The sequence below is a fragment of the Cricetulus griseus genome, chromosome 4 (genome assembly GCF_003668045.3).
Source record: "Cricetulus griseus strain 17A/GY chromosome 4, alternate assembly CriGri-PICRH-1.0, whole genome shotgun sequence".
NCBI lineage: Eukaryota > Metazoa > Chordata > Mammalia > Rodentia > Cricetidae > Cricetulus > Cricetulus griseus.
In genome coordinates, this window is record NC_048597.1 from 217,583,381 (window position 1) to 217,727,559 (window position 144,179).

Sequence of the window (144,179 nt, forward strand, 5' to 3'; positions counted from 1 at the left end):
ATAAAGGCAGGCAAAATACCCATACACACAAAATAAATAAATGTAAAAAAAAATATTCAAGTGGGCCAGCAAAACAATCTCCAGAGCCCACATGGTAGAAGCAAAGGACCAAACTGGGGAAGTTGTCCTTTGACCTTTACATACATGCTTTGGTGGGCCGCCCACCCGCACATGCACAAATAAAGAAATGACACTCCATCTTAATTAATCTTAAGGAAAAAAAAAAAAAACCTCTGGCCAGGTGGTGGTGGCACACGCCTTTAATCCCAGCACTTTGGAGGCAGAGGCAGGGGGCTCTCTGTGAGTTTGAGGCCAGCCTGATCTGCAGAGCGAGTTCCAGAGTAGCCAAGGGTACACAGAGAAACCCTGTCTCAAACAACAACAAAAAGAATAACAACCTGGAACTGGTATCAGGGTAAAAGCTGAAAGATCAGAGAAACAAAGGAGCAGCCACTGTCACTTCTTACCTCTCTGAATCCTTAGACCAAAGAGGCAGACATCCCGTCTATACCCAGTCTTATCACTTCCTGTCTCCTGTCTGTACAGATCTCTATGGTTAACTAGTGACTAGCTCAACCCTCTGATCTTCAGGCAAGCTTCATTTGTCAGAACACAAAATATCACACAATAAAGAAATGTAATTTAAAGAATTAAAAAAAAACTGGGTGATGGTGGCTTATACCTTTAATCCTAGCCATCGGGGGTGGCAGAGGTGAGGCCAGCCTGTTCTACAGAGAGAGCTCTAGGACATCAAGGGTTACACAGAGATACCCTATCTCAAAAAAGAAACACAAACAAAACATCAGGCCTAGTGTCTCACTCTTTAACTCCAGTAGTTGGGAGGCAGAGGCAGGCAGATCTCTGAAATTAGCCAGGCTACACAGTGAGACCCTGTCTCAAAACACAGAAAACAAAAAACAAAAAAACCTAGAGGCCTGGAAAGATGGCTCAGAGTTCAGAGCACATACTGCACTCGTAGAGGACCCTAGTTCTAGTCCCAGAACCTATGTCAAATGTTTCTGCCATCTGTGACTCTAAGGAAATGGGTTCTGACACCCTGTCCTAGGGCACCTGTCCTATGTGTACACATACGCAAACACATTAAAAAAATGAGTTGGGAATGGCGTGCATGTATGATGTTTGGTAGGGGGTGTGCATGTATGATGTTTGTTTGGGAATGGTGTGCATGTATGATGTTTGTTTGGGAATGGCGTGCATGTATGATGTTTGTTTGGGAATGGTGTGCATGTATGATGTTTGTTTGGGAATGGCGTGCATGTATGATGTTTGGTAGGGGGTGTACATGCCACAGCACACTGTGGGGTTTTTCTTCCCCTTCCATCTTTATGTGGGTTCCAGTGATTAAAGTCAAGTCACCGGGCTTATGTGACACACACCTTTACCCACTGAGCCATTTCCCTGGGTCTTACCAATGCTCCTTGCCAAAGGAGCACTTGGATCACAGATGCTGTGTGCTCACACTTGTATGGAAAGCACTTTACCCATGAGCCATCTCCCCAGCCTAAGGGGATTTATTTATGTATTCATTTATTTATGTTACTTTGGATCAAACCCAGGGCTCCACACATGGTTGGCAAACACTGTACTTTTAAACAATATTACCAATTCCAATCCCAATTTTCATTTTAAATACACTTGGAGGACTGGAGAGATGGCTCAACAGTTAAGAGCAATTGCTTTGCCAGGCCTGGTGACACATACTTTAAGTCCCAGCACTCAGGAGGGAGAGGCAGGTGAATCTTTGTGAGATCAAGGCAAAGTACTCTGCAAGTGAACTACATTCCCAGTCAAGGAAGGCTGTTTCTTTTTAAGACACTATGTGAGTCAGGCAATGGTGGTTCGTGCCTTTAATCCTAGCACTTGGCAGGTAGCAGCAGGTGGTTCTCTGTGAGTTTGAGGTCAGCTAGTTCTAGGACAGCCAAGGCAGTTGCACAAAGAAACCCTGTCTTGAAAAAAAAAAAAACATTTAATGGTGTATAGGTGTTTTGTCTATGTGTTTATCTGTATATCATGTGCACACCTGGTGACAGAAGAGGTCGGAAGATCACCTGGAATTGGAGTTGTAAAAGCTGTGAGCTGACATAAGAGCTGGAAATTGAACTGGGATCCTCTAGAAAAATAGGCAGTGTGCTTAACTCTTAACCACTGAGTCATCTTTCCAGCCCTGCCCCACTTTCTTATGACAGGGTCTCTAGTCCTGCTTTGCCTCAATACCCCTATGTAGCCGATGACCTTGAACCTATGTTCCTCCTGCCTCCGTATGCCTAATGTGAGCTTTGATCTTTGCTTTATGTGGTGCTGGGGATTGAACCCAGGATCTTGTACATACTAGGTGATCATTATATCAACTGAGGAATATCTCCAGCTCCCTTTCAATTAAAAACAGGTTGTTACAGTTACGTGTAGGGGTATACCTGTGCACACACATGCACGTGTGGATCCTGGTGATTGGACCCAAGTGGTCAGGCTTGGATGGAAGTACTTTAATCCTAAGTCACCTTGTTAAGTTCCCTTTTTATTTTATTACTTTTGGTTACGTGTGTGAGTATTATGCATATATGTATATAAGTGCGTAACTTATATACCTAGTACTTGTACCCTCAGAGGTCAGAAGAGGGCATCAGAGCCCCTGGAACCAAAGTTAGAGATGGTTGTGATCCACCATGTGGGTTCTGAGAACTGAACCCAGGTCCTCTGCAAAGGTGACAAGTGCTCTTTATCACTGAGCCATCTCTTCAGCCCCTCCCTTTTCATTCTTTGAGACAGGGTGTCAACAAGTTTCCCAGACAGATCTGGAACTTGCAGTCCTGCCTAAGACTTCCAACTCAAAGTGTAGCAAGTTGGGGTCCAACCTGGGGTACATAAGATCCTGGCTCAAATACCAACAAAGTAAGAATACTGAAATCATGCAAATATTATCACTACTTACAAAATAGTCAATATAGAGGTAGAATCAGAGGTAAAAAAAACATTGCCTAGAGTTTTTGACAAGGCTGTGCTGTATAGTGTCTTCTAGTTCATCTAGTGTTCCATATCCATATTGAGACTGTCAAAAAAAAAAAAAAACTTAGCTCTTGCATCTCAGTATTGGTTACAGCTAAAAATTTGTTTTCTAAAAAGCCATTAAGGAGACAGTCAAGGTACAGACAATTTCCAAAGAACCCTGATGACTTGAATTCAATCCTTAGAACCCATGCTAAGGTGGAATGGGAGAACCAATTCCACAAAGTTGTCTTGTACATGTGTGCCATGGCACCAGTGCCATCACACACATCATATACATACACAAAGACCACCAACCAACCTGTGGTGGTTTAAATGTAATTGGCCCCCAAAAACCCTTGTTGGAGTAGATATGGTCTGTTGCAGGAAGTATCTCATCATGGGGATGGGCTTTGAAGTCTCAAATATGTGCAAGCCACACCTAGTATTTCAGAGCACTTCCTATTGCCTGTGGGTCAAGATGTATGAACTCTGAGCTCCTTCTCCAGCACCATGTCTGCCTGCATGCCGCCTTGCTTTCTGCCATGATAATGGGCTAAACCTCTGAACTGTAAGCAAGCTATCCCAATTGTCTTTCTTTATGGCGTCTCTTCACAGTAATAGAAACTCTAATGAAGACACAATTAATAATCAAACAAAAAATTTAGGTATTTATGAGCAAGACACAGTAGTTAATAATATGCCTATAGTTGTAGCAGCTACTTCAAAGGCCAAGGTGGGAGGATCACTTGAGCCCAGGAATTTGAGCCAGGCTGGGTAACATAATGATACTGTGTCTTAAGAACAATAAGGTGCCGGGCAGTGGTGGTGCACAGGTTTAATCCCAGCAGTCGGGAGGCAGAGACAGCAGATCTCTGAGCTTGAGTCCAGTCTGGTCTTCAGAGCAAATTCCAAGAGAGAGAGGGCTACACAAAGAAATCTCATCTCAATAAACTAAAAAGAAAACAGTAAATAAAAAGGTTTAAATTTTAATGTTTATCCCATTCATCCAGGGTACTTAGTGACCAACTTGTATAGCCAATCTAGACAATATTTGGCTATACAATTCACCTTAGCAGAGAACTGGTGAAGTGATTAATAGTTTCATTTGTGAATGGGAAATGCAGCTCTACTGACTTCTGGAGGAGAGCTGTGTTCATCAGTGTAGTCATAGCTATCTACTGACTTCTGGAGGAGCCGTGTTCATCAGTGTATCCTATCTGCTGACTTGTGGAGGAGAGCTGTGTTCATCAGTGTATCCTATCTGCTGACTTGTGGAGGAGAGCTGTGTTCATCAGTGTATCCTATCTGATGACTTGTGGAGGGGAACGGTGTTCATCATTGTGGTCCCATGACTCAAGGACATATATCAAATCACAAGTCTCTTTTAGTGGTGTTTTGGAGACTGTGTTTCTTTGCCTCCCAGTACTATTAAATGCGGGTGCCACCATTTCCTGGCTTCTTATTTTAAAATACAAATTTTAATTTGTTTTCAAATTTATATGTGTATACCAGAGTGAATGAATGTGTACCTGGGATATATAGGTGCCTGCAGAGTCCAGAAGAGGGCATTGAATCCCTTGGACTGGGGTTAAAGGCAATTGTAAGCCACCCAATCATCAGCACTGGCCACTGAATCCCAGTCTTCTGAAAGAGCAGTAAGTACTCTTGACATCTGGGCCATCTCTCCAATTCTGACCAGTCCATTTAAAAAAAAAAATGAGAGCAGGGTGTTGGTGGTGCATGCCTTTAATCCCAGCACTCGGGAGGCAGAGGCAGGTGGATCTCTGTGAGTTCGAGACCAGCCTGGTTTCCAGAGCGACTGCCAGGATAGGCTCCAAAGCTGCACAGAGAAACCCTGTCTCAAAAAACCAAAAAAAAAAAAAAAAAAAAAAAAAAAGAGAATTCCATATAAGTGTTATCCTCAATAATTTTACTTTTCAATTCGTGTTTTTTGTGTATATATATACGTGACAAGTATGTAAGGGAACAGATTGTTTTTTTCTTTTTGAGTGTGTGAATATGTGAAAATACACCTTTCATGACATGGCATAAATGTGGGTATCTGAGGAAACTGCCCAGAGTCAGTTCTCTTTGTTGCAGGATATTTGATAACACTGTGAAATTCTGAGACTGTGTTAATAAAATTAACCTTGGATCAAGGATGGAGCCAGCAACTAGTTGGCAGGAATTAGCCATAGAGAATACAGAGGAGCTGGGGATATAGATACAGAGACACACAGGAAGTAAAAGGGAGGGACTTAGCTTCTCAGGCATTTTTGCTTTGGGACTGAAGGAGAAATATTCTCTTGCTGGGTCTCTGGCCAAAAAGGAAGGTCATCTGGTTGCTTCTCGGCTTCTCTGACTCCTGAATCTTTATTGGTAAACAGAACAACTTTTATAAAAACATCTCTTCTATCATGGGAGTTGCGGGACTCTCAGGTCATCAGCAACTTTACTGAGTTTTCTCACTGGTACTCTTTTATATCAATAGTAAAATTCCTGACTTTTTTTTTTTTTTGAAAAAGGGTTTCTCATTGGCTTTGTAGGCTGTCCTGGAACTAGCTCTTGTTGACCAGGCTGGTCTCGAACTCACAGAGACCCACCTGCCTCTGCCTCCCAAGTACTGGGATTATAGGTGTGCGCCGCCGCCACTTTTTAAAAAAGATATTTATCTTTATGTTATGTGCATTGCTGTTTTTGCCTGCATTTCTGTGTGAGAGTGTCAGACAGTTGTGAGCTGCCATGTGGGTGGTGAGGATTGAACCTGGGTCCTCTGGGAGAACAGTTGATGCTCTTAACCACTGAGCCATTACTCCAGCCCCAATTCCTGCCCTCTTTTTTTTTTTTTTTTTTTTTTTTTAATCAAGAATTTCATTATGAAGCTCAGGCTGGACTCACAATCTCCCTGTGATTACAGTTGTGTGCCAATACGTGTAGCTAAATACTAGAAAACACACACACAGTTTCACTTATGTTGCTGTGATAAAATAGCTTCACAAATGACAATTTAGGGGAGAAAAGATTTATTTTAGATAACAATTCCACGTTACTCTGTTGATAAAGGAAAAGCACAGTGCTAGGAGATTGAGATAGTTGGTTAAGGGCAAAGAGAAAACAAATAAAAACAGGCTTGCTCCCTTGAGCTCAGCTTGGTATCTGTGCTGTTATTCAGTTAAGGATGCTCCCACCTAGGGTAGACAATTCCAGGTGATTATGGGTGTGTCAAGTTTTTTGCTTTGTTGGGGATTGAATTTAGGGCCTCTTGCTTTGCAGCATGCACTCTATCACTAAGTTACGCCTCCAGTGCAAATATCTTTAAAAATTACATTTGTCTGGGAATGGTGCCACGTGCTTTTAAACCAAAACAACAAAAGTTATATTTGTTTATAGTGTATACACACTTCTGTGAGCATGTGGAGGTCAGCTTTTAGGAGTAATTTTTCATCTTCCACCATCATGGATGCAGGGGATGAAATCATATTGCAGCATGCACCTTCATCCAATGAGTCATCTAGCTGGCTTAGTATCTGTTTTAACGTGATATGCTAGTACTTAGGATGTAGTTTGATAATCTTGTCTGAAACTTTATTTTTGAAGTTTCCTCTTTTTTGTTGGCAAGGATGGTTAAGACAAGCTTTTTTTAGATTTATTCTTTTTATATGTGAGTGTTTGTCTGCATAATGTATACCACATGCTTGGTGCTCAATGGCTCCAAGAGGACACTGGATCCCCTGGAAGTCAAATTATGGATGATTGTAAACCAGTATGCAGGTGCTGAGAATTGAATCTGAGTCCTCTGCAAAAGCAATGAGTGCTCTTAACCCCTGAGCTATTTCTCCAGCCCTGGGACAAAATTTTACTATACAGGCAGTCCAGGTTGGCCTTGAACTCACAAACTTCAGCCTCCCTAGTACTTGGATTATAGGGTGTAATGCTGAAAGGGATCCTGCAGGTGGTCACAAAAGGCAAAGAAGTGAGAATTAAAACTAACTCTGTTCAGATTACTTTGCAATAGATCAAGACTTGGGAGAGTCTGATCCCAGGTGGTTGGTTCCCAACAAATTTAAACACACTATAATTTGGGGGAAAAAAGTTTCTTGCTGCAATACAATCCCAGTGCATAAGGAAACATAATTACATCAAAACTTGACTCAGGGTACATGCCATTTCTTCCAAGTGAAGGGACCAACTCCCCATTTCGGCAGCCATGACAGTAACAAGTGCTCACCATGACCTTGCCTTTGTCACTAAGAGGTCAGATGCCTGCCTCGTGACAAGGAACCAATCAGAAGTTAGCTGGTGGCGCTGTGCTTTAAGGCTCTGGGTGTGCTTTATGGACAAGGGCACAGCAATGTCTCGAAGAGCATAGCAACCACCCTGGGAGGGCCTATGGGCCATAACAACCAATTGGCCAACCAACACAGGGCAAGCCTTCTAAGCCTGAAGGCACACCAATCCTGAGCCTGTGCATACCCCTAGACACTCCCCTTACGCTGCCCTACAAGATCTCTCTGCAGCCGGCTTGAACTGTCTTTGCTAGCCATCCACCATGGCCGGTGGTTGAAAGACCCGAGCTAACATGGGGTTAGCTCGTTAAACAACAATAAAGCCTCATGCAGTTTGCAGCAAGCTTTAGAATCTGCCTGGTGATTGGGGTGACCGAGGTCCTGGGCTGAGACCCCGGAAGCCTGAGTTTTCCGGGGGTCTAACACAAGAGGATGGGTTCTAGAGATAGGCTACCTGTACAGCTTAAGGCCTGAAGAAGGATCTGGTCTGGCCTCAGTTATACAGATAGCACAAACGTCATTTGGGCTGTTAGACACTGGTGTTCCTGGTTGTGGGAGTTTGGGGGAGCCCTGGCTATACAGATAATGTAAGGATCCTTTAGACTATAAGGTATCTCAGGTTCTGGTTGTAGGAGCTTGAGGAGCTCCTGCATGTACCGGTCATTTAGATTACTAGCTACTGCCAGTCCTAATTGTAGGAAATCAATTTAGCTCAGATCACTAAGCTATTAATCATTGTCAATTACCACCTTTCTTTTCTTTCTTGATTTTTTTTTTTCCACAACAGGTTTCTCCGTGCAGCCTTGGCTGTACTGGAACTTTTTCTGTAGACCAGGCTGGCATTGAACTCAGAGATCTGCCTGCCTCTGCCTCCTGAGTGCTGGAATTAAAGGCGCATGCCACCACCACCTGCCTACAGCTTTCCTTGTGGAAGAACAAGTTTTAAATCTTTCGCATTGGAAAGATAACCCTCTGTGATTAACATTCCTGGTTTCTCTGGAGATCTGTGGGCAACATAACATTATGTTCAACTACGCACCTTGGAACCTCTCTCTGGAGTCTCATGTAGCCTAGGCTGGCCTTAAACTAGCTATGAACTGTAGGTTCATCTTGAACTCATCTTCCTGCCTCCAGTTCTCTACTGCAGGATTTACAGGCACCATAGCCAAGCTTAAAAAACTAGATATTTTATTACATTTGTATGTATACGTGTGCATGCTCACAATCCTCTATGTATGTTGGCAATGTGTGCTGTAGCACTCTTGTTAAAAGTTAGAGGACAAATTGTGAGAGTCTGTCAGTCCTTCCACCCTACGGGTCCTAGACACTCAGGTCATCAGATATGGCAGCAACAACCACTGAGCCATCATTTGGCACCCCTCCCTCCAAGCTTTAATTATTCTTTTTTTTCCCTTCCAGATAGGGTTTCTCTGTGTAGCTTTGGAGCCTATTCTGGCACTCGCTCTGTATGTTGAACCTGTCTGGAGATCTTGAACTTATCTGCCTGCTCTACCACCCCCAAAACTGGAATTACAGTTCTTCACCATCACACAGAGTTCCTGTTATTTTGAAAGACTTAAAAAATTTATTATGTGTAGTGTTCTGCCTGCAAGTATGTATGCAGACCAGTAGAGGGCACCAGATCCTGATGGATGGTTGTGAGCCACTGAGTGGTTGCTGGGAACTGAACTCTCTGAAGAGCAGCCAGTGCTCTTAACTGCTCTGTATTTTTTTTTTTTTTTTTTTTTTTGAGAGCTTACTTCAGGGTATAATTTCTGGGTTTAAACACACACACACACACAACAAAAAAAAAGCAACAACAACAAAAAACCTAGACTGGAGATAATGAGATATGGCTTAGCAGTTAAGGGCACTTGTTCTTGCAGAGTACCTGGGTTTGATTCCCAGTCCCCACATGGTAGCTTACAGTAATCTAGGGGATACCTTCTTCTAACTTTCGTGGGCACTAGGCACATGTATACAGACATACATGGGATATCAAAACACTTATACACATAAAAAGCCAGACTCTACTCCCTTGCACTAGTTATTTTACCGGGGATTGCTTTTCCATTTTGTTCATGATTTCTGAGTTTGTGGGCAGCCTGGTCTACAGAGTTCCAGGACAGCCAGAGCTACACAGAGAAACTCTGTCTTGAAAAACTATTTTTTAAAAAAGGTGTGGTCAGTACAAATTGTGGTACAATGTACATAGTGTTTCACAAAACCCAGCTACTATTAGTTCCAGAGTTTAAAGTTCTTAATTGGAATAATCTTTTTTTTTGCTGGGTTCAAAGGCATGCACCACCACCGCCCCTTGAAAGAACTTTTAATTAAATTTATTTACTTTGTGTGTGTGTGTATGTGTGTGTGTGTGTGTGTGTGTGTGTGTGTGTGTGCCATGAAGAGCATGTCACCAAAGGCTGCCTGTGGAGATCAGAGGACAACAAGAAAGGTGGTGGTTGGTTCTTTCCTTCCATTGCTTGGGTTCTAGGACTGAACTCTGGTAGTCAGGCTTGGCATTAATTAACCACCGAGTCATCTCATGGTCCTGCTCCTTTTTTTTTTTTGGTTTTGTTTTGAGACAAGGGTCTCTCTATGTAGTTCTGGGAAGTACTAAGTTGACTGGCCTGACTTTGAACTCAAGAGATCTGTTTGTCCCTACCTCCTGAGTGCTAGGATTAATGCTGTGTGCTACCACAGCCTCACTTTGCCCTGTTCTATTTTTAAAGAGAGGATTAGATATTCGTGGTGTATGTATGCCACAGCACAGTGTGCAGGTCAGGGGATAACTGTGGAGATTTTTCCCATTCTACTTTCATGTGGGTTCTGCTGTTCCAATTTAGGTGCCAGGCTTGCCACAGCTGAGCCAAATCCATAGCCCCAGACATGGCATTTCCTGTTTCCCAACTGCCCATGAACTTGTAGCATCATCAGCGCTGATTATTGGCATGGGCCCCCACAATAAGCTCAGAATCCACATTTCCCCACATGACCCTGCATACTCACGGGATTGCTATCATCCTGATGTACACACCCCACCATGGCACTTCCTCAGTGGAAGTTTGCTTCCCAGTGAGTCCTTTAGGTAAAATCAACCTTACAGCTCTCACCGCGCACCTTGAAGTTTTCCACTGAGTAGTCTTCCTCACACTTAGTGCCTTTGTTTCAGTTGGGTCTCGAGTTACCCGTCTTTTCTAGTCACATTTTAAATGTATTTGTTTTGTTTCTCTAGCCTCGAACTCAAGAGACCCGCCTGCCTCTGGGATTAAAGGCGTGTGCCACTGTCGCCCAGCGGCTACTTGCACTCATTTTTAACAGGAGGGAGAGAAGTCATTAGACTTGCTCACTACTTAGAGCTCCAGGATCATACAGCATGGCGTTCACCTCTCCAGTACAGCCAGTCACATTTGCTTAATATTTCAAACTCTTTCGGCCTTCACGTGGACCACTCATTCATAAAATATTTACCGAACCTGTGTAGTCAAAACGCCGTTTCCCAACGCCGAGGATCTATCTACCTGGGAATAAAAACACCAGGTTGTGGCGAGAACTACCAAGAAACCGTCGGGTGGGTGTGATCAGCTTTTCAGTCAGGGACCGGTTTTCTGGGATATTTTCATGAATTTGAGAATGCCTCGAGTGCGAGTGTCAAAATGGAAGGAAATCTCGAGGCCGCAGAAACCAGCTGGTGTGGTTCGGGAGACACTAAAGAGAGTGAAGCCGTGCGAGGCCGACGTCGGACTGTGGGCAGGCGGGGGCGGCTCACTGGCGCTCAGGGCGGGCCCTAGGCTCGCACTGCACACCCGAGACGGCTCTCTTAGTAGTCGCTTGCCGACCGCCGATCGACCAGACAGACGCAGGAAGCCGGAGAGGAGTCTCCGGGACTCAGTCCTGAGAGGCGGGCGGAAGAGGCGGGGAGCGCCTCCAGCTGCAGGGGCGGCCAGCGTGCTGCGCATGCGTACGCCTGCTCTTCGCCCCCAGTCCGTTACCGCTCCGGTGCCTGGGAGGGGCGGGGCCGGGCCCGGACGCCGGAAGGGGGTTGGCTGGGCGGGGCTAGGAGGAGGCGGTGTGTCTGCGCGCGCGCGCGGGTGAGAACGGGAAACGCCGCGAGGGCCAGGCCGGGCGGTGGAGACGACGGACGGTGACCATGGCCGCGACAGCGGGCGGCGGTCCGGGAGCGGCAGCAGGCGCCGCGGGTGCAGGGGGTGCGGCGGCGGCCTCGGGCCTGGCCGTGTACCGGAGGAAGGACGGGGGCCCGGCCAGCAAGTTTTGGGAGAGCCCGGACACGGTGTCCCAGCTGGATTCGGTGCGAGTCTGGCTGGGCAAGCACTACAAGAAGGTGGGTTCGCGCGCGCGCGCCCGTGGGTACCGAGGAGCCACGCGACAGGAGCTGGCGGTGGCTGCGGGCCTCGCGAGCCTCGGGCCACCCCTCCCCCTCCCCCTCGCGCCACGAGGGACAACAAAGGCAGGCTCGCCTCTCGCCACGCCCCCGCGGGCGGCTCTGGGCACGCGGCGGGCCCGGCGCTCGCTGCGGGCTCTCCCGGGCCCACGCACTCGCGTGGGAAGCCCCAGCTCGCCCGCCGTTCCGTGCTTCTAGAAGCAGGTGGAGCCGGGCAGAGCCGCCGCAGGGCGTGTGTCCCCTGTCTTTTGTTAGCTTGCTTAGGTGTGTGAACAAAGAGACTGAGCCCAGCATAGTCAAAGTAGCTGCAAGTTTTGTTTAGAGATGAGTTTCTAAGTGGTTCCGTAACTAAGGGCTTGCTACCCGGTGTGGGTTCCCTAAGGGACCTGGCTTGGTTGTCTTGCGAGTTAATGTAGGTTTAAACTCAGCAATAGGAATGATACCGGACTATTAAAAGTATTTTTTTTTTTACTTTATTGTACTTTTTGTGATGCATGAAGATAGGAGTACAAGAGTTAACGTCTTTCGTCGAGAACTGTTTATGTCATGTATTCTTTGTAATTTTTTTTTAAATTCCCGTGTTTCTCCTACATTCTTTTATTTTTTTGTTTCTCCTACTTTCGAATGCTCATTTGGCTGAGTCAGTTGTTTACAAAGTTGTGAATTAACCAATTGGTATTTTTTAAAAAATTACATTTATTTATTTTTGAGGGGTGCATCCCACTCCTGTGTGGATGTCAACTTAAGCAAATTGGTTTTCGTCTAACACCACCTGGGTCCAGGAATCGAACTTAGGTCGTCGTCGTCAGGCTTGGTGATGAGTGCCTTTTTCCCCCCTTTTTAAAAAAGATTTATTTATTATGTACACATGTATGCATATGACAGAAGAGAGCACTAGGTCTCGTTAAGGATGGTTGTGAGCCGCCATGTGGTTGCTGGGAATTGAACTCAAGACCTCTGGAAGAGCAGTCAGTTCTCTAAACCTCTGAGCCATCTCTCCAGCCCCAAGTGCCTTTCTTTACCTGTGTATATTCACCTCACCGGTAGAGTAAAATTCCCCACTATGTAAATGTTAAAGAATGACTCTAAAACAATTCCTCCATTCCTCTCAAATTCAGTAGTGTTTACCCCATTGAGGACCAGGATTGATACGAGATTTGTTCTGGATTAGAGTTAACTGAACAGTTGTTGAATAAGTGTATGTTGAATGAATGAAAAGTTAAACTAGGACCTCGGGATTTAAATCGTTTTGTAGAATGTTTTGTAGAGTGTTCACTTAGTATGGGTTAGGTATAAGGTTTGAAACCCAGCACCTCATATGAACCACCACCTGTCATGGTGGTTGACATCTGCTACCTTTTGAGAGGTACAAGCATGAAGATCAGAAGTTCAAGGTCATCTGTCACATAGGGAGTTCGAAGATCAAGGCAAGCCTGGTGAACTGTTGGTATTTGACAGTGATGTTGGGTGTTTTCAGAAGTAACCCTGTCTCTAAGGCTTTAAAGTCAGAGAGTGTTGACTTATTTTAGCATTTCTCTCCCCTCTTCCCCTTCTTCAGGGTCTCACTATGTAGCTCTGGCTGTCCTAGAACTTAGGAGACCAGGCTGGCCTCAAATTTTCACAGATCTTCCTGCTTGTCTCCTGAGTGCTAGAATAGGCGTGAGCCATCACACTGGATTCATTAAGCATTTCTATTGTATTTAACAGTGTATTTAGAACATATAAATCAATGGTTTATTTCATTGTGTGTGTGACCTTCATGTGGGTGTCCACAGAAGCCAGAAGAGGGCATCTAATTCCTTGGAACTGGAGGTAAATGAAGTTGTAAGTGACATGGTGCAGGTGCTGGGAACTCCGCTCTGGTCTTTTGGAAGAGCAGCAAGCACTCTTACCTACTGAGCCATCTCTAGCACCAGACAGAACGTTCAGTCTCAGCAGTTAATATGAAACAAATGAGACTTTGAAGGTCTCTTTTCTTTTGAGGCCAGCTTGGCCTATATAAAACTTTAGAAAAACAAATGACCCAAAACCACTGTAGCTCAGAAGCCCCAGACCTTCCTTTGTAGCCTTTGATGGTCTTCAACGCCTTCCTGCTTCCATTTTTATAGTTGTGGGATTATGAGGATGAGTCACAATAGTGGGCTCAAATACAATTTTTCAGTTTATTTTTAGTTTGTGTGTGACTGTTTTGCCTGCATACATGTCTGTGTACCAAAGTGTGCCATATAAACCAGAAGGATCATTTGGGATCATCTGGAAGTGGAGTTGCCATTGGTTCTGAGCTCCCATGTGTGTGCTGGGAGTCAAACCTAGACACTCTGGAAGAGCAGCCATGCTCTTAAGTACTGAGTCCTCTCCCTCTCCAGCCCTAATACAGGTTTTGCATTTAATTCATTAATTATGCTTTCCTAGTGTCATGAAACTGTCTCCACCATCGGTTTGTCTTTTTCTTCCTTTTTTTTTTGTTTGTTTTTCGAGACAGGGTTTCTCTGTGGCTTTGGAGGCGGTCCTGGAACTAGCTCTTGTAGACCAGGCTGGTCTGGAACTCACAGAGATCCACCTGCCTCTGCCTCCTGAGTGCTGGGATTAAAGGTGTGCACCACCACGGCCCCGCTCCAGTGTATTTTTAAAGTTTTTTCTTGTTTGGGTTTATGGGTGCTTTTCATGCATGCATGCATGTATGTATGTATGTATACCATGTGCATGTCTGGTATCCTCAGGCCAGGAGGCTGGATTTAGACATTTCTGAGCTGTCATGCAGATGCTGATAAGAGCACCTAGTCTTAACTGCTGTAGGCCTGGCTATGGTGACGCACGCCTTTAATCCTAGCACTCCGAAGGCAGAGGCAGGTAGATCTCTGTGAGTTCTAGGATAGCCAATGCTACACAAACCTTGTCTTGAAAAGAGAATAAATTAAGAAAATATGCACATGTGTGGTTTTTATGATTCTTTGCAGTGGAGAATGTGCTTCACACACCTAAAATTTGGTGCAGTGCTGTTACTTAATAGGTAGTGGGAAGTAAGGTAGCTTTCTCCCAGCTGTAGCAGGTTTGAATCCCTGTCTTTTTCTTGCAGTATGTTCATGCAGATGCTCCTACCAATAAAGCACTGGCTGGACTGGTGGTACAGCTTCTTCAGTTCCAAGAAGATGCCTTTGGGAAGCATGTCACCAACCCAGCTTTCACCAAACTACCTGTAAGTACATGAGTACAAGTTACATAGGATCTTTAGCCCCTCTCCTCTCTGTATAATAGCCCTGCCTCTGCCTCCGAGGTTCTGGGATTAAACATGTGCACCATCACTGCCTGGCTCAGCTTCTGTACTTTGAAGTGTCAACCTATGTCTGATTCCCTTGCTGTTGAAATTAGGGTGGGGTGGGGTGGACACAACTGTACAGAGAAGTATTTTGTTTAGTTTGTTTTTGAGACAGGCTGTCACATAGCCTGGGGTTGACCTGGAACTGCCTATGAATTAGAGGCGAGCTGTGAACACCTGATCCATGAGCTGGGATTATAGGCATGTGCTTATCATTCTCAGCTTGGTGGTAGAATTCTTGCCTACTATGTCTTTTAATGCTTTAGACTCTGCACCAATCATGAGGATCTAATATTTCTGTGTTAGGGTTGCCAGAGTTTCTGCTGTGCTGTGCATACTGATACTTATCTGTTAGAATCTTGTGGCAAGAGTACTTTTGTAGGGCTGGAGAGATGGCTCACAGGTTAAGAGCACTGACTGCTCTTCCAGAGGTCCTGGGTTCCTGGGTTCAGTTCCCAGCAACCACATGGTGGCTCACACCATCTGTAATGAGATCTGGTGCCTTCTGGCCTGCAGGGATACATGCAGACAGAACACTGTACATAATAAGTAAGTATTTAGAAGAAAATCTTCCTAGCCACAGAGAAACCCTGTCTTGAAGAGTACTTTTGTATTTGTTTTGGTTTTAATTTATGTGCATTGGCGTGACAGTGTTATATCCCCCTGGAAGTGGAGTCACAGACATTTGTGAGCTGCCAAGGAATTAAACTGGAGTCCTCTGGAAGAGCAGCCGGTGCTCTTAATCTCTCTAGCTCCTTATTGTTTTGCTTTTAATTAAAAAATTTAAATAGCTGGACAGTGGTGGTGCAGGTCTTTAATCAAAGCATTCAGTAGGCAAAGGCAGATCACTGATCTACAGTGCCAGCCTGATCTACAGAGTAAGTTCCAGGACAGCCAAGGCTACATAGAGAAAGAAATCTTGTCTCAAAAAGAAAAATTAATTTATTGACTTAGCGTGTGACTATGTGTGTGTGGGCATGTGCCTGCCATAGCAAGCATGTGAAGGTCAGGACTTCTTTCAGAAGTTGGTTCTTCCACCATGTCGGTCACAGGGACCAAACTCAAGTCATCAGTATTGAGAGCAAGTACCTTGACCTGCCCTGCCACCCTCTCTTTCACACAAAATAAGTGAGTATATGTATAAAAAAAGAAAATAATTACCCAGATGCCTGTCCTCAGCAGTCAGCTACCCGAGGTACTGTAATGGAGAAGCAGAGTAAAAGCACACTTGTGTGGAATTGAAGACCTTTTTTCTTTGTGGTTTTCCAACCTAGGGCTTTGTGCATACTAGGAAAGTTCTGTAACAGTTTTGTTTGACTGACTAAAGGTCAGTGTAGTTTTATACTTTAAAATTATATCAAGGCACAGTGAAGCAGCTGAGCAGATGAAAGGACTTGGCACCATGCTTAACAATCTGAGTTCTGTCTCTGGAACCTACATGGTGGAAGGAAAAACAGACTCCTTCACATTGTCTTCTCATTCATGTACATGTTTGCATTTGTGGCGCTAGCACACCCTACCCACACACAAAATAAAATTATGCAGATATTTTTGTTTTGTTTTTGTTTTTTCAGACAGGGTCTCTCTACATAACTTGACTGTCCTGGAACTCACTATGTAGACCCTAATGTCCTTAAACTCTGAGAGATTAACCTGCCTCTGCCTCCTGACTACTAGTATTAAAGGTGTGCACCGTCACTTTTGGCTAATAAATGGAAATTTAATAAGTTTCTTTTTTTTTTTTTTTTTTTTTTTTTTTTTTTTGAGATAAGGTCTTTGTATATTCCAGCCTGTCCTGGAACTCACTGGGTAGACCAGATTGGCCTTGAACTCAGATCCTACATCTGTCTCTAGTGCTGGATTTAAAATCCTGCTAGTTCTAGGACAGCCTCCAAAGCCACAGAGAAAACCTGTCTTGAAAAACAAAAAAATTCACATTCTTTTGTTATTCCTAATTATGAACGTAAGTGTTATCATCCAAAATGATATTATAAGGGACTTTATACATGGGATATTAACTCCTGGGAACCAAACCATTATTTCCTAAAAGCGTTTAGGGACTGGAGAATATTTTTAGTTATAAATCATAATTAAAAATAATTCATGGCTTAGTGCCAGTAGGACCCAGATGTATTTCTTTTCCTCTGAAAATAGAATGCAGCATTTTCTCAAATGAAAGAGATGGTTGTGAGGTTTGTAAATGAGAAAGACTTACCAAAGCAAATACATTTTTGTTGTAGTTTTGGTTTTTTTTTTTTTTTTTTTCCTTCGAGGTAGTGTTTTTCTGTGAACCATGAGATGGAGGAAGGAAGATTAAAGTTTAAATTCAATCTCAGCTACATTGCTTATTTGAGGTCAGTATGGGCTATGTGAGGCCCTGATTTAAAAAAAAATAAAAGTAGCCAGGTGCTGGAGGTGCACACCTTTTAATCCAGTTACTTGTGGTAGAGATTTCTGAGTTTGAGGCCAGGCGGCCACAGAATGAGTACCAGAACAGCTAGGGCTACACAGAAACCCTGTCTTGAAAAATACACTCAAAAAAAGTAAAAAGTAGTTCTGGGAGTCAGACCTGGTGGTTGAGGCATAGAATTGGGTTATTGAGGAGGCTGGGTAAAAGTTCAGGGTTGCCTGGGCTACAGAGTGAGTTTAAGGTTACCTGAGAACCTGAGTTAAAAAGGAGGCCTGGATGTGTAGTTCACCAGGAAGAGCGTTTATTTTAGCATGTAAGAGTCCCTGAGTTAAGTTTCAAGTATAACATGGTCTTATTGGAACCTTTATTTTTTCTTGTGCTATTTGTCACTTTTAGGCAAAATGTTTTATGGATTTCAAAGCTGGAGGCACCTTGTGTCACATTCTTGGGGCTGCTTACAAGTACAAAAATGAGCAGGGGTGGTAAGTATTAATAAGTGTGACATCATATTTTCTGTATGTAGAGAATTCTGTAAGAATATTGCGGTTAATGGTAAGGTAAGGCCTGTGTTTTAAATCAGTGTTATGTTTTCTGCCAGGTGTGGTGGTGTCTACACTTTTCATCCTAGCACTTGGGGCAGAGCCAGGCAGATCTCTGAGTCTCTAACCTAACCTCATACAAAACAAAGCAATGAGTTTCCTTTGATTTTTTTCTTACACTCAAAAATTACAACTGTTCTTATTAGGTAAATAATATATTTAGTTTTTGTGGTACTGGGAATTGAATCGAGGGCCTTGTTCATGCTACAAATGTGCTCCTTCAGTATATCCCTAACTACACACAGGGATCCACCTGCCTCTGTCTTCCTAATGCTCGGATTAAAGTCCTGTACCACCACTGCCCTGATAAAGGTTATTTATTATGTATACAATGTTCTGCCTGCATGTATGTTGGTTGTGAGCCACTGTGTGGTTGCTTGGGATTGAACTCAGAAGAGCGTCCAGTGCTGCTCCCTGGCTGGTCTCGAACTCACAGAGATCTGCCTGTCTCTGCCTCCCGAGTGCTGGGATTAAAGGCGTTTGCCACTAACGCCTGGTCCCTCCCTGCCTTTGAGCCATCTCTCCCGCCCTGGTGATGGCTTTTAAAGTTTATAGTTTATCATTATTGTAGAAGTTCCTTACTTCTATTTTTGATCTCCCCACTCGCCTTATAAAGATGGACTATAGAATTCTTTTCATGCGCTACTTTTAGGGTAACTGATTCATGAGATAAGGAATGTTATCCAGGAGGACGCTTCATTGACCCCTCCTGCATTTAATTTTCAAGTGCTCAAGATGCATATATGACCATGTTTTGGGATTTGCTGGTACACCTTTAGAATATAATTTAACATAGCTTAGTGATAAAAAAATTAAGATTTTTATTTTTTATGTGTATGTGTTTATTTTTAGGTTATGTATATATGTCAGTGGGGGTGTGTATGTGCCCATGGAGTTCTGAAGAAGGCACTAGATCCTTTGGAGCTGGAGTTACAGGCAGTTGAGAGCCACTTGAAGTGGGTGCTTAGCCAGGGCTGAGAGGTTGTCATAGCTTTCATCTTCATTTGCAGGGTTCATGAATGTTTTTCTCTGACGTCCACACATGTCCTGGGGCACCCATCTCTGTCTCTGTCTCATAATGCAACTACAAATCCTTTTTGTCTTTTTGAGACAGGGTCTTTCTGTAGTATTGGCTGTCCTGAAACTTGATGTGTAGACCAGGCTGGCCTGGAACTCAGAGATTCATTTGCCTCTGCTTCCTTACTGCTGGGATTAAAGGCCTGCACCACCATGCCCGGCAGCACAGTGGTTGTATGTGTGCTTGGGCATGTGTATCACTTGTGTAGAGGTCAGAGGACAACTTTTGGAGTCCGTTTTCCTGCGGTGTAGGTACTAGGGATGGAACTTAAGTTGTTGGCCTTATCATTGTACTGCTGAGCCATCATGCCAACCTTGAACAAAATGACTTTTAAGCATATATAGTATAAGTAAACTTTCCTTATTCTTAGGTATTGTAATTCCCTTTCTTTAAATCTGTGAAACTACCATAATTTTACATTTCTTCCTTTGGAGTGCTTGGGATTGAACCCAAATCCCTTCTATATGTTAGGCAAACATTCTATCACAAGTTATGTCCCCAGCCTTATTTTTCTATATCATGCAACATATCTTGGACTGAAGGAAAATAGGAATATCATTGGTACCACGTTTTAACTTTAGTATCTCTTCTATAAAATTTTCAGCATTTTTTTAAACTGTGTGTGTGTGTGTGTGTGTGTGTGTATGTATGTGTGTATGTATGTATGTATGTGTATGAGTGGAGGTCAGAGGACAAATTTTGGTGAATCCATTGTCTTCTTCCCCTGTGTGGTTCTGTGGATCGAATTCAGGTTATCAAGATTAATGTCAGGTGCCTGTACTCATTGAGCCATCTTAACATCCCAAAGTGTTGGGGGCTTCACAGATGGCTCTGTAGTTAAGAGCACTGACTGCTCTTCCAGAGGACCTGGGTTCAATTCCCAGCACCCACATGGCAGCTCACAACCATCTGTAACTCCAGTTCCAGGGGATCTGACATCTTCACACCAGTGCACACAAAATAAAGTTTAAAAAAAAATCCTCGCTGGACGTTGGTGGTGCACGCCTTTAATCCCAGCACTTGGGAGGCAGAGGCAGGCGGATCTCTGTGAGTTCAAGACCAGCCTGGTCTACAAGAGTTAGTTCCAGGACAGGCTCCAAAGCTACACAGAGAAACCCTGCCTCGAAAAACAAAAACAAACAGAAAAACCCCAAAATCCTCAAATTATGATTGTATTGATAGTGTGCATTCTTGTGGTACCGAGAGATATCTTCACATACTTTATACAGTGCCAGCTTGCTTTCCAAGCCTTTTGGATTCTTTGGAGGTCAGTTCTAAAATGGAGTTTTTCCTCGTGTGTAAGACAGACTTAGTAAAGGCTTTTTTTTTCCCCCTTCGTTAGGCGGAGATTTGATCTTCAGAATCCATCCCGAATGGACCGTAATGTAGAAATGTTCATGAACATTGAAAAAACATTGGTACAGGTGAGTTGTAGAATTAGGCCTTGTCCCTTCCCCTCCCCCCTCCTTTCTCCTTTCTCTCTGTCCTTTTGTCCTTCCCCTTCCGTCATGTTTTAGAAAGGGCTTCTTTAGGCCCAGGCGGACCTAAAAAAATCCCGCCTCAATAGACTCCATGCCTAAATTTGGTGCATGAGTCACTAGCTCCACTTGATTATTATTTTTTTTTTTGTTTTTTTTTCGAGATAGGATTTTTCTGTGCATCCTTGATTGTCCTGGCACTCACTCTGTAGACCAGGCTGGCCTTGATCTCAGAGATCCACCTGCCTCTGCTTTCAAAGTGCTGGGATTACAGGCGTGTGCCATTACCACCTGGCTTGAAGGTTTATTTTCTTCTTTAATATGCTTGAGTTCTAAGATTGTCTTTATTGGATTGCCAAAAGAAAAAGAGAAGGAATTTTCTGCAATACATAATTTTATTATTTTTATGTGTGTTGACATTCGAACTGTAATAGATTTGATCATTTAAAGACTGTCAGTCTCTTAATGTTTTTTGGGGGGGGCGGGGGGCAGTTCCAGGCAGGGTTTCTCTTTGTAGCTTTGGTGTCCTGGAACTTGCTAGGTAAACCTGGCAGGCCTAGAACTCACAGAGATCCGTCTGCCTCTGCCTTCTAAGTGCTGGGATAAAAGGCGTGCACTACCATTTGCCCCAAAACATTTTTATTTCCTTATTTGTAAGACAGGGTTTCTTGTTTTAGTCCTGGCTGTCCAGGAACTCATTATGTATACCATACTGAACTCCCAGAGACTTTTTTTCTGCCCGCCAAGTGATAGTTGAAGGCCTGCACCACCATATCCAACTACTCTCTGACATTGTTTATCACTATCTAGAGGGCCAGCCTCTAGCAGCCAGCATGCTTGCATGCAAAAAAAAAAAAAACAGTGTGGCATGAACTAAACTTTTTCTGTCTGAGAGAATAAGAAACACATGCTTTTTTTGTTGCTGTTGTTGTTGTTTTTTTGTTTTTGTTTTTGTTTTGTTTTTTTTGAGACAGGGTTTCTGTGTGTAACTTTGGAGGTTGTCCTGCAACTTACTCTGTAAAACAGGCTGGGATGGAACGCAAAGAAATTTGCCTACCTCCTGTCTCACAAGTGCTGGGATTAATGGCATACGCCACCACCACCCAGGCCGAAACCCATGCTTTCTGATGGTACCTTCTCTTTTACTTCATCTTGAAAAAATCTCTCTACAGCTACTTGTCTACTTCCTATAGCGGTACATTTCTCTTCTACATCATTTACTCATTCACTCACTCACCCACCTATTTATTCACTCATTCACACACATTCTTAACAGAACAAACTCTGGACAATATGTAAATTACATTTTCAGGGTCACATAGCCTTTCTTGAATAAACAGTAAGAATCAAGCTATTCTGATAACAGAGGAATCACAAGGTTTCTCTCAGACTTAGAATGTCACAATGACAGGCTGGAAATAAGTAACCATGGCAATGCTTGGTTGTGCATGTCGGAGGCACAGATAGCTGTACATAGCCTGGGAGAAATCAGAGAGAGTGACATTGAGATTCAACATCTAAGCAAAGAACAGTTAACCTTGAATCATAAAAGTGAGGTTAGAGGTGGTGGCACACACCTTTAATCCCAGCATTTGGGAGGCAGAGGTTAGCCTGGTCTACCAGAGTGAGTTCCAGGACAGGCTCCAAAGTACAAAACAAAGTGTGGTTAGAAGTAGGTGCTGAGGGCTGGAGAGATGGCTCAGAGGTTAAGAGCACTGACTGCTCATCTAGAGGTCCTGAGTTCAATCCCCAGCAACCACATGGTGGCTCACAGCCATTTGTAATGAGAGCTGGTGCCCTCTTCTGGTATGCAGGGATACATTCAGACAGAACACTGTATACATAATAAATATATATTTTTTTTTTTAGATTTTATTTATTATATATACAACATTCTGCTTCCATGTATATCTGCACACCAGAAGAGGGCACCAGATCTCATATTAACGGATGGTTGTGAGCCACCATGTGGTTGCTGGGAATTGAACTCAGGACCTCTGGAAGAACAGTCGGTGCTCTTAACCTCTGAGCCATCTCTCCAGCCCTGGTTCTTTTTTTAAGACAAGGTTTTTTTCTGGGCTGGAGAGATGGCTCCAGGATTAAGAGCATTGACTGCTCTTCCAGAGGACCCGGGTTAAATTCCTAGTACACACCTGGCAGCTCACAGCTGTCTGTAACTCCAGTTCTTGGGGGATCTGATACCCTTACACCAATGCACATAAAATAAAATAATTTTTTTTTTCTGTTAGCTTTTGCTGTCCTGGAGCTCTTAAGTCAGCAGGCTGGCCTCAGACTCACAGAAATCAGCTTGCCTCTGTCTCCTGATTATTGGGATTTTTAAAAAGGCCCGTGCCACCACTATTACCTGGTGAGAAATTAATTTTTTCCCTCCCTTTGATAATCTCTGGCTGTCCTGGAACTCTTTCTGTAGACCATGCTGGACTCAAACTCCCATAGATCCTACTTCCTCTGCCTCCCAAGTTCTGGGATTAAAGGTATTCACCCCCATCTCCTGGCTGAGAAATTGATTTTTATGTGTATGTAGTTATGGACAAATATGCCAAGGCATGTTTGTAGTGGTGAGTGAAAAACTTGGGGAGTCAGTTTTCTCTTCACTTTTATGTGCGTGCTGGAGATTGAACTCAGGTTGGCAGGCTTGCAGAGCAAGCAGTTTCAGTTGCTGAACCATGTCACTACAGTAGCCCTCACCTCATTTTTAAGAAAATTCTGTTCTTGTTTTATGTATTTGAGTGTTTTGCCTGTATATGTGATTGTGTGCCATTTGTGCAATGTCTGCGAAGATCAGAGGAGGGCATGGAATTCCCTGTAGATGGAGTGAGCTGCCATGTGGGTGTTAGCAGTTTAACTAGAGCGCTCTGGAAGAACAGCTGGTGCCGTTAACCATTGTGACGTCTCTCTACCTCACCTTTTTGATAAAGGATCTCTCACTGCACCTGGACATGAGCCATTTGACCAGGAAGCTCAATAGGATGTCTGTTGTGCTTCAGAGATGACATCTTGGTCCACAGATGTGTGCCACCACTCCCAGCTTCTGTGGTGGTACTGGACATTCAAAATCAATTCCTTATGCTTACACAGAACTTTACCCACTGAGTCTTCTCCCCTGGCCTTTATTAATTTTTTATTGTGGTGATCGAGGGTTGAGACAGGGTGTCTACATGTAGCTCTGGCTGTCTTGGAACTCACCAGACCAGACCAGCCATGAACACAGAGAGGTCAGTCTTCCTCTGCCTCCTGAGTGCCGGGATTGAATGTCTAGTGCCTTTCACCTTGTTGTATTTTTAGCAATAATTTCATTTCAGATGATTGTGTTTCTGGCTGTGGAAGGGTCCTGGGAATGATTTTTGAATAACCTACTAAGCCATCTAGGTGTCATTGAGATAGGACTATTATATTGTGTATCAAAAGATGTCTTCTAGGGCTGGAGAGATGGCTCAGCAGTTTAGAGCACTGACTCTTCTTCCAGAGGTCGTGAGTTCAATTCCAGCAACCACATGGTGTCTCACAACCACCTTAAATGAGATTTGGTGCCCTCTGCTGGCATGCAGGCAGAAGACTGTATACATAATAAGTAAGGTCTACAAGAGCTACTTCCAGGACAGCCTCCAAAGCCACAGAAAAACCGTCTCAAAAAGCCAAACAACAACAACAAAAAACAAACAAACAAACAAAAACATGTCTTCCAAGCTGGGCATGGTGCCACACGCCTATAATCTCAACACATGGGAGGCAGAGGCATGACAGTTCCATGACAGCCAGGGCTATCTCAAAGAAACAAAAACCAAAACAAAGGTGTCTTTCTGTCCTAAGAAATGAAGGTTTGAATGTCAGCTTCCCCAGTCAGATGATGAGCAGTTAGGGACCTGTGAGATGCTTCAAAGGGAAAAGGAGCTTGCTGCCATGACGGTGGGTAACTTGAGTTGCGTTCCCAGTATCCATGTTTGTCTAATGAGTACATGTTTGCCATGGTGTAAGGTTGACGAATTGTACACCTTTTCAAAACCATTGAATTTCAAAGTCAGTCTGTTTGTTTTCTCAGAGCAATTGTTTGACTAGACCCAACATCTACCTCATTCCGGACATTGATTTGAAGTTGGCTAATAAATTGAAGGATATCATCAAACGGCATCAGGTAATAAACATGATTCCTTTGGGGCAGGGGTAGATTACTTCAGTAAATGCCAGAGTTTGCTCTTTGCATGCGTCTGCTTGAAGGAAAGATTTGTCTCTGAGTTTCTGCATAGCCCTTTAGGAACATTCAGAAGTCTGTGGGAGTGTACTTACATAGCCAAAGTGGCCCATAGACTCTAACTCACAAGAGAGTTGGCAGGAAGATTGTTGATTGCAGGAAGTGAAATATACTTTAAATCCCCCCCCCCACACACACACACAACTAAATATATTTGTGTATGTCCTCTTTGTAAAATGAGTGGAAAAACTCAGGTTTCCAGACTGGCGTGATGGTACAAGTATGCTAGTGCGTGCCTCTAAATATTGGAGGCTGCTTGAGTGTGGGAGTTCAGCTTCAACTGAGGCAGTATAGCAAGACTGCTGCTGGTGTTTGATGATCATCTTCATTTTAGTCTGAACCCCCCCCCCCCTTGTTGGTTTCACCAAAGTGAATCCTGTGATAACTGTGGACATGTAGGGACACAATTTTTTTTTATTTTTAAGACAGGGTTTCTCAGTATAGTACCCCTGGATGTCACTCTGTAGATCAGGCTGGCTTCCAACAAAATTCTTAAGAGAAAAAGGATCATTTATTTTTCCCTTACAGGGCTGGACAGATGGCTTAGTGGTTAAGAGCACTTGTTATTCTTATAAAGGATCTAAATTCTCTGTAGCCACACAGTAGTTCACAACCATCTGCAACTCTAATTCCAAGACATTTCGTTCTCTTCTGACTTATTTGGGTTCTAGTCACACATGGTGGAAAGACAAATAGAGGCAAAACATTCATACACATAAGTAAACCTTTTAAAAGAATCATGAGCCTGGAAAATCGGCTCAGGTTAGGAGAACTAGCTGTTTTCTCCAGAGGATCCAGTTTGATTTCCAGCACTCACATGGCAGTTAACAGTCTTCTGTTTCTTTAGTTCTCAGGGAGACAACATCCTTTTCTGGCCTCTCTGGGCACCAGGTGCTAAGGTGGAACACAGCCATACATGCAGGCAAAGCACTGATACACATAAAATAAAACTTCTTAACTCCAATTCACAAAAGACATGCATGAATAACTTGTTGTGTCATCTAAGTAAACCACAGAGCTGAGGTTCCAAGCAGCAGTGAGAGACTCCATAGGACAAGGTTCTAAGTAGTGTTTGTTGGCTCTTACTCATTGGATAATGGTACTCCTTTCCCACCTGTGTGATGCTATTCAAAAAGTACACCAGTAGTCCAGTGGTTGTGAAGGCCGTATCTTTTGATGCAGGTAACTATTGTAGCCAGTTCTACATTTTTTATTTTACTCTGCTGGCTTTCCTTCCTTTTTCTTTCTTTCTTTTTTATTTTTCAAGTCAAGGTTTCTCTGCGTAACAGCTCTGACTCTCCAGAATTTGCTCTGTAGACCAGGCTGGCCTTGAACTCACAGAGAACAGCCTGTCTGTGTCTCCTGAGTTCTGGGATTAAATGTGTATGACACCACTGCCTGGCTACATTTCTAGTTTTCTGCATATGATATGGCATTATGTTTATTGGATTGGAATGAGTAAGTAATCATTGTTAGACAAGAAATGCAGAGGGCATCTTGGGTTGCTACTTAAACCTGAATGCATGACTTTCCCTTGGTTGTATGGTCTCAAGAATAAGCAGTTGTTGGGTTAAATGGACTTGAGTTCATGTTCTACATATTTAGTAGTCTTTGGCCTAGACATAGTTTCAGCTTCTGAGAACCTAACAAAGAAAATCTAATCTTTTTTTTTTGATTTTTCGAGACAGGGTTTCCCTGTGGCTTTGGAGGCTGTCCTGGACTAGCTCTTGTAGGCCAGGCTGGTCTCAAACTCACAGAGATCCGAGTATTGGGATTAAAGGCGTGCGCCACCAACGCCTGGCAACCTTAACTTTTATAGTAGTTTTCTACCCCTGCTGTAAAATGACAGCAGCATATGTAATGTACACTGTGCTTGATTCAGATGTCCCATGGGTTATTGATGTAGTCTCAGTTTACTTCCAAAATTCATGTCCATTAACAATGATTCCTGCTGGGTGTCTTAGGTAAGAGGATGAATTATTTGAGACCATCCTAAGTTACATATTTGAAACCTGGGGCTTTTTGTTTTATTGTTTGTTTTAGTAAGGCAGTCCCAAGTAGCTAGATTAGCTTCAAATGTAGTGTGTTGGAGGCTGACCTTCAGTTCTCTGGCTTCCTGTTTCCCAAGTTCTCATGTTAGAGGTCTAGCTAAAACTGTATAATTTTGCAAGGTGAATACATATTACAGTTACCCTTAGGTTGTTTCATTCCCACAATCATTTTTTATCTTGGCTTTGAAATAATTTTAAGAACTTCAGGTAAGCATCTAGGACCTAATGTTTTGCCTGCCACATGCCTTATTTGTATGTTACTTGTTTGTTTGCTTTGCAGGGGACATTTACTGATGAGAAGTCAAAAGCTTCCCACCATATTTATCCATGTCCTTCCTCACAAGAGGATGGTAAGTTAGCTTTTGATTAGGAGCTATTTATATTTAACTCATATATTGTATTGTTTGCAAATAATGTAGCCGCCTTCTACAAAATGGCTAAATGCTCTATCATTAAAACAGAGCTCTTTGTTTTGTTTAATGAGTCACTTGCCCTCACCCCTCATGTAAGTGTAAGTGTGACTATAACACTAGATTCTTTCAGAAAGTGAGATTTACCTGTGCTGCTCTGAGCTCTAAGCAGTTGGATTTGTTTTAACTGTAGCAATTTTTTTTTTTTTTTTTTTTTTTTTTTTTTTTTTTTTTTTTTTTTTAAGTGGGAAGTTTTATTAGGGGAAAGGGAAGGGAGTAGAGAAAGAGAAGAGGTGGGTTGGGAAGATAGAGAAGTAGAGACAGATTAACTGTAGCAATTTTTAATATTTATCTTTGGATCTGAAATAAAAGACCCAGAGACAGATAGTGGGGTTCAAGCTTCAAGGTGAAGGTCAGAAAAGCAAAGCAGCCAGCCACTAACTCACCTCTAGCTCAGGCTGAAAGGGCTGGTCCAAGAAGGAGCTCTTCAGGGTTTCTCTGTGGCTTTGGAGGCTGTCCTGGAACTAGCTCTTATAGACCAGGCTGGTCTCGAACTCACAGAAATCCACCTGCCTCTTCCTCCCGAGTGCTGGGATTAAAGGTGTGAGCCACCACCGCCAGGCTTGAATCCCCAGTCTTAACATTAAAATGATGATGGTTTTGTTTATTTGTTTGTTTTAGGAGCTCACAATGTAGCTCATACTCAGGCTGGCTTTGAATTGAAACTGCCTCAACCTTCCAAATACTTCCTTTAGCTTCCTCTGATTGTATATTTCAAGTGACCTGTCATCAGCTTCTCTCATCTTGTGTTTGATCACATCTCTTTAAAAACAGTTGACTTTTAAGTTTGTTGATTGCTTTCTCTGTTCCTTCATACTTTATTTATTTGTAGTTTTACTTTTCTGTCATTTATTAGACAGGGTTGCTGTGTGTCGGCTATATGTCCTGGAACTTCCTATTTCAAATTCTTTTTTGGGGGCATGGGGTGGAGTTAATGGCGGATTCAAAACAGGGTTGCTCTGTATATTCCTGGATGTCTTGGACCTAGCTCTGTAGACCAGGATGTCCTGGAACACAGCAATCCACCGCCTCTGCCTTCTAAGGGCTGGGATAAAAATCTTGTGCCAGGCTTAATTTTTCATTTTGTTTATACTTATTAGTGTTCTATTGTAGTGCCCCTTTCCCCAAGTTCTTTCAGAGGCGGGTTTGAATTCCTCATTTAATGTATTTCATAGGTTTTTTTTTAAAACATTGGGCTTTCTTTTGTTTTTGTGTTTTTTGGTTGTTTTGTTTTTCGAGCCAGGGTTTCTCTGGCTTTAGAGGCTGTCCTGGAACTAGCTCTTGTAGACCAGGCTGGTCTCGAACTCACAGAGATCCGCCTGCCTCTGCCTCCTGAGTGCTGGGATTAAAGGTGTGTGCCACCACTGCCTGGCTCTTTTTTTTTTTTTTTTTTTTTTTTTTAACTTTATTTTTAGTGTATGTACATTGATTTTGTTTGTACATGTTTTGCCTGCATGTATGTTGGGGGATGCCAGTTCCTCTGGAACTGTAATTAAGATAGTTGTCAGCTGCCATGTGGGTGCTGGGAATTGAACCCAGGTCCTGTGGAAGAGGAGTCAGTGTTCTTAACTGCTAAGCCATATCTCCAGCCCGGGTTTTTTTTTTTTTTTTTTCCCTTGGTTTTAAATGTGTGTGAGTGTTTTGCCTGTGTGTGTCTATACAACATGGCATACAGTGTCAGCAAGAGCCACCTGGTACCCTGGGACTGGAGTCACAGAGGGTTGGGGGTTACCTTGTGGGTGCTGGAAATCTAACCTGAGTCCTCTGGAAAAGGAGCCAATGCTGTTAACTACTCTAGCCACTGTTGGCTTGTTTGTTTGTTTTTTTTGTCTTTTGACATAGCCTCACTGAGTTACCCTGGTGGCCTTTGAACTTGGCCCTGGCTGGCTTAGGTTTTTATTTTTTTTTTTAGAATTGATTGTTAGGTACGTTTGTTGTCCCAAACTCTGGTTTTGTCACCCCCCACCCCCCCCCACCTTTTTTTTTTTTTTTTTTTTTTAATACAGTTTCTCTGTGTACCCTGGAGCTTGCTTTGTAGATCAAGCTGGCCTGGAACTCACATAGTTCTACCTGTCTCTGCCTTCTTTGTGCTAGATTAAAGGTGTGTGTCACCATGACTGGCTTGGCACATTGCAAAAAAAACCCCAAAACCCTACATTCTTTATTTGTATGATGTTTTGGATAGGGGGGAAACATTCCTATTTATTTATTTATTTATTTATTTATTTATTTATTTATTTTTTAAGACAGGGTTTCTCTGTATAGCTTTGGAGCCTATCCTGGCACTCGCTCTGGAGACCAGACTGGCCTCAAAACTCACAGAGATCTGCCTGCCTCTGCCTCCCGAGTGCTGGGATTAAAGGCGTGTGCCACCAACGCCTGGCCATTCCATTCTTCAGTTATCCCATTTAGTGGTTCTTTTCTGCAAACTTAATGATATACAATCCCTATCCTTTCTTTTAAGTATTTTCTGCTTTTTTTCATTTAAAATGTTAATTTATAGCTTGACATGGTGCTATATGCTTTTATCTCCCAGAACTTGAAAAGCAGAGACAGATGGATTACCAAGTTGGAAGCCAGCCAGGACTTCACAGAGACCCTGTCTAGAAAAAAAAATTATATTTATTATACACACATGTGTTTGTGGGTGCATGGGGGTCAGAAGACAACTCTGGAGTTGTCTTTATATTTGCATGTGTACATACCACTGTACACTTGAAACATCAGAGGATGTTCTTTTCCTGCCGTGTGGGTTTCTTCAATGAAACTCAAGTCATAAGTCCTCGCTGCAAATGCCTTTCAACTGCTGGACCATTTTTTAAAGATTGCTTCAGGAATACTGAGTCCATCTTCAAGTATATGTCCTTTTGAAGGGAAAGGAACAAAAAGATAGCATGGTCTTCAGAGCTGATTTGGGTAGAATTTTTGGCAGTGAAGCTTGTGAACAACTTCCCAATAGTAAAAGTAGCTGTGTGCAGACATGTAAATTCAGATTCATTGTACATGAGATGTAAGCTAAAGACGAATGACTAACAATTGAGAAAAGCCAAAACCTAATGCAATATAATGTTTGAAGATAGATTTAGTATTCCTAAGACAATCATTACTAGTTTTCAAGAACCCCAAGGTTGGTTGGAAGTGGTTCAGTGTTTCCAGGCATTTGTTGCCAGGGTTGTTGACCCTGGGATCACCATGATAGAAAGATACAACCAACACACACATGTTGTCTGTGTTTAGGAGCACATGAGGAAGTTGCTGGTGGTCACGGCAATCAGACATTAAGTGTCTTTCCTGGTCATACTTTTTAAAATGATTTATTTATATTTGCTCATTTTGGTGTTATTGAGATAGGATTTCTTTGTAAACTAGGCTGTCTTGGAACTTGCACTGTAGACCAGGCTGGCCTCCAACTCAGAGACCCAAATGTCTCTTCCTCCCAAGTGCTGAGATTAAAGGCGTGGGCCACCACTGCCTGGCCCTTAAGATTTATTTTCAGTGGTGTGTGTCCACATGGGAATATGTGCACGTGAATACAGGGGCCTCCAGAGGTCACTGGAAGGTGTTAGGTTCCCTAGAGCTAGAATTATGTGGGGGTTGTTGTGCACTTCCTGATGGGAGTGTTGGGAAATGCCTCTTTAGTTGGCAAGAGCAGCTGCCCAGTGAGCTCCAGCGATCTGCCTGTCTCCACTGAGCTAGTGCTGGAGATTCACATGCACACCACCAGCCTTGCTTGGCTTTATTAGTATAACCTTTCAGATTAGATTTATTTCTTTTACTTTTTTGTGTCTGAATGTTTGGCCTGCATGCATGTATGTGCGCCTTGTGGCTGCCTGTTGGGTTCCCTGGAATTGGAGCTACAGATGTAATCAAGCCTGGGTTATCTGCAATATCAACAAGTGCTCTTGACTGCTGAGCCAGCCCTCCAGCCTCCTAGGTTTTTAGTTGAGTGCTGGAATCAGAACTTGGTCCTCAAGTGTTGGTGACTAGTACTTCATTGACTTCATCTCCCTGGTTCCAGAAATGTCCTTTCAATCTGATAAATGCCTTTCAGTTTGAAAACTTAAAATTTGGAGTTGGAGAGATGGCTCAATAGTTTAGTGCGCTTAATGCTTTTGCAAAGGACCTAGGTTATGTTCCCGGCACCCATGTATACCTTCAGCTGTGTTATATAACCATGGTTCCAGGCCATCTGACACCTCATCTGCCGTTTGGGCTCCTGCACACATGTGGTGTACTAATATGGCACTCAGCACATATACATAAATAAAATTAAATATTTTCCTTAAAATTCTAAATAAATTCAGTTTATATTTGACATTTCACCAAAATACCAGAATTGAACTAATAATTTTTCTTGTTTCAGAAGAGTGGTTGAGACCAGTGATGAGGAAAGATAAGCAGGTGCTGGTACACTGGGGCTTTTACCCAGACAGGTAATCGTTTCTGTCTTTCTCTCATGGCTTTCAAGTCAGGCTTTCTCTGTGGAGCTTTGGAGCCTGTCTTGGAACTCGCTCTGTAGAACAGGCTGGCCTCCAAATCACAGAGATCCTCCTGCCTCTGCCTCCCAAGTGCTGGGATTAAAGGCTGAGCCACCAACGCCCAGTCTTTTTTTCTAACAGTAATACTTTAATTGTTCATATTTGTTTTTATCAAAAAAGGATGGAATTTATTAGCAGTTCTATTGCATACAGCAATAGGCCAAGCAACCCTCAAAAAGGTAACTATTAAAAAGTACTCTCGCATACATAAGATGTGTGTATCTGACAAATCTTTGACGTTTTGAGACAGGGTTTCCATGGCTATCCTAGAACTTTCTCTAGACTTGGCTGGCCTGGAACTCAGATATTCCTGCTTCTGTCTTCCAAGTGCTGGGATTAAAGACATGTGCCACCATTACCCAGCCCTTTTCTTTCATTAAAATGTTAAAATGTTTCTTGTTGCCTGCCCCCTTTATTCTCTATTTTCTTTTTTTGGGGGGGATGGGTGGGTGATGATTAAACCCAGGTCTTTACACTAAGGGTTTGTGCTTTACCACAGAACCAACTTCATCTTTTATATATTAGAAATATTGAACATTTATGAAACACAATATGGTATTCTAATACAAGTGTTCATTTTGTACAGAAAAAAATTGGGGTAGTTCATATTTTTATTTCTTTGATTTAATATTTACTTATTTTTATGTGTATTGGTGTATTGCCTGCATACATGTTTGTCTGTGTGAGGGTGTCAGATTCTCTGGAACTGGAGTTACAGACAGTTGTGAGCTGCCATGTGGGTGTTGGGAATGAACCTGGGTCATCTGGAAGAGCATTTGTTTTTCTCAAAATCATTTCTTCAGCACCCATGTTTTTATTTCTTTTCCATTACTTTGTATTTGGAGCCTTTTAGGCTCTTTTCTTCACATAAGCAATTCCAGTATGTATGCTCTGATACAAAGATTCATGTCAGCTAGACATGGAGGCACATGTCTTTAATCCAGCACTAAGAAGGCAGAGGCAGGCAGATCGGAGTTTGAGGTCAATCTGTTATACAAAGCAAGCTCCGGGATAGCCAGGGCTATACAGAGAAACCCTGTCTCAAAAAACAGAACAAGAAAAAAATTGTCAAAGCATGTCAGATACACACATCATATGTATGTGAGAGTTAACTTTTTTTTTTAAAGATTTTATTTATTTATTATGTATATGACATTCTGCTTCCATGTATATCTGCACACCAGAAGAGGGCACCAGGTCTCATAACAGATGGTTGTGAGCCACCATGTGGTTGCTGGGAATTGAACTCAGGATCTCTGGAAGAACAGTCAGTGCTCTTAACCTCTGAGCCATCTCTCCAGCCCAAGAAGCAATTTTTTTAAATTAAAGGTTTTATTTATTTGTTAGATATGCAGTGTTGTGCCTGGGCACCAGATCTTATCTTAGACAGTTATGAGCCACCATATGGTTGCTGGGAATTGAACTCATGACCTCTGGAAGAGCAGCCAGTGCTCTTAACTTCTGTGACATCTCTCCAGCTCCAAGAAGCAAGTTTTTTAAGTTAATTATTTTTCCTTATGTTTATGACTAGTGAGTGCAGGGACTAAAGGCATCAGAAATTACTTGGGTCCCCTCTTTGCTCGGTGGCTTTTGGTTTTGGTGTGTCAATATGCAGACAAGCTTTCAACCTGCAGCCCTTTTTGCCTAAACCACCAGTATTGCTGGGATTATAGGCATGCAGCTCTGCCCTTGTCTGTTGTCTCTCTTGCCTCTTCTATATTTTTCCCTGTCTTTGTGTCTTTGTTAATGCCTGACCTTGATCTTGTATTATTTGGCTGACAGCTTATTCCCTTTCTATCTCCCAAGTAGTTGGAACAACAGTTATGTATCAGTGCATGTGACATAAATTTACTTTTAAGTAAAGAAAATCTATCATTAGTTACGTTAAATTTTAAGAGTGTATGCTTAGTCCTTTTTGAGGCAGGTCTTCCATGTATTCCCCAGGCTAGCCTTGATCTAAGGATTTTCTACCCCAGTCTCCTAATTGCTGGGATCACAGGCTGAGCCACTGTGGTTAGCACATGTTAAGTGTCTTTAAATACACTTTGGATTAATGAAGTGAGATTGGTAATCCATTTATTGTGATCTGTAATTGGTAATTTTTAATTGAGAAAATGTAATGTTAACAGTAAAGTTTGAGTAATTGCTTTTCATTAAGTACTTCTAAGTTAACCTTTTTAGGTTTGTACTTCCAATGCATTTTTTGTATTGTTTCCATTTTTCCAGAAGGGTTTTCTCTGTGTAGGTTTGGCTGTCCTGGAACTTGCTTTGTAGACCAGGCTACCCTTAGAGATGTGCCTGTCTTAAAGCCATGTGTCACCTTTTTGAAAAACATTTTAATTCCATTGTAGCTATTGGAGAAAAGCAGCCTTTGAAACACCTAAGTCAGGACCTCTGGAAGAGCAGTCAGTGCTCTTAACCTCTGAGCCCTATCTCCAGTCTCAGTAGATAATTGTATACTTAAAATTTTCTTGGAATTGCTTTAGTGATTTGTAGCTTGCTGATGAGAGGATCTTTGAGTGTGATGTGAGCAGGAATGATTAATTTGTGCATGTTGACAATGACAATAGGCTGTATGGTCTATCAAATATAGAAGGCATTCTGACTTAGTGGCATGTGTTGATGATGCCACTGAGCCCTATAGTGTTAGAGAGGAGTGAGAGCCAGTACGAGGGCCAGAATTTGAAACCTTGGCAAGCCTGTGTTATGTGAGGATTTTGACTTTCACTCTTAAGAGGTTGGGGCCTGTCCCTCCTTGCTTTCCTTAGCTGTGATAAAAGCCATATCCCAAAGTATCTTTGTGAGAAAAGTGTCTATTTGACTCTGTTGTTGAGGAACAATCCAAGGTAGGAACTTGGAGACAGAAACTTAAGCAGAGACCATGAATGCATACTGGTTACTGGTGGCATACTTTGTTATATATGCCCACCTGCCCAGTGGTTGTACTACCTACAATGGCCTGGGCCTTCTGCAGTAATCAAGAAAAGTTACTGCCATCTTGCCTACACACTGACTTGATGGGGGAATTTTCTCAATCTCATCTTCACTCCAGTTTACTCTAGCTTGTGTCAAATTGGAAAAAAACAAAACAAAACAAACAAACAAAAAAAACCAAACCAACAACAAAACAACCCTAACCAGGTCAGTCATTGGAAAAATTTGAGCCCTAGAATGTGCTTACTCTTTAAAAAGATCATTTTGTGGGAAAGCAATGGCAAGGGTAGGAAACCAGTGAGAAGTGTGGAGTAATCTGAAGGTAGACTTGGGATGTACTTTGAAGGTATACTTGTTAGATTTGCTGATGGCTTGACCAAGAGATGTACTTGGGAATGATGTGTTTGGAAGTCAAGTGTTTTGCCTCGGCAATTGGCAAAGTGGATTTGTTTACTGTGAACATTTTGATGCCTGTGGGGCATTGCAAAGTGAACTTAGAGTGTTCTTGGTTTGGAACAGTTACTACACATAAACTAGGGAATACATAACTGTCTGTTGGATTTGAATTTCAAATTCACTTAAAGGACTCATGTAATATTTAAAAACTGTAGTATGACTGAAAACTTGAATGAAGTCACCAAGAGGAGAATTTTGTTTGAAAGTTACTACTGTGTCATTAAACATCAAAGAGATTTTTGATATTTATACCTGTATTGGTAACATAGTTTAATATGACTAAAACTGCAAACTGGCAGTGGAGACTGGACCGAACAAGACCAAACAAATTCCCCGTGACGGTGCTGATCACTAGGCTAAGTTTCGTGAAGGCCTTTAAGCAAAGGGCAATCTCTGTGTAGAAGTCTTTTTAACTAATTAAGGCCGTTCTTAGCCTGATTTTAATTTTATTGACAGTCGTGAAACAAGTGTTTCTGGTAATTCTTTTTTTTTTTTTATTTTATTTTTTTTGGACCTGAGAATTGAACCCAGGCCTTGCGCTCATTAGGCAAGTGCTCTACCATTGAGCTAAACTGCCAACCCGTAATTTTTATTTTTTTAAGCCCTATTTTTGTTTGAGTATATAATGTATGTGTGAGGGTTGGTACACTCATTCCATGGCACCTGTGGATGAGCGGATAGCTTTGTTGAGTCAAGAGCTCTTGTGTCTGAATTCTGGGAAATCAACTCAGGTGGTTAGGCCTATGTGACAGGGTTTTGTTCCTTTTTTTTTAATCAATCTCACTGGCCCATCATTTTCCTATGTGGTTTTTTTTTTTTTCTCTAATAATATTTTATTAACACATTCTTAGTGTTGAGTAGTCTTTCTAGTGAATAGACTTTGATTCTAATTTTGTTTTTGTTTGTAATTTGCTTTAGCTATGACACTTGGGTCCACTGTAATGATGTTGATGCTGAAATTGAAGATCCACCAATTCCAGAAAAGCCATGGAAGGTAATGGGTCTGTAAATAAGAACGATCATCCTGCCTTAGTCTTGAGATTACAGGAGTGAGCCCGTGCTTAGCCTGCAAGAGTGTTTTTAAAAGAGATGTAGCTCGATGGTCTCCTTTTAATTTTTAATGTCATCACTTCAAGAGAATATCCATGTCCCTTATTACGTAGTACCAAGGTTTGAGGAATCTGTGTGTAGTGCTTAAGGAGAATCCAAATCAATTGAGAGTATGAGAAGTGCATGTGGTAAAGCTCACCATGAGTGGGCTGCCTTGAATGAATAACTCCTCTCAACTTTGTGTTCCTCCCACCATGACTTCACCACTATTATGGACATACAGCATTCTGGAATTAAAACCTGATATAACTCCCTCCCTGTTTCCCTCCACCTCCCCCTCCTGAGTGCTAGGATTAAAGGCGTGTGCTACCACTGCCAGTAAAAGATGTTTTTCCAAAGTAGCAGTGGAAGGGGCTTTTGTTCACACAGTCCAGCCTTGGCTATGTTCTTTTGGTGACCTTCCCCCAGCAAACAACTTCTTTAAAATAGTTTTTTTTTTTTTAAAGATTTTATTTATTGTTATATATACAGTCTTCTGCCCACATGCCAGCAGAGGGCACCAGATCTCAGTCAAGGTGGTTGTGAGCCACCATGTGGTTGCCGGGAATTGAACTCAGGACCTCTGGAAGAGCAGTCAGTGCTCTTAACCACTGAGCCATCTCTCCAGCCCCCTGAAATAGCTTTTTAAAAGTAGAACGAAATTCAGCCAGGCAGTGCTTGTGCACGCCTTTAATCTCAGCACTCAGGAGGCAGAAGTAGGCGGATCTCTGTGAGTTTGAGGCCAGCCTGGTCTACAGAGCTAGCTCCAGGACACCTAGGGCTGTTGTTACACATAGAAACTTTGTCTAGATATACAAAAACAAATGTCAAACAAAATTTATTTTTTAAAAATTACAACTTGAGAGGAGTTTGATGCCAGCCTGGTCTACAGAGCGAATTCCAGGACAGCCAGGACTACACAGAGAGATCCTGTCTGGAAAAAAATTAAAAAGGATTGATTTTTAAAAACAGTATTCCGGGGTCTGGAGAGATGGCTCAGCAGTTAAGAGGACTTCCAGAGGTCCCAGCAATCACATCGTGTCTTACAACCACTTATAATGAGATTTGGTGCCCTCTTTTGGCATACAGATGTATATGCTGGCAGAGCACTGTATACATAACAAGTAAATCTTAAAAACAACAACAATAAAAAAATTACTTCAAAGTGTGTTGTCATCACAGTTACCAGAAAATGCACATCTCCTGGCTTCTCCAGCACCTTTAGTTTTCTATAGCTGGTCTGTTTGGGTATCTCCATTTTCTCCAAGTTCGTTTCCATTGTTGTCAACATCAGTTTCCCCTTTAAATACCTCACCTTTCTTTGCAGAAGCCTTTTTAGGCTTTAGGTGTGCTTTTGGAAGAACAGCATAGCAGATGACCTTGCAAATCATCTGTGGCTCCTCCCTCACCCTGTTTGTACCCTTTTAAAATATTGAATAGTTGCTGGGCATGGTACTGCTCGGATTTAATTCCACCACTTAGGCGGAGGCCATTGGCATTCTGTGATTGAGGAAGGTTGTTCACATTCAAGGGTTTGAGACCAGACAGGGCTACCCAGAAGAGGTACCCTGTCTTAAAAACAAACTGCAGCGACAAAATTGAAAACAATATGGATCTTATATCATCAAAACATTGTTAGGAGGCGCTACCCTTCAAATATGGCAGCCATCCTTTTTTTTTTTTTTTGTAATCATCTGTGACTACATAACCACGCCCATGATCAGACCACTTATCTATTGTCGTTCCTTCACATTGGGGCATCATTGAACCTTCACCTAGATTCTGGAGGTTCTTTTGTATCCCTTACCTTTCTGTATGTAATTCTGACCTAATTGGACATGGCTCCATGATCCTGAGAGTATATAAACTGGACGATTAGCAGAAGGAAAACTCCTTTGCAATTATGCTATAGTCATCATCTATGCTGGTATGAGAATTTCTTGGTGGGATAGCTGTTTGGGGGTCACCCTTGTTCTGTAGGTAGGCCCAGCACACTTACCTGGTTTCCTGAGATCAAATTTGGTAGAATCATACTTGTTTGTTGTTCATGTTCTATGAAGAGGGGGCAAACATTTGTCTACCCAGCATCTGAAACAGATGCGCATCTTGTCGGCTATTGGATGCCATATCACCGCTTGTTTTCAGTGCTCAAGGAAGCCGCTATAGCTTTAATTGCTAGTTTGCGGCTCTCAGTTCATTGTCACCAAGCACTACACCCCTCTCTCCTCTGTGATCTGAGGTGTGACTAACAGGAGAAAAATTTCTAGTGTCACATAATTGTGCCCATTTGATGCGGCTTTAGGTTCATGTAAAATGGATTTTGGACACTGACGTTTTCAATGAATGGATGAACGAAGAGGATTATGAAGTGGATGAGAACAGGAAGCCAGTCAGTTTCCGTCAGCGGATTTCGACAAAGAATGAAGAGGTACTTATTTTGGCACTATTTCTTGTCTGTGGTTGTTTTTTCTTTTTTGTTGTAAATGTTTTCTTTTTCTTTTCTTTTTTTTTTTTTTTTTTTTTTTTGGTTTTTCAAGACAGGTTTTCTCTGTGGCTTTGGAGGCTGTCCTGGAACTAGCTCTTGTAGACCAGGCTGGTCTCGAACTCACAGAGATCCACCTGCCTCTGCGTAAATGTTTTCTTGATAAACTGCCACATACACACTATGGGACAGCACCTAGAATGTGCCTGTGCAACTTACTGAGTCTTGACAGAAGGAGGAATGGAAAACCGATTGGATCAATAAAATTTAAAATTGGTCAGGTAGTATGATAATTCTATATACAGTGTTTTTTTTGTTTTGTTTTTGTTTTGTTTTTTGCTCTGTTTTTTTTTTTTTTTTTTTTTTGGTTTTTCGAGACAGGGTTTCCCTGTGTAGCCTATCCTTGCACTCACTCTGGAGACCAGGCTGGCCTCGAACTCATAGAGATCTGCCTGCCTCTGCCTCCCCATTGCTGGGATTAAAGGTGTGCACCACCAGTGCCCAGCAATTCTATATACAGTGTTACATATGTATGTGCACTGTGTTGTGTATGCCTGGTATCCATGGATGCCAGAAGAACTGGAGCTTTGGAGATAGTTTTTGGGTGCTGGGAATCACTCCTCACTCCCTTGAAATAGTATCTGGTCCTCTTCATCCCTAACCCCTAACCAGCCCAAAGTGGTTGTTTTTTAATTATTTATTTTTGCTTTGTGTGCATTGTTGTTTTGCTTGTATGTATGTCTGTATGAGGGTGCCCTGGAAGTTGAGTTACATACAGTTGTGATCTGTCATGTGGGTACCAGGCCCATGTTTTAAACTTTTTTTAAAAAAAATATTTTTATTTATTTATTATGTATATAACATTCTGCTTCCGTGTATATCTGCACACCAGAAGAGGGCACCAGATCTCATAACGATGGTTGTGAGCCACCATGTGGTTGCTGGGAATTGAACTCAGGACATTTGGAAGAGCAGTCAGTGCTCCTAACCTCTGAGCCATCTCTCTAGCCCCATGTTATAAATTTTAAATGCATCTTAAAATTTAGCCAACTAAGTAATATTAACTTGCACGTTCTTAAATTATATCATAGCCTAAGTTGTCTACCAGCTTTCCATAGGAAAATCAATTCCTTTCATATATTTCAATAACTTCTCAGTACAGACCAAATGCTAGTCTAGACAGAAATACTTGTCTTAAAATGCTGCAGTAGTTGGGCAGTGGTGGCCTATGCCTTTAATACCAGCACTTGGGAGGCAGAAGCAGGCAGATCTCTTGAGTTCAAGGCCAGCCTTGTCTACAGAATGAGTTTCAAGACAGGCTCCAAAGCTACAGAGAAACCTGTCTCAACTGCCCTCCGCCCTCCCCCCCCCCAAAAAAAAACATGCTGCAGTGTTTTGAGAGTATGGAATTTGCCACTTAACATTCTTTAATTTACTGTTAAGTCCAGGTTCTTATTTATATGAAGTTGTCACATTGCAAACTACTTTATATGCTAACCTAAATAAAGTCTGATTAAATGGACTATAGAAAAACACTATTTGTGCCAGGAATGGTGGTGTGTGCCTTGTACAGAGTGAGTTCCAAGCTAGCCACAGTTACATAGTATGGCTCTGTCTTCAGAAACAAACATGTCCCAACTTGTGGGCTACATGTGTCACTAGAGTAGGATTTGGGACCAAGAATAAGGCCTTTTGTAACTTTTGAAGATTTGTGGCAGTCCAGTCAACACACCCATGATTCTAAGATTTTCGTTTGTGACAGTGGAATTTGGTTTTCATATTTTTTAAATAAGTGTTTGCTGTGTAGTCTGTAACTTAGCATGTAGCCCACGCTGACCTGAATTGGCAATCGCAACCTCAGCCTGCCCAGTGCAGGGATTACAAGTGTATTTCACCAGGCCTGGCTTGCTGTTTTTTATTTTATGTTTACTTTGGTATTCATATTTAGGCACGCGTGCGCTCTCTCTCTCTCTTTCTCTCTCTCTCTCTCTCTCTCTCTCTGTGTGTATGTGTGTATGTTAAACCACTAACAGAAAATAGAGACTGCTCATTTTTTCATATATGTAATCTTAATACTAAAGAATCTTTGTCACACTGCATATCATAGGATTTTTATTTTTAAATTTATATATATATATATATATTTTTTTTTTTTTTTTTTTTTTTTTTTTTTTTTTTGATTTGTTTTGTTGGGACAGGGTTTCTCTGTAGCCCTGGCTGTCCTGGAACTCACTCTGCAGAACAGGCTGACCTGGAACTCAGAGATTCACCTGTTTGCCTCTTTGTCCAGCTGATACTTTTGACAGGATCATTTGACTTTGCAATTTCTCTGTTCAGTAGCATATTTCATTTTTATTCGTAGTTACTGAAGTGTTTCTCCTGTCTGAGAGCACAGATGTCAAGCACTGATGGTTTGTTTTGCAGGGTTTGGTAATTCCTTTCTTGTAGTTTACTTTGAATATGTGTGGGATCATGATTAGCATATCAGTTTTGATATATTGTTTAGTGCAGTGACTCCCAATCTTCCTAATGCTGCAACCCTTTATATATCCTCATGTTCTGCTCCCCAACCATAAAATTATTTTTTGTTGGTATTTGGTAACTATAATTTGGTACTGTCATAAATCTTAATGTATATACATGTGTTTTCCTATGGTCTTAGGTAAGCCCTTGTGGATGGGTCATTAGACATCCTAATGGGTGGTCACCCACAGGTTGAGAACTCCTGGCCTTGTGGATAAGAAAGTGTCTTCATTGCTGGTTTTTGGTGCTTAATGTTGTGGCTTCATTTGCTCTGATCCAATAGCTTTGTTAGTGTATGAAAACTCACCATTGACATGGGTTTGTAGAAATAGGAATTGACAAAGTCGTCTGATACTTTTTTTCGTTACTTCTTCCTAGCCAGTCAGAAGTCCAGAAAGGAGAGATAGAAAAGCATCAGCTAATGCACGGAAGAGGAAACATTCCCCTTCCCCTCCTCCTCCCACACCCACGGAATCCCGAAAGAAGAGTGGGAAGAAAGGGTAAGATGTTTGTAGCATGTTTGGAAGTCAGTGATACTTTGAATGGATCTCTAGGTTTTATATTTATGTTGGATATTTTGCCAAAAAATAAATCTGTTGTCTTTTTGAAGTCTTTTGATAGTTTGTCTTTTTTATTATTACATTAAATGTTTTGGGGGTCTGGAGAAACCCTGTCTCAAAGACCCAAACCAAAAAATATATAAATATATATTCTGTTCATTGTTTGAGACAACTTGCTGGCGTCTGTTTTCCTTCTACAATGAGGTGGGTCCCAGGATGGATCTCGGGTTGTCAGGACTAGTGACTTTACAGATCATGTTGCCATCCTGATAGCTTTGGTCTGTGGTCCGTGTCCCTTTCCTCCCCACCCCCCACCCCATACACACACAGGGTTTCCCTGTGTAGCTTTGGAGGCTGTACTGGAACTCACTCTGTAGACCAGGCTGGCCTCAAATTTACAGAGATCCACCTGCCTCTGCCTCCCGAGTGCTGGGATTTAAGGCATTCACCACCACCACCTGGTTAGCCTGACGGTTTTTACAGGAATCTTATAGAAGTTTTATTATATATGAACACTTTAAGTGCAGTCTTTTCTCCTTGTAGGTAAGTACATACTGAAAAGGTAGCAAGTTAGGAGTTTTAGAAATCACATCTTGAGGCTGATTGGTGGTGGTGCGTGCCTTTAGTTGAAGCACTTGGGAGGCACAGCCAGCTAGATCTCTGAGTTCAAGGCTAGAGTGGTCTACAGAGTGGGTTCTAGGACAGCCAGAACTACACAGAGAAACCTTGTTTTGAAAAAAATGAGAAGAAAGGAAAAGAATGAGAAGCAGTCATGTTGTGATCCATGTGTGGTGCCACACGCAGACTTGTCTACAGAGCATGCTCTAGGGTAGCCTGTGCTATTCCCGAGACGCTGTAGGTATTCCCTTTAACCACCTCTTCCATTTGTGATTAAATTGACTGATAATCAGAACTTGTGTAACTGTTGAGCTGTTGGATATTCTGACAAACCTAACAGTATAAGTAACAGTCTTGTTTGAATGACAGTATGGGTTTTTTGTTTAGGACATTGCAATGTGTTTTTTTTTTAATTTTTTTTTAAAGTTAAATTTACTTTTTATTTTAGTTTTTTGAGAATGTTTTTTTCTGTGTAATCCTACCTGTCCTGGAACTTTGTAGACAAGGCTAGCCGTGAACTCAGGTCTACCTTTCTCTGTCTCCCAAGTGCTGGGATTATGGGTATACACCACCACCAGTGGCAATTTTGATTTCTATTGAATTAATTGCTGACAATATAAAATGGAACTTGAATGCTTTATACGATGCCTGGAGTTTATACTTCAAGTATAGATAATATCTGGTACTTCTGTCATTATAAATAGATATTTGATAATTTCAGACTTGCCTACTTTAACACACACACACACACACATTTTGTTGGTTGGCTTTTCAAGACAAAATGTCTCTGTGTCTCTGTGTAGCCTTGTTGACTGTCCTTGAACTCTGTGTAGACAAGGCTGCTCCTGAAATCAGCCCACCTCTGCCTCCCTAGTGCTGGGATTAAAGGCTTGTACCACCACCACCACTAAGCTTTGTTAAGTTTGTTTATTTTGAGGCAGGTTATTAGTCTTGTCTGTCTGGGATCTCACAGTGTAAACAGGCTGACTTCAAATTCAACAAACACCTACCTGCCTTTGCATGAAACAAACTAGAGTCCTTTGAGAAGAAGAAACCTCAATTAAGAAAATTAGCAGATATTCCTGTGGGCAGTCATCCTGAACTGATGATTGATGTGTGGGAGGGCTCATTTAGCTAGCTAGCTGGTAATCAGCACTTCTTAATGCTGTCTGTATCAGTTCCTGCCTCCAGGGTTTGCTTTCTTCCTGTTACGTATTTTCTTAATGCGTGCGTGTGTGTGTCTGTGTCTGCGCGCGCCTGCTTTCTTATTTTAATTCTCCAAGAATATTACTAGTTTTGCAAATGGTAACTTCAGAGAAAGAGCTCTGGCAGTTTTCATAAGGAGCATGATAGTTTTTAATACTCAGATGATATGTCATGAAAATACAGCTGTCCGTGTTTTATAACCCTTCTCATTTTATCATGTATAGGCTGAGAGAATGCTGTATTTCCTCCGCAGATTTTCTTTCAAATTCTAATATGAATATTTGGATGAATCCTGTTTTTTGTTTTTTTTTAAGACTTAGACTTTATTTATTTATTATTATGAATACGACATCCTGCCTCCATGTATGTCTGCATGCCAGAACAGGGCACCAGATCTCATTATGAGATGGTTGTGAGCCACCAGGTGGTTGCTGGGAATTGAACTCAGGACCTCTGGAAGAGCAGTCAGTGTTCTTAACCTTTGAGCCATTTCTCCAGCACCGAATCCTGTTTCTTAGTCACTTAGAATTTGGTGCTCATTTGATGTTACTTTAGTCAGGTATCTAATTTGTTTGATTATTCTTTTAAATGTAATTCTCCTATAAATACTAAATTTAGATAGAACCAGACATTATGCTAAAAGTGTATATAATTGACCTTTTTCTGCTCTGTTTCAGACAATCTAGTGTTTATGGGAAGCGTAGAAGTCAGAAAGAAGAAGACGAACAAGAAGATCTTACCAAGGACATGGAAGACCCAACCCCTGTTCCCAATATAGAAGAGGTGGTTCTCCCTAAGAACGGTTGGTGCGCTTCTGCATGCAATTGAGTGTTTGCTACCTTTTCACCCTAGAATGAGGGATGTCACTTTCTCATGTTACTTACGGGCCATGATAAATAGGTATGCATATATGTATGTGTGTATATATACATATATGTACATATATGTGTGTGTAACACACACACATACACACACATATATTGGTTTATTGAAAAAGATACAACAGGTACATAAATTAAAATTATTCTTTGTATAGTGGTGTCAATCTATAATCGAAGCCCTTTTAGAGGCTTATGCAGGAGGACCATGAAAAATTGAGGTTAGCCTGGTATTCATATTTGTTTTGAAAACTAAATAAGTAAAAAAAGAGCTGGGAGTAATAGTTCAGTGGGAGAGTACTTGTCTGGCACATATGACAATCTAAATTGAATTTCAGTCTCATACCTCGTTTTTGTTTTTTGTTTTTTCGAGACAGGGTTTCCCCGTGGGTCCTGGAACTAGCTTTTGTAGACCAGGCTGGTCTCCAACTCACAGAAATCCACCTGCCTCCGCCTCCCAAGGGCTGGGATTAAAGGTGTGCACCACCACTGCCCGGCTTTCCCCCCCCCCTCCTGTCTTTGTCTCCCCAGTGCTGGGATTAAAGGCATGTGCCACCACTGCCTGGCTACTTTTTAATTAATTAATTAATGTATTATTTTTATTATTTTTTTGAGGCAGTGCTTCTCTGTGTAGCCTTAGAGCTGTCTTGGAACTCACTCTGTAGACCAGGCTGACCCTGAATTCAGAGATCCACCTGCCTCTGCTTCCAGAGTACTGTGATTTAAAGGTGTGCCACTACCAATCTGTGGCTCCCAAAACCTTTTTTTTTTTTTTTTTTTTTTTTTTCTTTTTTTTTTTTGGTTCTTTGTCTGTGTCATAGTCCTGTAACTCGCCATGTAGACCAGGCTGGTCTTGAACTCATTGAGATCCGCCTGCCTCTGCCGCTCAAGTTCTGGGATTAAAGACATGTGCCACCAGTACACCAGCAAAATAACTTTTTAAAAGAGAAAATCAGTAATGTAAAATACATATCCTAATTTTTAATACACAAAACCTTTGTGATTAGAGCTGGAACATCTTGGATTGAGTTAACTTTTCTGCATTTGCAATTTGCTATTTGAGTGATTAATTATAGAATATGGTTGTAGTTTAGAGTCTTGGTGTTTTCATGAGAGTAGTGAACTACACAGGGGTTGCAGTGATATTTATATGTATCATGTTCTGCCATTCGTTTCTGATGTACTTACTTTATGTTAATGGCTGTTTTGTCTGCATATATGCCTACCACACAGGCCCCAGGAAGCAGGAAGAGGGTGTCAGATCCTTGGGATTGGTGTTACTCTAAGCTTCTTGCTTTGCTGTCTCTCCAGCTCCCCATCATATATTCTCAAAGTCAGTGTGTCTGATTCCTCTAACACATGATTCTGATGTCTTTTTTTCTTCTAGTGAACCCAAAGAAAGATAGTGAAAATACACCTGTTAAAGGAGGCACGGTGGCAGACCTAGGTAAAGATCTGTGTACAAATGTTTTCTTTCTTGAGTATGTTTGCTACGTAAACACTGCTTTCTCTACTGCATATCTTTACCTTCCTTGGTTTTGTTTACTGCCTTCTGTACTGTCACCCTATAACTACTGGCATCCATTGTTTGCATTCCCAGCGACCTGCAGCGGGCAGTGCATGGCATTTTCTCACAAACTAGAAAAAACTTGACAGTCTTTTATTTTCAGTTGGAAATAGTTATCTGAGTTTTAGAGAATAAATTGTTTTTTTGTTTTTTTTTTATTAAGATTTTATTTATTTATTATGTATACAGTTATCTGCATGCATGCATGCACACCAGAAGAGGGCACCAGATCTCATTACAGATGGTTGTGAACCACTGTGTAGTTGCTGTGAATTGAATTCAGGTCCTCTGGAAGAGCAGTCGGTGCTCTTAACCTAAGCCATCTCTCCAGCCTGAGAATAAATTCTAATTAAAGTTTGATTTGCCATGACCCTGCAGTGTTAGCATTGTATTGTTAGAGGTTCATGAATATTCACAATGTTTATCATTAGTTTGAGGCCAGCTTTGAACTACATAATGATTTTCAGGCCAGGCTGGGCTGTAGGTCCTTATCTCCCTCAACGGCGACAATGAGAAGGGTGTTTTTATGTTTGCAGCAGTTTGTGTGGTGTACATTGGGTGCTGTGGCTGAAGAGTTAGGTTCTAAGAATTTAAAATTGTTGTCCTCCTTGTCTTTGGCACTTTGTTTCTGCCTGAGCTCTAATATGAACCTCGGATGCCAAGGGCACTGTTATCTATCAAGTGTATTTTTTCACTTTTATTTATTTTTATGTTATATGTATGTATGCTTGCCTGAATATATGTCTGTGCATCACATGTACAGTGCTCTCAGATGCAGGGAGAGCCTGCTGTTTCCTCTGAGACTGGAGTTACCGACTGTTGTAAGCAGCCGTTTGATGGCTGTGAATGAGTGAGTCCTTTGATTGCTTTTAACTACTGAGCCATCTCCATCCCACAGGTGTGTTCATTTTTGTTTTCAGGGTTGTTTGGTGTTTTAGTTTCCTTATGCTTGGTCATATATATCTATTATTCTTTTTATCCTTGAGGTATTTGAGGAAAAAGTAACAAAAGACGGGTTTGTTTGCACACATAGAGAAGCATAGTGCATTTATTGAATATGAATTTATTCCTAATAAATATTGAATTTATTAGGAACCCTGAGAAGGGCGTTTCTCATCTGATGCATTGTTCCTGTCATGTGCCAAGACTGTCCTAGGTACGGAAATGTGTCAAAGAATAGAAAGCTTTTGTTTTGTTTGTTTTGTTTTGTGGGGTGAAGCCTGGTCCATGTTTATGTGAATAAGTACTCTACCTCTCAGCTTTGACCATTGCTGTAGCAGCCTGTTCAGTAATGCGTTGGGTTTCCTCATGTACAAAGGATTGTTCTTGTCTGTATTAATCACTTGTTAGAATTACCCTTTTTTTCAGTTGGTAGAAGGCTGCTGGTTTAAAACTGTTAACACATTTTTTTGTCTTTCGGGATGTTTTTTATACCATAATTACTCATCCTGAATCTTCTGTTATATTTTTGTAGATCAGTGATGTCCATTTCTGTACTGTGTAGCTGTCCTCTGGGTATTAGGCATATACTTAACTATTAAGCCTTTTGAGGTCTGTTTACTAATGAATTAAATATTGTATTGATTGGAATGTTAAAACTTACTCTTTGCTGATTTGAAGTGGAGCCAGAGTGTTTTGGTTGCCTCTTTCGTAAGTATTTTAATATTAAGTGGCATAGCCCCTGTTTTGATTGTATTCTGTGCTCATCATCAGTGATTTATGTGGTTGTGACAGTGTTAAATTTTTTTTTTTTTATGTACAGGGAATGTTTTAACTTCAGAGATGTGTGTGTTATTTTATTTTTATTTGTTTTTTTGTTTTGTTTTTTGAGTCAGGGTTTCTCTGTATTGCTTTGGAGCCTGTCCTGAACTCAACCTCCTGGTTTGGTTTAATATTTAAAAAACAAAAAAAAAAATTGCCTGTTCTTCATGGATGTTTTGACTGGGTGTATTGATAATGAACTGTATGTGTCCAGTTCCCATGGAGGTGAGAAAAGGGCATTGAATCCTCTGGATCTGGAGTTAATGGAGGGTTGTGAGCCATCATCTCAGAGCTGGAAAGTTAACCTAGGTCCTTTGCAGTAGTGGCAAATGTTCTTTACTGCCGAGCCATCTCTTCAGGTACCTAATTGCTTTTTCTTTTTTTTCCTTTTTGGTTTTTTCGAGACAGGGTTTCTCTGTGGCTTTGGAGCCTATCCTAGCACTTGCTCTGGAGACCAGGCTGGCCTCGAACTCAGAGAGATCTGGCTGCCTCTGCCTCCCCAGTGCTGGCATTAATGCCCGGCCACTCGCTAATACTTAATCCTCCTTTCCCCGAAATTAACAAAACCATCTGCACTACCCATCCTCAGGAGAGGATCTCATATGTGTCATTACAAGATCCCATTGTGATGCTATGTTATAGTAACTGGTAAAAATTAATTACCACGTGTTCATCTGTTGAAAAGTTGATATGATCTTCCACCTTCACACATTTGTGTAAAATGATCATTTACATAATGTGAATTTGTTTTAGTAATTATCTATTCTTAATTTTCTCTGTCCAGTATGATTTTATAGAATGTAAAGATTCCACATTACTTCAAGTAGCATTGAGTGATTATTAAAACGTGTTTTGATTTTGCAGATGAGCAGGATGAAGAAGCAGTTACAGCAGGAGGAAAGGTAAAAAGTTCATTTAGTCCTGAGCTGAGAGAATTTTCTGTTAGTCATGCACACTGAGCAGAAACAGAATTGTCTTATTTCCCGAAAACTCAACTGTATCTGAGAATATTCTTGAATTACTGATCCTCTGGCCTATCCCTCCTGACTGCTGACACTACCATGCCAGGTTCCTGTGGTAATGGGCATTGTCCCTGAGTGGCTGGTGTGCCTTAATGAACAAGCACCACCCAATCCCTAGTCTCTTCCTCTTCTTGTGACAGAGTCTCAAACTTTTTGCTCAGGCTGGCCTGATTTTTGCCTTAAGTGACTGTGCTGTCTTAGTCTCCTAAGTAGTTGAAATCAAATACATGTAGTATTAAACCTAGGTTTTTGTTTTTAAAGATATATCTTCCAACTATTGTCCAGCTGGCTTTGGCCTTGAACCTCATGGGTATCTTTAGGATTGCTGTCATTAGCTACACATCCAGTTAAATTTCCTTTTTAGTATTCCCTGATGATAGTTTTGTTTTGCAATGAAAAATTATTAAAAAGGAACTCAGTGTTTCTCAAGGGCACCCTCATACGGTGTAATTTTTTTTTTCAGATTTATTTATTTTCTAAACATGAGTGCTGTGTCTGATGTATGTCTTTACGCCAGAAGAGGGATCGGATCCAACTGTAGTTGCTTGTGAGCCACCATGTGGTTGCTGGGAATCGAACTCAGGACCTCTGGAAGAGCAGTCAGTGCTCTTAACCACTGAGCCATCTCTCCAGCCCCCAAGTTTTAATAGAGACATGCTCCTCTATTTACCATGTAGTAATCATAGTTGACTACAGTGTTGTTGGTGTACCTTTACCATGTCTTGCCTTGGTTTTCTCATTTAACATTCCAGGCTTTAACTTCATCTTCCTTCCTCCCTCCCTTCCTCCCTCCCTTCCTCCCTCCCTCCCTCCCTCCCTCCCTCCCTCTCCCTCCCTCCCTCCCTCCCTACTTGTCTTTTGTTTTGCAAGACAGGGTTTCTCTGTGTAACAGCCCTAGCTGTCCTGGAATTAGCTCTGTAGACCTCACAGAGATTTCCAATTTACAGATTTTGACTGGTCTCTTCCTTCAAAGTGCTGGGATTAAAGGTGTGGGCCATCACTGCCTGGCTTAATTTTATTTTTGTAAAGACTTTTTTTTTTGGTTTTTCGAGACATGGTTTCTCTGTAGCTTTGGAGCCTGTATTGGAACTCACTTGATAGACCAGGCAGGTCTTGAACTCACAGATTTGCTGGTCTCTGCTTCCTGAGTGCTGGGATTAAGCATGTACCACATCACTGCCCAGTTTGTGAAGACCTATTTTTTTATCCATGTGTATGTGTCTTTGTGAGTCTATGCCACATTGTGTGTGGTTGCCCATAGTGCTTTGGAATTCATTATGAGCCACCTGATGTAGGTGTTCACCAAGTTTAGGTCATTTACAGGCTGCCCCCCAAGATTTCTAATCACCCACTTTCCATTTACCAGTTCCGGTGTAGAGGCTTTTTTGTTCGTTTTTTTTGTTTTGTTTTGTTTTGTTTTGTTTTCCAAGAAAGGGTTTGTCTGTGTAACAGTCCTAGCTGTCCTGGAACTTACTCTGATCGCTGAGTGCTGTGATTATAAAGGCCAAGTCTACCATACCCAGCTGTAAATATTTGTTTGGTGATCTTTCTTTCTTTCTTTCTTTCTTTCTTTCTTTCTTTCTTTCTTTCTTTCTTTCTTTCTTGACACATACTAACCATTTTATTATAGGCCTGACAGAGTAGGGAGACGAAGAGAGAAGAGGAATAGGGGATATGCCTGACCCCTATGGCTGGTTGCTATAGAGAGGCAGAGAAATCGAGTAGTTCGGAGAAGAGCAGAGCGAAGAAGCAGCAGAGAGAGCGGGGATATTTCTTAATAGAAAAGAACTTCATAGGGTTAGAAGTTACACAGTTCGGAGCTGAAGAGAATGCTCACCTGGTAAATTACCCGGTACTTAGACATAAGGCCTGATTTTGGATCTCCAGCTCCCACAGTAGTACCCAGTGAGGATGCAGCATTGGGTGTTTCTTCCAGTGCTGGGAAGTTGAGTCCAAGCTTATTGGTCAGCCAACATAATCAAATCAGGGCACTCCAGGTTCATTAAAAGACCCTCTCTTAAACTTGACAGTGATAGAGCAGGTTTCTGTTACATACACATAAACTTGACAGTGATAGAGCAGGACACTGTTCCATACATACCGCACACTTCCATGTGAACACTTAGTTCATACAGAAGCACAATTACAGGTTGATCATTTTCCCAGAACTTACTATGTAGTGCAGAGTATTCTCAAACTCAAATTTCCCTTGCCTCTGCGGTAGACTTTCTCCATCCTGTTCCCACTGGATAGGTTTTGTCTCTACCCACTGGGTCTCGCCGCTGCTTAATGAAATAACCACTCTGAAACTTACTATACATTACTGTTGTTTAGCCAATGGCTCAGGCTTCTTGACTTGCTCTCTTTTAATTATTGAATCATTTTTATTAATCTGTGTGTTTCCATATGGCCTTGTCTTACCTCTGATGACTGATCCCCTTGACTCCCTGAGTCTGTGTTTGGAATTCCCACCTAGCTTAATTCTGCCTGCCCATTGTTGGCAGAAACAGCTTTATTAACCACTAATAGAAAATTATTCACAGCATATAGAAGGACATCCCCTGGTTATTCTGCCTCCTAAGTCATAGGATTAAAAGTGTGTGCAATTGGAGGCTTTAATATATTTTCTAAATGTTGATCTATCATTGGATTGTGAGGCATGCTAAGATGTCTCAGCTAATAAAAGCAATTGCTGTATAGTCTTCTGAACCCATTTAAAGGTAGAAGGAGACAACCAGCTTTCATTACCTCTGTCCTTGACACACCTTCCATTCCAAATAATAAGAAAAAAAAATGATGTACAAAATACCCAAAAAAGAAAGCAGCAATTCAGAGGGACTTAAGAAGATGTCAATGTCATTTTTAATGTATAAGCTGTGATCCGGTTTTGCTCTGAGATATCAGTAAAAGTCTGTGGTAGATCTGACCAAGTAGGATTGGAACAGGGTCTCACTGTGTAATAAACACAGGCTGTGTGTGTGGTGTGTGTGTGTATGCAATTGTGAGAGGAAAAAGTTGGGGGAGTTGGTCTCTCTTTGCACCGTGTCAGGCCTGGGGATGGTAGCCCCTAGTTGTCTTTGAACTCACTGCAAAAGCAAGGCTGGAATCAAGCTCCTGTACAGAGATCCTCCTGACTCTGTCTCCCAAATGCTGGGATTAAAGGTGTGTGCTACCACACTCAGCAAAAAACTAGTTTTAAGTGGCTCGGTCATAGCCCCTTTAGCTCCACTTTGTGGATTTGTGTTATGCTTATAACTTACTACTCTGTTCTTCTTTTTCTACAGAAATATTAAGTAGGTGCTATTTTAACTCTTAGATCATTTTCAGGGATGAATGAGTTAATGTGTATAGGGATATTTTGGTAGGTTCTCATGTTTAGTATTTGGAGTAGAAGCAGTCTTATCATTATGCTTTTTTAGTATTTTTACCACTTTTGTAAAATTGTGTGAATAAAAAGAAGCTATTGTGAAGGGCTTCAGAGACAACACAGCTGTTAAGGACATTTGATTCCCACCACCACATGGTGGCATTCTAAACTGTCTGTACCTTTAGGAAACTGATGCCCTCTTTTGTAGTCTCTAGACACTGCAAGAAAGTGTTACACAGACATACATTTGGGCACATGCTTAAACTAATAGTTTTAAAAATTAGTAAACTCTCTTTTGTTTTGTTTCTTTCTTTCTTTTTTTTTTTATTTTCCCCTTGAGATGGTTTCTCTGTATTTCTTTGGAGCTGTCCTGGAACTTGCTCTGTAAACCAGGCTGGCCTCGAACTTGCAGAGATCTGCCTGCCTCTGCCTCCCAAGTGCTGGGATTCAAGGTGTGCACCACCAACCCCTGGCGCAAAAAAATTAATCAGTTCTTGTGAAAAAAGAAATTGATATATGTGTTAGTTCTTGTTTATGAAACATCGTTTCTTTTATTTGATAATTAATCTCATTATTAGATAATTTAAATGTTCTGTTATTTGGGTAAAGGAAAAGTAAAGCTTGGTGTGAATCTACTGCTTTTATCCCTTAAAAAAGCTAAGAAATATCTGTGCCTGAGATTTGCTTTCCTGGTCCTTCAAATTGGATCTAGTATCTTCATTGCGTTTGACCTAATATCACATGTGTGATTTGTCTGTAGTCTTCTCTCTGAACTAACTTCACTTTCAATTTTTTATAGGAAGATGAAGATCCTAGCAAAGGTGATCCCAGTCGTTCAGTTGACACAGGTGAAGACAATGTGACAGAACAGACCAATCACATCATTATTCCCAGCTATGCATCTTGGTTTGATTATAACTGGTAGGTAGGCTTTTTCCATCTCAAGTGTGGGAACACTCATTTTAAAACTGGATTGTGTTGTCATGTCCACTTCATGTAGTCACCATCAATGAAGAAGATGGGCAGTCATTTTTTGAACACATTGTCAACGTTGTGTTCTCTTGTGTGTTTCCTCTTTTCCCTGTGTAGTGGTTCTCAAGCTGTGACATGTGACCCCTTTGGGGGTTACAAATCAGATATCCTGGATAGCAGTTATTTACCTTGCAGTTCATAACAGTAGCAAAATTACAATTATGAAGTACCAATAAAATAATTTTTTGTTTGGGGGTCACCACATCAGGGACTTTATTAAAGAGTAACGGCATTAGGGAGGTGAAACAGCTATGCTACAGGGCCTTGTTTTTTAGCCCACACTGGCCTTACTTTCTCAATTTCTAGGTTGGATCTTACTGTCTCTCTTGCCTTAGCCTGTGTTTTGAAACAATTATCTTATAATTGTTTACAAACAATTTAGGAAAAAAGTTGTTTAAATACAAAGTTTCAAAAAAATATTTTCAAGTTTTTTTTTTTTTTTTTTTTTTTTTTAAATTGTGTCCCTGCCTCTGTGAGGTGGTATGTACATACAAAGAGGGCTTTGGCTCTCCTGTAGCTAGAGTTACATGTGATTGTAAGCCACCTCATATTTGTGTTGAGAACTGAACTCTGTTGTTCTTAATGGTTGACACATCTATCTCTCCAGCCCCACTGTGTAAAGTTTCAAGCTTTAGACAATTTATTGTTAGCTGTAAATGTTGCATAATTGACACTTTGATCAGTATAAACTACATGATTTAAAAATATTAAATATATAACTCCCAAAAGTAAAGTTTGGTGTGACTCTACCAGCTTTCTATCCAGTAACTATTTTATGAGACTGAAGTGCTGACAGCTGGAACAAGATGTCAGCAACAACTTCTTGAAATGAAAACAATTCACCCAGCATGTTTGTATAATGCATGTAAAGTATTGCATGAAGAAGGTTGTGAAAGCCGGGCCATGGTGGTGCACGCCTTTAGTCCCAGCACTCGGGAGGCAGAGGCAGACGGATCTTTGTGAGTTCGAGACCATCCTGGTCTACAGGAGCTAGATCCAGGACAGCCTCCAAAGCCACAAAGAAACCCTGTCTTGGGGAAAAAAAAAAAAAAAAAGGTTGTTTATCAGCATCTGTGGTTTATGCCCACCATGGCATGTCTGATCATGCTTGTAGAAAACTAGTGTCCTACAGTGTTCTGTTGTTGATTGCTCCTCACGCTGTCACTTCCAGGCTGTTTCTTTGTTTTTTTAGTTTTTTTATTTTTATTTTTTAAAGATTTATTTATTATGTGTACAGTGTTCTGTCTGCATGTATGCCTGCAGGCCCGAAGAGGGCACCAGATCTCGTCATATGGTTCCTGGGAATTGAACTCGAGACCCCTGGAAGAGCCATCAATGCTCTTGACCTCTGAGCCATCTCTCCAGCCCTGTTTTTTTATTTTTAAATAAAAATATGCAAGCATAGACTTCCAAATAAATGTTACTGTTTAGGTAACTTCCTGTGATCATACACTGATCTCAAATGATCTTCCTGCCATAGTCTTTGCTTAGATGGTTAATAGAGATACAGTCACATCTCTGATTTATAGGTGAGATTGGTGCAGTTTACATGAAGGTCTTAGTGTTCAGATTTGATAGAACAACTCAGTTTCTGATCTGCCTATCCTGTCCTTGGCTATTCTTTGTATATAATAATAGATGTGCATTTCTCAACCTAAACAGTTAACAATCTTTACTCATTTTTGATGAAGAACATTACTCACATGATTAACAAATATAAAATGTGGCTGGGCAGTGGTGTGGTGGCGCATGCCTTTAATCCCAGCCCTGGGGTGGGGAGGGGAGACAGGTGGATCTCTGTGAGTTTGAGGCCAACCTGGTCTACAGAGTAAGTTTCAGGATATCCAGAGCTACACAGAGAAGCCCTGTCTCCGGGGAAAAACATTTGTTTGTCAAATAAAGAAATGTAAGTTATCGTAGAACTGAGCTACCTGTACCAATTGCTAGTTGAAAAAGAGTAGTAGTCTTTTTTTCAAGTGAAACTTGAAAAGTACATGTGCATTATGATTTTTTTCTTGAAATTGTTCTTGTAGAAGTTTTCTGGTAGTTCACTGTTTTCACAATACCCTCAAATTCATTCTAAGGGTTAGATGACCAAAGTGTAGTTTTAGGAGTTGGTGTCCCGTAGTATCTGCAGGGGATTGTTTCTGTGGGCCACTGCTAAAAATGACATTCTTACATTCTTATCATAGTATTTGCATATAACCTTTTTACATTTCCCAATATTCTGCTAGTTACTTTTGTCATCACTGTGCTAAGATACCTAAAAGAAGAATTCAAGGTAGCCAAGATTGATTTAATATCTGGACTATTTATACCATCAATAGCAGTATAAATGCTTGTAAATAATGGCTACAATTGTATTCTTAGAAAGTAAAGAGGAAAGATGTCTGTATGTATGGTGCAGACACAGTTACTTTCACATGGTGCTGTGGGTGGAACCATGTTACTCTCTTGATAGCATTACTTTCTTTCACTGACCTTTTGCCCCATTGTTTCTTAAAGACTTACTTATTCATATGTATATGGTGTGCTGCCTGCATGTATGCCTGCACACTAGAAGAGGGCACCAGATCTCAATACAGATAGTTGTGAGCCACCACGTGGTTGCTGAGAATTGAACTCGGGACCTCTGGAAGAGGAGCCAGTGCCCTTAACCTTGGACCTATCTCTTCAGCCCCTTATTTATTTATTTATTTATTTATTATTTGCTCGTTCATTTGTGCACTTGTTTGTTTTCTGTTTGTGTGCCTGCTGAAGCATGAAAGTAGAGGTCAGGACAACTTGCTGGAATTTTTTTCTCCTGCATCAGTATATGTTTAGATGATTGAAGGCATATTTGGTGGCAAGATCCTTTGTCACTGAGACGTCTCTGTGGACAGCCACCATATGACATCGTAAATGTAGATGAAGAAAATGGAAGGACCAATCAGCTTTGTTCACAGATCATTGATATGTTCTGTCACATATAACTAATACTTAACATGATTTCTCTCTGGAAAGCCTTCTTTGGGACTCAGATGTCATCACACATAACACACACACAAACACACACATCTATAGCAGAAATCTGGATATACAGTTGATTCAAATAGAGTTTGCTAAGCCTGATCATTTTTTCTTGGGCTCTACAGTACTTCCAACCTAAAGAATGTTTTTAAATTATTGAATTTATTTATATATAGTTACTTAATAAGATCTGATAATCCCTGAGAGATATTTTAGTTCATCACAGTTTCTGAGGGCTAGAAGAAGACAAACTGGTGTTTAGGAATTTCAATAACTATTATAAATTCCAACTCTTGACTGACTACATTGTGTGACCATACTTAGTATTCTGATCTTTGTTAGCCACTTTCCTTAGAAATCTTTTCATTTTGTGCCTTTATTGTTGTAATAGTATAAAGAGGAAGTAATACAATATATAATTTTTATTGTCCTCATAGTTGGTCTTTTATTTATTTATTTTTGGAGATTGGACATTGAGTTCTACCCCACGATTTCAGTCAATATTGACTCTCTCAATTGTTGGTGTTACAGACTTGAGCCACTATTCCCAGCGGAAGTTTTTCAGCTAATTAGGGAATAGAAACTACAGTATATACTTTGGGTAGAAAACACAAAAGTTTTTAACTGTGTTGTTTCCTCTTAAATGTAAAGGAAATTATTCAGTCAAACTATTTTTAGTAAGAAGTACTCAGGTTTTGGATTTATTTATTTGTTTGGTTGGTTGGTTTTTCAAGACAGGGTTTCTCTATGTAGCTTTGGAGCTTATCCTGGTACTCAATCTGGAGACCAGGCTGGCCTCGAACTCACAGAGATCCGCCTGCCTTTGCCTCTCCGGTGCTGGGATTAAAGGCATGCGCCACCAATGCCTGGCTATAGTTTTTGGATTTATTAATTTTCCTTTGAAACTTGGATAATGCAGAACTCATTTTAAGATTTATTTCTTTTTCAAAAAACAATGTAAACCTACGTACCTCTTTTCTTTCAGTATTCATGTGATTGAACGGCGTGCTCTTCCTGAGTTTTTTAATGGAAAAAACAAATCCAAGACTCCAGAAATGTGAGCCCAGTGTTTATCGAACTTTTTATGTTCCTAGCATGGATTTGTTGTATATGAGTGTTTTGCCTGCATGCGTATTCATGTGTACCATGTATGTGCAGTGAATGTGATGTCCAGATGAGTGCATTGGGTCTCCTGAAGGTGGAGTTAAAGGTTATGAGGCAAATCTTGGTCCTGGGCAAAATCAGAAGCAAGTGCTTTTAACCACTCGGCCTTCTCCCTGCCTCTCTTGATTCAAAAAACACAATCTCACATGGTTGTTTTTTACTTTTTTATTTTTAATAAGCAAATAGTGTGCACCACTCAGAAATTATGTGTATCTTACTTCTGCATCATTTTAACTTTAAAGGAATGTGTAGTTTTTCCTAAACCTCAGGTGATATGTGTATCAGTTCTAGCACTTAAATATTGAATCTAGTAAATGAATTTTAGTTGAAGTTTGTAATAGTCACTTTTAATGTTTCTATAGCTATATAATGGTCTGGTAGGGAATGAAATCTTTATCCCCATGGTAAATTATTACTAATTACATTCTCATTCAATTGCATTTGAATTGAGTTAAATTTTCTAAAGCATTTGCTTTTGCAATAGAATTAGGAAAAACTGGAAGGAAGTTGCTTATCAGAACAAATATTTGTCTTGTTCGTGTGACCCAATGTTATATATTTCTGGAAGTTATGTTTTTTTGTTGTTTGTTTAGCTTTTATTCTACTTTTTTCTGTTTGTTTGTGATAGGCTTTACTGTGAAGACCAGGCTAGCCTAGAACTACAGTTACACGCCTGCCTTTGTTTCCTGATTGGGATCAAAGGTGTGCTTGGCCAACTTCTTGAATGTTTTATCTCTGAAATTAATTCACAGCTCTCCTTTCTTGGAACATGACTCTATTTCCATTGCATGTGTGTACTTGCAAAGTTAGAGTGTCCTGTGATCACCCTGTTTTAGGAAGACATGATTTAAATTCTTTTCCATATAAAACACATGGGCCCACATGCACTTAACAATAAACATATTATGGTTTTATTTTTCCATGTTAATTTGAATACAGTGCTTTGATGTCAGAAATAAGGGCTGTATTCGAGTTACCAAATTCCAGATTGGGATTTAAAGCCCAGATTGTTTTCCACCCTTAAGTGTTTGGGGAGTCATACTTTAAAATTAGACTTTTCTATTTTAGCCTTTTTGTCTTGTAAATTCAGTCATTTTTGTATGCCCATGGTTGGTCTGTATGTAGCCTTTTTGAAATTTTTGACTTTTTGCTCCTACATAGCTGCTCACATGTGTTGTGAGACTTTCATTTTTGACATGCAAAATTTTTTTGTTAATGTATGCAAAAACTTGTGATAGCTTACACCTTTAATCCCAGCAGAGCAGTTAGATCTTTGAGTTCAAGGCCAGCCTGGTTTATAGAATGAGTTCTAGGGTAGCCAGGATGACACAGAGAAGCCCTGTCTTGGGGGGCAGGGCAAGGGAACCTGTTGGTAGATGTCACAATCCTTAACGTTCCTGATTTTTTTTTTTTTTAAGTAATTCATTTAATGTTATTTTATGTGCATCAGATCCCCAGGAACTGAAGTAACAGGCAGATGTGAGCCACCATGTGGTTGCTGGGAATTGAACTTGGGTCCTCTGGAAGAGCAGACAGTGTTCTTAACCACCTAGTCATATCTCCAGCCCCAACATTTTTGAGTTTTAAAAAGCAATTGTGGCAGAAATGCTACAGTATTCTGTGGAGTCTTATGTGACTTTTAGTCTCAATTTTTCTTGCTTTTGTATGCTTTGGTCTTGCCCTGATTTGTTTTCTCTTTGGTTGTTTGTCTAGCTAAGTCTCCCTGAATGGAATGCCCTGAGAAAGTATATTGATGTGTCATAACCATGTCCTTGGGTGGAAAGCAAGAGTGGTCACCCATTATGAACATAGATCTGAGATGTGGTCTTCTCACTTTCCAGCCCTCAGTCTAGGACAGGTCTTCAAGTGCTCTGTGCTTCAGTTTGTGTGTAAATGGGATGATGAACCTGATTTTACTAGGGTTCTGGGTATTAGGTGAGCGAGCTACTTCACAGTGTGCTTAGCAACCAAAGGTAGTGTTCAAATTACCTCATGTGTTGTTACAATGTGGTAAACATTTGTTTTTCATTTTATTGGTTATGAACTCATTTGAATTACTAATATTTTAGTACAATATCAGTGTTGTTGCTGCTTAATATTGCTGTCATTTTATGTCTTTGGGAATATTTTTAGATACTTGGCATATCGAAATTTTATGATTGACACATACCGTCTAAACCCCCAAGAATATTTGACCAGTACTGCTTGTCGGAGAAACCTGACTGGAGACGTGTGTGCTGTGATGAGGTAAATGTTTGCCTTAGATCCTGTGCCGATTGATTTACTTTTCAAGGTTTTTGTTACTTTTATTCAGGTGTATAATGCGTGCCAGTTTGAGCTTGGATTCCAGAGGAGGAACTAGAGGGAGTTAGGAACAGTTTGACGTGGGTGTTGGTTGACAAATTTGGGTTTTCTGAAAGAACTTAACTGTCTCTTGCTCTCATATCTGACAAGTTTTACATGATTGAACTCTTTCCTTTTCCTTCCTTCCTTCCCTCCCTCCCTCCTCCCTCCCTCCCTCCCTCCCTCCCTCCCCCCTCCCCCCTCTCTCTCTCTCTCTCTCTCTCTCTCTCTCTTCTTTCTTTCTTTCTTTCGACAGGGTTTCTCTATTGCTTTGGAGGCTGTCCTGGAACTCACTGTGTGTAGACCAGCGTGGCTGGAACTCACAGAGTTCCACCTGCCTCTGCTTCCCTAGTGCTGGAATTCAAGGCGTGGGCCACCAATGCCCTGCTGAGATTGACTTCTTCATTCCACTCATAGAGATTCTGTATTTTTAATACTCACGTTAATAATCTGTTCTTGCACAGCTGACCCCCAAATCATGGAGAATGTGAATTCTTGGCCTTAGCTTAGGCTTGTTTCTAGCTTGATTTTTTTTTTTTAAATCATTTCCATTCATGTGTGTGCTGTCCTGAGGATCATTTACCTTGTCTATGTACTGTCCATTCTGTTTTCCTGCTTTCTCCCTGTCTGTCTGGCCCTCAGCTAGCTGCCTGCCTCTCCATTTCCCTGCCTGCCTCCCCCTTTCCCTGCCTGTCCATACTCTGCCCAGGTATTGGCCATTAGCTTTTTGTTAGACCAATCAGATGCCTTAGACAGTCTAGGTAAAACCGTAACATCTTTACATAGTTAAACAAATATTCTATTCCACAACACTGTGTTGCATACTTAATGTCTTTTATATTCAGATCATAAAGTGATAAGAAATTTGAGTAAGGAATATACCATTTCAGAACAAAAGTAAAATTTGGATTTCCTTTTCTGAATACAGAGAATGAATTTTTCATCTCAAAAATAGGAAACAAAACAAACACCCACATTTATCATTTGACATTATACTCCCTCAGACAGCACCAAGATACTTGGCTAGATTGTCACCTGCAGAACACGATTTTGTTTATTCTATTTTTACAATTGCATGATCATGGGGTCACACCAAGATTGGTTCTCTAGATTGTAATGTATAGAACTCTTCTCTTTCAGGGTTCATGCCTTCTTAGAACAGTGGGGTCTTGTTAACTACCAAGTTGATCCAGAAAGTCGACCCATGGCAATGGGACCTCCTCCTACTCCTCATTTCAATGTGTTAGCTGACACACCCTCAGGGCTGGTGCCTCTGCATCTCCGCTCTCCTCAGGTAAGTTAGATCTAATAATAACAGCTCTTGATGGTTGGCTTTCATTCTTGTCCTGCTTGGAAGCACTCATTTTAGTGATCAGGATAATTCTTAGTGCTGTTTCTTAACTGGTAGTTTTGGAATTGAGTATGGTTTGTTTTTCATTTCTCTAAGGGGAAATGTTTATGTTCACAACAAAGTGTATATATAATGTTCAAGGTAATATTGTGCCACCAATTCAATTATTGTATGAAATTGCAAAATTTAGGTGCTCTTTCTTTAGCTCTTTATTTATTTCCGTATGACTAGTCAATAAGCAGACGATACATAAACTTTTCATCTAGTCTGTGTCTTGAAAATGTAAATTTTAAAACCTATAGTAATAAATTACTAGCAATTTCAGAAGTAAATGTACATTGTTTTGAAAAGACTAGTGTACCAAACAAATTATTAACAGAACGAGGTTCATAGGTTATTTCCTCTTCTTTGCTAAAGAGAACATAACATGTTAGAGAAATTCTCTCTCCTCTCTGACTTAAAGGAGCACCAAGAATACTTGTCTTTTCACGGCAAACTTATTACCAGTTTGTTTTTGTGGAAACTTGATCCAAAGCATTTCCTTTTTTTTGTTTGTTTTTGTTCTGTTTTGTGTTGTCTTCTTTTTGAGATAAGGTCTTACTATGTAGTCCTGGCTGTCCTGGTTCTTATTCTGTAGACCTGGCCAGCCTTGAACTCTAAAGAGATCCTTCTGCCTCTGCCTCCCAAATGCTGGAATGAAAGGTGTGTGTTATCACGCTCAGCTGACCAAGAGATTTAAGAGCCAATGTTAAGTAAAATATTTTAAGACTGGCTAAGAACACGGGCTGCTCTTCCTGTGGACCCAGGTTCGGTTCTCAGCACCCATGTGGCAGCTCACAATATCTGTACCTCCGGTCATAAAAATCAAATCACAACAAACAAAACAAAAACCCCCAAACTTGTATTACCTTGAAAATGAAAAGGATAGTGCAGTCATTTTGTTATCTCTCTCATAGGTTCCTGCTGCTCAGCAGATGTTAAATTTTCCCGAGAAGAATAAGGAAAAACCAATTGATTTGCAGAACTTTGGTCTTCGAACTGACATTTACTCCAAGAAAACACTGGCAAAGGTAAAGATTTTTTTGTAAACCCACATGGATCAGCCACTTGCATGTCTTCTTTTATAACAAATCTAGTCTTTAAGAGGACCTACCAAGGTTTCTACTGAGGTCTGATGCGTTTCATTAGTCACTTATATGATTAGCAGATAGGTTTAAAAATAACTATGGAGAGTACATTTTGAATGTAATACAGCTTGAAAAGTAAATTAGAATGTATAGTAAGAAGCAGGCATTCACGTTGCAGGAGACTTGTCAGCAGTCAGAAGAATTAATCTATCAGTAGTGAAAAAGAAAAAAGTGTAGGAATAGGTGTCTTATGGAGTTCATTTGCGTGAAGAGACACCATGACCATGCCAACTCTTACAAAGATAACATTTTATTGGGGTTGCCGGCTATAGTTTCAGAGGTTCAGTCCATTATCATCACGGTGGGGAGCATGGCGGCATGCAGGTAGGTGTGCTGGGGCTCAGAGTGCTACATCTTGCAGGCAACAGGAAGTCAACTGATACACTGGGCGGGATCCTCAGCATAGGAAACCTCAAAACCCACCCCACAGTGACACACTTTCTCCAGCAAGGCCATACCAACTGCATCAAAGCCTAATAGTGCCACTCCATATGAGATTATGGGGCCAGTTACAGTCAAACTGCCAGAATAGGATCGATAAATTGGTTCTTTAATGATTAACTATATGCTAGAACTAATAGAAATGATACACACATTCAGAGGCTGACAAGGTGGCTTAGGGCTTCACAGTACTTGCAGCCGAGTCTAACAACCTGAATTTAGATCTCTAACACACACACATAGAAGCCTGATGTGGTAGCACCTTCTTGGAGAAAGGAAGGAGACAGGAGAATCCCCTTGAAGCATGCAGCACAGAGGGATACAGTGAAAGGCCATTGCCAGAAGGAAGGTGGAGCCTGAGAGCCTAAACCTGAGGCTGTGCCTTGACCTCAGAGTACACACAAATGAATACACACACATATACACCTCATTCAAAAATAAATACAATTTTTTGTTTGCTTGCAGTTTTTCATGACAAGGTTTCACTGTGTAGTCCTGGCTGTCCTCGAGCTCACTATGCAGACCACGCTGGCCTCGAACTCAGAGATTCGCCTACCTCTGCCTCCTGAGTGCTGGGATTAAAGGTGTGCACCACCACCACCCAGTGATACAGTTTTTTAAACTATGCAAAAGATAAATGAGGAAGGTAAATAATATGGGTAAGGAATGAAATTGAATTTAAATGAATAATAAAACAAAAGCTGATGGCTGCTGGTCATGGTGGTAGCATAGTCAGATCTGATGTACTGAATGAGTTCCAGAACAGCCAGAGCTGTTACATAGTGAAATTCTATCCCTCCCCCTATACAAACAAACAAACTGAAACCAACAACAGCAACAATAAAAAACCCCAACTGATGGCTGATACTACATCATCAGTGATAAAAGCCAAAGGACAAATAGCTATTATAGGAATATGAACTCATTCCAGGAATCTGTATTAAATAATGGGGTAAAAGGATGTTTCTAAGTGCTTAAATTTATAGAAATTTCCATTAGCATTGTGTAAAAGACTACAGGAATTTCCTGCGGATGAACAGAAATAAGCCTCGATAGAGTGAACATGAGTGAACAGTGATTCACGCAGTGTAGCATCCTACTCTGGTTTTCTGAATTACCCAGAAATCTTCTTTCTTAGCGTATGTTTCCCTAACACTTTGGGCTATTCCTTTGTTTTGGGTTTCATATGTTTTGGGGTGTTTCACTTGCTTGCATCTTTGTTGTGGGTGTTTTCATCATACCTACAGAGCCCAGAAGGGAATGTTGGTGTTCTGGAATTGAAGTTAGAAGATGGTTGTGAGACACCATATGGGTGTTGGGAATTGAAACTGAGTCCTGGACTAGCAAGGAGTGCTTTTACTATTGTTCACTATTGTGCTGTCTTTGCAGCCCTTTGTATTTGTATGTCTATGAGTTTTTGCCTGCATGTTGATGTGTTCTGTTTCTGTGGTTGCTGTGCAGACCAGAGGAAGGTGTCATTTCAGGTTAGGTCAAACTGGAGTTACAGGCACTTCAGAACTGCCATGTGGGTGCTGAGATAATAACCCAGATCTTTGGAAGAGCAGCTCGTGCTAGTAACCCATGTGCCTTTTCTCCAGCCCTTCAATTATAACTTACCAAAGCATTTTTATAATGTACATAATTGAATTAAGTATACTTCAAAGGCCAATATATGAGACAGTACAGATTTTTTTTGCTGTGCGTGGTGACATGCCATTGATCTTTTCACAAACAATAAAGACTGTTTAAAAGTGGCGTGATGTGTTTAGGACCATCCGTGTGGATGTGAGTGGCCATTTCTGTAAATAGCACAGAGCAGAGGAAGTGGAAATGGAAGTGTACTCTGGAAGTTCCTACATTTTATAGGAAGTGCAAGAGTATTGATAGTAGACTGACCAATGAGTAAAGTAACGCTATAAGCCCTAACACAGCTGTTTATCTTAGCTTGTGTATAGTTCCTTATTCTGGGAGTCTGAACACTGAGGAGGATAGAGGCAAATTTGATTATAGGCGGGGCATAACATAGTAAGTTTGAAGTCTGTCAGAGCTCAAAAGCAAGGTTGTTTTTTTAAAACAGAAAAAAAAATCTTCCTCAAACATAGAAAGATACAATAAAAGGAATATTTTAAGAAGCATAGAAAATAGCCAGAATGGTGATTCTCAATTGACCCTAGGGAAAATAACATAATATGCATATGTGTTTTCACCCTTAACCTCCCCCCCCCCCCGAAATTGAATTCAGGGCCTCACAAATGCTAGGCAAAGGATCCACTACTGAGTCCCAGCCATATTGGATATGTCAGTTATTTTTAAAATTTGAATTATCTGTATGTCTTGCTTGTATGTTCCTATACCATTTGCATGCAGTACCTCATTAGTCCAGAAGATGGCAGTAGATCCTATGGAGATTTAGAGATGGTTGTAAGCCACTGTATGCATGCTGGTTATGGAACCTGGGTCCTCTGAAAAACCAGCTAGTGACTGTTGACCATTCTCTTCAGCGCCCCCCCCCCTTACATTTTTATTTTCTTGCCGGGTTTCTCTGTGTGGCTTTGGAGCCTATCCAAAGCACTCACTCTGTTGACCAGGCTGGCCTCAAACTCACAGAGATCCGCCTGCCTCTGCCTCTGCCTCCTGAGTGCTGGGACTAAAGGCGTGTGCCACCCAGCCTAGCATTGTTTCTCATTTTTAATGTAGGGAAAAAACTCTTTAACTAATCCCTTCCTTTAAGAATTCCCTATAGTCCTACCAAATCTGCAGACAGTGTTAGTGAACTGTGAGTTTGAAGACTTCTGACCTGAAAACTAGTATGTGGCCAAGAGCTGAGAGTGGCCTCCTGAGGAGAGGGACTCTAGGGAAAGCCTGCAACTCACATTGGGGGGGAGGGGAACTGTCATTGGGAAAATGTGCACACATTGTTAGGAAGAAACATGTGGTGGGAGTGGCCTTCTGAGTTTGGGTAGCAGCTGAAGACTCTTTAGAAAAGCTACAATGGGAAAATCCCAAGCTTGCTCAAAAATTTGGGGCTAAAACAAAAGAAAATCTAGATGGTCAGCTCAGGCCTGGGCCAGTGGCTTCAAAGTGGCTTTTTCATGAATTTGTACTTTAACATTGGGCACCAATTGTAGCAGGAATAATGAAATCCCAGAGACAGATATTGGGGTTCAAACAAAGCAGCCAGCCACTAGAGAGTTCTCACCTCTATCAGTGCATCACCAAAGATTGCATCACCAGACTGACTGCTCTCCACTAAGCTTCAGCATCCTAGACTGCCCCCAGAGTGCACTGGACTCCAGTGCTGGGATTAAAGGCGGGAGTTGTTTCTCTTTTAGATTGATTCACTCTTGTGTATCCCTGGGTGGCCTTTAACTCACAGAGAACCATCTGCCTCTGTCTCCTGCATCCTGGGATTAAAGATGTGGGCCACCACCACCCAGCTTCTGTAGCTAATTAGGTGTGGCTGGCTTTGCATTCTGATCCTTCAGGCAAGCTTTATTAAATCATAAGTAATACTTCTCCACGGTACAAGGAATTTTATTTATCTGAAGTCTAGAGATTTGTGTAATATATTTTATACATTGCTAAATACAAAAGAAATAAGCCATACAGAATTCTCCTGCAGTATACATTATAAGTTCCCCATGAGGCTTCTCAAAAGCGCCTTGTCATTAAGATATGAACTATGCACTTTTGTTATCCATGGGGATGGAGTGAATTCTTCCTGTGCAGCCATGAAATGGTTAGCGAGGCCTGCCCGTCTTTGCTGTCCATGTCCCTGGGTTTCCTTAGGTTTGGTTCCCTCTGAAGTCAGATCAAGTATTAATGATTTTGTTTCTCAGTCCAATTGATACCTCTGATTCTGGTTCATTATGAAGTTACTTTTCTTAAATACTTCTAAGTGCACTTTAGCAATATATTGTACATTATAGTGCATCTTTTCTTTTCATAAAACTGTTAAGGGTAGGGATTTACCTTTGTGAGACAGCACTTGCCCACCATGCCCATGCCATGTACCATAAAACCAGAAGAAACATAACTATTGGGAATTCTGAATACTTAGGTTAAAAACTGGATTTTGGCATTTTTGTATTTAGTTTCTGGTTTTCAAATGATGAGTTATTACAGTGTGATGTAAATTGAATTGTAGAGATTTAGTAAACCCTTTTACTATGTCTTTTTTTACTCAAATACAGAAAGAAGTTGTATCATTTACATTGAGAAGCTTTATCAACACAAGGAAATTACAAATGGGAATTTTTTTTCATACATTACAGACTTTCAAAGATTAGAGAAATCAGAGTATGAAAATTTGTAGTATTTTATCAACTATCTGTCTTTGAAGTACATCCATTTAAAAGTAGAGAATAGCCTGTCCCAAGTAAGCCTATGGGTGGAACATGGTCTGCAAATCAAGGAGTCTCTTGTCATAGCTCAGCTCACTATAACAACCTGTAGGACACAAGTGTCATAGTACCTCCTTCTAGGTGGAGATTGGCAAGACGGAGGTCATGTGACTTTAGGGAGTCAAAGATGGAGGTGGGAGATAATGCGGAAATGTGAAGGTGAAATGAAGAGTCTGAGCGTTTGTGTCAAAAGATGGCCCAGTGGTTAAGAACACTTCATCGTTCTCGCAAAGGACCTTGGTTTGATTCCTGGCATGCATACGCAGCTTACAACCTTCTGTAACTCCAATTGCATGGGAACTGCTGTTCTTTCTGTGTGTATTGTATGCCCATTGTACACATGTGGGCAAAACACTCATACATCCAAAACAAAAGTAAATAATACTTAAAATGTAATCTTAGAGATTTATATGTGTGGTGCATTTTGTCTTAGAATCCTAGGGAAAGTTATTTTCTTACAAGTTTTACCGAATATTTACCCTAATTTTTCCCTGTATGTTCATTTATGTGTGTATGTGCATGCACACTCACAGTCTTGTGACATCAGAGGACAGTTTTGGAAGTCACTGTTCTCTTTGTACAATACAGGTTCTGGAGACTCAAACTCAGTCGTTAGGCCTAATGGTGACAGCGTTTATCCTCTCAGCCTTCTGGCTGGCTCATAGGTTATTTTTGTATAATTTTAGATGGTTTATTTATGAATTTTCAAATTTTATACCTTCCAAAGTTGAAATAACATGGAAGTAGTTCCAGCAACTAATGAAGACAGGCAGCTGTTGATGAATGCCTTACCTTCTGTTGAATTTGAAGTTTTTGAATGTGTAGTTATTGGGGACTCATCTTAGTGGACTGGATAAAACTGTCTGTGAGCTAAAGAAACCCTGCTTGAACCCCATCCATACCCATTTGTGATGAGTAAACAGTGTCTGACTTTGTTTCTTTAGAGTAAAGGAGCGAGTGCCGGAAGAGAGTGGACAGAACAGGAGACCCTGCTTCTCCTTGAGGTAAGCTGACAATGACCTAGCCATTACACACCACTGATGCATGTAACTTTCCACTGGATCTCTTTTCTTCTTTCCCTCTAAATAAAAGTTCAAAAAGATATCCTTGTGTGAGTTATGTTAATGTTTTAAGTTATCCTAGTCTGTTTGATATCAATGTTAACCACATGCCTTTCAGTCCCACCTTTCACAATCAAAACACTTGACTAAACGTCTGTACTGGATGGTGATGAAACAAGAGTGTGCTCCATACTCACAGGTGGACACAGCTTGATTTTTAGTGCTGTTTGGGAATCTTTGTGCCACGAGGAGAAATTTAATTACACTGCCGCTGGAAAGAGCAGCAGTTCTTCTGCACACTGGTGTTCTAAATTACCTCCTTGCCTATCTTTAAGATTAGTGTATAGGACTGGAGAGATGGCTCAGCCATTAAAGGCTGGACTCACAACCAAAAATGTAAGATTAGTGGATATTACATACAGAATGACTTAAAAATCCTCATCTTCTGATTCTTCTGCACAAACTGAAGAAAACAGCTGTATCCTTGAACAGTAATCCATTTTCTGTGCTGCAGGTAGGATCTGGGCTGTGTTTATATTAATTTTTTTTTTTTTTTTTTTTAGCCTAAGAAGAAATTAAGTCTCAGAAGCATTGTTTATCATTCACACTATCCATGAATGCATGTTGTGTAGAGCGATTACTAGCTTAAAAGTTGGTTTTCAGATACACACTCTCTAATCTTAGTATTTGAAGATGGTGCCTGAGGATTGCAAGTCCTTTGCCCTCCATGGTTAGATAGGACAACTGTCTTTAAAACCTTAAAAGAAAAAAAAAAAAAAGCGTGCGTGCACATGCACGCACACAGAAAGTGCTGAGTATGGTGATGAACACATTCAAGAGGCTACATAGGATTATTTCCCACAAACTAAAACATGTTTCCGTCTTTCCTTCCATATTTGTAACTTGGTGTTTGGTGTACACAGTGGGGGTCTTGTTCTTCTGGTCTTCAGAAGTGTTAGAAAATTTCTAACTTGACTGATGTAGGCCATCAGTCAAGACAATTTTGAATAGTAGATGGGCTGCTGACTGTACTCTTCAGTAATCCCAGCACTAAGAGAAAGAAAGGATGTAGCCAGGAGCTGTTTTTTGTTTCACGTGTGTGGGGGCATAACTGTATGGAGGCAGTTCTTCCCTTCTCCATTGGGATCCAAGGGTTAGGCTTGGCTGCAAATGCAAATATGAGCTGAGCTAGCAGAGAGGCCCTGTGCCTAAAAACAAAGTGGAGTTCAATAGTGGAAGATAACCTGACAGTGACCTCTGGTCTCCATGGTGGTCATGCGGGTTCACACACTTCCGTGTACACACACATCCTCAAGATGAGCAAAATTATGAATGGAGTTATATCCAAATGAAACCTCTGTTTGTCCCTAATAGATAAGTCTCTAGTTATTTCTATTTTTTTAGACTGCTCACTTACTGTATCTTGTTTGTTTGTTTTGAGGCCATCTCCTACATGTAGCCCTGGCTGTCCCTGACCTCACTATGTAGACCAGGATGGCCTCTGTCTGTCTCTTGCTCCTGCCTCCCACGTGCTTAGATTAAAGCCACGTTATACCATGCCTCACCTCACTTTCAGTTTTTTTTGTTGTTGTTGTTGTTTTTTGTTTTTTGTTTGTTTGTTTGTTTTTTTCGAGACAGGGTTTCTCTGTGTAGCTTTGGAGCCTATCCTGGCACTCACTCTGGAAACCAGGCTGGCCTTGAACTCAGAGATCCGCCTGCCTCTGCCTCCCGAGTGCTGGGATTAAAGGCATGAACCACCAATGCCTGGCCCCATCTTGCATGTCTTAACTTTGTTATTTTGTGTTTGTGTGTGTGTGTATGTGATGTCTGAGTATATGAGGACAACTTTGAAGTAGGTTCTCTCCTGGCATGCTGTGGGCTGCTAAACAAATGACTTTTTATCTGCTAGCCGTGTTGCTTACCCCTTGCCTGTAGTTGATGATATTTTATGCTTTAGTGTGGGAAGAGTTTGTCATAGAGTGGCATCTAATGAGGTAACTGGATTTAGGTTGTTGATTTCTCTGTCTTCGATTGTCTTTTTATTATGCTGCTCTTACACATAATGGAATGCATTTTTTTTATTTTAATGCTGTTCCAAATATTTTTCTAATTTAAATTGTTCGTTGTTATTAGAGAAATACAAGTATTGTTTTTGTCTTCTGTTGCACTTTTCACTGGTCATTTGATATTTAGTGGGGTTTGTTTTGTTTTGTTTTTTGGGGATGTTTTGTTGTTGTTTTTTTGTTTTGTTTTGTTTTTTTGTTTTTTGAGACATGTGGCTTTGGAGGCTCCTGGAACTAGCTCTTGTAGACCAGGCTGGTCTGGAACTCACAGAGATCCGCTTGCCTCTGCCTCCCCAGTGCTGAGATTAAAGGCCTGCGCCACCACTGCTCGGCTGATACTTAGTGTTAATCTTCAACCACTACCCCATTTATTCTTTAGAAGGTTTTGTGTAAACAATACTGATCCTGTTAAAGGACAGGTTTCTAAATGCGCATGTATTTTATTTATTTTTGTTGCCTGTTACACAGCTTACTACAAAGAAAACTGTCAAACTGCCATTTTATTTTAATGTACTAGTAATCATTTATGTTATTATTTTGAGTTAGCCTCTTTCTCAGTCTAGTAATCTTCTGCCTCAATTTATTGATTACTGAGGTTTAATGGCATGTGCCATCACAACTAAATCTTTACCCAGAATTTTTAGAAATATTGTTTAAAGAATCATAGCGAGGCAGGTGATTTGGCTCTTATAGCACTCTGGAGCTCCAGCAAGGAGATTGGAAGTTTGAGAGCAGTCTGTACTGCACATTGAGACATGCTTCATTTTTTGTTCCATATTACCTCCTTTTTACTTGACATTAACGCTCATCATTTATGTGTTCACGTAGGCTCTGGAGATGTACAAGGATGATTGGAATAAAGTCTCAGAACATGTTGGAAGTCGTACACAGGATGAATGCATCCTCCACTTTTTGAGGCTTCCCATTGAGGACCCATACCTTGAAAATTCGGATGCTTCCCTTGGGCCTCTAGCTTACCAGCCTGTCCCTTTCAGCCAGTCTGGAAACCCAGTGATGAGTACCGTTGCGTTTTTAGCGTCTGTGGTTGATCCTCGTGTGGCATCTGCTGCAGCAAAAGCGGCATTGGGTATGTACTCTGTTTGAGCCGCCTCTCCAGCACTGAGATCTGACCTCAGAGTTGAATATTATTAGCCGTGAGCACAAGGCTTGTGTAAATTGCCTGTTTTGTAGGCATAATGACCTGAGATCGCATCTCCAAAGACTGTGTAAGACTTCGAGGTTCCAGATGGTGCTTGTAGCACCTTCCCTGGGGACAGAGTTATATGACCATAGAGAGCATCTTAGAGAACATGATAGCGTGAGACGTGAAAGAGAAATCTGTCCTGATGTAAACCTCTGGTCTGCACACATGCCCATTGGTGTGAGCTTACACTCAAACACAAACCTACACACTCACACTCTCAAACGTTTTAAAAAATATATGTCAGCTGTTATTTATGCAAATCCAAGAAAACCCCAAAGATAATGGTTTTCATAAAGGTTATAAATAATCTTTTAATGTACAAAATTTTTTGTAAGTTAAGAGCATTTATTTACATTTTCTTTCATTTTTTTAAGATCTATTTTGTGTGTGTGTGTGTGTGTGTGTGTGTGTGTGTGTGTGTGTGTGTGTGTGTTTATGTAATCAACTATCATGATGTTTTTCAGAAGGTTAGAGGCCTAGCATTGGGAGGGTTCTCTCCTACAATGTGTGCCTTGTGAATTAAACTTAAAACTATCAGCTTAGCCCCAAGTGCCTTTCCCTGCTGAGCCATCTTGCTGGTGATAGCGTATTTGTTTAGAATTAGGTAAGCAGCCAGATATGATTGTAGACACCTATGAAATACCAGCTTTTGGGAGGCAGAAGCAAAAGAAACATGACTTTGAGGTTCAGCTTGGACTACAGTAGATCTTATCTCTTACATACATGTACACACACAGGTTTTTTTTTCTGGTGTGTGTGTGTGTAAAGAAGTGTTTTGTGATATTAGGAAATTGATAGAGCCAAGGAATGGAAGTTCAATTAATTTACTACAATTATCATTTTTTAAAATTACTTTTTGTTTTTGTTTTGTTTTTTAATTTTATTAGTTGAAATTAGGAATGAGCTTGCTTCACATGTCAATTCTTTCTCCCTCCCCTCCCCCTAACATCTCACCTGTCCCTAGCCATCCCCCCTCCACTCCCCAGGCAGGGTAAGGCCCTCAAAAGGGGCTCCCCAAAGTCAACCACATCATCCTGGGCTAGGCCTAGGCCCTTCCCCATATGTCCAGGCCAAGAGAGCATCCCTTCACATCAAAATCCCTTCTCTTTTCTTTTTTTTAAGACCTTTCATATTTAATATGGTGCGTTACCCCTGCAATTATAATTGTTTGATCCTTGGTGTTTTTACAACTACCAGTCTAGCCAACAGAGAGAGAAAAATAGGACTGCAATTTTAATTGTTACTAGTAGATCCTTAAAAATCTTTTAAAAGTATATTTAAGACGTCACAATGATGTTTAGGATAAAAACCTGGAATGTAGACAGGCATTGTTAGAACACACATTTTATTTATTTATTTATTTATTTATTTGTTTATTTATTCATTCATTCATTCATTCATTCATTTGTTTATTTGAGTATTCTGTCTTCCTGTACCTCTGCATGATAGAGGAGGGGATCAGATCCCATTATAGATGGTTGTGAGCCACCATGTGGGTGCTGGGGAATTTTACTCAGCACCTCTAGACGAACAGCCAATGCTCTTAACAGCCACTGAGGCACCTCTCCATCCCGGCACACGCCTTCTTAATCCCAACACTTGGGAGGCAGAGGTAGGAGGGTCTCTGTGAGTTGAGATCAGCCTGGTCTACAGAGCGAGTTCCACGACAGCCTACAAAGCCAGAGAAAACCTGTCTTGAAAAAACTAAAAAATCGTAGATTGATTCATTTTACCCTCTGCCCCAAAGAGCTCATTACAACGAAACCAATGCTATTATGTCAGATACTCTAAGTCATATATGAGAAGCACATGTCTATGCAAAATGCAAATGGTGTGTCTTTTCATTTTGAATCAGAGGAGTTTTCTCGGGTCCGAGAAGAAGTACCACTGGAATTAGTTGAAGCGCACGTCAAAAAAGTACAGGAAGCTGCGAGAGCCTCTGGAAAGGTGGATCCGACCTATGGCTTGGAGAGCAGCTGTATTGCAGGCACAGGTCCTGACGAGCCAGAGAAGCTTGGTGAGTCGTTGCTGTACCCAGGACTTGGTATCAGATGTTTATATTCCCTGTCATTGTGCAAAATAGTAGTGTTTGTTTACACGAAAGCCCACAAAATGATGAGGGTAAACTTCCTCTTAAGCTGGGTGTATGAATCTTTGCTTTGCTCTCACATGCTCATGGCACGGAGGAGGAAAACTAAAACAGGGCCCAGGAGCTGAACAGTAGTGTGAGAGTTAGCACAGTTTTGGGATTTTTGTTTTGTTTTTCGTGGCAATGTTTTCTGTGTATCAGTTCTGGGTGTTCTGGAACTCCCTTGAATTCAGGCTGCTTTCGAATTCATAGAGATCCACCTACCCTATCCCTTCTGAGTCCGAGGTTAAAGGCTACCATGCCTGGCTATTTTGAGATATTTATGGTTGATGATAGATCTTTTTTATTATATGTACTGAAGTTGCTTTAGCCTTGTCTATTTTAAAACTTATGTAGGATAGCTATGATATAAGACGCCCCATTTTATTCACTCAGTTTGTAATTCAATAATTTGTACTATATTCACATTTGTCTTCCTTACTTAATTCTGTAACTTTTTTTTTTTTTCAAAAAAGGATTTCTCCTACTTCTGTGGGATTTGTTTGTTCTGTTTCTTTGAGACAGGTTCTCATTATGTATCCTACACTGACCTGGTTGTCTTTCCTCGGCCTCCTACCTGTGAGAAGTACAGCTTGGGTTATCAGGCTTTAAGGACTGCTTAACAAGTCTCCCTGTTCTCAGGCCAGCTCCTTGTCAGCAGTTCCTGAAATCGGCGTCATGAAATGGACACAAGCCTTTTATGTACTGATTGTTTGCTTAGGAATGGTGTTGTCTAGCACCACACATGGCCTTTACTCCACTGAGTCGTGCTCTGAGCACATGTCCTTTGTGGGGTTACATTTCCTCAGCTCACAGACAGTTGCCCTATGCATTCTTCTGCTTTTATACTACTTCCAAAAAATGCGAGCACAGCATTTCACAGTTCTGTGTGTTCTGTTTACTTCGTTGAGAAGCTGTCAGACATTTCCATTGTACCTGTTTATTTTATGTTCTTACGAATAATGTATAGAGGTTTCATTTCTCAGCCTTCCTTTGGTGTGTGTTTTGTGTACTTGCCAACCCATTGGTTCGAAGTGGTATCTTCTTGATTCTCTTCCTGTGGATATTTTACTTCCTATTTGCTTGCGGTGTTTGAGCCCCCAAGTCTGGGGGTTGTGTGTTAGACATTCATAGAAACCAAAGCTTCTGTGTGCCCTGTTTCAAAGACCTGCAGTCACCTTTCACCCTGTGTCCCCTTCTCCACGGGTTTCCTCGTGAGCATTTCTCTTACTGACAACTTACTATATGTTTCAGTTGTTTGTTTAGCTGTTGACACTTAGGGAAGAATTTTTGCTGGTCAAGTTCATTGCTGAATTCCCACAGGGTACATTGGATTGAAGAGTGTGAGGTCAGGATTTGTTAACTACACAGACAAGAAGAATCAACATTAAAGCAACTGGCAGTGCTTATTTCTGGAGGGATAAAGTGGACACAAGTATCAGGGGATTTAGTTTCCTGTGTATTGCCTCCCTCCCATCCCCTCCCCTCTGTGTTAACCATGTGCTCTACCACTGAGATGGGCCTTTTTTTCCTTTTGTTTTTGTTTTTCTTTTTGTCCTGGAGTTAGCTGTGTAGACCAGGCTTGACTCAACTCACCAGCTGCCTCTGCCTCCAGAGTTCTGAAAGTGAAGGTGTAAGGTTATGTTTGGGATTCCTTTGTGTGACTGTATCAAGCTAGGAAAAACTAACACCCTGACAGTATTGTTGCTGTCTTTATCATGAAAATAATTATTGATTCTTTTATTCCTACCATGTATATTTAGTAATTTTCCTTCTTTGAGCTTATAAACAGTTTGGTTATCCATTTTAATTTTAGAGGCCTCATCTAAAATTTTTAAGTTTAAATTTCTAATTATTGATATTTTAGAATATGATTCACTTTCATATATTGTCTTGGTCAGGTGTTTTTTTTTATTGTTTGTTTTTCAAGACGGTTTTTTGTTTAGTCCTTGCTATCTTGGAACTCACTCTGTAGGCATAGGCAGATGGATCTCTTGTTTGAGGACAGCTGGTCTATAATGTGAGTTCAGGAAAGCCAAGGCTACACAGAGAAAAACCCTGTCTCAAAACACACACACACACGCACACGCACGCACGCACGCACGCACACACACTCCTGCTCACAAATTAACAATTTTTTCTCCCAAGCATTTAATAATTTTTAAGTCGTTCTTTAACTGTAATTCCAAAATTCTAAAACTCGACAAAGTTATCACAAGGAAAGGACAGCACATACACAAACAAATCTTAAAAAAAAAAAATTCCTGCTGGGCAGTGGTGGCACACATCTTTAATCCCAGCACTCGGGAGGCAGAGGCAGGTGGATCTCTGTGAGTTCGAGACCAGCCTGGTCTCCAATAGCTAGTTCCAGGACAGGCTCCAAAGCCACAGAGAAACCCTGTCTCAAAAAACAAAAAACAAACAAACAAAAAAACTCCTGTCACTAACTCAGATTTTTTTTCACCCCAAGACAAACAGGTGCTCTTTTTATCTGTGGTCACCCTCATGTGCAGTGGACAGCAAAACTGCTAACTGTATAGCACCCATTGACCGATCTTTCCCAACTTTTGTGTCTCTCAGCCTAGCCTGAGCTCTGGTGGCTGTTTTTTTACTCTCGGTTTCTGTCAGGCTAACTTTTTACTATTTTATTTTATTGGTTTGTGTAAAGTTAGTACATGCCTGTGTCCATTTGTTCATGGAGACTCTAGGACATCAGATTCCTTTCCTTCCTTCCTATCATGCAGCTACTGTTAATCTACAGCCATAGTAAGTATCTAAACAAATGCCACTTAGTCTTCAAGTTGGTTTTGTTTATTTATTTTTAATTAAGTTGTAGACAGTTTGAGTGTCTTTTCTAAAGATAATGATTTTCTCTAAACTATCATAATGGTATGAATATCAGTAGTTTTTGGATTTTGAAGACAGTTCTGGCTGTCCTGGAACTCAATGTGTAGTTGTGTGTATTTGTGTTTATATGTGCATGTGAGTGCAGTGTGGCATCTTTGGAGGTGCACTTAGAGTGGAATGTGAGCCACCCAATGTGGTTGTTGGAAATTAAATTCTGATACTTTGGAAGAACAGTTTGTGCTCTTTCACCACTAAGCCATCTACTCATTCCCATCTTAACAGTTGTAGCCCTTTTTCCTTGAGGAGGATAGAATGAGCATGAGCATTTACATTCATGGGCCAGTAAGGGGATGGCCCATCGGATAGTTTATTGTAAATCCTGCTTATATTTGTTTGTCTCAAGTGTTTACATCTGCAGCTTTATTCATCAGAGAATCTTGACATGTTGAGTTGTGTTTTGATAAACAGCATGATTGGGAAGATTCTATCAATTAGTGGACTATCCACTGAATTCCTTAACTGTTGAGTAGGTCTTGAGTCAGTCTTCAGAGTCCCATGTAGAATGGCCAAGTTGATCAGTGCAAAAGGGTTAAAAACTAGTTTCTTTCTTTTTTCTTTTCTTTCTTTTCTTTCTTTTTTTTACTTAAACAGTCTTTAATGGAAGCTGTGTATGAGGGGCCTCTACTCCTGCTTCCTTCACCTTTCCTACTTGTCAAGACTTGGCTTTCCTTTCCAGGATCTTCTTGTGGTCTTTGTTCAGCTTAAGCCTGGTGATAACCACCTTGCCGGGGTGGATGCCCACATGGACCTTTGTGCCATTAGCTTTTCCTTGCTGCACTCGTTCAGTGTAGATGACGTATTTCTTCCTGTACACCTGGACCACTTTGCCATTCTGCTGACCTTTGTAGTATCCTCCGACAACCTGAACTTCATCATCCTTTTGAATGGGCATAGATCGAACATTGTACTGCTGTCTCAGCTCTTTGGAAAGAGGGGAAGACATGATCTTCCTCCGGATGTGAGAAGGTGCATTGAAATGCCATTTGCGGTTCTTGCTGCGGTCACGAAGGGATTGAACTTGATTTTGGCGGCTGCGATCCTGAGATGGCCGCAAAAGGAAAGAGCTAAAAACTAGTTTCTAAACCAGGCATGTTGTTGTAAACCTTTAGTCACAGCACTCAAGGCAGAGTTTGAGGTCAGCCTAGTCTACATGTCTTCATGTTTGTTTCAAAATATACTGAAGTACAGACTAAAATCAGTTCATAATTGAGCCTTTAACCAACCACTAAGGCCTGTTTAAGTGTTTACTGATTACTCATATTTGGGGGTGGGGAGGGCTAACTTCTGTTATGCTTGTCTTTTGCCGACTGTTGTATCAAAAAAGTAGGCACTTGACTTATATATCCATAATTTGCTATGAAGTATTTGTGTCAAATAAGATAACATATGAAGCTGTCTGATTGAAGCTGTTCGGTTGCACATAGTTGAAAAAAAATCATTCCAGCATTGGATGATTTCTGTGTAAAACAAAAGCACAGAATTAATTATTCAAGGAGCACTATGCTTTGGAAATACTGCTATAACAAGTAGTTGAAGAGTGGCTGTAATTTTAGACTGAGGAAAGTTTGAAAGTTGAGAATGTTTAGAATGTCCAAAATCAGGTTCGGGCAAGTGTTCTTTTCTGTTCATCAATGAGGAATAAGGCCCAGAAATGGGGAGGAGGTTATTTAGAGAGTGGGAAATAAACCTGGTGGCCACAACAAAAACTTTTATTCAGATATGAAAAGAGTAGTCCACAATGTTAGATGCAGTTAGAATGTGAAATGATAATAGGCTCATGAGGTGTGTATTTGGTGTTACTAGTTTGAGCAGTCCTTAAACGTAATGTGGGGAATGACACCAGAGTCTGCAGGTGTGGAGTTGCTGTCATACAGTGTACTCCATTCTCTTCAACTGCACTGCCAGTTCTCAGACCTTTTTGGTCTCAGTTCTTTACAGTCTTGGAAGATACCAGATACCAAAGATGCTTCTGTTAATGAGCATTATACTTAATGTTTTGGAGACCACCTAGTATGTGTGAGCCTAGGCTTCATCTGTAACAAAGCATTCACATGCTTTACCTCTCTGCTCCAAGGCTTCACATACCTGTCTCTCTAATAAGTACAACGCCCTATATATGGAAAGGAATGAATGAGCAAACACAAATCACACTTCAGTTTCATGGGCAGTGCTTTTTCTTTCCAAGGGTTTCCGGACCACAGTTTGTGAATAATTGAGTTAAATAAGCAGGAACTTGAAGAGTATTCATTTTGAGTGTGGGAAATTCATAGAGAAATTGACTTGTGACAGCCAAGGAAGACTTTGTAGAGGAGGTGACCTTTTAAAGAACAGTGAATTAGCATGGCATGTTTTACAACAGCTACTCCAGGAGAAGCAGGTGATGTGGGCAAAGTTTGACTCTGAAGATGAACATGGGATTGATTTTGGTGGCCTTTTATTTAGCTCTACTGTGTAGACATGGGCAGTCATCAGAATGGAAGCAGCATGATTCGATTTCTTCGTTAAATAACTGTAGATAATTTACACAGGAGGTGCAGAAGTGGTAGTTAATAGTTGTAGAGCTGATTAAATAGTCAGAACATATTATTATAAGGCAGGCATTTTACGAGCATTTGAGTATTTCCAATCTCAGTTTCCTATTTACTTCAGCCCTTTGGGTAATGGTTGCTAATCCTGATTTTTGCTGACCACATTACTTTTAGAATGACTTTGGCAGCTTTTCCCCACTTTGTGCCATGTGCCATCCTGTTTAAGTTAAATTTTAAGAATGTATTCTAGTTGGGCTTGGTGACACCTGCCTTTGATCTTAGTACTTAGGAGTCAGAGAAAGATCCCATCAGTTCTAGGGCAACCTAATCTACATAGTGAGACCCTGTCTCAAAAATTAAAAATACTCTCTAATTATTTTCTTAGCTACGCATATGTGGGACATTCTACTAGCTGGGACAAAGGATTTTCAGCCATCACCAAAATGATAAAAGAAATGAGAGTCTACATCATCTCTAATGTTGACAGTTTAGGGACTGGAGAGAAGGCTCAGCTGTTAAGAGCATTAAGTAGCTGCTCTTTTACTAGACCAGCCTGTGAGTCCCTGCGCCAACATGGAAGTTGGTAGGTAGCTGTGTATAGCTAAGTTCCAGGGCACTGTGTGCCTTCTTCTCTACTCCAGGGCACTCTGTGCCTTCATCTCTACTCCATGGGCATTGTGTGCCTTCTTCTCTACTCCATGGGCACTGTGTGCCTTCTTCTCTACTCTAGGGCACTCTGTGCCTTCTTCTCTACTCCACGGGCACTGTGTGTCTTCTTCTCTACTCCACGGGCATTGTGTGCCTTCTTCTCTACTACATGGGCATCGCACTGCACGCAGGTTATGCATAGACATGTGCAGGCAAGATACCCTACACATGAAGTGAAAATGGAGTTCTTGCTAGCCAGATGCAGTAGTGCACACCTGTAATCACAGCACTCAGGAGGCAGAGGCAGGCGGTTCTCTCTGAGTAAAAGGCCAGCCTGGTCTACACACTGAATTCTAGAATGGCAAGGGCTATGTAGAGAATGAATGAATGAATGAATGAATGAATGAATGAATGAATGAATGAATGAATGAATACATAAATAAACAAAGTGGGGGTTTGACAGTTCATGTCATTACTCAAACCAAACAGAAGCTATGTTTTCATAGCATGAGAGAAATATACAACGTGCAATTAAACTATTTTTAGACATTTCCTTAGAGTACAAGCAGTTTTTCTGCATTTAATGGCTCTTTAACTACACCATCATTATATAAGCAGATATTAAATCACATTGCCTTTTATATTAGAATCACAGCCAAGTTTAAAATGTTGGAGTCAAGTTTACCTTGTCTAACCAGAGAGAATGTGAGTGTGTAGTACTTTTGGAATGTGGAAATTGAATATACAACTGTGGGTAGTTTTTCAAAAGCAAGTCATGTATCTCATTTCTTGATGATGTATATTAATTTAAAACCTGTATGTATTGCAGTTTCTGTTTGGCTTTTTTCTGAGATCTTAATAAGTCCTCATGTTTTGAGATAAGGTCTCATGTGGGCCTCAGGACCTCTGCCTCCTGAGTGCTGTGGTTAAAGGCGTGAGCCACCAAACCCAGCCAAAAGCTACATTTTAAATCCGAACAGTACTGATAATTCTCTTCCTCTCTTTTCTTCTCACCTTCCCACTCCTATATTTTAGAGTTCTACTCTATACTTTTAAAATGACTTTTATCACTAACATAGATAACACTTAAACAACATATGTTAAGTATAATTTTGTTGCGTTTTAGTTTTTATAAAATATGGAATATGTTTGAGATGACTTTCTTTATCTTTCTCTTTTTTTTTTTTTTTTTTTTTTTTGGGAGACAGGGTTTCTCTGTGGCTTTGGAGGTTGTCCTGGAACTCTCTCTCTCTCTGTAGACCAGGCTGGCCTCGAACTCACAGAGATCCGCCTGCCTCTGCCTCCTGAGTACTGGGATTAAAGGTGTGTGCCACCAACGCCCGGCTCTCATTCAGTGTTTTATTGTCCAGATTTTTACTTATTTTTATAGCTTCCAAGTAGCTGTTAATTCACCCCTGTAAAATATGTTCTGTGTGGTTGTAAGATGGACAATTTGTGTGGGGGGGGTGTGTGTGTATGTAGGTATGTATATGTAGTATTCTACTAGTACATTTTCTTAACTGCTGCCGTGTTGAAGCTAGGCATATGGTTAAACTAGTTGACAAATCAAAATGAATCCATATCACTAACTTTGCTGTTTGACACTCTTTTTTTTTTTTTCCCTGTCCAATCTGTTCCTTCGTGTAACATTCTCCAACTTTACATATTCTTGCTTGTTTTTACATTTGGGTGTAAGCAGGCCCTATAGTCAACAGCATTTTAGAAAATACCGTTTTCCCTAAAGCTTGCTTACGTGTACTGACAGCTTGTCATTCAATACTGTCTTGCGTTAGAGTCCAGCTGATCAGCAAGTATGTCCCTTCCTGTGGTCTTCCTCCATCTCTGACTCAGTTATGTGTTTTGTCTTTCCTATTTCTTGGTCAATCCATGAACCAGTTCATCTTGACTTCTGCTCCATTTTATAGTTTTCATTTGCTATTTATGTCTTCTGTGCTAATTCTTTGTTTTGTTTGTTTGAGACAGGAATTCTCTGTGTAACAGCTCTGGCTGTCCTCTAACTAGCTCTGTAGACCAGGCTGGCCTGGAAACTCGCAGAGACCTGCCTCCCTCTGCCTTGTAAGTGCTGGGATTAAAGGGATGAACCGCCACTGCCCATCACTAATTCTTTATTAACCAGTCTCTGTGTTTTTTCCTATTTTGTTACTCATTTCATTGTTTTAGTTTTTTGAGACAAAATTTCTAACTCAGAGAACTCACCTGTTTGTTCCTATCCAATGCTGGAATTTAAAGTATACACATCATACTTGACCTTTTTTGGAGTCTTTTTGTGTTTATGAATATAGGGATTTTGACTACAAACCTGGTAGCCTGGAGGTCAGAAGAGGGCATCGGAATCTCTTGGACCTTCAGTTATGGATGGTTTTGAGACACTGTGTCAGTGCTGGGAATGGAATTGGGTCCTGTACAAGACCAACAAGTAGCTCTGAGCTATCTTGCAGCTCATCTTTTTAAAGACTCAATGATAATGCTAACTTCATTAATTTTTGTTTTATTTATGCTATAGCATCCTTTTGTCTTTGTTATGGTTATTGTCTCTATGCTATCTTTTATACACTATCATATACTCACTTTCTTTTAGCTTGAAGTTTCCATATACATAATTGCTCAAATTCCCCCCACACTCCTACTTCCAATTCTTCGAACCCTAAACATCTCCTACCCACCTTCATGTCCTCATTTTTATATGTGTATATATATTAATATTTATATTACTATTATATATTTTCCCTAGCTGGGCTCAGTGAAGCACACCTTTAATCCCAGTGTTCAGAAGGCAGACAGGAGGATATCTTCTGGGCAAACTGGTCTACACCATGAGTTCCAGTCCAGCCACAGAAATACAGTGAGACCTTATCTCAAGCCCTCTGAGTCCAAATATGTGCTACTTATATGGTCATAGTTTGCTGCTGTCTTAGAACCGCATTTCCTCAGGTTTGAAGCAGCCCTATGCAAGAATTGGAGGATACTCTTTCTTTCCTTCCTTGGACTTGGCTAGACCACAGTTGAACTACTTTACAGTGATTACATGTTGATAACACTGCTCTGTTCAAATCCTGGTCCTGGAGTTTTCATGATCTGGTATTACTTCTGTCACTGAGTGCTTACACTTTGGGAAGATACTGATTAGTAGCTGCTAGTCAACCATTATTCTGGAAACAGATTTGTGGACTCAAGTTCAAAAACTAGACAGCAGTTTTCCTACTCAGTTGTTTAATGCAGTGCTTTTGTGGTGGTGATGGTTAATGAGCCTGTCTAAAGTGTTTAAATCCTTATGATGATAAATACTTGCATTTACAATGGGATAATAAAAAATTTTAATATGTGGAGCTTTTAAACCATTTTATTTAAATATATAACAAACTCTTGTTACTTTTAATAATGCTTGCCTGGTTTTGTGTTTCAAAGAATGCTCATTTTCTATAATGTTGTCTTCTTTCCATATAACCCTCCCCAGAGAATTGCTTCAGATCATGATCATCCTTAATTCTTTTTTGATTTGTTATATATTTTTTTGAGACAGGGTTTCTCTGTGTAGCTGTGGAGCCTATCCTGGCGCTCGCTCTGGAGACCAGGCTGGCCTCGAATTCACAGAGACCCGCCTGCTTCTGCCTCCCGAGTGCTGGCATTAAAGGCGTGGGCCACCAACACCAGCCCATCCTTTTTTTTTTTTTTTTTTTTTTTTTTTTTTTTTTGAGACACAGTTTTCTGTGTAGCTTTGTAGATCAGACTGGCCCTAAACTCACATAGACCCGCCTGCCTCTGCCTCCAGAGTGCTGTCGCCACCACTGCCTGCCTGATCGCCCTTAATTCTTAAAACAAAATACTTGTTTTAAAAAAAAAAATTCATGTAAAGAATAGTTTCCTTTAACAGCATTCCCTTAACAGTGGTTTCAGCAAATATAGGATTAAGCAGTCTTTCTGCTGTAACTGACTGAAATATGTACGCAGTAATAATCTGTTAGATAAAATGAACTATATTTATTCTTTAACATTTTAAAATTCACATGACCATAGTGCATTTCCTCAAGTAAAACACATTTCCATCAACAGCCCTAGGTCAAGAAACATTAGTTAACATTATTCCAGACCCCCTACCCTGAACCTGGTTATCTCCCCTGCATTCCCACTGTTCTGACTAGGACAGTTTTTATTACTCTCACACCCTTCATCCTTCCTCATAAAAGATGTGCTATGTATGTTTGACTTCCTTTGCCAACAGGAGGACTGTTTAATGACACTGCATAGAAGTTTATTTCAGATGTTCTATACCTATTCTTACCTATATCCATATTGGTTTTGTTCTTTCACTTGTAGAAGGGTCTGAAGAAGAGAAGATGGAAACAGAGTCTGATGGTCAGCAGCTGGAAAAGGTAAAGGCTGTTCAGTTGTCTCCTCCCAGAAAACAAACCATACAGCGCCTTTCCAGCATACTGCTGACAATGCATAATGTAGGCTGATTTCCACGGAGTCTTCACTGGAGTTTCGTCCACACCTTGTCCTCCTCTTTTGCACTCTGTTCAGGCACACTTGGGAGCATGAATACAAAAGTTGTATTACTGTGAATATAAAATTGTAGGACCTGGGAGTTATGCTTGCACTAGAAGAGAATTAATTTCACAGTACTAAATGATTTCCTAGTTTAGTTCACTGTTGACAGAAGAATATTTGGTAAAGAATTTATGAGCAGGTTACCTTTGAGGTAGATTTTAAAGAGTAAAAACATTAAATATTGAAATGCAGGGTCAGGATTCAAAGCCTATGTATGTCATCTAAGTGTCCATGTTACTGGCCTAGTCCCTGCTCATGGTAAAAGCTGATGGTAAAAAGTGATGGTAAAAGCTCAGCAGTGTTCTTGAATGTACAGCCTTTTCAAGGATGACCTTGGTGTGGATAGTATCAGTTACAGAATGCAATGGATACTCAGTCACTCTTTGAATATACATGAGTGTGATTTAAGGTCTTGATTACACGTGACACTATGAGATTAAACGAGTGAGAGGGGCTACTGTTAACAATCCAATTGTTTACAGTTAGGCAGTGTCCATATACGAGGGAGTAAGTCTGCATGTGGGATTTTATACGATTCTTTGACTTAGTGTTGTTTGTTTTTGTTTGTGGGGTTTTATTTTATTTTATTTTGGGTTGTTTTGGTATTTTGAGACAAGGTTTCTCTGTATCCCTGTCTGTCCCAGAACTCACTTTATAGACCAGGCTGGCCTGGAACTCACAGAGATCTGCCTGCCCTTGCCTCCAGAGTACTGGGATTAATTATTTATTTTTACTTTGTAAACATTGGTGTTTTGCCTGCAGATCTGTGTGAGGGTGTTGGAGCCCCTGGAGCTGGAGTTACAAACAGCTGTGAGCTGCCATGTGGGTGCTGGGAATCGAATCCATGTCCTCTGGAAGTACTCTTAACCACTGAGCCATCTCTTCCAGCCCCATAGGTTGTTTTCTTTTGCCGGGGGTGGGGGGTTGGAACACAGTTGCATTGTGTGAAGCTCTCTGGCTGACTGGACCTCACTATTTAGATGAGTCATCCTCAAACTTAGAAATTCCCTACCTGCATCTAACATTTGAGTGCTAAAACCCTACACCCCGCCTTCATCTGATTTATTTTTAGTTGATGTGAATATGTTTTCCTTGCATGTAAGTCTGCACTGCATGGTGGGTGCTTGAGGGGGCCAGAAGAGGGTAGCTGGTCCCTAGTGTCGCATTACAGGAGGTTGTGAGCGGCCATGTGAATTCTAGGACTCTGTCCTGGGCCTTTTGAAGTATAGTCAGTGCCCTCCTCTGTTGGGCCATCTTCCAGCCTCTCATTTATTTCTTAAAAGAGCCTCACCAAGTCGGTGATAGTCACCATTTTATAGATGTATTCTCTAATTTGTTCAAGGTCACAGGAATTTTCAAAATTCCCAGATGTTGACCAGTGAATTGGTTTTCAATTACCAAAGCATGATCACTGTTGCTGTGTTCCTAAAGCCATTAGTAAATGGCATGATAAAATCATCTCATCAGGTTTTCCTCTGGCAGTGGCAGCCATCTTCTTTCATCCCGTTAAAACACTTGGGTTCGTTTCTAGAACCCTGTAAATGCCAGGTGCCCACGATGACCTACCTATAATTTTATCTTCAAAAGTCAGAGATGGGGTCCTCAAATAATATGACTTTAAGAGATCGTGCCTTGTTGAATAAGGTGGAAGAGCGATGGGATAATAACCAACGTCAACCAAGGTCCTCCTTGTGTGTGAGCGCCCATACTTGTGCAAATGTGTGTACACAAAACATGAAACATGAAAACGGGGGAAGTGGGGCACCACACAAAATCAGCTGTGCATCTATGTAGTTTTATGGCTTGTTTGTTTATTGTTTGTTTGTTTTTTTTGCAATTGTTACACAACACTGATTAGCTACTTTGATATTCCTCTGGGCATTGCAAACCTTGTCATTGTAGCAGAGGTTGCAGAAGACCCAGGCACTATGTGCTTGAGAGGTGTATCATCCCATGAGCACCCAGGTTTTGAATTGGTTAAAAATGTGTATCTCATAATTTGTTATTCTCTTTTCTAGGTCTTCATTACCAGGCCCTTCAGACTCTAGTCTGTTTCTTGGCAAAAAATAGTGAAACCTGTTGTCAGCTTAAGATGCTTTCACTCCTAAAAGAACTGCGTCACTCAGTCTCTCTTCTTGTTTTGTGCTACTTTCAGGCAGACAACAAAGTGGAAAATGAATCGGACGAAGGTGATAAAGCCCAAGATGGAGACAATGAAAAAAACAGTGAGAAGGAACAAGATAGTGAAGTTAGTGAGGATATCAAACCAGGTGACTTGGGCCAGAGCTCCTTAGAATGTGTTAGCGTGCGACTTACTAAGACAACGGAAGAAGTTCTGACCATTGATATAGAAATACCCTCTTACCTGTAGTGGGAATTTTCTTTGGGACGCCAGCCAGCTCCCAAATAAAGACATGAAGACTTACTCTCAATTCTGAATTCTCAACCTTAGCTTATACTTGTCCCACTAGCTCTTTTATTTATTTATTTTTAATGATATTTTTTAAATTTATTTATTATGTATATAACATTCCACTTCCATGCATATCTGCACACCAGAAGAGGGCACCAGATCTCATGATAGATGGTTGTGAGCCACCATGTGGTTGCTGGGAATTGAACTCAGGACCTCTGGAAGAGCAGTCGGTGCTCTTAACCTCTGAGCCATCTCTCCAGCTCCCACTACCTCTTTTAATTTAACCTGTTTCTATTTATTTAACATGTTTTGCCTCAGGACTTTTTAACCTTTCTTTCATTCTCTATGTCTTACTTTCTTGCTTCACCCAATTCTGGCTGGCTGGATGGCCCCTGGCATCTTTTTCTTTCTTCCTTGAGCCTAAATTCCTCCTCCTACTTACTCTACCTGCCTAGAAGTTTTGCTTATACCTCCTTTCTCACTATTGGCCATTCAGCTTTTCATTAGACCAATCAGGTGCTTTAAACAGGCAAAGTAAAACAACAATACACCTTTACATAATTAAGCAAGTGCAATACATCTTCTTATAGTTAAACAAATATTATGCAAAATAAGCAATTCCAACACATCTTTACTTAGTTAAATAATCCACAACATTCCTCCTTTAAAGTACTATTTTTAAAGAAAAATACAATTGTTTTTATTGTTGGTGGGTGTTGGTTGGTTGGTTTGCTTGTTTGTTTGACATGGTCTCACTGTGTATCTTGGGCTGGCCTGGAGCTCAGCTTCCTATGCATTTGAGGTTTATTTTACCTGCATGGGTTTTTGCCTATGTGCATGTCTTTGTAACACTTTGTTGCTGGTGCTCTGACAAACCTGAGCTGACACTCAGGTGCTGAGATTCAGCCACGGTCCTCTGGAAAGAGCAGCCAGTGAGTGCTCTTAACCACTTTGTTCTAGACTCCTGTATTGGTTGCTGTTTCGAAACAGTTGCCCAAATAGCCCAAGCTGACCTGAATGTTGATACAGAACTCATACTAGTTTTGAACTCCTGGTCCTAGTGCCACTTCCCAAGCACTAGGATTGTTGACATTCTTCATTTAGTTTGGATTGGTTGGGAGGGTGATTGAGCCTATGGCATTGTACACACTGTACCACAGGCATGTCCAGAGTCCTGCTTGGTGGTTTGTTGTTGTTTCTTTACTTTTAAGCCAGAATAATCTTAAATTCTCTCTCTGATCTAGACGGTCTCTGTGCTTGCTATCCTTTAGTCTTAACCTCTAGAGAAACTGACTTTACATGCCTCCAAAGATTGGATGCCTGGTACCATGTGCCTGACCCTTGAGTTTTATCGAACAGTTAGGTACCAGTGCTCAGACTGGAAGCTGCTTTTCTTTGTTTGTTTTCAATAGAGATTAAGCAACTTGCTTACCAACATTTAAATTCCTTTGTTTTTTTGGTCTCTCTGTATCTGTGTCTTATTTTTCCAATTTATTGTCTCCTTTGTCCTTTTGGGGTGGGGGGTGTCTGTCTGTCCTGTTCCTGCCCTTTATTCTGTATGTTGGCAGTAGCAGCCCATCATGTCTGTCCCAGACTTGTGGAGTACTATTCTCAGTGTCTGATTTCGTCCAAACTCAGGGTTGTCCTCAGATCATTCTACTGCTTAATGAACAAATGTGTGAGTCCTAAGCTGTGCTCCCCTCAACTTACTTTATATCTAAGGGAACCACAAACAGAGCCGAGGAAAATGACACAAAGTCAGGCCATACATACAACTTCCAAACTATGCCTGATGGATGTGTACTTAAATGCAGCGGGCGAGTCAGTGAAACTCTTAAGAAGTAAAAAAGGGCATTGAAACCTATGTAACATCATTCCTAGTTTAAAGGTGGTTTAAATTGTGGCAAATGACGTTAATGGGTTATAGGTACTAGACTATACTCATAATAAAGATTTTATAAATATTTTCAGAGGAAAAGGAGAATGAAGAGAACAAGGAACTCACTGATACATGTAAAGAAAGAGAAAGCGATACCGGGAAGAAGAAAGTGGAACACGAGATTTCTGAGGGAAATGTTGCCACAGCCGCAGCAGCTGCTCTCGCGTCAGCTGCCACCAAAGCCAAGGTTTGCCCAACAGCCCCCTTCCCGTGCTCTCTTAAGCCATGAATGGTCATATTGTTTTTAGTTAATTGGGAACATTTAGTATAAAGAGCCTCCCTCCCGGCAGGAGATGACTGTTGGCTTGAATGGCATTTCTAGGTTAAGAAACCCGCAGGCAGAAGGAGGGTGTTCAGAGTAGATCCGGTCCTGGGGTGACCGTTTTCCTTCCATTCATTATTGCCTTCAGCTTTGTGACGGCAGCCAATTGAAGGCATATTTTGCATTCTCCTTAAGGGTCTCCTTTATCTATTTAATTTGCCTGTGGAACTTGTCTTAGACCATTGTTTCAGTAGTTTTTACCAAATTGAAATATTTATGATTTTTAAGACAAAATCTGCTTCTTTGTATAATACTTCATCCTGATAGTACAGACTGAAAAGATAGAGAGAACCTAAAATAGCTTTTGCTTCTTGAATTTGCCAGCTTTTCTGGGGGTGGTTTTTGCTATTTATAATATGGTCTCGACTGCACTGCATATTTAAGAAGACAGGAAAATGTTATTTTCCCACGCTTAGTGTTAATTTAGCATTTTAAAGCATTCTGAAGATGAATATATGAAATTAAAAAAAAAATTCATCCATTCTTTCTTAGTGGTTTCCTTCCATTATAATTTACCAGATTTCAAGGCCCTGCAGGTTCTAGAACTTTCCTAATCATCTGTCTTGAGAATATCTTCACATGTTGATATAGATGGTCTTTCATGGTCCTTCAAATCACTGCTGCTGTGAACTACTTACTCTTAAGTGTTTAAGCTGTAAAATTCATAGGTCAAACACTTCAAACCCCAAAACCACAGTTACCAGTTTCTTCCCCTCTGACCTAGGTAGATATAAATCCCCTGAAGGAAGTCTTCCTGGAGAAGTCATTACAGTTCTTTTTTTCTTACACATTTTACCTCCCAGTGCTGGTATTAAAAACATGCAACAGCTACCATGCCTAGCTTTCTTGTGAGTTTTGGGGCAGACTCTTACATAATAGTAAGTACAATGTAGGTGCCAGTTTGTTGCTTTCCTTTTCTCTAGTTTTGTCCCTTCATGTTTTCCTGTCTTCTGGTAGTTTGGATGATTTGGACATCATCTGCTTGTCTCTGTGTGGAGTTTGATTGTGTTGTTTTGAGAAAGGATATCACTATGTATAGCCTTGGTGACCAACTGCCTCTGAATGCTGAGATTAAAGGTGTGTTCTGCCACACCCCGATATGTATGAAGTCTCACTGTACATAGTGTCATTCGGGATTATCTCATCAGTATAGGGTTAGAAGCTGCAAGAGCATCCCTCCTTTCTCCGTCTTCAAGCCTGTAACAGGGTACCTGGTCTCCTGGAACTAGACTTAAAGACAGTGATGAGCCACTGTGTGTGTGCTGGCAATCAAGTCTGGGTGCTCTGCAAGAGCAGTCAGTTCTCTTAACCACTGAGTCATTTCTTTTTAATTTTTTTAAGTGCTTACATTGAAATAAGTAGGACAGATAAGCCTTCAGCTCAGAATTTTTCATAAATGATTTCACCCATGTAAGCAGCAACAATACCAGAAATATGATATTACTGCCCTCAAGGAGCTTCCACGTATTTCTTATGTCTAATGGATGTCCACAGCTTATCTCCTGGTTTTAGTTTATATATTTATTATTATTATTATTATTAGTGTGTGCATGTGTTTCCAGGTACACATATCACAGAGTATGCCTTTGAGGATCAGAGAACAACTTTAGGACTTTGGGTTTATAGGATTGATCGTCTCCTTCCATCACATAGGTCCTGGGTGTCAAGGTCCGGCCATCAGGCTTTTGACACATTTCATTAAGCCAGTGAGCCATCTCAAGGACCTTTTTTCCTTCATATAAATGTAATCCCATAGTAGCAATAATTTTTAAAAGTTAAATTCTCATGAAACTGGATTAGTGAAGAATTACTGTTTTTTTTTTTTTTTTTTTTTTTTTTTTTTTATTTCCTTTGCTTATCACCCAGGGTGATACTGTGGAGGCCAGACTGGCCTTCATCTTAAACCCTTCTTGCTCTACCTACTGATTGCTCAGATTACAGGCACAGGCTCTCATGCCTGTCTTGAAGAAATACTGTCTTCAGTACCCTCCCTATCTCTACTAAAATTTCTAATTCCTCAATGGTAATTCAGAATTGTTTAGTGATTAGGGTCTTTAATTAGTTTTAAGCTTCTTTTCTTGTCTTTCCTTTGAAATTATTTTGTTTCTTGTGGCTCTAACATTTATAACCATTTCCCTCCTGGAATATGGTTCTCTCACACTTACTTCCTGTAATTTCTTCATCATGTGGTTGCTGGGAATCGAACTCAGGACCTCTGGAAACTTGTAACCTCTGAGCAATCTCTCCAGCCCAATTTCTCCTGTTCTTAGCCACTGTTCTATGTTTTAGGCTATTTCATATAATAAGGAAATAAAATGGTGGACTATCTGTTTTATCCATTATACACTAGGGACCATGAATACTAGATTCCTTCGCTTTATAGAAGCAATGTAATACATTGTCAGGTCTGTTCAGTATCTCCCCCCCCCCATCCCCCCTTGATACAGATTTTCTCTGTGTAGCTCTGGCTGTCCTGGAACTAGACCAGGCTGACCTCTCCCGAGTACTCGTATTAACGAGGCTTCCCGTGTCCAGTATTGAAGTAAATGTCCCTTAAATGTGACAGCAGTACAAATGTCCCTGCGAGATAAGCTGCACATGTGCGTTTAGTGCCTTTATAGCTGGATCCGATACAGCTCACAGCACATCATCATTTTTGTGGTGCATGGTAATCAGGGGGCAAGGAATTCACTTCAATTACTGTAATTAGCAAGGCTTCACTCGCATTGCAAGTTTCTCTTACTCTTACTTTGTTTTTCTGTGCCTATAAACAGCTTTGTTACTCGGTGTTTGTCACCCTTTCAAAGCATGGGTTGGTAATTAGAGTCTCAGGATCTAGCTTGTGCTTTTTCACCACCCTTCCCATGGGAGTATCCCTTCAGGAACATGTCCATTTTTGCATCTACTGGCAAGCTGTGATGGGCCAAACCTACAGTAGGATTGTGGGAGCATTAGCAGGCATATTCACACATGGCTAGGTCCACTGAGTTTTCTTCTGTCTGGGTGTTGAGATTTAAAAAGGGGAGCTGAAAATTACCTTTGGAATAAACTAGAAACCTCAGACCCAAAGGAGAGAGAGATTTTTTTTTTTTCCAGGAATAAGATATTCATTTCTCTCAAAACAAATCTCAAAGTCATATATTTGCCTCAGATTTCTTCATAAACTACTCTGTCCATGCCAACTAAAGTGGAAAACATAGGTTTGTCTTCATGGAAACTGGTCAACAGAAAAAAACGTTTTCTTTTTTGGTTTTTTAAGACAGGGTTTCTCTGTGTAGCTTCTGAACCTATCCTGGCACTTGCTCTCTTGACCAGGCTGGTATCAAACTCACAGAGATCCACCTTCCTCTGCCTCCCAGGTATTGGAATTAAAGGTGTGATCCACCACTGCCCAGTAAGTATTTTTTGGGGGGAAGATTATAATGTAATTACAATATTTCTCTCTTTCCTCTCTCCAGACCCTCTGATATGGCCCTACTTCTTCCAAATTCTTGGCCTCTTTTTTATTTATTGTTACTATACACACACACACACACACACACACACACACACACACACACACATATTCCTAAGTGTTACCTATTCATACGTCAGAACCTAACTTAACCAACATGACTCCCCAAACATGAGCTAAATAGTGACGCCACCAATACACTAGTCCAGAGGTCTCAACCCTACACAAAGAACTAGGAAATCATTTTTGAATTGATCTCCCCCCTCCCTTTATAATTTGTTTCTTGCCTTTGTGGTACACTAAAATTTTCTGGATTTTGTTCTTAAATTTCTAAAGATACTGATTTTTTTTTTTTTTTTTTTTTTTTAAACTTTTTTTTTTTCCATATTGATGTCCTTTCAGCTGGTATATGTTTTAACATTGTATATTTAATAAAATATAGGATGTTTCTCATTTCCTACATAAATCTCAGCCAGTAAGATTAATCCATAGATTAAAGGTTTTGCAGGCCTGGGTCCAGTCCCATTTCAATAAGAGAACCTTCTAAAGTTGCCCCTCCCTCCATATGTCTGCTGCAGTATCCAGGCACCTACAGTCACAAGGCACTCACTCAGTAATGAAACAAAATTATAAATCACATCACATAGTACTCATCATAATGATAACCAGCTTAAAATTTTAAAATATTTTTAGCCACATTTGTCCTGACATATGTCCTGAAAGATTTAAGTGCACTGCTATAGGGATGTAACATCAGCTTCCATTTAGATGTCTCCACAGCTTGTACATGACACTCCATTGTTGTTATCTGTAAAAGAAAGGCAGTTGAGTCCACAGAGATAGCTCAGTAGCCAATAATACATATTGCTCTTACAGTTGACCCTGGTTTAGTTCCCGGTACCCACTTTGGGTGACTCACAAGTTCTTGTAACTCCAGCTCTGGAAACTCTGATGCCCTTTTCTTGATACCAGTGATACTGTATACAACTGTATAGATTTACAAGAAAACGTGTACATGTAAACTTTTGTTTTGGTTTTTTGAGGCAGGGTTTCTCTGTGCATGGTTGTGCATGTCTTTAATCCCAGCATTCCAGAGGAAAACAGGAGGATTTCTGAGTTTGAGGTCAACGTTGTCTACAGAGTAATTATCAAGAAAGCCAGGGCTACACAGGGAATCCCTGTCTTGAAAAACCAATAAAATGAAATAATCTTTAAAACAAAGTAGTTAAAGTTATGATATAGTATCATGTCACCATTGTTGCCAGAAGCCTATCTTAAGTGCCTTTTATATGTTAACACCTGGATTCTGTTGGCAATAAAGAGGTTACAAAGATAGCTTTCCCTACATTTTATTAAATTCTTACTTACAAAGAAGATGCTTGCAATATTTAGAGATCACAAAATGCATTTTGGAGTTTGTTGGGGGCTAATTGTTGCAGGTAGTCAGAGCCTGGCCAAGTCTGGGCAATGTGGCACTTTCTTCTTTGTGCCAGGTAGTAGTCCAGAAGCATGAATGCAGTGGCTGCCATGCTCATGGCTATGGAGTCATCCTGGCATCTTCCAGGTCAAGCGACTTCCTTTCTGTCCTGTGTTTCTATTTATAGCTCTGGATATTATCTTTAAGCTTAGGGTAAAGTATTGTTCTGGTTTTCCTTGCCCCAACACAGTTCGCTTACCATGGGAAAGCTTTGCAGAAAAATTTTTGGTGCTAAAGAGATAAGCTGATTATCCTTGGAAAATTCATAGCAGGGAAAGGATGGTGAGAACATATGTTCTTTTTAGTGCATCAAGGGTCTCAGTTCAGATAAATAGGTAGGTAGGTGCATTTGGTGGTGAGCTTATCAAGAGTCTCTGTGACGGCTGTTGGTGGTATACACTTTAATCCCAGCACTAGGGAGACAGAGACAGGTGGATCTCTGGGTTCTCTGCTATCCTGGGTTAGGTTAGTGGGTTCCAGGACAGCCAGAGCTACATACTGAGACACTACCAAAAAATAATTGAAAAAGTCTTTATTCAGATAGACAGTCTGTCCTGTATAGCTCTCTTCCTTGTTGTAGACTCTGTGATAAGAATGTACCCTGGAAGAATTTCCGTTAATCCTTTATAATAAGTTACTGTTTCTGGGGTTTGAGAAAAGGGGTTCCATGGTGTGAGATCATATGACAGTCTGTCGGAGTTGAGTTTCTCCATCTGGTGTGTTCTGAAGGTCCATCTCAATTTTTTAGGTTAAAAAACAAGTGCCTTTACCCACTGAGCCATTCTGATGTCCCCTTTAAATAACATGGTGGGAGGGACGAAGACTTGTTTTTCTCTATTTCTATAAGTACCAGAAATTTTCAGTGATAGAAAGGAGAGTATTTTACATGGAATAAATGTTTGGAAGAAACAAAGTAGTGGCCTAAAGCTTATTCCTCTAAATTTCAACTTCAGCATTTTCTTATGTTTGGGTTACCTAAATAATTAGAGTGGTTTTTGCCCTTAGCACCTGGCTGCTGTGGAAGAGAGAAAGATCAAGTCCCTGGTAGCTCTCCTGGTTGAGACACAGATGAAGAAACTGGAGATCAAACTTCGACATTTTGAAGAGCTGGAAACTATTATGGACAGAGAGAAAGAGGCTGTAAGTGAGGGGAATTGAATTTGTATGTTGATGTCTTTAAAATTAACCCTGACTGCCTTTAAGAAATAGAACAGGTAATATAAAGTTGGGCTCTTCCTTGGGTCTCTAGATTTTCTGTCATTCCCTATATTTGATGAACCATCAGTATAAAATAAATGGGTTTCCGTCTACATTTTAAATCTTAGTTCTTTGTATATCTTAGCTGTTTACATACTTAATATTAAAATATCCCTGCCAGGAGTTGGTGGATCACACCTTTAATCCAGGCACTCGGGAGGCAGAGGCAGGCAGATCTCTGAGTTTCAGGCCAGCCTGGTCTACAGAGTGAGTTCCAGGACAGGTTCCAAGGCAATACAGAGAAACCCTGTTCCGAAAAACCCAAATAAATAAAAATATCCCTTCTATAAAGCTATATTTTAAGTTACATCTTCTTCCTGCCAATTTGTTTCTGGTGAAGTGTAAAAGCCTATAAGTCCATTATATTGTAAGATTTTCTTAATTTTCCTGTCTTTAATAAAAAGTTTATCTTGTTTTACCTTAAGGGCCTATTTGTCTGTAATATCCACACTTTTGGCCTTTTACCTTATCTCTGTCACACCTTCTTACCTCTTCTGGAGGTTTACTAGTAGCTGGAACTAGGCCCAGGTTGAGCCTCAAGCAGCATTTGCCATAGCTACCAAGTTCTGCTGTTTGCTGGCACTGGAACTTGGCCCCTTGTTCTAATACATTTTCATCAGCTTCCTTAACTGATGAAACTTTTTTTTTTTTTTTTTTTTTTTTTTTTTTTTGCTTCTTTTTCATAATTTGGAAGTTTAACAGGGGTGGGGTGGTTTTGCTTTACATCAAATTCTCCATTTATTCCACTTAGCCTAAGGCTTTTCTTTGAACTTTTTTTTCTCTTTGATCACTTAACTTAGCTCCATTACATTCCTGGTACTCCTTTTCTCTTCAGACTATACGATTTGTATTTTCCTTGATTGGCTTGCTTCATTTCATTATAGATCTGCCTAGGACAGAGTCAGGACTAGGCTGTCTTAAAATCTCCTCTGCTAACATCATTAATTTAAAGTTCTTCAATTTATCCTCAGGTAGATTTTTTTTTTTTTTTTACATGAACAGAAGGCAGGTACATTCTTCACCAAAATGTCACAGGAAAGTCCTCAAGACCACTTACTAATTTTATTCTTCTCCTCGGAAACTTTCTTAAGTTGATCCCCTATACTTAAGATAGTCCTCAGCACTGTCTCTATGCTCCAACTAGTTGGAGCCTCATTTAAAACATTCAACCTAATCCTAGATTCACATTCACCAGCCATCAGCATGGTCAGGCCTTTCAGAGCAGTAACCTGCTCCTGGTACCTACTACTGTCCTAGTCAGTGTTCTGTTGCTGTGAGGGGACAATAACACTTATAAAAGAAAGCATTTCACTGAGACTTGCTTATAGTTGGGAAGCAGGCAAACATGATGATGGAGAGAGAGGTAGCTGACATTTCTGTATGTGGATCCAGAGGCAGCAGGAAGAGAGAGCCACTGGACCTGTCTTGGGAAATATCAAAGCCCATCCCCAGTGACACACTTACTCCAACAAGGCACATAGTACCTCCCAAGTAGTTCTACTCCATGATATCTGAGCATTCAAACATGAGCCTGTGGGCGCCACACAGCTGTGTAGACCAACACTAATGTCAGGATAGATAGAGATTAGGTGTGCTTTAGAATGGATGGTGGGCATATTAAGAAATGAGAGCTTGAGGAACCAACTTGAAGATTTACTTTTACCAACATAACGAAAATGGGTGATTTTGTTAATGGAACCTGTTAGTTTTGTTCACAACTTAAATCTGATGTTTTTTACAACCAAGAATTAGTGTCCTATCTTTTGTTGGCAAGCAAAGCCATGACTATTATCTTAACAGTGATTTTTGCAGGCTATGAAGGCATTAGCTGAGAATTATGAGTAGTGCTTGGCACATTGTTTAGCGTGTGTTTAGTGTACAGTAACTATGCCTATGCCTTCATTTACACAATTTATTATTCAAAAACTACACCTGAAGTTTTATATCTGTAAGCTGTTGTCCTTGTGAACTAATTAGGTCAGCCACTATGCTAATGTAACCCTGCTAATTTCCAAATTGCCATACAGAGACTTCTTATTAATTATGAAAGCTCGGCTAATAGCTTAGACTTGTCCTTAACTAGTTGGCTAACTCAAATCCCAAAATAAGAAACAACATGATTGTCTTAAGTGCCTGATGAGTATCTTGGCGATGATGACTTTTGAAGTGGTCGTGATGAATTGTCACCTGTTCATTCATTGGGTGTTTCTGTTTCAGGTATCTAGGTACCAAGAATAGGGCGATATATAAAGTAAGACTCTGTACCTTCCTGGAATTCAATTAGACCAATGAGTTTATGAGGTTACATTGTTATAAGATGTGTATTTGTGTATGCTTTCTTTATATACATGTCAGAATATTAATGAACTTGATGTCATCAGCATAATCCTTAGTAAGAAACTATTATTTGAGGGCCTAAGAGATGGCTAAGCACTTAGAGCATTTCTATCCCTTCCATAGTTGTTAGATAACTCCCAACACCCACATGACAGCTCACAGCTGTCCACAGCTCCAGTTAGGGTGACCTCTCCTCCTTTTCTGGTCTCCTCATGCTTCAGGCACATTTGTAGTGCACACCCATGATTTGGATAAAATGCAGAGGGAATCTGACTTACTTGTTATGGAAACAGGAAGTAATTGGATGGGCTAGACTGAGGGAAAGTACTGCCAGGGTTAGTGTCGAGAAGGTCTGTGGGTTGAATTGTTGGGACTGGGTGAATGGTGGAACATGCTCTCATCCTGTGCAAGGCCCTGCTTCCATTCCCACCAGCAGAATTTAACACACACACAGTTTCTTTTGAAAGAAATATAGAAAGACTACGAGGCCATGAGTTGAAGATGGGGTCAGATCCTAGGCAAATTGTTGAGGAAGAACCAGTTTGTTTGTGGTTTTGTGGGATCCGAAGAGAAACCTGCTAAAGCAGATGTAAGAGGAGCTTGTGTGAGATAATGACTTAGAGCAGAATGGCAGCCTTCCACATGAAGGAAGAAGATAGATTTCTGAAGGTAAAGCTAACAGTATCTCTTTACTAGCAGAGATGTGTTGAAAAGGCCAAGTGATTTTTATGGTCTCCAGAACAATTATGTTTATCTTTGTTTTTCTTCTTTATTTTTTTTTTAACCTTAAATGCTTCCTTTTAGTTTTATTTCATATGAATGGATGTTTTGCCTGCATGCATATCTATATTGTATACATGAAGTATGCACATAGGCCAGAAGAGGGTGATGGATCCCCTGGAACTTCGGTTGCAGGTGCTTATGAACTGTCATGTGGGTGCTAAGAATAGAACCTGCAGCCTCTGGAAAAGCAGCCATGCCCATACCACTGAGCCTTCTTTCCAGCCCTTTGTTTTCTTCTCATTTCCATTAAATTATGCTTATATTGCCTTTAATAAATTAATGTATCTTTGACTACATATAGTTGCATTGCCTCCGTTTGTGAGACTTAGAAAGCCATACCCCAGTCACGGGTTCTTTTTGTTTGTTTGTTTTTTGTTTTTTTGGACACAGGGTTTCAGTGTATCCCTACGTATCCTGTAACTCACTCACTAGACCAGGCTGGCCTGGAACTCACAGAAACCCTCCTGCCTCTGCCTTCAGAGTTCTGGGTTTAACAAGTACGGCACCACCACCTGGCACAGGTTCCTTTCTAAAGCAACAAGACCAAAATGACAGTTCCTCAAGCAGTGCAGCTTGGGCTTGAAGCACATATGGAAACAAGAAAGTACAGTGGTTTTCTTTTTTCTTGAGTATAATAGGACTGGAAATGTATCTTTTTAACTTGGTTTTTCTTCTGTGAATGTGTCCTTCCCTGTCACTAAATATTGAAACAGAAACTTCTTATTAACTAGTTCTGAGGCATCTAGTCTTACCTAGTACTTGAATACTTGGCAATATAAGTGGATTTTTTTTTTTTTTTTGTCAGAACCCCTGCCCTTTTTTCTTCTTTCTCACCCCTCCTCTTGCTTTATGCAAATGAAGGGAGAAGAGCTTTGTGTGAACTTCAGCTGCATCTGTGTTGAGTATCTTAATACAAAGAAGTGCTGTTGTGGGCTCCCTTGGATGCCACTGCTTTGTACAGGAAGTGTAAGAGTGCGGGCAGACGACGGTGGGATTTGAATGCTGGGGAGCAGGGGAGCTTCAGAACAGGGCCTCTAGGTAGCCTTTTATGAAACTGGATTCTCTAGTTTCCATCAGAGTCATGAAGAATGCTAACAAATTCACTAATAAATTATTTTTAGTTTTTAGCTTATATTCCTAGGAAATGGGAGGGCAGAGAATAAAATCAGAGTACCCATGGGGACAGAGCCTGGCATTGCTGGGGTTGCTGCTTATAATCACATCACTCCTCAGATGGAGGCGGGAGAATCAGGAGTCAAAGTCATCCTTAGGTCCATAGCGAGCTTGAGACCAGTCTGCAACTACCTGAGACCAAGTCTTCAACATGAAAACAAAATGAAAGATGCCTATAGAATAACTTAAGATCTTCTAATATTTCTTTATAGTTCTCATTCGCTTCAGGCTGTCCATGAATTTGTGTGGCCTGTGTCGTGAAGGTTGACTGTGAACTTGAGATGTTTCACCCCAGCCTTTTGGGTGCTGGCAGTCAGTGCTAGCCCTCCATCTTTGCATACATTCTGGGGAATGAATTTATACCACCTGGATTTTTGACAAGAACCTTCTATCTTCTGAGCCATCTCAGCAGCCCAGTCTTTACATTATTTTGTTTCTTTGGGTTTTTTTGTTTGTTTGTTTGCTTGCTTGCTTGCTTGCTTGCTTGCTTGTTTTGAGACAGGGTCTTGTGTACCTTGCTGGCTCAGAGCTCTCTGAGTAAATCAGGTTGGTCTAGAGCTCACATGTCTACCTCCCACTGCCTCCCCAGTGCTGTGATTCAAAGTGTGCTCTTATACCCAGCAACTCTGCTTTTACTCTTAAATGTTTAATTTTTCTTTTTTATTATTATTAACTTTGTTGGAGTATATGCATTCATGTGTGCTGATCCACTGTACAGTTGTTGAGGCCAGAGAACAACTTGTTAAGAGTCAGTTTTCTCTCTCTACTGTGTGGGCTCCTGGGGTCAAACTTAGTCATCAGAGTTGGCTGTAAATGCCCCTTACACGCTGGGCCATGTCAGAGTTTCCTAACTTGTTTTATAACTCTTGGCAATAATACTAAATGGATGGCCAGGCAGTGGTGGTGCACTTCTTTAATCCCATCACTTGGGAGGCACAGACATTTGAATCTCTATGATCTGGAGGCCAGCCTGGTCTACAGAGTGAGTTCTAGGATAGGCAGGGCTACCCAGAGAAACCTTGTCTTGAAAAACAACAAATAAAGTAAATGGATATTTAATTTTTAAAGGTTTAGATAATAAATACATTAAAAGGTGTCTTTGTGACTAAAATATGGTTTCCTCGTACCTCAGCCTCCCAAGTTTTGGGATTCCAGGCATAGATTTCCACTTTAGTAGGCTTCATAGAAAGAACCATTTTAAGTAGGTAAGGCCACTGATCCCTAAAACTCAAATGGTGGAATGGAAGAGCTTCCATAAATTTTCCTCTGGCTACCATCCATCAATTCAATGTGGCACACCTCCCACCCATCCCACCCCGCATGCCCCCACACACACATAATAGAATAGAGACAGGGTTTTCTCACTCTAGCCATTATCTACTTGACAAACATTTCATTGCCCTAAAAGGATGTGCCTCTACTAGCAGTAACCCTTTCCCATTGGTTTTGAGTATCTCCTCCTATACCTTATGTGTAATCTTTCTGTCTTTGTGGATGTACTTAAAATCCTTGACAATTCATGTAATATAAGTGACTAAAATGTGTGACCTTTTCTATCTAGTTTTTTGGGTGTGTGGTTTTTTTTGTTGTTGTTGTTGTTCTGTTTTTCAAGACAGGGTTTCTTTGTGTAGCTTTGAAGTCTGTCCTCATCTCGAACTCACAGAGATCAGCTTGCCTCTGCCTTCCAAGTGCTAGGATTAAAGGCGTAAGCCACCACTGCCTGTCTCTATGTAGCTACTTACACTTAGTGAGTTCTCAACGGTTGCCCATGCTACATAGCGTGTGTTACTAAAATACCTGTAACACTGAAATGTTTTATTCCTAGAGAGAGTTGTTATTAGTTTGGTGTTTTCCAGAATGTTCTCACTGTGTATTTATACATGATCACCGGATTTGTATATATTGGGATTATAAATATTTTCTTTTGCAAATTGTTCTTCTTCCCACTCTGTGATTCTGACGAAACTATAGATCAAAATAGTGTTTTACTGAATAACTGTGTGCCCACAGATGAACAATTTACAGGGCAGATTTCCAGATGTCAAATCATGGCTCAGTGGTTGAATACATTTAAAATGTGCCTTAATGTGCCAGCTATTTAGGAATGTCTCCTTCCCCTCCTTCCTGATTGTCATGAAGGCTGTTGCTACAGTTTGTTGTTTGGAATACCAAAATTAGTCTTTAAGTCGTTTATTTTCTTGCTAGTTTGTAATTTTTCGTTAGTGAGTTCACGATAACATTGCACGTGTAGGTCATCGCACTGGCCCTCTTCCCCAGCACTTGCTCTTCTGCTGTCTGCTTTACACACATTTACACTGCGCTTTCCATGTATCAGAGAAATCTTGTGATTGCTTTTCTCTTTGAGCCTAGCTTATTGGGGGGGTGTGTGACTAAAACCTTTTTTCATTCCCCCCACCCCCAAGACAGTTTCGTTCACTGTCCTGGAACTTCTTCAAACTCAGAGAGCCACCTGCCTCTGTCTCCTGAAAGCTAGACTAAAAGTCAAACCATTCTTTATAGCTGTGTGAAACTGCATTATGTGTGTACCACATTTTCTTTGTGCTGTTCACCTGCTGATGGGTATCTAGGCTGACTCCATGTCTTGACTGTTGTTTACAGTGTTGTAATGAGCATGGGTGAGCAGGTTTCCACGTGGTGCAGATTTAGAATCCCCTTGAATCTAGTCTCTTGTTTTGAGGAACCACATGTTGATTTCTATAGCTACCAATTTTGTGTGTCTTGTATATTTTGTTTTAATTAATTTACTTTTTTTTTTTTTTTTTTTTTTTTGAGATAGGGTTTCTTTATATAGCTCTGGCTTCCCAGGAATTCTCTCTGTAGACCAGGCTGGCATCAAACTCGGAGATTCACCTGGTTCTGTCTCCTAAATACTGGAATTAAAGGCAACCACTGCCCTGCCCAGACTCGTTTGTTTCTTTTGTTTTTGAGTCAGGGCACACTCTATAGCCTAGGCTGACCTCAAGATCATGGTTGTTAACTGCCTCAGCTTCTTGAATGCTGGACCAAGATTCTTGAGCTGCCACACTTGGCCACGTCTATATCTTAACTTTCTTTTTACAATTTATGGGTTTGTAGATTTTTGAGAGTGGGGGTTTTGAGACAGGATAGCCCTATCTTCCCTTGAATTCAGTCTGTAGACCAGGTTGGCCTTGATCTCAGAGATCCCTCTGCCCCTGCCTCTCAAGTGCTGGAATTAAAGGCATGTGCCACTACCCCCAACTAGTCTTCACATAAAGCTGGCCATTTTGGTTTTTTTTTTTCCCAACAGTGTAAAAGAGAGGTATCAATTAATTCTTCTGTGTCTGGGAGTCAAGTTTTCCCAGAACTACCTGATGAAGAGGTTATCTTGTCTCCAATGTATGTTAACACCTTTATCAATCATTAAGTACTTACGTGGATTTATACCATCTTTAGAATTGATTTGGTATTTGGAATACTTCGTTTACATGATGACACCAGGATGTAGCAGCTTTTTCATATTTGCTGCTTCTGCCCTGGAGCACCTGGGAGCTATGCACCATCTGGAGCCAGTTGGGAACCACAGTGGGGGCCTTATTCTCACCTCAGGGGGCTTGTTCACCCTACATTATAGCTTTGGGTTTTAACTGGGTTGTCTTTGCAGGTGTATGCATGTGTATTTAATCACTTGCCTTTTTTAATTTTCATAATTACTTCCTTCTAATTACTTTCTGTATTTTCAGATGGCAGACACAGTTAAGCAAGGCAGCCAGGGAGGGTGGGGCCAGGGCATTTGGGACTAACCTGGGCAACAAGGGAGATCCAGTCATAACTCTTACCCCTCACACTCAACCCTGCTTTTACCTTTTTTTTTTTTTTTTTTTAAAGTAAGTGAAAGAGTGATAGACAGTTTAGAGATATCTAGTATAATTTAGGGCAGCTAATTGTAGATAGGAAAACAGTTACTTTTTCCCTTGGTTTTTTGGTGTTGTTTGTTTGTGTGTTTTTGTAGTAGTGGGTTTTTTTGTAACGATGGGGCCTACATGCTGTTGTCCTTCTGCCTAAGTCTCTCAGGGACAAGTAGTATAGACATATTTGGCTTTCTCTCTTCCCATTTCCCTAAGGTAAAAGGGGTGGGTGGATTTGTTGGGTTGGTTGGTTGGTTGGTTGGTTGGTAGGTTGGTTGGTTGGTGGTTGGTTTTCTTACAAAGAATACCTGAATTTGAGGCCAGCCTGATCTACACTTTCCAGACAGCTACACAGAGAAAGCCTCTCTTGGGAAAAAAAATCAAAAGACCTGATGGAGTTAGGTCACTTAAGAAATGCTAATTGGAGTTTGAAAAGAAGCAGGCAATGGTGGCTCACACCTTTAATCCTAGCTCTCAGGAAGCAGAGGTGGGCTGGTCTCTTGAGTTTGAGGACAGCCAGGGCTACAGGGTGAAACCCTGGCTCGAAAACAAAAAAAAAAAAGAAAAGAAAAAGACAAAAATACTGAGTAGTTAATACAGAGATCAAAAACATCCCTTGGGAGACAGCACAGTCTCCATTAGCAGTTCAAGGTAATTACGAAGAAGATCTTGACCTACCTTCTGTAGTTTGTCAATAGCTTTAGTACTGCAGCCAAGCTGTCCGGAACATTAGTGACTCCAGAATGTAGGTAAAAGGTCTGTTTCTGGCAACCTGTTGTGTCTAACCTTAGGAAACTGCAGAATCCTAAATTTCCTAGAGAGAATACTTCGGGATCTAAAAGCAGATTGTAGTCGTCTGTAGCTCTCTTTTATTATTTGGTCTGGTACATGTCACTACTTAATCTTCTTCCAGAATTGAAATTTTGGGGCATTCTCTCAATTATTACATTTTGGGTCCTTTCCTATCATGTGAAGAAGTCCAGCCAGGCCAGAGCCTTTCGTGCTACCCTACTGAAACTTAGTGTGTAACACTGTTTGATTCTGCAATCTGACCAAATCTCAGGACTTGGACTTGAGCATCTTTTACTGCTGTCTTCCTCCTCATCTGCTCATAGCTCTCCCACTGTGAGCGTCATTCATCACAGACTTTCCCAGATGACCCTTATGCCACGCAGTGATCTTTCTCACTCTATTCCACAGTGGATCATCTCTGCCAATTTTGTAAGCTAATTGTCATGCTTATCCCATCTAGTTTTTGCTAGTTACAGGATATAGTATTTATTCACAGAACTGGCTCCTTCCAAAAGCCACAATATTACATTTCCTTAACCCATTGAATGTTTCGTTATTGGTAGTCAACAGAAGTAAAATTTGAGCCATACATGTAATTAAGATTTTTGACCAGCCATGTTAAAAGCTTAAAACAACTGAAATTATAATAATTTAATTTTATAATACTAATATATGTATAATCAAAATGAAACTTTCTTTTTTTTATACTGGACAGTAACATGGTTCATCTGTTTAGACCTAAAACTTAAAACCTAAGTTCAATCCCAGCACCCACATGCAGATAGAACCTGTTCAAACAAGTTGCCCTCTGCTCTCCATGTGTGCCTGTCTCCATTCATATGGGCTGTATTTCAATTCCTAGGTGTCAGTTAATGTCTACTGCCCTAGACAGTGCAGCCCTAGAAAGGGATTCCAATGAGAAATCAGGCTGTGGAAAATGATGGGATGGAGTCACTACTGAAAAGAAATAAGTCTAATTTCATATGTATGAATACTATCTTCCATATTTCCATACATTTTTATTTTTCTATTTTCTTCATATTTAATAGGTTGATTTTATCAACCCTGAATTTAGAGTATACTTTATTGGCTCAGCTACTTTTAATCTTAATGTCTGGATGTTTGCATGTATAATAATGTTTGGGGGACTGGAGAGATGGCTCAGAGGTTAAGAGCACTGGCTGCTCTTCCAGACGTCCTAGGTTCAAGTCCCAGCCCCACATGGTGGCTCACAGCCATTGTAATGGGGTCGGATGCCCTCCTCTTACATAAAGGAAGTATGTAGATACAGCATTCATATACATGAAATAAAATCCTTTTCAAAAACAAAAACCTAATGTTTGGTTTTGAATCAGTGTCTCCTGCAGCCCAGTCTGGCATCAGACTCACTAAGTGCCAAGAAGGACCTAGATCAGTCTGTAACTTCTGAGTACTAGGTTTACAAACTCACCTGGCTATTTTTCTTAATTATTTACTCATTTCTTTTTGTGGCAGTTGAATTTGAACCCAGTGGCTCATTTGTGTGCTCTACTACTGAACTATATGCTGTTTTCTGTCCTGTTATTCTGAATATTGAAATATTTATAGTCTTCATTTTCTTCTCAAAAATTTGTATTTAGGGGCTGTCGAGATGATTTGTCAGTTAAGAGCACTGACTGCTCTTCCAGAGGACCTGGGTTCAATCCCTAGCACAAACATGGCAACTAACAACTGTAACTCTTAAGATCTGACCCCTTCACATAGGAACACCAATGCATATAAAATAAAAAAATAATTAAAAATTATATATTTAATGATTGAAAATGTGCGAATTTGTTGACCCCGTGTAATTTTAGCTATCTAAAAGCTAAGATTTACCTTGCCACACCATTCCAAAGTTCCATGTAGGAGGGGAAAGTGGGTGTGAGCACACGTTGGCGCATGCCTAAGGACATGCTACTCTTGGACATTTTATAGTCTAAAATAGACAGTAACCAGATGGATCACATCCCAGTGTGTACCTGGGGAGGTGAAATGTGCTTTAAATGTTGCTGAGAGCAGTGGGTTGAGGGACCCCCTCCCCCATCTTAACTAGGGAAGTAGTATCAAGATCATCATGGAATGTTTTTTTAATACATTTAAGGCATGGTGGTGCTTAGAGTGGTCAGAGGCAGACAGATCTCTGCATTTGAAGCCAATGAAGCTACACTGTGAGACTTAAATAAATAAAATATTACCTGCAGGCTTTCTCAGACTGCAGCACATAGATGAAGTCCCAGCTATTTAGAAGCTAAGACATGTGGATCACTTGAGCCCAGGAATCAAGGGTGGCCTGGGTAAGGTAGTTAAATAGTGTCTCCAGTAATACTAAAAAGATGAAAGCCTACCAGTGTATTGAAAGTAGGGCCAGGGGGCATTTGCCCCACTGCTACTAGGTATAAGGAAAAGCAGATCTTGGACTAAACGTGGGGCATCCCTGGTCAGCGGCCTCTGTAGCATGGTGTGACTGGAACTCGTGCATCAAGAACATGTCCTACATGTCATGAAGTCCTAAGAATTCTCTTGGTAGCGTTTCTCTTCTTTATTCCAGCTAGAACAACAGAGACAGCAGTTGCTTACTGAGCGTCAGAACTTCCACATGGAACAGTTGAAATATGCTGAGCTACGAGCTCGACAGCAAATGGAGCAGCAGCAGCAGCAGCAGCAGCATGGCCAGAGCCCTCAGCCACCAGCAGCGCACCAGCACTCTGCGGGGCCTGGCCTGGCCCCCCTTGGTGCAGCGGCCCACCCCGGCATGATGCACCAGCAGCAGCCGCCCCCCTACCCTCTGATGCACCACCAGATGCCACCACCCCATCCTCCCCAGCCAGGTAAGAGGGAGCTTTGCCAACAGGAAATTTGTCTGTCTGAGAAGTACAGATCCTCAGAGGTGGCTGTGTGCCGGGGGGTCACATGCTAGATGCTTCTTCCTTGGGCAGATCAGCCTCTGAGATGATCAGCAGGCATGGTGGAGCATACTTGTGATTTCACAAGACAGAGACTGAGTGATGGTGATCCCTCAGTATTCTTAGACATTCTCTGTACGGTTATTAGTTCAAGAAAACTTGTAAGACAAATGAACTCTTGACTCTACCATTTTTATTTAATATTTTCTCATAGCTATGAGGTATTTGGATACTGTTTTTTTTCAGTCGTCCTGTAAACTTGTATCAGTTTGAATTGTACAGTCAGTGTAAACATTTTAATTGTGCAGCAATAAACATTTTAATTGCACAGTAATAAACATTTTCCTACAGCCACAGCTGATGCTTGTTGGAGTAGGATGCAAATATTCTCTCCAGTATATGCAAAGGAAGCATTTAGGCTAGACGGTAGTGGATCACACCTTTAATCCCAACACTCGTGAACTCTTGAACTCTGTTAGTTCAAGTCCAGCCTGGTCTACAAAGTGAGTTCCAGGACAGCCTGAGCTGTCACACAGAGAAATCCTGTCTCAAAGAAGCAGCAGCAGCAATTAGATAGACAGGGAGATTTTCTGAGGCCTCGGGAAGTCCTAACTCCTGACTCCTTCAAAAGACAGATTTCTGGATGATCTTTCAGAAGTTAGTAATCGTATTTGCCTATAGAAGCTATGGGTCAGTAGAGTTTCGATCTGACTCCTTATAGTACCATAATACAACATCATTTTTCAAGCACAGTAGTAATTTCAAAACGTTGCTGCAGACAGTAGTGGTGCACGCCTTTAATCCCTGCACTCAAGAGGCAGAGGCAGGCAGATCTCTTAAGTTCAAACCAGCCTGATCTACATAGTGAGTGTCAGGGCTACACAAAGAAACGCTGTCTGAAAAAACAAAACAAAAAAACACATGTAAGCTGGTGCTAGGCTACTGCCTGTGGTATCAGCTACTAAGGCAGCCTGAACTCTATAGCAAATAAGTTTTGGGCTGCCCTGCTTCACTACATAATTTCACCCCTCATAATCCTTGATCTGCAGATGAAGACCTGATCTGTGGCAAGGCCACCTAGCCTTGATGAAGCCAGGATTCACACTGAGCGCCATTTGATTCTAGGTAAAACAAATGCCATAGTGCTGCCTCCTGTGCCACGGAGGACCTAGATGCAGCTGTTTTCCTAGTGAGGCAGTGCCAATAAATCCATTAATAAAAAGTCTTCTCATCAAAATAGACTTTTCTAACATTGAATGTGTATTGGAAAGGATCATTCATGAGTCTGTGTGTTCGTGTGTGTGTGTGTGTGTGTGTGTGTGTGTGTGTGTGTGTGTGTGTGTGTGTGTGTGTGTGTGTGTGTCTCTCATACAAGGGTTCAGTAGATCAGGGCACTGTGTGTGTGTGTGTGTGTGTGTGTGTGTGTGTGTGTGTGTGTGTGTGTGTGTGTGTGTGTGTGTGTGTGTGTGTGTGTGTGTGTGTGTGTGTGTGTGTCTCCATACAAGGGTTCAGTAGATCAGGGCACTTGAAACCCAATCCTGATGACTTCAGTTGAATCCATGGAACATGAGATAAAAGGAGAAAATTGAGTCATAAATGTTGTCTTCTGACCTCAAATATTCTTGCCATAACATGCTTATCCTTGCATTAATACAGATCACATACATGTGGTTTTATAATTAATACTTCTTTAAATAAAAAGTAATGTACATTTGGAAGATTGTACAAATCCTAAGTGTTTGCTTGATGAGTTTTGCTAGATTATACCTGTGGCAGTCTCCAGTCATGCTCTCCATCTCTGCCCCTCCCAGGGTACAACTCTCCCACCTTCCAGACACAGCGACTACTTTATTGGTTGTAATGATAATGATCTCTGTCTTTCTTAATCCATGTATATAGGATGTGCACATGCTGCTGTGAGTGACTGTGTCAGTTTTTCTGTTTGCCATGCAGGGTTCATCTGTTCCCGCACTAACTTGTGAATTCTCCTGTTGGTGAACATTGGATTGCTTTTCAAATTTGAGTTACAAGATTAGTGAATTCAGCTGTGAACAAGCAGAAGCATGTCTTTGAACAAATGTATTCGTGCAGTTTTATTGTATGTGTCCATAGAATAGAGAATGGACATAGGATGTGCCTATGTGCCGTTTTTCCACAAGTTTAGGCCTGCTTAAACTCCAGCAGAGGGGGATAATCATTTTGTTTGTTTCCTGTTGTTCGGTTGTTTATTTGGGATTCATTTTTTATTTTGTTTGTTTTTCTAGCACAATTTCCAGTTTCAGAGAGAGATGCCATTTCAAAAAAAGAATAAAGCTCAGGTTGCTAGAGTACACCTAAGTGTATATCCTCCTCTGGCATGTGTGTGTGCAGAGTCATGTGCTTCTGTGACACACGCGCGCGCGCGCACGCACGCACGCACGCGCACACACACAACACACACACACACACACACACACACACACACACACACACACACACACACACGAAACCAAACTGTCCATCTCTATAGGATAGGACCCGTTAAAGCACTTCTTCCTGGTGTGGTGGCACCTGGAAGGTAGCAGCACAAGGAGCAGCCACAGTTTGATGGGGAGACCTTACCTTAATGAAATCACTGTTCATTGCTAAAGTCTCCTAGTCTGTGAGCACAAATGGTGCTGAGCATCCAAGTAGCTGATGTCTGCTCTGTGAATGTCCCTCTGTATATATTGCATACACTTAGCCTTTCTGCCGCTGCAGTCCTTGTTTCCCCAGACTTCATTTAAATTCTTTCAGGTCCTGTCTGCTACACACTTCTCTCTTGCTTCATTAGCTTTTATCTCTGGCTATGTCTTATGTCTCTATAGGTATATTCCAAGTTAGTGTTTTCATAACAAAAGTCCAGGACATCTTATGTAATGCTATGTTTAGTTTGACATTTTTATTATTTTATTTTATATATATGGGAGTTTTGCCTGCATGTATGTGTGTGTACCACTTGTGTGCTTTGTGCCCTTAAAAGCCAGAAGAGGGCATTGTATCTCTTGGAACTGTAGTTATAGCTGGTCATGAGCTGACATGTGGGTGCTGGAAATTAAACCGAGGTCATCTGGAAAAGCAGCCAGTTTTGTTAACCTCTAAGCCATCTCTCCAGGTCATTCGTGTGTGTGTGTGTGTGTGTGTGTGTGTGTGTGTGTGTGTGTTGTGTGTGTGTGTGTGTGTGTGTGTGTGTGTGTGTGTGTGTGTGTATCTCCATGTGTGCAGATGTTAGAGTGATGTTAGATGTTTGAAGGCTGGAGGCCAGAGGCTTTGGATGCCCTGGAGCTGGAGTTACAGGCTGCTGCCGAGCATGGGTGCTGGGAACTGTGCTTGGGTTCTCTGGTAGAGCAGTGTTCTCTCTTAAACAATGAAATAACTCTTCACCCCAAAGTGTTTCTACTCTATGGTTGGCATATCTATTTTTACCCTGTCTTAACGTGTTGCTGAACTTGTTAGAAGAGGCAGCACTGCATTCATCTTCTCCTATAAGCAGTAAAAGGGCACTCAACAGTTTTTCAGCTAAAAACTTAGCTGCTGGGGCTGAAGAGATGGCTCAGCAGTTAAGAGCTCTGCCTGCTCTTCTAGAGGCCCCATGTTCAATTCCCAGCACATTCGATTGTTAAAGATTGTTTTATTTATTTTGTATGTGTCTATATATGTGTATGGGTGCGTGTATGTCATCTCAGATGTATGTAGGTCAGAGAACAACATGTGGACTCCAGGTATGGAACTCAGTCATCAGGCTTCACAAGCCCCTTTGAACTATAGTAAAGTACCCTTTACCCTTTCTACCTCCCTTGCCCAGCCACCAATTCTTGGGTGAACCATTTGTTGGTGTCACCCAGCTGTGCTTGGCTTTGTTGTGTTCACAAATATGGAGAGTGTACTGGTGTGGTGACCACTGCATGTGGGCTCTAGTGCAGCTCTGGTACCACAGCTGGTAGCATGCACAAAGCCCTGGGGATCTGTCTGCAGCACAGCTGCCTGGCATGCCCAAAGCTCTGGGATCTGTCTGCAGCAAACTAAAAAAGAAAGTCATCAGTGTGGTTTGATGAGAAAATGTTACTTCTATAAAATGTTACTTGAATAACAAAAGCGGGGTGTGTCTCTCAGCTCTAGGACTCATTGTTGTTCATTTTCTTGAAATAAAAATCAAGATGGTCTTACTGTGTAGCCCAGGACAGCCTCCAGTCCACGGTCTTCCTCCCCCCCCCCCAAGACACTGCCACTGCTGCCCCGCCCCATGTGCGTAGATTGGGTGTTGTCCACAGGGGCAGAATGAGGGCATTGGGTGCCCTGGAGCTCTGGGTTCCGGTGCTTGGTTGTAAGCCAGTATGGCTATGGGGAACTGGCCTTAGGTCCTCTGGAAGAGCAAGTGCTCTAAACAACTGCAGCATCTCTCGGAACCAGCCATTACCCTTAGTTCAGCCCTGTTTCTGAAGCCTGCCCATGGAAAATGCAGTGTTCACAAAAGGATAGCAAATGTCTGTGGCTTTCTAGCCAGTACTGTGGGCTCAGCCCCACAGAAAAGGGAGAAGGACCTTGCCCATCACATCAGCCTCTTTTGTAGTCTGTGGTACCTCTAGTCCTGCTTATACCATCTGACAGAGCAGCCCCATCCTTCACAAAGAGCACCTGTGACAGGCACACCCAGAAGCTGCTGTGGGAACGAAGCCTCTGGATCCTGGGCTTTTCTCACTTGGCCCCTGTTGTGTTATTTCTCTTCTCCTGGGGACTCAGCCAGAGGATATCTGCATAGTTAGAAATGGATGGATGGCACGTGCTTAAGACTAGGTACTCACAGGTTCCGTTTCTCTTTCTCACCTTATCCTTCCAATGAATAAAAAATAAAATTCCTAGCTCATGTCCCATTAGACATGATAGGTGTAAGGCTTTCGTAAGATCTAATAAACAAAGAAGTGTGAGGGCTTTCTACTAGCTAAACCTAATTTTAGCAAACCTTTCCATTTCCCAGGCTTCAGATGCCTGCTGTTTAAAAACCGCTTGTATGTAGGTCACACTCCCACCATCCTATGTTTTGCTGGTGCTTTTTGGATGCTTGCTCACTGTCCCTCCTCCCTCTGTTCACTTCTTCTGACCTCTTCCTCCCTCCCCGACCTCAGAAAGGGAAATATGTCTGTGTGTCCATGTCTGTGTACGTCTGTGTTAATGGACTATGCACATTCACACATTTTTACTTTGTTTAGTATTCTCTCCTTGGTGTTTCAGGTCTATGTGAGCCGTACTTCAAGCCTGTGAGAATTAGCAAGAATATCTCAAGACTTATTTTTTAGGAGTGGTGATACTTCTGTGAACAGGGTTAACAGGGGGCTTTAGATTTCAGATAGACAAGACATGGATTTTTGTCTTCATTCCAGTCCTCTTAATTTCTATTTCAAATTTGATGCTCTCAAATCAGTTTTTCTGGAGCCAGGAAATGATGGCTCTGTTGGTAAACTGCTTGCTAGTGCCCAAATAAGGACCATCATTTGATTCTAGTACTTATGTAACAGCCTGGTGTGATTTACATCTCAGAGAGATGTGTAAATCTCACAGAGATGTTGGGGAGTAGGTGACTGAACCATTGACACTAAGCTTAGGCTTATGTGATGGGCAAATATCACTTCATAAAGTCGGCCCGAGTGTTGCTTGAATCGCTTTTTCTCTGGTGGAACACACTCTTATCTGTACTGTTGCTTCAGAAGAGATGGCTAGGAGCAAATCACTAATGCATTGGTGGAGGGCTTGCATTACCAGATACCAGCAAGGTCTGAAAGTGGGCTGGACCTTTGCTGACAGGTGTGCAGAGTGTTTACAATGACCCTGTCCAGAGCCAAGTATAATACATCCTCAGGTTCAGTTTCCCCATGGTCAGGAAGTTCCTTACTTCACGTTTTCTCCTTTCTCCAGCAGGGAAATCAGTCCTAATGGGATTGAATGAGTTCAAACTTTTAAAGCTCTTAAAATGCCTAGAATATAGCATATGTTTCATGTATTACATTTCTGGGTCATCATAACAAGCTTATCAAACATTTGGTTTAACTGAAAACAGTAGAAGATTGGGCTTGAGATATAGCTCAGATAGTAGAGGGCACTGCCGTCCAGTCTATTACAGGTTCAATATCAACCAAACACTTGAAAAGGTGTGGGTGTGGGTGGTGTGGGTGGGTAGGGGTGTGTGTGTTTTCTCTAGATGTGAATTATTTGCATACAAACTTTTTTTTTTAAGGCATCTTGAGGGGCTAGAGAGATGGCTCAGTGGTTAAGAGCACTGGCTGTTCTTCCAGAGGACCCGGGTTCAGTTCTTGAAATATTTATTTGAAAATTGGGGGTTATGGCTGTTCAACTTGGAAAAGGTGCTTAAATCAGTTTTTTTTTGTTGTTGTTTTTTGTTTGTTTGTTTGTTTAAAAAATATTGAAGGAAGCAGGCATGGTATGGTAGTGCTGCTCACCTTTAATCCTAGCGTTCAGGTTTGGGGTTAAGGTTAGGAGGAAGAGGCAGGCAGATCTCTGAACTCAATGCCAGTCCAACTGGTGTTATAACAATATGGTGAGATAGGTCTCAAGTAAACAAATAAATAGAAATTTTGTAGGTATGATAGTGAAGACTTCCATGCAGACTTTTATTTGGACAGCAATGGGTGAGACGAGAACTGCACCTTGAATTGGAAGGCTTGGGTACATTTTTTGTGATTTCCCTTATTCTGTCCATAAAGAAAGCTTTGGAACAATGCATGGTGGCACGTAGCTGTAATTCTGTCAGTTGGGCATCTGAGGCAAGAGGATCATCAGGAGTTCGAGACTAGCTTGGGGTGCATATCGAGCACATACCAAGATCCTGTATGAAAAGACAGATTGTTGTTTTACTTCTCTGAGCTTCATTTTACTCCCTGTAAGATAACAACATTGGTTCTTGGCTCTAGTTTACCTTTGTTATAATGGTAAAACACCGGAAAGGTTGCACTTCACAGTTACAGTCCGTCACTGAGGGAAGTCAGACTGGAGTGGGTCAGGGACCCGAAGGAACACTGTTTGCTCCCATTGCTTTCTTTTACAAGCCAGGACCATCTGCCCAGGGTAGCACCTCCCATAGTAAGCTGGGCTCTTATGCATCAGTCATTGATCAAGGAACTATTTCACAGAAATGCCCCAGGAAGTGCTCCCTCCTTCCTCAGGGACTCATTTGTGTCAGGTTTGCTAACTCAGCACAAGCATGTTAGAGGAACCACTGACAAAAGAAGGCACTATTTAAAAGAATGAAACAGTTGCCCTGATCAAAATGGAACCATACAATTAAGAAGATCAATTGTTGAGGGTTATTCAGGACAGTCTTGGGAAAACTGAGTAACTTTCCTAGGAACCCTAACCCAGAATATGCTGGAAGTGAAAGAGAGATTGTGGCTGTTGAGTTTGTCTATTGAGCCTGTTCTCTTGGCTCGTGATTGGGGTGACACGTGGGCCCATGGATTTTTAGCAGACCTTGTATTAGAATCCAGTGGTGACACTGAACTGTGTGACGTGTTCCTTAACAGCTGTGACATTCAGATAAGCACACGCTCTGGAATGTTCTACCTTGTTTGGTCCTCCCTTACCTCATGATGGCTCTGTCCTCTCTGTAACTTTTCATAAGACCAGAAGTGTCCCTTTGTCTCCGGCTAGAGTTTTTCACTCAAAAGTAACCTTCCTACCTACATCTGTAACTGCTTGCATTCTACAATGGCAAAGTTGAATGCATGGAACACATCACTCAGTAGCAGAATCTAAATAATATCTGAGTCTTTGAAGAACAAGATTGTTAGAAATCTAATGTCTCACTTTGCAATTACATATAGAGAGAGACCTGTTATTTGTTCGGTCTTCCTTCATTAATTTAGAAACTCTGGGAAGAGATGGAATTTTCTGTTCATCCAATTCATCCTGTTCTCCCTCCTGTAACTGCCAGGCCAGTGCCATGTGGTGTCCCTAGGGAGTCCCTCAGGTCAGGAAGATACTGGAATTCAAATTAGAACCTTTTACAGTGTTGGTTCCTAGGCCACATTTTCTGTGTGGTCTGTGGTTGGCACTGTATGTGATGTGGTGGTCCACTGCTCACTCAGTGATGACTTCCTTGGAGTCACTCTCTTTGTGCTTGCTTGCTGCCTTTTGAGACGGGCTCATGTATCTCAGGTTGGCATCATACCCGCTCTTTCTAGCCTAGGGTGACTTGCTTGAAGGATGACTTGAAATCTTGCTCCTATCCAGATCCTAGATTATAGGCCTATTCCTGTATACTGGGGGTTGAACTCACACAGCCTCTTAGTTGTGAGGAAATCATTTTTGATTTCTTAAGACAGGGTTTCTCTAGCTTTTGACCCTGTCCTAGAACTTGCTTTGTAGACCAGGCTGGCCTCAAAGTCACAGAGATCCACCTGCCTCTACCTCCCAAGTGCTGGGATTAAAGGTATCTCTCCACCACCCAGTATATTTTTTTGGTTTTTTGAGACAGGATTTTTCTATATATCCCTGGTTATTCTGGAGCTCACTCTGAAGACCAGGCTGGCCTTGAACTCAGAGATCTGCCTGCCTCTCCCTCCCTAATGCTGGGCTTAAAGTCATGCACCACTACTGACCATGACTAAATAAATCTTCATCTATATAATCATGGACATTAAGTTGGTTATTTTTTTTTCCTCTGAATGCATGTATACTTACAATACTTTAAATCTCCCTCCACAGGTCAGATACCGGGCCCTGGCTCCATGATGCCTGGGCAGCCCATGCCAGGCCGCATGATTCCCACTGTGGCAGCCAGCATTCATCCTACTGGGAGTGGCCCTGCCCCTCCTGGTATGCCTCCAATGCCTGGAAACATCTTAGGACCCAGGGTACCCCTCACAGCACCAAATGGCATGTGTAAGTAGCACAGTGGGAAGATATTCCTTCAGCATCCTGCTTAGGGTGGGGCTGCTGATCAGGAAGAAAGGCTTTCTTCTCTTCTTGTGATGTAGCAAGCACAGACAGTCCAGCCTTCGACAGTGAGCTGTGGATTAGATTAAACCTGACTGGTTTGAATCTCCACTGACATGCATAGCTCCTGGCTGTTATTTCCTCTACAAAAGCTTTTATGCTGCAAGGTTAAAAGTGGTGAATTGGCTCAGAGGGCAGAGGCAGGGGGATCTCTGAGTTTGTGGCCAGCCTGGTCTATAGAGCGAGTTCCAGGACTGTTAGAGAAACCCTGTCTGGGGGGGAGGGGGACCCCTTGTCCTGCCTGAACTTTAAGTAGGAAACAAGAAGGAAGGAAACTTGATAGGAGTATTCATCCCTCTACTTCTTGACTGTAGATGAAATACAACCAGTTGACTTAGCAACCATGACTTCCTGCTGTAATGGACTGTGTTCTAGAACAACAAACCAAATTAGACATCTCCTTTTAAAAAGTTTAAGTAGGGTTTAGTAAAAATTATGAGAGATGTCTGGTGAGATGTTGAGTGGGTATAGGCACTTGGAGACAAACCTGATAGCATGAGTTTGATTCCTGGGAACCTGCATGTTGGTTAAGAGAACTTACTTCCACAGTTACACATGCTATGGCACAACTATGTATGCATGCGTGATACATACAGAAAATAAAAGTTCTACAGGGACCTACAAAATATTTTGGATGCTCTGTAACATTGCAGGGGGCTTCCTCGAAGGGAAGCTGTCTTCACACAGACACATGTACACCTTCCCTGTAAATCCCAGAGGCTAAGATAAAGTAGATACACAAAAGGAAGTCTTGGCTTCACTGAGTTTATAAAACCTGCCCCCTGTGAAGAATTGTTTCCCTTGAGCTTACGTTCAGATGTCATAGTAGAATTTGCTAAGAAAGTGCTTGTCCTGCCGGGCCGTGGTGGCGCACGCCTTTAATCCCAGCACTCAGGAGGCAGAGGCAGGCGGATCTCTGTGAGTTCGAGACCAGCCTGGTCTACAAGAGCTAGTTCCAGGACAGCCTCCAAAGCCACAGAGAAACCCTGTCTCGAAAAACCAAAAAAAAAAAAAAAGAAAGTGCTTGTCCAGCCATGTCCCAGGTAAGAAAGAACTGGCTTTCCAAGAGAGCTGGCCCAGTCAACCATCTCTGGTGGACAGATAATATCCCTGGAACTATCAATGGTCTATATGTTTTTTGACATTAGGGACCTTGGAGGAGCATGGAGTGTTTTACCTTATGGATAAACAGGTCTCTTGGGAATCAAAGCCTCTGGCTTGGTTCTTGGGCCCTGGACAGGCCTCACTGCATGAGTAGCTTCCTGTCCTCAGGGCTTAGTCTCCTCAAAGATCACAAAGGAGGAGACTATTAGATTCAAAGTGTTTGGAAAGCTGTAGAGGTTTGCTAGAAGCCTCTCAGGAGTGCGAATGGGTGAATGCCTGGTTATTGTAGCTATACTTTAATTATTTGTTTGATATGTTTTCATTTCTAGCAAGATCTAGAGGTTTTAAAGCCTTGGATTAAATGATCTCCAGGGTTTCTTTGTACGCTAAAGCTGCTAGAGTTGAAATAGAAAAGAACCCCAGACATTCATGCTAATTGTTCCCTTCAGGACCTGACCTAGTTTGGGCCAGAAATCCAAGGATGGCAGTTGAGGAGCTGTAAGGGCCTCCCAGGACTATCCAGCTCATCAGCAGGTGCCTGAGTGAACTTCTGTGGCCCTGGTGGAAACAGTTAATCAGCAAGAAGTTATTGATAATCTCTCCCGTGCCTGGCTAGGCCAGACACCCTGGAATAAAGAAAGATAAAGATATAGAGTTTGCCCATGAAGGCTCTGATTATTTAATTGAAGAAACACAATTAGTAGAGAGAAAAATTAGAATACAATAAAATGGAAAAACAATTCAGTTGGGGGAGATCTGGAGTGATTCTTGGAATGAGTGGTCCTTTGAGAAGGGTGAATGAATTCCGACATTTCCCTCTACTACTTGTTAGCACCATGAGTACCAGCTGGTTGGCTGCTGTGTACTTGACCTCTGAGCCCACATTGTTTGCCTGCTACAAAGAAAGTTACTTCCTAAGCTAGGCATGGTGGTACTTGTCTTTAATCCTAGCACTATAGCTGAGGCAGTCAAATATCTGAAATTGTGGCCAATCTGGTCTATATAGCAAGTTCCAGACCAGCCAAGGCTACATAGTAAAATCTTATACCCTCAACCCCACCCCCAAAAAAACCCACCTATCTGTCACTTTCCATTGAGTGGATGCTTTCTCAGGCCTTCCATATTCCCAACAGTGACGAGTTACCTTAAATGTGTTTGCAGATCCTCCTCCACCACAGCAGCAGCCGCAGCCTCCACCTGCAGACGGGGTCCCTCCTCCTCCTGCTCCAGGCCCTCCAGCCTCGGCCACTCCTTAACCTGGAAGATACAGGGAGCCTCCACACCCACCACAAGCTGAAATGGGGATGGCAAGACTTGTGTCTCAGCTTCCTTGGTTTTCTTTTGGGATTTTTTTTTCTTTTTCCTCACAGCCCCAAGCATGAGTCCCATGTCTCTCCACTCCCCAGTACTTTTTGTATCAAGTCCTTAGCTGGTACTCAGTGAGAAGCCTGTGGTGACTAGTGTGCCCTGATCATTTGAAAAGTAAGCCGTGTGCCAGGTGTTGGCAGTTGGTCTGCAGGTCCTGTTGACATTAGTATTGTATGTCTCTCTGTGTTTTCTCTTATGCTTCAGTGGATAATTCTCAATAATTACTATCCTTTCTTCTCCTATTGTTTTTAAGGAGAGCATCCTCAGTTAATAGAAACCAAAAAAAAAAAAAACAAACAAACAAACAAAACTGGTGATGGGCAGGAGACAGTCACAGAGGGCGGGGACACCTTAAGGCATCATAAGTGACCTTATTTCTACTTTTCTGAGCTAAGTGTGGTGCTACAGGTGAGGCCCCTGAGGTTTTACCTCACTAAAATGCACCCAACTGAGAAGAGCTGGGGAAGAAACAGGTATCCTGTTGCTTTTATTCCCCAGTGAGAACTGTGAAGGACTCCACTCTGTCTGGAGGAACACACCACTCTACCTGTATGTGGTACCAGAGAGCACAAACATTAGAAGATCCCATTCCTTCCTTTCCCCACAATTCTGGGTGTCGTGCAGATTTGCAGCGTTGGAACTGGGGTGGTTTTCCTAGGGGCTGTGTGAGTTTTAAAGGTTGGAATTTGGGGAGCCATTCCCTAGGTTTTCCCAGACTAGCCAGGAAAGTTAGAGTCTAGGGCCCCACCCACATACCTTAGAGTCCCCACCCCCACCCCACACACATCTCCCCACACCACCTCACATCTAGCTGAACTTTATGACTTTTTAAAAACTTCCTCCTATAAGAAAAGAAAGGGGGGAAACCTATTAAAATAGGTAAGTGCTAAATGTTTTATCTCATGAAACTCGGTTAGGTGGCTGGGGGTATTAGTCCCTAAACTACCTCTTGCTGTAGCCAGGGTAAATGGGATTCTTGAAGCGGTACTGAGGTTCAGAGTGGGGGTAGAGAAATGGGGCACACTCAGCAGCCTCCTGTTCCCTCTGTCCCCTCTGTCACAGGGTTGTAGACAATATTCTGAGGGCACAAGACCTCTCTTGGCTCCAAAGCATTATGTTTTAAGGTTTGGGATGCTCACACTGGGAGGGTGAGGTACCATTCCAGAGGAAGAGCCACAATAAAGCCTTAATTTGAGCCTGTATCTGCCCTACCTGAGTGATTTGATAGTTACTGGTTTGTCAGCCTACCCTCCCTCCCTTCTGTCCTTCCATGAATAGCAAGAGGGTGTTTTTTGTCTAGACCTTCACTTTAGTGGCAGTTTCATTATTGAGAATGCAAGGTGGAATGTCTTATCTATATCTTTTTCTATGTGTGTTTTAAAGCTTTACATACGAGAGGGTGTAGGGGTGTTGTGTCTACAACACCTTAGAACCCTTAGTGTCAGAACGCAAAAATCCACAGTTGAGATTTGCCCTTAAGACCCTCGGGTTTGCCTCTACCGGGTGGCCTTGGTCACCGTCTGAGTCCTGGGTACTGGAGCTAAGGAAACCATACTCCTTTCTTGTGTGTGCTCTAGACTCTTGGAGTAGAGTGGAAGTGAGCTTGTTCCTTGGGAGGTTACATACTCATTTGCCTCCAGGAATACCCCAGTGCCTTTTGACAATGGCCAGGGTTTCCCCTGTTTCCCTCCTTTCTCTCTCCCAAAGGAAACTCACTCCCATGCTTGCCTTTCCCCTGGAGTCCTAGAAGGAAAATGGGACTCTGGTTCACACTGTGGTCCTTTAAAACCTCAGGTCTGTAATGTGATCACTTTCCAGTTTGAAAGATGCAAGTGGAGTTATTTTTGCAGCGCTTGAAACCTTCAGAACCTGAGTTCAACGCAGCTCTTTCCATGTCTTTCAGTTGGGTTTCATTCCTGTAATAACACCCATCCAATTTTGTGAGGGGCGGGCTTTGTGGCTTTTGTACAAATGTGTTTCTAAGTGTAGGGTGTTTTTTGGTTTGGTTTTTGTTTTGTTGTTTTCTTGTTTCTAAATGAGGGAAGGGAATTTTGAGAGTTTGGGAGAAAATGAATGAAAGTGGCATAATTTCCCTCTTTTTCATTGAATAAATGATATACCATTTATGAATTCCAGTTCCATTTTCTGCATTCATCCATTCATTTCATACTGTGTCCTGTGAAGAACGTACATACTCAGTCTCACAAGGTTCTGGTTAGCGGTCAGCATTCCACATCTCAGGGTCTACTGGGTTGATAACTTTCGATGGTGCTTCAGGATTGAACATGAAGTTGAATGTGTTCCCACACTTGGATGCCTTCCCCTTCAGTCAAACGCAGGGTCATCTAACATCCTGATGTCTTGCTTCCTGAGACAGAGTGTTGGGTGCAGGTTAAATCACTCCTGGTTGGAAGCAGGCTTTCTAGCGGAAGCTTCCAAGAACATGACCTATTACAGGGACAATTCTGAGCACCTCAGCTGCAAACCCTATGCCAGAAAGGAAAGAAATGCTGGTTTTCAAGATGCTTATGAGTCCAGAAAAACAATAGTTGCGTGTTTGTGTGCAGTGAACTCCGGCTGCTCAGGAAAGGCGCCTTCAGCAGAGAGCTGAAGCTGGCCGAGTCTCTAAGGGGTTGGGGAAGTTAATCTTGATCCAAGCTAACCAAAGACTGGTTTGTTAACTTGAGCGTGAACTCTTGTTCTTTTTGGTAAGTATAAAATCTTTCTTTAAGGCATAGCAGACCGTGTGCTGTCCACCTGTCTTCCATGTGTTCCTCAAACTAATAATTTCTCTAAATTCATTAAAATTAGTAGTTTTCAAACCTGATTGTGTATCAGCCTGTGAAGGTGCTTGCCACCAAACCTGATGGCATGAGTTCAGTCCCTGGACCACCCACATACTGGATGAGAATCAACTCCCAGAAGTCCTCTGACATATACATAAATAAATGTGATTTTATTTTTGAGATAAGAGTCTCACTATGTAGCCTTTGCTAGCCTGGAACTTACTATGCAAACTAGGCTGGTCTTGCACTAATGAAGATCCACATGCCACTCAAGTACCGTTATTAAAGCCACATCTGGCTTTGATTTTTTCTTAGTGATGTAATACTAGAAAACTACAAGTTCTCGGGGCATTTCATCCAATGGAAATTTGAGATCCTGCTATGTTTCAGGATATTTTCCTTGCATACAGGAAAATCACAGCAGCAAATAACTAGCAAGGCTGTACTGTCCAGTCCACCAGAATCTGAAGTTAATAGCATTTCCCACAGGCCCAAGCATTCTTGAAGAAAATGAAAGTAACCTAGAATGTCCTGAAGGTAGGGCATGGTGATACATTCTTGTAATCGCAAGTCAGGAGGATCCCAAGTTTGAGACCAACCTGGTATACATAAGACCTGTCTCCAAAGTTGTGGTTTTTGTTGTGTTTTGTTTTGGTTTTTTCTGTAGAAATCTGGGGGATAATGTGTAAAACCTGCACTCCGTAAACTATGATTTCCTGTGTGATCTGACTCCATCCCCAATGGGAGGTGGGCATGGCTTCTGGTGTGCTGCATGTCATGTGTGGGAGACCAGCTTTTATTAGTAAAGGCCGGCAAGTGACTCTCTTCGAAGCCCCTTAAGGGCTACATAGTGAGGTGGGGAAGGGGCTTTGATCCTGAACTTGGGGCTGATGTTTCAGACGACTGCCATAAAGAATGGCCAATGGAACTCTTTGTCTCTTTGCCTCTTTTCCCATCCCCCCTCCTCTTTCCTCTCTCCCCTCTTCCTTTCCCTTCCCCTTATCCTCTTCTCTTCCCTGAATAAAATTTCCCACGTTAAGAAAATACATATAGTTAATGGAGCCAGGTGTAGTGGTACACGCCTTTAATACCAGCATTCAGTAGGCAGAGGCAGAGTTCGAGGACAGCCTGGCCTACACAGAGAAACCCTGTAGTGATTGGGAGGGAAAAGTCGGTGACCCAATTACTATCAATAATATTCAGGTACCCTCCAGGACCAGCCTGCCCTGTTCTGACCCCTGGAGAAACCAGAGTTGAAAAAGTCCCTGTCTGGTTGCTGTGTGGAAATTGGAAGTGATCATAACCACTTATGCGCCCCCGCCCCCCCGCCCCCCCCCCCTCCCCGGCAACTCTCACCCCAAACCTTTGCGTGTTCTTGTAGCTTCATGGAGAGCAGCCATGTAACCTGTACTGGCAGGAGCTTTACCCTTAACAGAAATCACTCACTGCCCTTAGTTTTTGAAGACCTTAGAAAAATACCCATACCTTAAAGTGTAGGGACCACAGCCTGTAGGTAGGCATCTAGCACTTGGAAAAAATACGTCTCCAACTCTTGGTTCCTTAGCAGCCTATCATTTTATATGTTCTACCAGAGGAACAATTGTGGGGTCAGAAGTAGCTCTCAGGATTGTGAGATTGTGATAGGCTGAAGACTGTGTCTGTCTTTGCCTTGACACTGACAAATTTGCAGTAGCCATCTGGATTGTAGCATGCCTTAGTCCGTGTCAGGTCACTTATACTGTTGAGAGGGACCCTCATGTATCCCAGGATAGCCTTCAACTTCTGATCCTCCTGCTTTACCTCCTGTGTGCCACTGTGCCCAGCTCTGGGACATCTTACTCACCAGTGTCTACAGGGTGGTCCCTGAGAAGCACTAGTCATCTGCTGGGGCCACAGATCTCTTCTGCAGTCTAGTTAGTAACTTCTGGGTTTTCTCAAAATTGGACTGGCTTTGCAGTTAGTTAATTCAAAAAGCTCTTTCCAACTGATGGCAAACCATTGTCTGGCAAAATGACCACTTTCTGGTTTGTGGCACCCGTCTCTGAGATGAGAACAACTCTAACATGAAGTTACATCAGCACAGATACTCTTTAGCCCTTCTTCCTACCAGGAATGGTAGAAGTAGGTCTGTTGTAGATCATCGCCACCCAAATAGGTTTGTCCCCAAGCCTGGTCATTCTGTGGTGATCGTTACTAATAGCATAGCAACTAGGCATAGTGACATGCTTGTGATCCCAGAATTTGGGAGGTAGTTCTTTTTGAGACCAACCTTGGTTGAGAGACAATGTCTCAAGGGATTGTAGGACGTAAACACCAGATGAAAGTGGAGGGTTGGGCTGTGCTGGAGATGGGGCTTCTATTGCCCTGCTATATATCCTTATCACTCTGATATTTAGGGAAGGAAATGGGGGATGGAGGTCCTGGGGAAGTGTCTCAGAGATTAGAAGCACTTGCTCTTTTTATTATTTTTTTTTTATTTATGCTGTCTGCATATTTTCCCGCACACCAGAAGGGGGCACCAGATCTCATGGCTGTGAGCCACCATGTGGTTGCTCAGGACCTCTGGAAGAGTAGTCAGTGCCCTTAACCTCTGAGCCATCTCTCTAACCTGAAGCACTTGCTCTTGTAGAGCACCCACATGGTAGCTCGCAGCTGTGTATAACCCCAGTTCCAGGTCATCTGAAGTCCTCTTCTGGCTTCCTGAATACCAGGTACAGTGTGGTGGGCATACATGCACATGCAGGCACAACATCCATGCACACAAAAACGATCTTTAAGGGTGAAATGAAGAGCCCCCACATACAGATGAATTTAGTTTTTAAGAAGAAAAGCAAAAATTTCTGTGTTTTGGTGTTTATACTGAAGATTTAAAGTCAAACATGTTTTCTATGGTTCATTATAATTGGAGCAGTGACGGTAGCCATCACCCCCCCCAACACACACACACACACACACACACACACACACACTCTCTCTCTCTCTCTCTCTCTCTCTCTCTCTCTCCTGGGTAAAGCCATTGTCTTTCTATCTGTACATAAGGATGCATGCATGGCAGTGGGTGGTCCTTGTGGCTTGGCTTTATCTTATCAGCAAGTTGCCAAAACACAGTAGCAAACAGGCATGTAGAAGTCATTGCCACGCAAATACGTACATGATGTGAATACAGGGGTGTGATGGAAGCTGTAGCTAGTAGTTAGTTTCACTGTTCTCATGCCATTCCTTTAACTGCCTCTGCCTTCCCATACATATATGCCATTGAATTGTTGATGGTTGCCAGACCCTGTCATGCTGGAGTCTGGTGACTCAGTCAGATTTGATGCTTCTCACCACAGACCACTCCCTGAATGAGTGTTTTCCCTGCTCAACTTATATGTATGGCCTAATTACTCTGTTGTCAGTTCTAGGGAGTATCCTAATGTCAACAGCTGCTTTTCTTTTAATTCCAAATTGGTGCTAGATGCATGGTTCATTGACAGCACTTTTCCTTTCGTGCACAAGGTCCTGGATTCAATTCCAAGCAACATACACAATTGAACTAAGTGGTAACAGGGTTTGTCTCCAGGGAGTAGAAAACATAGTTAAGGAATGAGATACTTCACATTTGGTACCATATGTTTGTTTTACTGATCAAAACCCCAGAATTTAAAAGGATAGTTAAACAAAATATGTTAAAGATGGGAAACAAGCTAGGGTAGATAGAGGGATTTGGTTGGTTTAGTTGGCTCTAGACAGGGATTACAAGCATGAACTACCATTACCAGCGAAAACTATTTTGTGGTACTAGGAATTGAACCTAAAGTCTGTTAGGCAGGTGCCTTCCCTAGCCCTGAGTGAGAAAAGACTGTTTATTGTGACCATGCCCTAGACATGAAGGTTCTTGCCACACAGACTGGCCCTAGAACAAAAAGGTAAGCACCTCCACCAAGAACTAAACAGAACCAGCAGATACTAGCTCCCTCACCAATGGAACTCCAGACTCAAGGAGCTGCGACAGATGTGGCTGGTTGCCACTTGATAGATGCCATCTACAGGCCCTACAGAGCCTCCCCTCCTCTGATCCAGGTACTAAATAGGGTATAAAGGCCTAACTGCGTGAAGGGGACGAGTGGGCCTCACAGAGGGCACGGTAATAGGAAATCGTTTGCCAAGTTTGCCAAGCTGGAGAAATAGGCTGCAGCATTGTTGTGATGGGAGTGTTGAACAAAGGCAAGCCCACTAGGAGATTCTTGTGAGACAGATTAAATGATAGACTCTCCATCTTGATCATATTTGGTATCTGACAGACTTAGGAGCATCAACACCAGCCCCATATCCTGGGGCTGAGCTGAACATAATCATTTAGGTCGATAACAAGACATCTACAAATAGGTTATTTGGAGGCAGGAACTATTAGGTGTCTAAGTCAGCCTCCCTCCCAGCAGGTTTCCCAGTAAGCAATGAACCCGGGTCAGGCACCACATCACGTCCTGTGTGCGTGTGCGCTAGCAATGATCTAGACCTTGTTCTAACCAGGAACTTGGGTTTGGGTAGTACTGGTCACCTGGGAAACAACTATACATGCTGGGGAGGTAGGAAAGGACTCAAAGTCTGCCCTGGATTTAGAGAAGGCAAGGTGAAGTCAAAGTACTGGGGAGGGTCTCTCACGCCTTGCCCGAGTAACACGTTGGGTAGACCTGGTTGTGCAAGATCTAAACTAATGGCTTTGGCTGTGGCCGGATTAGGTGTGATCCGATTAGAGCCTAGGCCTTCGTATTCGCCTCCTTGCCAGGTTCTGTCGACGTCCGCCCCGCTCTCGGGAAGACTCAGAGACCGACAGGAGAACCTTCCCTGCCCCGAACATCCATCGGGTTGGCGCAGGAACCCGGGAGTCGGTACCCAGTCCCCGCTGCTTTCCACGCGGGGGGCGCGGGCTTCCGCCCCCTGCGGCCCTTCCGAGCCCCGCCCCGAGCCTGCGGGTGTCTGAGCCCGCCACGTCCCCGCCTCCCTGCGCGCGCGTGGCGGGTGGGTTCCTGGGCGGTCGGCGGCCGAGCGCGCTCAGCCCCGGGAGCGCAGGCCGCGCAGGCCCCCGCGGGCTCCGGCCGCTGCACCTGTCGGCTTCGCCTGCAGCTCCGCCGCCCCTGCGCGCCGCGCGCCCGTCCCTCTCTCTCCACCACGTCGGCTGCCGGGGGCTCTGCCTGTCCCCCGGGCGAGGAGGACCGAGAGGGGCCGGCGTCAACGCGACGTGCAGCGGGAAGGGCGGGGCGGGCGGGCGGGGTGGGGGCGGCGCCGAGCGCGGCAGCGGCGGGCGAGCGGCGGCGGCGGCGGCGGCGCGGGAGGCGGGAGGCGCGGCGCGGCGCGCGGAGGACAGCGGCTGACGGCGGCATGCGGCGGCTCGTGCTGCCCACGTGGGCTGAGGCGGGCGGGCAGCGAGGGCGCGCCAAGCCGCGCAGCGCGCGCGCACCGCACCGCACCGCACGGCGGCCGGGGCTCCGCGCGATGGGCCGAGCTGGAGGGGGGGGGGCTGGGGGCCGCCGCCAGCGCTGCTGCTGCTGCTGCTTCTGGGGGCCACGCTCGTCCTCCCCGCGGGGGCCGTGCCGGGTAGGTACCCGCCGCGACCGCGGCCCCAGTCGGCCCTCGCGCCCCACCCCGTGCCAGGGTCTCGCAGGCTTCAGGTCCAGGTGGAGTCCCCAAGCCGTGACAAGGGGGCGGGGCACCGCTGGCCTGCAGCCGGGGACCTGGGCGGGAAAGGGGCGCGGGAGGAGCAGAGGACCTGGAGGGGGCACACAGGCCAGCGGGGAGCAGCCGGCAGCCTGGGAGGGAGGAGACGGCAGGGTGGGCTAGGGTGGGGGTGGGGTCTGTGCGGGGCGGGGCCTGGGAGAGGTTTGTGGGCGGGGTTTGTGGGCGGGGCGGGGTCCCGAAGATGAGGCGAGGATGAGCCAGAGTTGCTGGACTACCCTGACCTTGCCTCTCAGACCGCGGGCGTTGTCCGGGGCGGGAAACCCTGGGCAAGGTGTGTTTCCCGGGTTTGGGAGGTAGGCTCAGGGGCGGGCCTTATTAGTGGGGCGTGGCCTGGGGAACCGGAGGCGTGTCCCCGGGTGGACGCTGGTCTATACAGCATCTCTCCCAGGGAGGGCCCTCTCACCCCCACGCGCGACCTTAACCCCCTGCCCCTCGCCCTCCCTCCCACAGCTCGCGAAGCAGGCAGCGCGATCGAGGCTGAAGAGCTGGTGAGGAGCGGCCTGGCATGGGAGCCGCGTGCCAATGACACGCGGGAGGAGGCCGGCCTGCCGGCCGCTGGGGAAGATGAGACCTCGTGGAGAGCGCCCGGCCGCGAGCTGGCTGCCGTGGGCCCTGGGGTCGGGCCAGAGGAGGCACTAGAGGCATCGGCTGCAGTGACCGGCACTGCCTGGCTGGAGGCAGATAGCCCTGGCCTGGGTGGTGTGACTGCAGAGACTGGCAGTGGCGACGCCCAGACCCTCCCAGCTACGCTCCAGGCTCCTGATGAGGCCCATGGGTCGTCTACAATGCCCCCTGCCATCCCTGAGGCTACTGAAGCCAGTGGACCTCCCTCGCCCACTACTCATGATAAGCCTAGCCCCGGCTCTGAACTCCCTGAGAGCCCCTTGGAGGTTTGGCTGAACCTGGGAGGTAGCACACCTGACCCTCAAGGGCCAGAACCCACTTACCCCCTTCAAGGCACTCTAGAGACCCAGCCAGCCTCAGATATAATTGACATGGACTACTTTGAAGGATTGGATAGTGAGGGTCATGGTACAGACATGGGTAGCTTCCCAGGCTCACCAGGAACCTCAGAGAATCACCCTGATACTGAAGGAGAGACCCCTTCCTGGAGCCTGCTTGACTTGTACGATGACTTCACCCCCTTTGATGAGTCGGATTTCTACCCCACCACATCCTTCTACGATGATTTGGAAGAGGAGGAAGAGGAAGAGGAGGATGATAAGGGTGCAGTGGGAGGTGGAGACCTGGAAGACGAAAATGACCTTCTCCTGCCCTCTCAAAAGCCTGGTGTGGGGCCAGGGACAGGACAACCCACCAGTCGGTGGCATGCTGTCCCTCCACAGCATACTCTGGGGATGGTCCCTGGCAGCAGCATCTCTCTCAGGCCACGCCCAGGAGATCCAGGCAGGGACCTGGCCTCAGGCGAAAATGGCACAGAGTGTCGAGTTGGCTTTGTCAGGCACAATGGCTCCTGCCGGTCAGTGTGTGACCTCTTCCCAAGTTACTGTCACAATGGCGGCCAGTGCTACCTGGTGGAGAACATAGGGGCTTTTTGCAGGTAAGGGAGTCACAGGTGCTCAGGGGCTGGTAAAATGGTGCCTGAGCAATGTAGGTGGGTCAGACTCAGCAAAGGGGGGGATTTGAGAGATACAACTGCCCAGAGGAGGTGCTTTCACAACCCAGACATGTTGGGTACATGGATACACATCTCATCTGTAATCTCCACACTGGGGAGGCTGGGGCAGGACACTTGTGAATGCGAAGCCAACATGGGCTACATGACCTCCCCCCCCAAAAAAAGACTTTTGTGATTAAAAACCAACCACTGAACTTATAAAAGGCAAAGTGGGGGTTTCTCCAAAGGCGTTGGAAAGCAGCCTTCCTAGTAAAGGAAGCAGGCCTGCAGCCCTGCTGAGAAGTTAAGATGGCTACAGTGTTCCTGCTAAGCTGTATGTATTTGGCCAGAGAGTTTCTCTGAAGCGGGCATGGGCTTGCAAAGTCAAAGTAAAACCCCAGGACAGACCCTAGAGAGCCACACACATAGGTGAAGTCAAGCTGAAGCTTCTCATGAAATCTTGCCATCTGTCAATGTCCTTGATTTTGAGTAGTGATTGGTGATTGCCTTTTAGGGGATAGTTAAGTCCACAATATTTTCAAAGAAAAGAGTTTAGGTATCCCGGAGGACATCGTCTAAAGCCATCATCCCACATCTCATCAGGAATTTCTCAGTCACCTCACCTCTGGGAATGCCTTCACATAACTGATGGAAAACACAGCTCCCTGTGGAAGGACTGAAATCAGGGGTGGCCTGGGCCATTTTGTTTGTTTTTGTTTTTTGAGACAGGATTTCTCTGGGTGATTTTTTTTCTTTTCTTTTTGTTTTGTTTTTGTTTTGTTTTTTGAGGCAGAGTTTCTCTGTGTAGCTTGGGAGGCTGTCCTGGTACTTGCTCTGGAGACCAGGCTGGTCTGGAACTCATAGAGATCCGCCTGCCTCTGCCTCCTGAGTGCTGGGACTAAAGGCGTGCGACACCAACGCCCACTCTCTGGGCGATTCTTTGCACAGTGGAGAACAGTCTTGCTCTTACTAGACCTCCAAGGAGCATTTATGTTCTCCACTTATCTCTTTTCTTGTATTTATTATTTATTTATTTATTTTGAGACAGGGTCTCACTTTGTAGATCAGACTGGCTTTGAACTCATAGAGTTCCACCTGCCTCTGCCTTCTAGAGCTGGGCTTTAGGTGTACACCACCATGCTCAGCCCTTTTTTGTTTTTTTTTTGTTTTTGTTTTTGCTTGTTTGGTTGGTTGGTTTTGGGGAGTTGTTTTGTTTTTGTTTTTTGTTGTTGTTTTTTGAGACAGGGTTTCTCTGTGTAGCCCTAGCTGTCCTGGAACTAACTCTTGTAGACCAAGCTGACCTGGAACTCACAGAAATCTACCTGTCTCTGCCTCCCAAGTACTGGGATTAAAGATGTGCATCACCACTGCCCAGCTGCCCTTAGACCAGGCTGGCCTTGAACTCCCTGTGTAGCCAAGGATAGCCTTGAATTCCTGAACCCCTGCTTCTACTTCCCAAGTCCTAGGATCAAGTGCCTGAGCCACACCCAGCCCTGGCTCTCTTTTAAGTATCTCAGTGTTTCTTTTTGTTCCTTTATTCTTTGTTTGTTTGTTTTTGTTTTTTGTTTTCGAGACAGGGTTTCTCTGTGTAGCTTTGGAGCCTATCCTGGCACTTGCTCTGGAGACCAGGCTGGCCTTGAACTCACAGAGATCCGTCTGCTTTTGCCTCCCGAGTGCTGGAATTAAAGGCATGCGCTACCAATGCCCTGCCTGTTCCTTTATTCTTAAGCGCTTAAATTTTGACCCTAGCACTTTGGCATTGAAGCTTGAATTCCAGTTCTGTCTGATGTCATTTCCTAGATGGTCATGGCACTAGGATCATCCATATAGGGTGTAACTACATATTCTAGTAAGAGTTGTCCAGCCTTTCCCAATAGTAATTTCTCTGATCAAAAAATTATGGTGATGGAGAAACAAAGTAACTAATGACTGTAATCCCAGCACTTTTAAGGGGGAGGCAAAAGAAACAGAAGTGCAAAGCTAGCCTCAGCTACATAGCAAGTTTGAAGCCACACTGACTCAAAAAAGAAAGAAAAAAATATTGTGGGTTATTAGAAAGAACTTGCCAGTTAAAGACCATCAGAAGTGTAAGAGACCCTGTGAGTTTGTTCTATCTTTAGTCTGGAGAACTATAGTGATGACTTCAGGCTGGGTACAGCAGAGTCTCTGCAAAATCATCTTTCATCCTACTGGAGGCCTGCCATTTTTACCTTCAAAGTGAGCTTGCCACCATGGTGTGAAGTCTGGAGCTCTGGGCTGCCCTCGGAGGACTGTGGAAGTGCCTAGAACTCCTGATTCTCTGGGGAATTCTCTGAGAAAGATTGCCCTCCTCCATAGTCGGCACGGCTGTTCTCCCTCCCCAACAGGAGGACGTCTCCACATGGCCTACACCAATTCCCCCTTGCTTAGCTTCTGTCCCAAGACCACACTCAGACCTCCCTTCCCAGGCTCCTGCTTCAGCTTTGCACACCCAGGCCTGGTGGCTGCTTGCAAACTGTTTTACATTCCACTCACAGGAGACTGCTGAGTCTTTCGTTGCAGACTGCAGCATGCCTTTGTCTCCGTTACCCTGACCCACTGCAAGGAGAGGATCTGAGCTATGGAGAACTTTTCTAGAACACTGGGTGAGAGGGCCCCCACATAGAAGGGTCTGCATTCCCTGGCAACCTTAAACAGATCATCTGTACCTCCCATTGCCAGGAGATTTAGGTGGAAAACAAAAATCTCTTACTAGGCACACCTCCCCACCTGGTTCTGGGTGTGAGGTAGCCACTTTGCTGGTGCATAATCTCACCTCTGTGCCTCTTTTCTAGCCTGTCATTCACTGGAGGTTCATGTCCTCCCTTCTTTGCCTGCCTCTGTATCTTTCCTCTTTGAAGCAGCCTGGTTCCCATGGAAACAGCAATGTCATTGGAAGAGTTGGAGCCTGGGAATGTCCCCAAGGGCAGGAGAAAGTCACTCAACAAAAGGACGAAAACCCACCCCGAGGGATTGATTCTCACTATGTTGGCAGGATAGTTCTCACAGTCCTAAGAAGCTTTAGGGGCAGAACCTTTGGGGCTCAAGGGTAGGTAGGAAAAGAGAACCTACCCATCTCTGTGTCAGTGTCACGTGAACTGGATGGGTAGAGGCTGAGCAGGTCCCGGCATTTCTCCCTGAGTCACATCATCGCCTTTCACCCAGAGCCATGGCAGGCAGAATCCTGGGAATCCCTGCAAGGCAGAAGTCCAGGATTCTCCTCCCTCCCCTGTCACTTAACATTCATGTAACTTAAGATTTTCCTTCAGTTTCTCTGTTTTGCTCACCTGGCCCGTTTCACAGAACAGCTTAAAGTTGGAGTGAAGACAATGATGAGATCTGCTCGGATTGGGGAGGCTGCCATCCTAGTCAGTCCTCAGAGCAGGCTGTTGAGCTGAGCTCTTGCTGTGGCTAAGACTGCCTGCCCCATCACCTGAGTCCCTCTGTGTCCTCCCTCGTAGGTGTAACACTCAGGACTACATCTGGCACAAGGGGATGCGCTGTGAGTCCATCATCACTGACTTCCAGGTGATGTGTGTGGCCGTTGGCTCAGCTGCTCTTGTGCTGCTCCTACTGTTCATGATGACTGTGTTCTTTGCCAAGAAGCTCTATCTGCTCAAGACTGAGAATACCAAGCTGCGCAGGACCAAGTAAGTGTGTACCCTGCAGCCTTTGTCAGCTGGAGGCAGCTGAGGCTGTGCCCAGGAGGGCCTCTGCACCAGTTCCCTAGCCCTTTGGCTCCTGCTAGAAGTTCACCCAAGTTTATCTATTCATATGTAAAATGTGCCAGGAGAAGCCCTGGGCCAGCCACACCCCAGCATCCAAAACCCAGGAAAGGGTGCTAAAGAGAGGGCTTCCAGCCCACACCATGTCCCTAACTAAATAAATTACTACACTCACCCTGCCCTCCCTGCCTCCAGCTGCTTCCCTGGTCTTTGACACCCAGTGGCCAGCAAAAGAATTTTGCTCGCTAGTCAGTATAGTCAGTATGGAGTAACTTCAGCCCCTTCAAACCTGCTATCATTTAATATCAGCTCCTCCTCCTCAGTGGATGCTGAGGAGAGAGATGTTATTGCCACACTGCATTGCCTTTTAAAAGCTCACCGTCTAGGCTTGGGAGTTAGCTCAGTTGGTAGGATGCTTGCCTCCAGCCCTCAAAGCTACTCAAAGTTAGTGCTTGATCTCTTGCACCCTGTGACAATATATCCCAGTGCTCAGGAAAGATGGAAGCATCAGGAAGCCACAGTCAAAAATGAATAAAAAACAAGAGAAAGGTTCACCCCTTGGGAGCATGCCCCATAGCCTCTTCCGCATTGTTCATTTTCATCTTTTGAGAGTGTGCACTATTGCAATAGTCCCTTTGGTCATTGTCCACTTTCACCCTTTAGGAGTGCTCCATTTTACTCTTAATCAGTTGTACCGATTTTGCATACAATATGCAGGCTTGTGCACACACACACACACACACACACACACACACACACACAAATGCTGCTCGACCCAGTCCCAGCATAATAGAATTTATCAGTGACAAGGGGTCAAGTTAACTCTTGTGTTGTTTAAGGACCACACAGGAATACAGGATCTCATTTTGGCTCTCGAGCTGTGCCTGCTGTGCCTCTGAGAGTTGACCCACATTTACCATTAAGTCCACACCTTGAACACTCAAATGTGACCTTATGCACTAGGAAAAGATCTCTCTGATCACTAAGCAAAGTAAAAAACCTTTGAAAGTGTCACAGGAGACGGCTAGCCTGGCTTCCTTGGGACCCTGGACAGCTTGTGTAGCACTGGCCTCACTTCTCTTTATCTCCCCGTGTTGATCCCACTGGCCTGAGTCTCCCTCCAGAGAATGTGACTGAAGGACTTTCCCTGGGTTCTGGGGAAAAGACAAAACACCATCTGTTGCTCCTGTGCTGGGTAAAGACTTGCAGTGTGCAGACAGCGGCCGTCCCGTGACCTTGCAGCTAACCGCCATGGGGCTGAAGGGCCCCTCCTCCTTTGTCCCTGTGCATTGAGGCAGGGACATAGATCTGTGCGCATGATCACCCCAGAGGGACGCATGCCAGGCCCTTGGCTCCTCATTCCATGGCTACACCAAAGCAATGGGTGTGCAGGGAGCGGAGACGTAGGGCTACTTCAGTCAGGGCAGCTGCTGGTGGGGGTTGCCTGAGAATGCCATGTGCACTCAGCCCTGCAGGCGCTACTGACAGTTATTGATTCTAAGATACATATTTCTTCCCACATATTAGCATCTCTGAAATTGGATTGTGTCTTACAATTGCTGGCATCGTGCAATCCCTGTTGGCCAGATGGTTGTCTTGATGCAGTTGTAATTGCCTGGCATGCACAAACACGGTCATAGTTGTTCATATCATTGGCAGTTCTTTAAAGTCCCAGTGTGCTGCTTCAAGTATAAAAATCCCAGGGGACAAGAAAGTAGTGGATTGGCTTACATGGCTGAAGTTTGTTCCCAATGGCAGTCAAGTCCGGGTGCGTCTTGCTGTATTGATGGTGAATACAGTATTTAACAGTAAAGCTGCTAGCACAGTTTGCCTCAATCACTTGACATTTTCCCTTCTTTCTTCCATCCTTCTAGCAAATTCCGGACCCCATCTGAACTCCACAACGATAACTTCTCCCTCTCCACCATTGCTGAGGGCTCTCATCCAAATGTAAGGAAACTTTGCGACACTCCCTGTGTCTCCTCCCCCCATGCCCGTGCCTTGGCTCACTATGATAACATTGTCTGTCAGGTAACTTGCCTTCTTCACATCTCCCCTTTTGCATGCCTCTGCCCTGGCCCCACCTCAGAGTAGCAAGTCTCCGGCAGCTTTGAAGTCAGTTTAGAGCAACCCAGTGGGGCAAGGAAGGTGGGACGAGCATTCCTGGGCATCACTCTTCTGACAGGCTGAGTTACAGGTACTGGAATCTTCTAGAATGGCTTAGGATTTGAAGCTTCATCTGCACTTTAGAAGTTGATCATTGTCTTTTATCTTGCATTGCTGGGGAATTTCCTGGTGGTCCCTGAAGCCAACAGTGACCACCCCTCAGGATAGGTAGAGAAGCCTGCTGTTCCTGGGTGCTTTCTGAGGCCCATAACAGCTAGCTCATCAGAGCTGAGACGAGCACAGAAACTTTCGAATTATTTTTATTCTAGGGTAATTCTGATCCTTGTGTAGACAGGGGTGGGGGCTGTTTTGGGGGGGTTGTTTGTTTGTTTGTTTGTTTGTTTTTGAGACAGACCCTCACTATGTCACTGGCTAGCATTGAATTTGCTGTGGATTCTCCTACTTCCATCTCCCAATTCCTGGAATTGAAGCAGGAACCACTACCATGGCTGACTTTTTTTTTTTTTTTTTTTTTTTTTTTTTTTTGAGAGGCAGGGTTGAGGGAGCTAGATGTGAGACAGGGTCTCATGTAGCCCAGGCTATGTAGCCTACAATGGTTTTGAACTCCTGATTCTCCCACCTCGCTCCTAAATATGATTTCCGGTGTGTACACCATGCCTGGCTCGTAAATCTGTTCTTAGAAGGCTAAGTTCATACTGTCAGTTGAACTCACCATTCAGGTCACAATAGACTCTGTTCTGAAGACACTGGCTAACTGACCAGCCTGAGCAGTGTAAAACTGGATGCTATCAGAGAATTTTAAAAATAAAGTAGGAGCCATCCAAACCAAATTGTATCATATCTAGATCCAAGAATGTCGCACATAATGCAGGCCCCGTGATTCCAGGTGAGCACTCTGTCAGTGCACAGATCACTCTTACAGATGCAGGGCTGGCCAAGATGCTCTGACCGGGGCAATAGCTTTGAAGCAGAAGTTTGAAAAATGTTTTGATTAGACTTTAGAGAGTCAGGACTCCTTGCTCCTTAATAGTGTAGACCGTTCTGTTCAGGGATCCCGCCTGTAAATTAGCAGTGTTTCCTGTCTGAAGCTGACTGTGCTGACTCACAGTGTAATTCCAGCACTTGGGAAGCTGAGGCAGGAGGATTGTTATGAGTTCAATGAGCACTTGAGACCTTGTCTGGAAGAGAGAGAGAAAGAGAGTTTGAGGCCAACTTGGACTACATATCGAGATCCTGTCTCAGTAAATACATAAATAAACAAACAAAAGGACTGGGAAGATAGCTTCGTCCATGAGGTACATCCAGTCAGAGTTTCTAGATCACTAGAGAATGATGGTGTATGCAAGCTCTCTCAGCTCCTCTGTTGGACCTGCCATCTTATACGATGAGGCAGCAGATGTGACCAATATGGAGTTGCTCCAGCTTAACAGCGCAAATGCCCTCAGGAAGGTTTGCTGTTTCTGGCAGCTTTACCGTTACTGACTCTTTTCCCTTCTGAAAGAGACGGGAAGAAACAGTTCCTTGTAGAACTGCATGTCCGCATGAGCCTGCAGTTCTTGGCTGGGCTCTGTAGAGAGGTCATAGTTGAGAGACCCAGCTTTGAAAACAGCAGAGAGCAGGGTAGCTGCCTGGGACCTGCCTCAGGAAGGGCTGTGGGCTTGGCTGACACAGTAGTTGGCCAGCCCTCAGGGAAGCGGCAGGACCAGGCTGGGTAGTCTCCTGGCTCCTCTTGGGTCTCGAAGGTAATTTTCAGCTGAGGAGTTACACCAGAGATCAACCCGTGGTCCCTGCGTGCACATGCTCACCATGTATACGTGCGCGCGCGCGCGCACACACACACACACACACACACACACACACACACACACACACACACACACACGCCTTGTCCTGGGTGCACGTATGTCATCTCACTGCACAGGTCGAGAGTGTAATATGAGGGAATTAGTTCTCTCCTTCCACTATTTGAGTTCCAGGGTTCAAACTCAGTCCATCAGGCTTGGCAGCAATCACCATTGCCCACATGGCCATCTCACAAGCCCAGTTTTATAAATTTTAACCAAGGGGTTATTTTTTTGTAGAAGTAGAGTGAGTTGGCCATCTTCCTACCTGTGCCATAAACTCTGTCTGTCATACTTTAAAGAGATTTCAACATTTTAAGACCTCTGCTTCTCTGGGCAGTGTCAGTTCCCAGTGTTTTTGCCAGTGTCTGTTTCCTTCCTCCACTCCTGTGAGCTAAGGTGAGGCAATGTCACCTGTGGCACAGCTCAGCCTGTGTGGCTGAGCCGCCTCTAGAAGATGACTATCAGGGAAAGGGTTGGAGAATTTGTAGGAAGGTCCAGGTGCACAGTCTGAAGTCACCTGAAGCCACAGGCAGACTGCCCGTCCCTCAGCTGCCCGGTTGTTCTCACCAGTCTAATCAAAGGGGCGGCTGGGTCCTCTGAAGATCTGAAAGGGTTCCCGGGAATTCTGTCCATCTGTTTTCCCTCATGGTCCCTAGCACTTTTGTCTGCTGCTTAAATCTTCCCTGCTTCCCAGACTTGGCACTTGGCTGTGTGGTGATGCACAGCCTGCTGCCCTTTGCCGTAGAGGTTTACATCTGGACATGGGGGGATCCAGGGCTGAGCCCACATTACCCGTGGGTATGGGGTGCCCATATGGCTGGGGTGGAGCTCTGGGAATAGGGGGTTCACAGTGGTTCTTGGGATGCATGCCAAGTATCTGTCCTGTTCCCTCATGGCCAGGTACATCTGCCAAGTGAAAGGCAGATGGCCCATCTGCTGAGGATTCAGTGACCTTGGACTTAACAGGATCAGCTCTGGAAGAGGCAGTTGGGCTGAAGGAACCCCGCCTTGGCTTAGACGCCCCCTCCCCTGTTCTCTTCGCAGGAGGTTATAACTTGTTCAAGATCCCTGTTTGGGATCACATCCCTGCTTCATACTCTTAGGGTCTGCCCTCCCCACCCCGTGGGCTAGAAGGCAGTTTTCTCTGTAGCTCAGACTGGCTTTGAATTTGCCATCCTCCAGCCCCAACCCTCCAAGTAGCTGGGATCACAGGCCTGAGTCACCAGGCCTGGCTGGCAGTCCCTGAGCCCTTGAGGAGTGGCCTCTCCACCTTTGTGACATTAGGGCTCTATATAAGTCACCCATTACACTTTTCCCACTTGTGCCCCGAAGAGCGTGTGATGAGGGTGAGAGGGTCTCTACAGGAACCTGAAACCAGGTTCTTAGAAGAGAGGTGGCTCTAGGCCCAAGTGTGCTTGTCTTGGCTTTTCAGGCTGTCTTACCTTTCTGGAGATGGGGGAAGGGTCTCCTGCATTTTGGGCAAGCACTACCAAGAGTTGGTATATATCTGTTTATCTTCTGCCCCTATCTTGAACTTTGAAAGTGGCTAAAACAAAAATGAGCCACTATGTGGTGTCACTTAACTATAATTCAAATACTTGGAAAGGCTGAGATAGAAGGATCATAAAGTCAGTCTGGGCTACATAGTAAGACCTAGTAAGAATTGTTCTTAGGAAGCTGAGCACGGTGTGATTCTGGAATGTGAAAGGCAAAAATAAGAGTATTCGGAGTGCAAGTTCATCCTTAGTGACATTAAGTTCAAAACCAGTTTGGGCCACAAGAGACCCTGTCTCAAAACCAAACAGGACTGTCAAGATGTCTCAGCAAGTGAAGGTGCTTGCCACCAAGCCCGATGACCTGAGTTTGATCCCTGGAATCTATATGGTAGAAAGAGAGAACCAACTCCCACAAGTTGTCCTCTGACCTCCATGTGAGCACTGGGGCACCCCCATAATACCAATAACTAACTAGCACCCCCATAATATCAGTAATTAACTTTAAAGGTTTAAACAAGCAGGAGCTAGAGAGATGAGGCCTGGAGTTCTGAGCCCTGCACTCCCATAGCAAGCTTGGCTATCCATGCACATCAGCAATCCTAGCTCCAAGGTAGGCAGAGGCAGGAGGATGGCTGGGACTTGCTGGCTTCCAGTTTCGCTGAGAAAACAGGAGCTCCCTAACAGGAGCTGCACATGTGTACATACACTCACAGACACGTGCAGCACACAGGTGTGCATACACTCACAGACACCTGCAGCACACGTGTGCATACACTCACAGACACGTGCAGCACACGTGTGCATACACTCACAGACACCTGCAGCACACAGGTGTGAATACACTCACAGACACCTGCAGCACACAGGTGTGCATACACTCACAGACACGTGCAGCACATGTGTGCATACACTCACAGACACCTGCAGCACACGTGTGCATACACTCACAGACACGTGCAGCACACAGGTGTGCATACACTCACAGACACGTGCAGCACATGTGTACATACACTCACAGACACGTGCAGCACACAGGTGTGCATACACTCACAGACACCTTCAGCACACAGGTGTGAATACACTCACAGACACCTTCAGCACACAGGTGTGAATACACTCACAGACACCTTCAGCACACAGGTGTGAATACACTCACAGACACGTGCAGCACACAGGTGTGCATACACTCACAGACACCTGCAGCACACGTGTGCATACACTCACAGACACGTGCAGCACACATGTGCATACACTCACAGACACATACAGCACAAAGGTGTGCATACACTCAGACATGTGCAGCACACGTATGCATACACTCACAGACACCTGCAGCACAGGTGTGAATACACTCACAGACACCTGCAGCACAGGTGTGAATACACTCACAAGCATGCAGCACGCATGTGTGCATATACTCATACAAACACATGCAGATAACTATTTTTTGAAAGCTAATCTGGGGGTGATAGTAAATGCCTCTAATTCTAGCACTTGGGAGGCAGAGGAAAGGCAGGTGATCTCTGTGAGCTCTAGGCTAATCTGGTCTACACAGTGAGTTCTTGGACAGCCAGAGACTCAATGAGACCATATCTCAAAACAAAACCAAAAAATCCAGCGGAGGTGGGTAGCACACACTTTAATCCCAGAGAAACCCTGTCTCAAAAAACAAAAACAAACAAAAAACGAAGCAAATAAAAGGTATCTAGTGTGATAAGTATATTCTCCCCTTTAAAAAGTATACATGTGTGTGCAGGAGTGAGTTTATATGCACCACATGCTTGGGTGGTAGCCAAGGAGAGCAGAGATTGTGGGACCCTCTGGCACTGGAGTGACGTGGGTGCTGGGAACCAAACCTGGGTCCTCTGGAAGAAGCAGTAAGTGATCTTAACCACTGAGCCGCCTCTCCAGCCCCATCTCTACCCTTCTTGGTGACCATGAGCCTGTCTGTTTATTCATCAGAGTCTGGGCACTTACAGTGGCTACTGGGGCAAAGAGAAGCTGGGGCTCAGGAGTCCTCCCTGCAGTGGCTTCATGGGAAGGAATGGCAGGAGTTGCCATGGTAGCCCTCTGAGCGCTCAGAATGTGAAGTCGGAGGCCTGTGCAAACTGGCCTCCTTTCCGGCAAACCCTTAATGGGCAAATGCAGCCAAGGTCAGGTGCCTGTTCTGGGCACAGGTGGACCTCCAAGGTGCATTCTGAACCCTCAGCTTGAATTTAGGCCCACACAGTATGTGGGAGGCCCCGGAGTTAATGTCTCCAGCAGGTACAGTTCTGATGGCATGAGGCCCATGTATCTATAACTTTTAGCTCTAGTTTCAGGGAAACCTGAGGCCTCTGACTTCTGCAGACACCATACTCAGGTACACATACCCACAACAGATGCACACATACACATAACTAAAAATAATAAGAAGATACATATTTCCTGGGAAAATCTTTGAAAAAGAAATAGCCAGGTATGGCAGTGCACGCCTTTAATCCCAGCACTAGGGAGGTAGAAGCAGTCAGATCTTTGTGAGTTCAAGACCAGCCTGATCTACATAATGAGTTCTAGGCCAGCAATGGTTACATCATAAGAGCCTGTCAATAAATGAACAAACAGGCAAATAAATAAGTAATAAGTGGACCTGTTTCTTCCTCATCTCTCTTTGTGAGAAAAGATGAATGGCCTTAATCAAAATTATTCATAATCTGATTACATGTGTCTACCTGCCTGTTTGTTTTTGAGAGAAAAATCCCACACAGTACAGGCCAGTCTTGAACTTGCTATGTAGCCAAGGCTAGCACTGAATCCACATCCCTTGAGATGCGGTTACCTGTGAACCTCATAAAGATGACTTTCCTCCCTAGCCACTGCTCGTCAGCTCCTCAGGCTCTTCAGACTCCTTGCTCTCAGCCCGCTACAAAAGCCTGACATGATTGCTTTGGTCCTTCTGCCTGATGTCTGTCTTCCCAACAATCCCCCAACTCTCTCCTCTTCTAGGATGACCCCAGCGCTCCCCACAAAATCCAGGAAGCTCTCAAGTCCTGTCTGAAAGAGGAAGAGTCCTTTAACATCCAGAACTCCATGTCACCCAAACTTGAGGGTGGCAAAGGTGACCAAGCTGACTTGGAGGTGAACTGTCTCCAGAATAACCTAACCTGAAACAGAAAGAGAAGCGAGGAAAGGGGGGTGGGGGAGGGAAGGACCATTGTCTCCTCTTGTACAGTTGGCTTCTCTTAATCATTTGTTAAGCTTTTCTTTTTCTGATCTCATGGCATGCTCCGATGTGTTTTGTAGGAGGGGAAAACACTTAAAATAAGCAAAGAAACTGAGCAGGATTGCATATATCAGATCGTTTTGTGTGTGATGTCTGTGCATTGCTCCTGCAGCTGGGATTTCTAAACCTCTGCTGTTACTCAACTGACTTTTTTTTTTGTACTTTGACCCACCTTTTTTTGGAATACCACTTAAAAAACAAGGTTCTTGAAATAAAACTTTTTAAAAAGCTGTCCACTCTCTTAGTGTCATGGTGTCAGCTGCCTGCTCATGTTGTCAGTTCTGAGTTCCTCCCTGTCTCATGGAGGTTGTGTGCCTAAAATGTGTCTGAAAACATTTGAAATCAGACTGGAGAGAGTTGCAGAAGGCTAGCGTTCGGTTCCTATCAAGTACATACACACACCTGACTTTTAAAAAAAGGCTCACAGCCATCTGTGGCTCAGGTCCCTCAGGATTGGATGCCCTCTTCTGGCCTCTTCCAGCATCAGGCATGTATACGGTGCACACACATGCGTGCAAACACAATGCTTATACACATACAAGAAATACTCTTTTTTTTTTTTTTTCATTTGATCTTAAAATCTTGACAATGGCGCCACATCACCTCAGGCTGCCCTAGTAAGCAGGACAGACCACGCCTTGGACAGCAGTGCACTTTCTCACAGCTCTGGGGATAAAGGTGTCAACAGGATTGGTTTCTATTGAGTGAGTGTTCTCTGCATCCTCACTGGGCCGTCTTGGAGAGAGGGTAGTGCAGGATCATTCTCCAAGCCAAACAGCCACCATCTAAGGGAGTTTGGCTGTGTCCACTAGGAAAAGATCACCTCATCCGGGCTTGTTGACCGTTTACGCCCTGAACAGAGAGGCAGGGAGTGGTCACAGCTGCTTCCTACAGCCTGTTGTATCCAACTCTGCCCTAATTGCCCACAGCCTCAGGGAGGGGCTAGCGTGTATATGGGGGTGGGGACTAGAGGCAGGGGCTCCATCCACGCCAGTGTGGGAAAGTCACAGTTTTCGGGAGAAACACCTATACTCCGGTGAGTAACCCTTCACCTGTGTTCTGTAGGTTAGCCCAGTAAGCTCATTGGTTTTCCCAAAGTGAACTTTGGAGGAACTGTTCTTTGCTTTGTTTGGGGTTCTTAGGTGGAGGGATAGATACTGCTCACATGCCCTCCCCAACCAAGGAATTTTAGCAACGGAGGGAAATATCATTCATATCTTTTGGTTTTGTTTTCTGAGATTAGCTTTTAACTCCTGACCTTCCCCTCTCCTTCCTCCCAAGTGCTGGGATTATAAGAGTGTTTGACCACACCTGGCCCTTCCTGTTCTTGTAGACAGCTTCTACTGGAACAAGACGTACGTCTCTGAGCACAGCATTTAACCCTAACTAGCTCTTGAAAGGCTTTTTCTCCAACTACCATTACTTTAGAGGTTTCAGAGTCAATACATAATACTCTGTCACATCTATTGAAGACAAGGTACAGCCAGGTGTAGTGGCGCACATCTTTAATCCCAGCACTCGGGAGGCAGAAGCAGAGGCAGATCTCTGTAAGTTCGAGGCTAGCCTGGTCTACAGAGCGAGTGCCAGGATAGGCTCCAAAGCTACACAGAGAAACCCTGTCTCAAAAAACAAAAACAAATAAACCCCTGATATCAGTGGGAAAGTGCTTGCTGCACAAACATGAAGACCTGAGTTCAGATCCCCAGCACCCATGTAAAAACTAGGCATGGCAGTGCTTCTGTAACTCCAGTGCTGGGAGACTGAGAGTCCCAGAGGCAAACAGGGCAGCCAGGCTAGCAAAAAACAGTGAGTTCTGGGTTCCCCATGAGACCCTGTCTTGAAAAATAAGGTGAAGAGGAATTTAGCCATTATCTGTCTGAACAGGTAAGTGCGTTCACACTTACACACCACACAGAGAACACTTGAGAAATAGACACAAATAACACTGTGTCTAATACAGACTTGTAGGAAGAGTTCAGAAAAGAGATTGAAAGTGGACTTTGAGGGGTCAGTGAGATGGCTCACTGGGTAAGGGTGTTTGCTGCCATGCCAGACAATCTGAGTTTGATCCTAGAACCTACATGGTGGAAAGGGAAGCAACTCCTAAAAGTTGTTTTCTGCCTCCAACAAGGGCAGACATGCACACACACTAAAACCAAATAAATAAACAAAGCCGACTTTGAAGACTAGGACATCCTTCAGGGTGGTACAATCGAGGAGGGCCTCCAAGGCAGAGGTGGGGGTGAGCCACTGAGAAAACCTGCTGTGTAAGCAGATTGTGTGGGAAGGAAAGGCTCAGGTGATACAGCTGAAAAGGGCTGTTGAGGACAGATTGCAAAGACTCAGCCATCACAGGGCTAACGTGGTCGGATTCGCTTCCTAAGAAGTTAACAGGAGGCCAGATTCCAGGCAGGCCCATAATCCAGCTACTTAGGAAATGGAAGGAGAGGATCACAGGATCTTCAGCTGTTGAGTGAGCTCAAGGCCAGCCTAGGCAACTTAGTGAGACCCTCTCCAGCTGAATAAAAAGTGAAGAGAGACCCAGCTGAGTGCTAGGACACCTGCCAGGCACACACTGTACCCTGGGTTCGACCCCCAGCCCTTCAGACGCTGAAGATGGGGTGAAGGCCAGCTGAAAATTGGGTGTAACCATGCAGGCACTGAATGAAGATGAATTTTCGAGAGTGACAGTTTTGAATAGACAAGTGGAATTTTCTAGAGCTTTTTAACCTGTATTCAATCTGACTCCAGCTCCTGGAAGTGTATTTCTGTTGGCTACTTCTGGCTGCTTTGCCTTGGTTCCTATGTTGGAAACCTTTTAAAATTTCCTATTTGCTTCTATTTGCTCTTGTTCAGTCTGGTTGTTTTGAGACAGGGTTCCATGTAGCCCAGGCTGAATTGGAAGTCCTGGTCATGGGATTGG

At 42.6% G+C, this 144,179-nt stretch overlaps 3 protein-coding genes across 5 annotated transcripts; 2 read left to right on the forward strand and 1 right to left on the reverse strand.

Annotated features, from left to right (window-relative positions):
• Nucleotides 1-11,365: 11,365 nt before the first annotated feature.
• On the forward strand, nt 11,366-120,797 carry Smarcc1 (SWI/SNF related, matrix associated, actin dependent regulator of chromatin subfamily c member 1). 2 transcript variants are annotated; one of them, XM_027414665.2, is made up of 28 exons: nt 11,366-11,634; nt 14,771-14,890; nt 17,817-17,902; nt 20,440-20,521; nt 24,636-24,728; nt 27,177-27,246; nt 31,733-31,799; nt 36,213-36,288; nt 38,686-38,811; nt 41,767-41,888; nt 44,450-44,574; nt 46,038-46,097; nt 48,843-48,880; nt 53,167-53,288; nt 57,394-57,465; nt 59,706-59,819; nt 61,056-61,209; nt 62,223-62,336; nt 68,242-68,301; nt 71,250-71,508; nt 73,481-73,642; nt 84,172-84,227; nt 86,561-86,675; nt 88,793-88,947; nt 95,019-95,153; nt 106,812-107,091; nt 115,900-116,076; nt 118,456-118,595. In XM_027414665.2, exons 1-28 carry the CDS (start codon nt 11,443-11,445, stop codon nt 118,548-118,550), a joined length of 3,327 nt encoding a protein of 1,108 aa, XP_027270466.1. In that variant the 5' UTR covers nt 11,366-11,442; the 3' UTR covers nt 118,551-118,595. The 2 variants fall into 2 exon arrangements, with proteins under 2 accessions (XP_027270466.1, XP_027270465.1); XM_027414664.2 differs by having other exon boundaries at nt 11,367-11,634; nt 31,730-31,799; nt 118,456-120,797.
• Nucleotides 77,313-77,683, reverse strand: LOC118238714 (60S ribosomal protein L26-like). Its single transcript, XM_035443996.1, has one exon. The coding sequence runs from the start codon at nt 77,601-77,603 to the stop codon at nt 77,313-77,315; it is 291 nt and encodes a 96-aa protein (XP_035299887.1). The 5' UTR covers nt 77,604-77,683.
• A 6,645-nt stretch (nt 120,798-127,442) lies between the features above and the next one.
• Cspg5 (chondroitin sulfate proteoglycan 5) lies at nt 127,443-141,439 on the forward strand. 2 transcript variants are annotated; one of them, XM_035443998.1, is made up of 4 exons: nt 127,443-128,727; nt 132,264-132,452; nt 134,402-134,558; nt 140,980-141,439. In XM_035443998.1, the coding sequence occupies exons 1-4, from the start codon at nt 127,952-127,954 to the stop codon at nt 141,139-141,141; spliced, it is 1,284 nt and encodes a 427-aa protein (XP_035299889.1). In that variant the 5' UTR covers nt 127,443-127,951; the 3' UTR covers nt 141,142-141,439. The 2 variants fall into 2 exon arrangements, with proteins under 2 accessions (XP_035299889.1, XP_035299888.1); XM_035443997.1 differs by having other exon boundaries at nt 127,444-128,727; nt 134,402-134,477.
• Nucleotides 141,440-144,179: the final 2,740 nt, after the last annotated feature.

Coding starts and splice junctions, on each gene's coding strand:
- Smarcc1 (XM_027414664.2), top strand. CDS start 11,443: ATGGCCGCGACAGCGGGCGGCGGTCCGGGAGCGGCAGCAGGCGCCGCG. Junction 53,289..57,393: donor TCTTGGTTTGATTATAACTG/GTAGGTAGGCTT, acceptor CTTTTCTTTCAG/TATTCATGTGATTGAACGGC. Junction 84,228..86,560: donor ATGGTCAGCAGCTGGAAAAG/GTAAAGGCTGTT, acceptor TGCTACTTTCAG/GCAGACAACAAAGTGGAAAA.
- LOC118238714 (XM_035443996.1), bottom strand. CDS start 77,603: ATGTCTTCCCCTCTTTCCAAAGAGCTGAGACAGCAGTACAATGTTCGA.
- Cspg5 (XM_035443998.1), top strand. CDS start 127,952: ATGCCCCCTGCCATCCCTGAGGCTACTGAAGCCAGTGGACCTCCCTCG. Junction 132,453..134,401: donor ACCAAGCTGCGCAGGACCAA/GTAAGTGTGTAC, acceptor CCATCCTTCTAG/CAAATTCCGGACCCCATCTG. Junction 134,559..140,979: donor ATGATAACATTGTCTGTCAG/GTAACTTGCCTT, acceptor CTCCTCTTCTAG/GATGACCCCAGCGCTCCCCA.